At 53.8% G+C, this 137,334-nt stretch overlaps 8 protein-coding genes, 1 long non-coding RNA gene and 1 other non-coding gene across 14 annotated transcripts; 5 read left to right on the forward strand and 5 right to left on the reverse strand.

Moving 5' to 3' along the window:
* Positions 1-640: 640 nt before the first annotated feature.
* DNAJC30 (DnaJ heat shock protein family (Hsp40) member C30) lies at positions 641-3,100 on the reverse strand. Its single transcript, XM_045543149.1, has one exon. It carries the CDS (start codon positions 3,058-3,060, stop codon positions 2,380-2,382), a length of 681 nt encoding a protein of 226 aa, XP_045399105.1. The 5' UTR covers positions 3,061-3,100; the 3' UTR covers positions 641-2,379.
* A 109-nt stretch (positions 3,101-3,209) lies between these two features.
* BUD23 (BUD23 rRNA methyltransferase and ribosome maturation factor) lies at positions 3,210-15,159 on the forward strand. The gene is made up of 12 exons (XM_045543133.1): positions 3,210-3,315; positions 3,415-3,452; positions 5,242-5,337; positions 5,426-5,508; positions 5,608-5,704; positions 7,998-8,094; positions 9,221-9,271; positions 9,994-10,079; positions 10,258-10,303; positions 10,610-10,668; positions 14,618-14,707; positions 14,852-15,159. The coding sequence occupies exons 1-12, from the start codon at positions 3,268-3,270 to the stop codon at positions 14,904-14,906; spliced, it is 846 nt and encodes a 281-aa protein (XP_045399089.1). The 5' UTR covers positions 3,210-3,267; the 3' UTR covers positions 14,907-15,159.
* On the forward strand, positions 14,006-14,138 carry LOC123633783. The gene has a single exon (XR_006733787.1). It is a non-coding gene; the product is annotated as a small Cajal body-specific RNA 20 (non-coding RNA).
* Positions 15,160-16,255: 1,096 nt separating the features above from the next.
* STX1A (syntaxin 1A) lies at positions 16,256-33,808 on the reverse strand. Of its 4 annotated transcripts, XM_045543130.1 has the most exons (10): positions 33,710-33,808; positions 25,297-25,374; positions 24,826-24,925; positions 22,241-22,315; positions 21,455-21,528; positions 21,257-21,365; positions 20,354-20,427; positions 19,455-19,592; positions 17,743-17,853; positions 16,256-17,575 (listed from the first exon to the last, which is right to left on the reverse strand). In XM_045543130.1, exons 1-10 carry the CDS (start codon positions 33,737-33,739, stop codon positions 17,498-17,500), a joined length of 867 nt encoding a protein of 288 aa, XP_045399086.1. In that variant the 5' UTR covers positions 33,740-33,808; the 3' UTR covers positions 16,256-17,497. The 4 variants fall into 4 exon arrangements, with proteins under 4 accessions (XP_045399086.1, XP_045399084.1, XP_045399085.1 ...); XM_045543128.1 differs by lacking the exon at positions 16,256-17,575 and having other exon boundaries at positions 17,743-17,944; XM_045543129.1 differs by lacking the exons at positions 16,256-17,575; positions 33,710-33,808 and having other exon boundaries at positions 17,743-17,944; positions 25,297-25,376.
* A 6,359-nt stretch (positions 33,809-40,167) lies between these two features.
* LOC123632630 lies at positions 40,168-41,614 on the forward strand. Of its 2 annotated transcripts, XR_006733410.1 has the most exons (4): positions 40,168-40,563; positions 40,714-40,995; positions 41,201-41,321; positions 41,405-41,614. It is a non-coding gene; the product is annotated as an uncharacterized LOC123632630 (long non-coding RNA). The 2 variants fall into 2 exon arrangements; XR_006733409.1 differs by having other exon boundaries at positions 40,168-40,995.
* Positions 41,565-44,092, reverse strand: ABHD11 (abhydrolase domain containing 11). The gene is made up of 6 exons (XM_045543126.1): positions 43,887-44,092; positions 43,581-43,716; positions 42,708-42,881; positions 42,365-42,535; positions 42,075-42,256; positions 41,565-41,852 (listed from the first exon to the last, which is right to left on the reverse strand). The coding sequence occupies exons 1-6, from the start codon at positions 44,006-44,008 to the stop codon at positions 41,720-41,722; spliced, it is 918 nt and encodes a 305-aa protein (XP_045399082.1). The 5' UTR covers positions 44,009-44,092; the 3' UTR covers positions 41,565-41,719.
* A 23,374-nt stretch (positions 44,093-67,466) lies between these two features.
* Positions 67,467-68,803, reverse strand: CLDN3 (claudin 3). Its single transcript, XM_045543150.1, has one exon. It carries the CDS (start codon positions 68,498-68,500, stop codon positions 67,844-67,846), a length of 657 nt encoding a protein of 218 aa, XP_045399106.1. The 5' UTR covers positions 68,501-68,803; the 3' UTR covers positions 67,467-67,843.
* Positions 68,804-106,294: 37,491 nt separating this feature from the next.
* CLDN4 (claudin 4) lies at positions 106,295-108,054 on the forward strand. The gene has a single exon (XM_045543151.1). The coding sequence runs from the start codon at positions 106,549-106,551 to the stop codon at positions 107,176-107,178; it is 630 nt and encodes a 209-aa protein (XP_045399107.1). The 5' UTR covers positions 106,295-106,548; the 3' UTR covers positions 107,179-108,054.
* Positions 108,055-109,042: 988 nt separating this feature from the next.
* METTL27 (methyltransferase like 27) lies at positions 109,043-112,915 on the reverse strand. The gene is given in 6 exon segments (XM_045543134.1): positions 109,043-109,328; positions 109,330-109,450; positions 111,259-111,351; positions 111,606-111,741; positions 111,946-112,074; positions 112,559-112,915. Coding segments are annotated over 6 exon segments (759 nt in total). The 5' UTR covers positions 112,682-112,915; the 3' UTR covers positions 109,043-109,171.
* Positions 112,916-124,133: 11,218 nt separating this feature from the next.
* On the forward strand, positions 124,134-126,769 carry TMEM270 (transmembrane protein 270). The gene is made up of 3 exons (XM_045543142.1): positions 124,134-124,205; positions 125,953-126,381; positions 126,478-126,769. Exons 1-3 carry the CDS (start codon positions 124,134-124,136, stop codon positions 126,748-126,750), a joined length of 774 nt encoding a protein of 257 aa, XP_045399098.1. The 3' UTR covers positions 126,751-126,769.
* Positions 126,770-137,334: the final 10,565 nt, after the last annotated feature.

Here is a 137,334-nt window from a genome sequence, read left to right on the forward strand (position 1 = left end):
GACTACCCTGCTTAGAGTTGCATGGAATGTTCCAGAAGTTTTACCTTGTCTGGACCCATCCTTAGTCTGAAACTTTTTTTTTTTTTTTTTGAGACAGAGTCTCGCTCTGTTGCCCAGGCTAGAGTGCCGTGGCGTCAGCCCAGCTCACAGCAACCTCGAACTCCTGGTCTCAAGCGATCCTACTACCTCAGGCTCCCGAGTAGCTTGGATTACAGGCATGTGCCACCATGCCTGGCTAATTTTATATATATATATATATATATATATATATATATATATATATATATATATTTTTTTTTTTTTTTTAGTTGTCCATATAATTTCTTTCTATTTTTAGTAGAGACAGGGTCTTGCTCTTGCTCAGGCTGGTCTCGTGAACTCCAAACGATCCACCTGCCTCGGCCTCCCAGAGTGCTAGGATTACAGGTGTGAGCCACCGCGCCCGGCCCTTAGTCTGAAACTTTCTATCTACTCCAGATTCTGGGGCCACAGGAAACCTTCTTAGCTATGATCTTCACTGAGGGAAAACTAACTAGAGCTCCATGCAAAGGGGCCCATGTTTTTGCAGACTTTTAATGCTTTTACAAACCAAAAGAACCAAACTCCTTCTGACAGAAACAAAAAGCCCTTGCCCCAAGGACTCTGTTATGCCTCACTTTATTTGTTTAGAATCACTAGCTTCTGTACATGTCACTATGCTCCACTTCCTGTTGTTTGTATTTCAAAAATAACAGACTTTCCAGCTTGTTTCCCAAATGTGAAACATAATACCATTAAATGTTCTTTTTCAAAAGTACATACCCTCCTTCTACCAATCAAGGCTCACTGAGCCAAGCAAATCTGAACCAGGTGGGCTCACATCTTTACTGTTGAATCATATGGACACTGCAAAGTGGTGACTGGGAGCTTAACCCCAGCCTCCAGATGACAACTGAATGGTTTTCAAGAGGCCAAGCTGACCTAGGTGAGGGTTTATCCCAATTTACACAAGGAGTTTTACACAAAACATTTGAGAGCAAGAATTGCACTCAACTGCACTCAGTAACATAGCAAACCAGCTCTGGCTTTGCTTAGAGCCTAGACTTGGGGCCTCATCCTTGCCGTAGACCTTCTCCAAGAGTTTTCGTCTCCCACAGCTTTCCACTCAGTCCCAGTGCACAAAAGCTATAGCAGCTACAGTCTCACAGACAACCCACTCCCCACGTCCAGTGACTTGGGTAACACAGCCTTACTCCTACAGCTCTGACCAAGTGATGACCCACTGTTTTGCATGAATTGGAAATTAAAAAACAAACAAACAAACAAACACCTTCCGCCAGCTATGCATAAGGAACCGAGTCTCCACCTTGAACAGCAAGCCTCCTGTCCTTCAGTAGTCCTGTCTACTCCAAACCCCCAAGGATTCCCCCAGCCTCAAGCAGCCTTCTTTCAAGGACTTGTAGGGCCTGTGGTGAGCACTGCAAGTTAAAGAGGAGCATTGGCTACACTCATGGGACTCTAGCTTTGCATCTGTCACTCTATTTCTGAGAGGGGAAGGGCTGTACAGTTAGCAATAGGGCTGGCAGGTAAAGGGATGACCAGGTGACAGGCACACTGCCCCAAGGATAAACCTGGCCCTACTAGCACTAAGTTGTAATCACTATGGATTAGAACTATGGGTAATAAAGCATGACAGACTTATTCCTCTGCTGTCATGTCCACAGAGTAACCTCTCCAAGGTCATACATTAGATAAATATGGGCACAGGAACTCATTCCTAATGCTTGATGACCTTGTTTTCCCACCCCCGAATGCCACCAACAAAAGGGGGAGTGCGGTGTGGGGCTGACCATAGAGGGAGGAATGGCAGACTTTCCACAGATCCCATTTTTACTCTGGATCAGGTCTCACCTGTGGCCTGGGGAACTCATAGAAAGACAAGTTTCGTACAACCCCAGACTTTTTCTTTTGGCAGCCAACAATTGGTCACATTGCACGTTTCAAGGTTACAGAGGAGCCCCAAAGTACAAATGTGGGACAGGAGCAGATAAATCTTGCTCAGGGCTTTACAATAAAGCCAGAGCAAGTGTTCCAGAAGTCGACAACATCAGGAAGGCGACCTCTGGAAGCAGGCACCCAAGGGATTCCAGAAAACCCTTCACTCCTGGGCTTTCGGGACTCTTCATCTTGGGGCCTCTTTCTTAGGCATCACAAAGCCGCCTTTTCTGGAGCGCAGGGGAGGGACGTGCAGGTCACCGGCTAAGCGGGGCAGGTCGGGAGGGCAGGGAGTTCCTTCAGACCCCAGCAGAGGTAGACAGAGGCAGGCCCAGGGTTCAGAAGACAGGAAAGGCCGTTTACTCGGGGCTGGCTGGGGCAGCTCCCCTTCCCTCCTCTCTCCGATTAAATACGGAAGCCGACGACAGCGAAGATGGTGAGGAGAACGACAATGAAAGCAGTGTCTCGGACCTCGTCCCACCGGAAGCCTTTCTTGGCCCGGTCCTCCTGCTGCTTGCGAAGGGCCTCCCGCCGGGCCCGCAGGCGCCGCTCGCGCTCCAGCTGTTCCCCGTAGTGCGCCTGGTAGAAGGCGTCGAAGTTGAACATGGTGCGGTTGGCGCCCGGCGCGCCCCGACCGCCGTCTTGGGCCCGAGAGGCGGCCGGCGGGGGGCGGGGAGGGCCGGCGTCCGCGGTGGGCGGCCTGGAGGGCCGGACGCCGGGCCCGCGCAGGTCCTCGTCGCTGAGCAGACCGCGGTCATACTTGCGACGGAGGGTGGCACTGCCCAGCACCACGTAGGCCTGGGAGATGCGCGTGAAGCGCTCGGCGGCCTGGGCGCTCCCCGCGTTGCGGTCCGGGTGGTAGACGAAGCTCTGCCGGTAGTAGGCGGCCTTGATCTGCGCCTGCGTGGCCGTGGTGGGGACGTCCAGCAGGTCGTAGAGCGCCGTGCGCGAGTACTGGCCGTCGCCCCGGGAGTAAGTCCTCGCGCCCAGGCCCGGGCCCGACGCCGAATGTCGTGTAAAGCTCCAGGCCGGCCACAACATCCACAGTAACAACCGCGGCCGCCTCAAACCGCGCGTAGCTGCCATGTTGAATGCATCAGGCGGACGGTGCAAGATGAACTGGCCAATGGGAAGCGCGGGTTGGTCCCGGCGCTTCGGCCCTTGTAGCCAATCAAGGAAAAAGGAAGCCGGGAGAGGCGTGGAGCATGCGTATTACCAGGCGGTCGCGGGGCTGATGACATAAAAGCCGGGCTCCGGAGACGCCAGTACCAAGCGTGCGGGTGAGGTGAGGTGATGGCGTTTCGCGGCCGGAGACCGGAGCACGGCGGACCGCCGGAGCTGGTGAGGCCTGTGGCCCGCGGGCACCCCTCTTTCCTTTCCTAGGGCCACCGCATCTGGATTCCTCCCTCTGTCTGCCATTTCTCTTTCTTTTTCTCGCAGTTTTACGACGAGAATGAAGCCCGGAAATACGTTCGCAAGTGAGCTGACCCTGGATTTTATTCGGCGCTGGGGGTCGGGAACCCGCAAGTTGCCCTGATTGCGGGCATGGCTTGGAACGCACGTAGGCTTTGGGGGTGGGAAAGAGAGAGATCTGGGTTGATGCTGTTTGTGCCGCTGGTAAAGTCAATTTTAAGTGAACCACCGAACCCTCTGCGCCATGGTAACCTCAGCATTGAAAGTGGGCGTGATTATGCCTACTTTTCGTAGGTAGTTTTCAAAGTTTAGTACGACAGCTTCTTTAAAGCATGTGGTAAAATAGGCAGTATGCAGTGGGTATGGGTAAGGGGTCAGTACTATTGGGGGAAAGGAGATAATGTTCATACGATGCTTATCTTGTCTATTTACATCACTAAATCTGCACAACCACTGGTGTAGGTATTGTCTGAATTTCATAAGTTATTTCATAAGTTATTTGTATTACTACAAAATCATTTGACAGGTGAAGGCTAGAGCAAGGACTTCCAATCCTGCCAGTTCTTATACGCTGCTCTGTAGGAAATTCTGTAAATACGTATTCTCTCATTTCTGTTCAAACTGTAGTAAAACTATTATTTGTGATTCTCTCCTTTGATTTTGGGAAGGCTAGACAAACCATTCTTTTTTAATCTACTCTGTTCATTATGATAGCCCACGGCCATTCTAGTTTGAATGAGTATGAAGAGCTGCAAACTATTTCTTTGAGACAGGGTCTTGCTCTGTTACCTAGGCTGGAGTGCAGTGGCTATTCACAGGCATGATCATAGCTCATCGCAGCCTGAAACTCCTGGCCTCAAGTAATCCTCCTGCCTCAGCCTCCTGAGTAGCCAGCACTATAGGTGCACATTATAGTACCATCTAAAATGTCTTATTGGCCAGGCTGGGTGGCGCACACCTGTAATTTCCAGCACTTTGGGAGGCTGAGGCAAGAGGATTGCTTGAGGCCAGGAGTCTGAGATCACCCTGGGCAACATAATGAGAACCTAACTGTGCAAAAAAAAAAAAAAAAAAAAATAGCCAGGTATGGTGGCATGAGCCTGTAGTCCCAGCTACTTGTGATGCTGAGGCAGGAGGGTTTGAGCCCAGGAGTTGGAGACTGTAGTGAGCTATGATCACACCACTGCACTCTAGCCTGGGCAGCAGAACAAGACCCTGTCTCTTAAAAAAATATTTATCTTGCTGATAATTTATGTTGATTATATGTTTAAGTAATACTTTGGGCATATTGGTTTAAAGACAATGCATTGTTAAATTTGTAGGGTTAAACAATTACTACAGTTTATTTTACCTTTTTCTTGAGTTTCTTTTTAACATGGCTACTGAAAAGGCGTGTGGCTTGCATTATATTTGTCAGGGGCAGCACTGCCACTTGGTTTTTTGTTTTGTACTGTTGATCTTTATGTATAAAGATGAGTAACTGTGGTGGATAATTCTCCAAGAAAATATATTCTTAACGAGTAATTCGGGGCATCAAAGCTTATTAGAGTTGCAGATACTCAATGGTTGTTCATTAGCTAAGTGATTTGCTTCCTTCAGGTTAGCTTTGTTTTAATAGCTGGTACACTTGGAATTTGTGTCACAACAAAATAGAATGTTGCTGTATTACATGGACTTTTGGGATCAGTTTTAAATAGTTGAGTTTGTTGATTCCAAGTTAGAATTACCAGGTGAAGGGGTCAGGAAAGAGTACCCTAGGAAGATCCTTTATTTTGGTCCCTGGGCTTGTTTTGGTCAAGGGGAGGTATTATCCCAGAACTCCTTTATCACTCACTTGTGTGTCTGCCTTCCCAGCTCACGGATGATTGATGTGCAGACCAGGATGGCTGGGCGAGCACTGGAGCTCCTTTGCCTGCCTGAGGGTCAGCCCTGTTACCTGTTGGATATTGGGTGAGATCCTGGGGCCTGGTTCAGATTGTCTCGGTGGTGGGGTGTTTTTACTGCTCTCATTGGTTCTCTGTGTGACTGTTTCTTCCAGCTGTGGTTCTGGGCTGAGTGGAAATTATCTCTCTGATGAGGGGCACTATTGGGTGGGCATCGACATCAGCCCTGCCATGCTGGGTAAGTATGTCCCGTTTGGCACCAGCATGGACTACTCTCTTGAGTGTGGAGCAGCTGGATATATTATCTCTTTCTCCGACTTCCTATTCTTCAATGTAGATGCGGCCTTGGACCGAGACACAGAGGGAGACCTGCTTCTAGGGGACATGGGCCAGGGCATCCCCTTCAGACCGGGCACCTTTGATGGTTGTATCAGGTGAGGGTTTTCACTTCTTGCTTTTAGTCCTGCAGGCCAGTGCTTCCTAAACCTGGCTGGGTGGCAGAGTCACACAGGATGCTTAAAAATACACATTTCTTGGAATTTTCAGATTTATAAGGTCAGAGCAAGGCCCAAGAATATGGTGTATTTTTATTTTGTTTTGTTTTGTTTTTTTCCGCATTTCAAAATTGCTGCTGTGAGCATCTTGCATTGCCAGGTTCAGGCACCACTGGTATGGATTCTGTGTCTGCTTTGTGTGCCTGGTGGGGGACCGGAGTGGTCTTTTAGCCTCTAGGAGCCATCTTGTTTTCTTTTTGAAGCACACTGGTGGAGAGCGGCTTGGGCTGCCCTAATCTCTTCAGTGGCTTTGGAGTCCTTTCTCGGTTATCAGGGTTAGGTTTGAGTTTGTGTATAGTACTTTGATAACACATCTTAGAACAGTAAAATTACTATTAGAAACATCTTTTTCTTTGCCTTTTGTGGTAAGTTCTGTTTAGCATTCAGTGTAGTGCTTTTTTGGTGGGAAGTTAAAATCATTACCTTGGAGGGAGACCACCTTCAGTGATGCTAGGTTGAGTGGTAGGAAGACAGGGCAGGGATCCGAGTGAGGAGTGAAAATTTGGATTTGAAGGCTTTCTTATATCTGGGAACAGGCTGGAGGGGGGGATCGTTTCAAAGGTAGCAATTGCTTTTTACTAATGATCAGATGAGATGTTTGAAACTGTAAAACAAACAAACAAAAATCAAAGGCCAGCAGTATGGTCTGTTTGATTAGAAGTAAATAGTCATTTTTGTTGGTGGTGTTTTTTTTAAAACGGAGATGGTATGACAAGCTGTTTTTTTAAATATTTGCTATACATAAGACATTGTATAAGGTGCCATGGAGTATGGAAACCCTACTTTTAAGAATATCTGTGGTTTATTAGGCACTGTAACACAGGACCACGTGTGGTGTGCTCTGGGGAGTTGTGGGACCTGCCAGAGCTGTGGGGAGGAGCAAGAGAGCACGAGAAAGCCTTGAGCCACAGAGGGGCTGGGCCTTGAAGTCCGGGAGGAATTTGGATAGTCAAGGAGAGGGTTTCTGAGTGAAGGAACAGCGAGCAAAGGCACAGAAGCCAGTGAGAAAGGAGTCTTGAGATCAGAGGGATGAGTGAGAGATTTCATGGAAGGATGAGATTGTGTGTTCCTAGGAGGCTTTTAACTGCTTCCCAAGAAATATGGGCTTTATTCAGTAGATAATGGGGAGCTGGGAAGTGATGGGATCAGGTGTATGTTTAAGGCTGGTTGTGGTGGCTCATGCCTGTAGTCCTAGCACTCTGAGAGGCTGAAGCGGGAAGATTGCTTGAGGTCAGGAGTTTGATGAGAACAGCCTGAGCAAGAGCGAGACCCCATCTCTACTAAAAATAGAAAAATTAGCCAGGTGTGTTCGTGCGTGCCTGTAGTCCCAGCTACTTACTTGGAAGGCTGAGGCAGGAGGATCCCTTGAGCCCAGGAGTTTGAGGTTGCTGTGAGCTAGGCTGATGCCACGGTACTCTAGCCCATAGCCCAGGCAACAGAGTGAGACTCTGTCTTAAAAAAAAAAAAACCAACAACTGTACTTCAGGAAGGTAATTTGCAGGTGGAAGAGAGAGGTTAGGTTGTTGGAGCATTCGAGACAGTACTGAGTTGTGAGTGGTGGTGGAGGGACGTGAACGCTGGGAGAAGCTGTGGGACTGGCCAGTGGGGTATGGGGCCCCATGGATGGGTGTGCACAGCAGTGAGGAGGGGAAAGCCAGCAAGGGGAGGACACAGCACCTGCTTGAGGTTTGGTTTTGTTTTTAAACAAGCTTCCTCTGGAATGCTTGAGGTTTTAAATCTGGGGATTGTGAAGACACTTAACAGGTTTGGTAGAAGGCAATGATTTAGGAGGAGAGTGAATAAATGGCTGTGTGTCGGTGAGTACTATACTGTGTATTTCCTTTGAATGGAGGATGAAATGAAGGGTAGGTGGGCAGAGACAGCCTTGACACACAGAGTGATTTTGTTGAACTAGGGATGCATGTAGAAACAAGGCTGAGAAAGTGTTTCCTGGGACCGGCTGGGGGATGTGAATGTGCTGCCCTTCCATGTACCTGTCTGTCCGCTCTCATAGAGTCCTGGCCTGGAGGGGACCAGTGCTTTCCGAGAAGGGGAGCTGTGAGTGGAAGGTTTCACCTGGAGGTCCAGGATGGGTGGTGTTGGAGTCCTGAAGAGGCAGGGGATGGGGACACGTGGATTGGTCCCTTCCCTGACTGAGTCCTTTCCTTTTCAGCATTTCTGCTGTGCAGTGGCTCTGTAATGCTAACAAGAAATCTGACATTCCTGCCAAGCGCCTGTACTGCTTTTTTTCTTCTCTTTATTCTGTTCTCGTGAGTATAAGATCTCCCCATTTGAGCTGGCTTCCTGTCCTTTGCCCTGCCTTGCAGGTAGAGTGAGGAAGTTGAGGTGTCCTGTGGAGGGAAGGCCACTCAGATGGGACCGCATGGGTTGGCAGGACCTTACTGTGGTTACCTCTCTCCAGCTCCTCAGCCTAAACAGAAGTTCAGGCTCAGTGGCTGACACTCTCCAGTCAGACCCAGAAGACACTGGTGTCAAAGTCTGAGACCAGTTTACTACGGAGTCGGGCCTATTTCTGTTGATCACAATTCTAGTGTCTACTATGCTGAGTGTTAATCAGACATTGGTTTGGGGGCATGGAATAAGCAGAATGAGGACAGAGACACCGTGTGCAGGCCATGCAGGGGACACCGTCCAGCGTGCCCACATCCTCTTGGTCTTGCCTCTCCATCCCTTCCTCGCCCCTGCTGATGTGTTTGCTCAGATGGGGAGCAGGATGGTCATGGACCACCAAGGGCCTTCATTCGCTTTATCTTGTCCTTATAACTGATAGTGTTGATTTCAGTTGTTTACCAGGATTAGATGGTAGTTTGAGATTCAAAGTCCTGAAAATGAGTTCTTTTACTTTTTTGAAGGATCTGGGTATTTTTTGCCTCCTTCATCTTCCCCACCCAACTCCGACTTCCCTGTAGTCTCTGCAGACGGCTGACTGCTGGTCTTGTATGTCACATGGTTCTCCCACTCACAGTGGGGTTAATCCTGCAGGTCTAGGGCCTTTGTGTCTGCCCTTCTTGCTGCTGAAAGGTTCCTCCCTCAGACATCTGAAAGCCAGCTGCCTGCTGCATTCAGGTCTCTGTTTAAGTTCCCTCACAGAGAGGCCTTCCTTGAACCAAAAAGTAAACTCTGTCACTCTCTGTCCCTTTGTCCCAGTTTTCCTTTTTGGCATTTATCGTTACTATATGTCAGTTGCCTCCCCCACTAAAATGTGAGCTCCAAGGTCCAGCTGTCTAGTCCGTGACCGTCTCCCCAGCCCTGAGAACAGCGCCTTGCACGGAATGCGCACTCAGTGAATATTCAGTGAATGGAGGAGGGGGGAGTGACCAGGTCCTGATCGCATGGGGGTCCTTTGTAAGGTAGTGACGTTTCTGTTGCTGGCAGGTCCGTGGAGCCCGAGCTGTCCTGCAGCTGTACCCCGAGAACTCGGAGCAGGTGAGCCCCTTGGGTACTGGAGGTGCGGATGAAATGGTATCACAGATAATGTGATATTGCTGATTTTTGTAACCAAATAAATGGTGGGAAGGGTGAGAGGGTATCAATAATTACCTGTTCTGTGAAGCGTGACGAGACCCTCTCTCTACAAAAAAATTTATTTTTAATGAGCTGGGTCAGCTTCTCCCACTCCCATGCTGGGGTTGGTCCTACAGTTCTGAGGAGGCTGAGGGGGGAGGATCGTTTGAGCTCAGGAGTTTGAGGCTGCAGTTAGCCGTAATCGCACCACTACATTCCAGCTTTGGTGACAGAACAAGACCTGTTTCTTCTAAATAAAAAAAGTATAGATTTTGAAAGATAAGTAAGGAGCTGTCTGTCCCTGACTAATAACATGGACAAGTCTGGCTTCAGATCGGTGGCCATTCATTTCCTGAGATTTGAGCAGGGAGATGGGTCGCTGGGCTAGAAAGTGAGAATGAGGAGAGTTGCTTTGTTCTGTAATTCCTCCAAAGGAGTCGTGTGCCGTGCTGGCTTCTAGCCTGCGATTTTCTCTACAGGGCTTTTTGGGACTCAGAATTGGAAGGGTCTGGTAAAGACCTTCAGTTCTCACAGGCAGGTCCGTCCTAGAGCAGACTGGCTTCTTGCCGGGAGTGGAGATGAAGCCGTCAGCTCCTGCAGCCTCCCCACTCGCTCGCTCTCTCACTCACTGCCTCTCTCCCCAGCTGGAGCTGATCACGACCCAGGCCACAAGGGCGGGCTTCACTGGTGGCGTCGTGGTGGACTACCCAAACAGTGCCAAAGCGAAGAAGTGAGCGCTGGGGCCAGTGTGCTGTCTGGCTGCAGGCAGGAGGGCCACTCAGTGGGCCACAGTAGTGCTGGGGGGCCACCAAGGTCCAGGCAGGCAGGAGGTGGGTGGGGGTGGCAAGGTCTGGTCTCCCTGCAAGGCTTTAGGAGCCCCGTCCTCACTTTGCACTTTCTTATTTCAGGTTCTACCTCTGCTTATTTTCGGGACCTTCGACCTTTCTGCCAAAGGTGAGGGACCCCGGGTGTGTGGGCCCCTGTCTTTTGGATTCCAGGCAGTGGGACTCAGCCTGAAGAGTGTGCCGGGAGGACCCTGGTGGTAAAGCAGGCCCAGGCCCAGAGCGCGGAGCCTGGTGTGTCCAAGTCCTCCGAGTCTGGAGGCAGAGACAGCTGTCCAGGTCACAGAAAGGAATTTCGGTTCTTTCTTATGGGACTGGGCCCCTTGAAGGGCGCAGGCCTGGGTACCCAGGCTTCTGGAGTGGGGCAGATGGGTAGCGAGATCTCCAGGGTGATCCAAGAGCACTTTGGTTTCTGCAGGGGCTGAATGAAAACCCGGATGGAGAGGAGGCCGTGGAGTCCACATTCACCAGTGAGAGGTAAAGCCATGCTTGAGCCCTGTCTCAGGGTAGGGGGTTGCTGCTGCCAGGTTTGTTAGACATGGCGTTTCTCTCTGCTTTTACCCAAGCCTCTGCCACCAAGGTGGTGGTAGAACTGGAGAGCCCTTTGGACTGTGCCTGCTCCTGCCTTAGGGCCTGGGGGGGTGGGGACCTTTCTGGATGTCTGGGCAGTCAGGCAGCCTTGCTGCGTTTGTGAGCCTGCATGTGCCCTTCCTCTTGCCTTGCTTGGCGGGCTGTCCCTTTCCTTCCCTGCGGCTGCCCTCCACCTGCGCCCACCCCGTCCCTTCTTGGCTCCTGTGGCACTCCCTTCTCTGTCCTGCATCCGCATTGTCACTCTCCTGGGGCATCCCCCTCGGCTCACACACAGGCTGCACGACTTACCCTGTTTCAGAAAAGATTCTCCCTTAATTAACCCCATGCCAAGTCCTAACTGCCTCCCCAGTTATCTGCTTTCCTTTATAACAAAACTACTCATTCTTGCCACTCACTCTCCTGTCACTCTCGGTCCACTTCTCAGGCTAACGCTTCTGTCTCATCACAAATTGTTTTCATCAAGGCCACCACCAATTTCTGTCTTGCCAAATCTGTGCTCCTCAGTCTTTTCTTCACGCCCTTATCTTTACTTTCAACTTGCCTGCTCGCTAGGATCTGAGAGAGCTGATCATTCTTCTTTTCCCTCCCTTTCTCTCTCCTCCCCTCCCCTTCTTTTATAAAAGAACATCTCCATCTGTCCCCCAGGCTGGAGTGCAGTGATGTGATCATAGCTCACTGCAGCCTTGAACTCCTGGGCTCAAGCGATCCTTCTGCCTCAGCCTCCCGAGTAGCTGGGACTACAGGTGTGCGCCATTGCACCTGGCTCATTTTTTAAAAATTTTTTGTAGAGATGGAGTCTTGCTATGTTGCCCAGACTGGTCCTGAACTGGGCACAAGTGATCCTCCCGCTTTGGCCTCCCAAGTAGCTGGGGTTACAGGCATGAGCCATGGTGTGCAGCCCCCTCATCTTTCGCCTCAGCCACGTCGTTTTCCAACTGTCTACTCAGTGCTGTACCCAGACTTTTCCACAGGTGCCTCAAACAAAGCTCTCGGTTTTCACCCCCACACTTCCTCCCCCATTCTTCACCATGTCAGTCGCTCCTGTCTTTCCCTGGTCTTACATCCACTCAGCTGTCAGCAAGCCCTGCTGGCCCTCCCCTCAATGTGATCCCAGCGCCCACCCTTCTCCCCACTTGGAGCTCGTGCAGTCGCCACCGCCCTTGCCTGGCTCACTCGTAGCTGCCTGCCTTGTCTCCCTGCTTCAGTCTTCGCCTCTTTCAGTTGGTTTTCTTCAGAGCAACCAGACTTTTCCTTTGCTTTCCCTTTCTTTCTTTCCTGCTTTTTAGGGAAATCAGGACATGGGATTTTTTTTTCTTTTTTTTCTAAAATATAAATTACACCATTGTTTCTCTGTTCAGTATCTTCAGTCAAGTTCTCCACAGTTTTATTTTCCTTAACATCTTTCACTGTCCCCGATTATATATATCAGTTTACTTGGTCATTCCTGTCCCCAACTAGAATGCAACTTGGCAGGAACTTGTAGTATGTCGAAATAGTATTTTGTTAGTTAAAAAGTGTTCAGTATTTGTTGAATAAATAACTGATTATAAAGTAATGAACAGGGAGGTTATTTCTTAGTTCTGGTTGATGTGAAAGGTTTTAAGGCCTATAAGACATTTAAGAGGAAAAACGGACAGAGAGGAAATGAGTTTGGAAGGCCCACCGGTGGCGACAATCATGCTTATTCCTCGTGTCCACCACAGGTTTGTGCTGGGTGACTTCTTGGCCCTTTGAGGTCATTTCTCTCTTAGTTTCCCCAGTCATTTCCCACGGGGACATGGGGGCCCTTCTAGAAGACTTATGCTCTGGAGGTGCCCATCACTTGCTCCCAGGGATGGTCCCATCTCCTACCTGACAGAGGAAGTGCCAGGTAACTCCCTGCATGCATCTTAGGATCCTCTTGTCCTCATACCAGTGTCTGCAGACGACATGTCCTAACCGTAGACTCGGGTAAGTTGAACAACCTGAGCATCGTTCATCACCTCCGTAGAAGGGGGAGGGTAACGCCACCCGCCCCAGCAGCGTGTCGAGCGGCAGGGAGCCCAACGTGTCCCTTTTCCATCCCTGTTCTGCAGGCTCTTGCTCTCCAGTTCCTCAGATCAGGTGGAGGGAAGGGGGGGCTTCTCCCGTTACTCTCACTTCTGTCTAGTCACAATCAGGACACGTACCATAAATAGGTGTACTAAGAAAAAGTTTCTAAGTGCTTACCTAATTTGTCTTCAGTCTCCGTTTTTTTTTTGGCATAACTTTGTCTCACCTGTGCCTTCCCTGATCCTTGCTGCCGGGCTCCACCCCGCCGTGCCTCTCCTATGCCCCTGCAGGGCTGGGCCCCCACTTCTCTCTCAGACCTGTGCTTTGGGGTACCCCCATCTTCACCTGCTCCCTTCATCTCCCCGGATGACTTCCCTTGTTCTTTCTGTGGTTCATTCACCTCTTGCCCCGTTTGCCACTCTGCCCCTACAGTTTATGTTTCCTTCTAGAATCTTTGAGATGAATCCTGCATCTCCAGCCAGTGTGCAGCTGCCTCCCACCTTGCCCTGGCTCACCGGGCAGCTGTCTGAGTGGCGGCTCCTTGGCTCACCCCACACTGGTTTCTTGGGACGGTCGCCAGGGTCTGCTGGGTTATTCCAGGCCTCTTTCCTCCTTCCCACACCCTCAGTCCTTCTCAGTCCCTCCTGTCCATCCCTGTCTTCCTGCCCCCTAGTTGTGGGTCCCCTAAGTTCCTCTCATGAACCATTGTCTCTCTACACCCCGAAGTCTAGAGGATGGTGTGTCATTGTGGTGATACAAAGCATCTTGGTTCCCGCCGCTTCCTGAAGGGGGAGCAGACTCCTCGATGGTGTGCACACCTCCATGGCCCAGCCTGTGACTGGGTGGCCTTCGCCGTCAGTCCTGCCACAGCGCGCCTTAGCATGCGCTGCCTGGGTGTGCCCCAGCCCCGCCTCTAGAAACACCAGCTCATCTCTGTGCTTGTCCTTCCTGGCATGCCCTGGGCGGCTCGTGGGCCTCTCTGCACTTGGCTTGGCCTGGTGGGGTGGTCCCTTGAAGAGCAGGGCTGGTTCATGCCACTGTTGAACAGACGTGGGCTGTGCCTGCAGGTGCTTGGCAAGTGGTTGGTAGCATGGGGCAGGCAGCCCTCTTGCAGGTTATGCTGGACGCAGTTTGATCCCCACTGCCAGGTGGGGGTGTGCTTGTGTGGGGGGCAGGTTCCCATTGTTCTCAGGGCCTCTCTCCCCTTGGAGCTGTGGGGGGTCCAGTTTCTCCTCAGCCAGGGATGGAGGCCGAGATGAGCCCCCGAGGATCACTGTCAGGACTGCCGCGAGCCGGGCAGCCTTGTTTTCCTGCCTCACACATTCCCAGTTGCTGGGAGCCCCACTGGGTTGACACCAGGCATGCTGACCCCAAACCACACTGGAGCTTTCAGTGGCTGCACTGGGCACAGGGCCTGTGGCTTTCCTTGGGCACTGCCAGGCTCTCATCAGCTGATCTTGGCCTGGGTTGCCCCCAGTGTAGCGTGGCCACCTGTCTGCCCCACAGACAGGATGTCTGCACGCCCAGCAAGCAAGTGGTCTTCTGCCACAGAGATGCCTGTGAGGGAGTGGCCCCTCACCTCTAGCCCTCATGCTGCCCTGCTTTGGCCCCAGCGTTTGTTACCAGGAAGGCGGGTGTGCAGGGTGGGTCCTGTCGTTTTGGAATGGAAAGTGAAGCCTTTGAAGGGCGGGGCATCCGAGGCCATCTAACTCAGAGGGAAGCTCGCCGTCTTCCCCTACCCGGGTTAGCATATGTGCCAGTCACGCGGCCCAGCATCAGCTCACAGCTGCGTCTCTGGCCCCAGGGTCCGGCTCAGGATGCCGAGGCGGGCGGTGGTGAGGAAGAGCCGAGGGTGGGTGCTGGAGAAGAAGGAGCGGCGCCGGCGGCAGGGCAAGTGAGTACCCGGTTCAGCTGGGAACCTGGCGGCGGGTGTGGGAGGGTGGAGGGGATACTTCGATGCCACTAAGGGCTTATTTGCATTTGAAGGGGTCCCAGGGCTGCTTTATTTCTTCTGAGACTGTCCTGTTTCTTTGCACAGGGCAGTCAGACCTGACACCCAGTACACCGGCCGCAAGCGCAAGCCACGCTTCTAAGCAGTGGCCGCGTCCCAGTGGGACGGCTGTGGGGCCACACGGTGACATCCTGTGTGGTCCAGCCTGGCACTTGCCTCGGGAAAGTTTTGAATATTGGAACGTTTCCTTCATCAGCTGACAAAGTATTTTAGAAAAGTTTCAAAGTTCTGAAAGTATTTCTTTCACTAAAAACAGTTCTCTGGGCCAGGCGCAGTGGCTCATGCCTGTAATCCTAGCCCTCTGGGAGGCCGAGGTGGGTGGATCGCTCGAGGTCAGGAGTTTGAGACCAGCCTGAGCAAGAGTGAGACCCTGTCTCTACTAAAAATAGAAAGAAATTATATGGACAGCTAAAAATATATATAGAGAGAAAAATTAGCCGGGCATAGTGGCGCATGCCTGTAGTCCCAGCTACTCGGGAGGCTGAGGCAGGAGGATTGCTTGAGCCCAGGAGTTTGAGGTTGCTGTGAGCTAGGCTGGCGCCACAGCACTCTAGCCTGGGCAACAAAGTGAGACTCTGTCTTAAAAAAAAAAAAAAAAGTTCTCCAAGAGCATCTTATTTTGTTTTAAAAGCAATAAATCATTTTTTGTGCAACTGTGGCTCTGGCATCTCCCAGCTCTGTGATCCTCACCAGATGTGGGTGGATGCTACTACTTGAGTCCCCAGGCAGGAGTTAGGTTTAATGAACTTAAAGGCATGAAAGGATTCTTTCAGTCTACAAGGAACACAGAACCCTTTGGTTCAGGGCACATCACATATAACCATGTTATGACACTAGGCAGAGTTGGGCCGGGCAAGATTAAGTGTATTCGTGGTCCCACTGGCCTGTGGCCTCTGCCCTGGTTTCCCACGGTCAGCTGCTGAGAAGCACAGCGTCTAGATGCCTCAGGCCAGTCTCTGGCCCAATCGCTAATGGCTTAGAGCCGGTCCTGCTGTGGGGTATATGGGGTGCTGTCTAGCAGGCTGATACGAGGCGATCTAGTGGTCACTGGAGACTTGGGGGCCAAGTGGGAAGAGGGACAAGATGTAGGCATGGCAGTACAGAACAGCACCAGGTGTTAAACAGGAGCTAAGACATCCAGGGATGGGGCGGTTGTCTGGGAGGAGGTCTAACCCCCACGAGAGCGTCTCCTCCAGATACCAGATTCCAGGCCTCTGCGGTGAGGGGATGCTGGGCCTATCTTCATAGAAGAGCCTGGATGTTACCCACTGAATGGCCAGAGATGGGCCTGAGGAAGTTGAAGGCCTTTGGGGGCATGGACAGTGGGATCCTTTGCCTGTGAGGCTCTTTCTTTTAGCAGCACATACATTCATCACTGAGTCCTAAGGCTGTGACACTGCAGAGGGACAGAAATCTAGAGCAGAGGCCTGGTACAGATACAAATGTTTATTCTACATAAAAATTTCACAAAATGGGCAGCTGGTTGTACCAAGACCTTTGGTGAAGGGGTGGGAGGGAGTCGCTTTGAAGAAGGCAACACGGACAGTGGTCACAGTCACTGGGCAGGAGCAAAGCTGAGGGCAGATGGGGCACCCAGACACGGCCCCACCCCCTACTGCATGCACTCGCATGCACACTCCTTGCCTGTCGACGAGGGAGAGTGGTCTTGGGGCAGGGGCACGTTTCTGACAAGAAGCCCCAAGATAGTGGGGAGGGGGAGGCGGCCCTCCCTGGCTGGCTGCTGAATACTGCATCCGAGACACTGACACCCATGTGGCACATCAATGGGGGACGGCAAGGGCAGGATGAGATTGCAGGCCTGAAGTGATAGCTGACTTCCTGGGGCACAAGAGAGCAGGGACTGCTGTCCCAAACATGCAACACTGGCTTGAGGACTGGACTGAGGCCTGCTCTGCCTCGAGCTGCAGGGGTGGCTGGGACTGGACACCAGCCAGCCTCTTCCAGAGGGTCTCCTGGGGTTGGGCTTAGCCCAGAGGGGTTGCTCCTGGGGCTGCAGGAATGTGGGAAGGGAAGTTGAGGCTGAAGGCCTGTTGGACTTTGCCCCTGTGCAGGGGAGGAAGCCTGGTCTTGATATGGTCCAAAGCCACAGCACCCTTAGCCTCCCTGGCAGTGATCAGCTATTAGAGGCTTGGAGCTGGGCTGTCACTCAAGGCCACCCCTCCCCTAACCTGAAAAGCAGCACCATGTGGCCAGCTGGTCCCCACCCCTTGGGGCTCGGCTTGTGGGGACAGCTGGAGAGGCCAGAGGACAGGGCAGGTGGGCAGGTCAGCTAGATGCAAGGTTGGGGTCCAGAAAGACCCTTGATCCCAGGAAAGGGCAGCCCCCAGGCCTGAGTGGTATTACTGGAGGCAAGGAAGAGTAGTGTGGGCCGCCCTGGGCAGCCCTGCCTGGTAAAGGGAGGTGGCCAGGGCCCACTGGCTATTTCCCTCTGTCTCTTCTGTACAGACGACACTGTCACAAAGATCATGCACACGACACAGCTCAGGGCAGGGTGGGACTGGAGGGCCCATGGCAGAGAATGGCGCAGTATGGGGCGGGAAGGAGAGTGCTCTGAGCCAGAGGTGGGGGTGGGGAGGGCAACCCAGCCAGGCAGCAGCAGCCAGAGGCCTCCTTGGGGTGGCTGTCTGAAGTGGAGTGGCAGGTTGGGGGCTTCTATCCGAAGATGCCGCCAAAGGTGGAGGCGATGATGATGCCCAGGACCACACAGCAGATGATGATCATGATTTTCTTCTGCAGGGGAGCAGGCAGGAGGGCCTCAGACAGCTCAGGGGTAGGGAGGGATGAACCGAGTCTGGGGATCTAAGTGGGGAAGGTGACAGCCTGGGGCAGGGGACTGAGGGATGGCCAGCCCTAACGGGTGCTGGGATGTGGGCTCGGGCACAGCTGGGGCTACTGACCCGGCGCGCCTTGCTCTGGTACTTGACGGCCTTCTTGGTGTCAGACACGGCCCTCTCCACATAGTCCACCGCGTGCTCCACATTGTACTCGATCCTGTCAATCATCTCCCCCTGCAGGGCCGGGGGCACCCGAGTTCCAGAGGGTCCCCTCCTCAGGGTCGTGAGGGGTCTCAGGGCAGGACTTCAGGAAAGCACCCTGAGGCTAGAGAGGGAGAAAAAGGGGGTGTGAGAAGGGCGGGTAGAGCCAGGTACCTGGGACAGGGCGGCGTGGGCACAGCAGGCTCCCCAGGGCAGACCCCACCTCTCCCCGCAGAGCAGCCATCCTGGGGGTGGAAGTGGCCATGCAGTCTCAGCCAAGGCTTGGGGACCATGCAGAGAACGCTCAGCTGGGGCCCTGACCCCTGTGCTGATGCCAGAGAGGACGGTGCCAGGCAGAGGAAGGCAGGGACAGGAGTGGGTGGGCTGGCCTCTGGGCCTGCCCTGGCCATAGCTCCTAGGGTGACCCCAGGGGAGTCCCCGCTCCATCCTCCTCAGGCATGATGGCTCCTTCCAGCTCTGACTGACCCCTTGCTCAGCCTCACAGCCTTCTTGGACCCTGTAATCTGGTCCCATGCTGCCCTCGGAGGCCAATGTGACTGTGAATGTCCCACAAGACTCCCAGGGCATGTCTCCCTCTCCAAGCCCATCGCCTTCACTGGTGTCCACGTCGCCATGGTCTGTCTCTCGCCAGGATGGCAGGAGCAGCTTCCTCGTGGCCTCCCTACTTCCTAAGGACATGTCACTCCTACACTTAACCCCCCAGTCTAGAAGAGACTCCACGTGTCTCAGCACTGCCTGCCAAGGCCGCGTCCATCGCAGCCTTCATCTCAGCTCTGACCGCTGCCTGCGCCCCGGCCCCGTGGGCCTCCTTTCCGCTCCTCAAGTAAGTCCAGCTCTTGCCAGGCTCGGGCCTTGGCCTCGCTGTCCTCCTGCCTGGGGGCAGCTCTTCAGTCTTCCCTGGGAAGCCTTCACGGCTGGCTCCTGTTCACCTTTTCTGGTATCAGCTCAAATGCTCCCTTCTTGGAAAGGGCTTCCTTGAGCACTCCCCTCCAAAGTGGCCGTCCCCGTCATTCTATCAGTGTGACTGCAAGTGGCCTCAGACCAGCAGCGTCGGCATCACCCTTGAGCTTGTCCAATGCACATTCACGGGCCCCACCTCAACCTATCAGTCTCTGGGAATGGGGACGCAGAAACTTACAACAAGTCCTCCACGTGATTCCCAGGCAGTTTCAATATTGAGCACCACTGTCCTATCACACTGCCTCCTCCTAACACCTGAGCACCTGGTACCACTGGAGAACATTCCATTTGTTCTTACACAGACTTCACCTAACATCCATTCGCTCCAGGAAGCAGGCCCCTCAGCTGTCCTGGTCACTGCTACACCTCCAGCTCCTAGGAAAGCGCCGGGTCCACCTGGCCCCATGCTAGACGGTCGGTCGGTGAATGAGCCAGGGCAGGGCTGGGTGGAGGTGGGTGGGGCCATGCAGGGCCATGCAGAGAATAGAGTCCTTCAGGAGGGCAGGGCCCTGGCGGCAATTTCAACAGTGGGTAGTTGGTTACCTGAGGACTTGGTCCCTCCCGGACAGGGCAGCATGTCAGGCAGAAAGGGGAGGGGTTAGTGCAGCCCTGCGTGCTGCTGTGGGCTGAGCTGTGGGGACCCGGGCGCTCACCTGACTCTCAACGAGCATGGCCATGTCCATGAACATGTCATGCAGCTCCCGGATGCTGTTCTCCAGCTTGATGATCTCACTGTGCCGCGTCTCAATCTCGCTCAGAGCCTGCTTCGAGATGCTGGAGTCCATGATGATCTAGGGGGTGGCAGCGGACGCAGAGCTGGGTGGGCGGGCGGAGCAGGAGGGCCACTGGGACAGGCAGAGTTGCTCTGGAAGGGGCCTGCGGCTTCCTCCCTAGCCACAGCCCTGCCCACCTCGCTGCTTGGCTTTACCACCTGCTAGCTGTTACCTAATTTCTCTGTGACCCAATTTCCTATCTATCATGGGCTAATAACACTCCTCACCTGTGCTCACCACATAGTAAGTGCTCAGTAAGTAAGAGCTCTTTCAACAGCATTTTGCAGAGCCCAAGCTGACTGCCCCATAGATCCAGGCCTGGAACTGCCTTTCTCCCCACCCCTCCCCTCTCTCCTCCTGGAACCCACACCCCCAGCCGCCTCCCACACCTGTGTGCCACCTCCCCGGAAGCACCTGCTTCACGGCATAGCACAGAGCTTCACTTGAACGTAAAGATAGCCAAATGTCCTCCGGGAGGACAAAAAGGTCCCAAGGATGATGGGAGGGGCCCCTGGCCGTTGGCAAGTAGTCAAGGGCAGCAAGGAAGTGGATCCACATGGGAGGCACCAGGAGACGGGGTCCTGATTCCACTTTTGCCACTAACGTTTACGATATCTCAGCCTGGTCCCTTCCCCTCTCTGGGACTTGGCCTTCCCTCCTCTAAAACCTACCTTACAAGGTGGCTATGTCCAAATGCTGTCCAAACCCAGCACTTTGCACACATACTAGGGGTCATGGTAGGGGGACATGGTAGGTGGGTCATGGAAGGTCACACTCACCCCAGAGGCAAAGATGGCGGGGTTCCCACTCTCCAGCATGTCCTCCAGCTCCTCACTTGTTGTGGTCCGGCCAGCTGCCAGTGGGGTCACACTGAGCCTGGCTCTCTCCCTGGAGCTCAGCATGAGCCCCAGGCCCCGCCCCTCCAGCTCCCACCCCTCCAGCCCCCACCCCCTACCCATCTAACCCCCTAGGACCCGCCCCTCCAGCCCCCACCCCGCCCCTCTAGCCCTGGGCCCCGCCTCTCCAGCCCCCACCCCCTACCCATCTAACCCCTAGGACCTGCCCCTCCAGCCCCCACCCCGCCCCTCTAGCCCTGGGCCCCGCCTCTCCAGCCCCCACCCCCTACCCATCTAACCCCTAGGACCCGCCCCTCCAGCCCCCACCCCGCCCGGCCCCGCCTCTCCAGCCCCCACCCCCTACCCAGCTAACCCCTGGGCCCCGCCCCTCCAGCCCCCACCCCTACCCATCTAACCCCTTGGCCCCGCCCCTCCAGCCCCCACCCCCGCCCCTCTAGCCCTGGGCCCCCGCCTCTCCAGCCCCCACCCCCTACCCATCTAACCCCTAGGACCCGCCCCTCCAGCCCCCACCCCGCCCCTCTAGCCCTGGGCCCCGCCTCTCCAGCCCCCACCCCCTACCCATCTAACCCCTAGGACCCGCCCCTCCAGCCTCCACCCCGCCCCTCTAGCCCTGGGCCCCGCCTCTCCAGCCCCAACCCCCTACCCGTCTAACCCCTAGGCCCCGCCCCTCCAGACCCTGGGCCCCGCCCCTCCAGCCCCGACCCCCTACCCATCTAACCCTGGGCCCCGCCCCTCCAGCCCCCACCGCGCCCCTCCAGGTCATGGGCCACGCCCCTCCAGCCCACACCCCCTACCCATCTAACCCAGGCCCCCCCCCCCGCTTACTGATCTCCAGCTGCCTCTGGATGCGGCCCTTGCAGCGTTCGCGGTAGTCAGACTGCGTTGCGTTGTACTCTGACATGACCTCCACAAATTTTCGCGACAGCGTGGAGTGCTGGGGGTCCAAGATGGGGGTGCAGGTGTCAGGCCCCAGAGAGACCCAGAGGCTCAAGTGCCCGCCCACCCAAGAGTCCCAGCCTGCACCTGTGTCTTCCGGATCCTCAAGTCAGCTGAGGAGCGGTTCAGGCCTTCCTCCTGCTCAATGCTCTGCTCGATGCCTGGGGGGAACAGATGGCTGCTGGCCACAGGCTGCCCACCTTCGCCACCGCCCCCCAACCCACACACCCAGATCTGGCTCCCCAGCTGCCCTGGGGGCGCCATGTGTGGCCCGTGAGTGGTGGGGTCAGGGAAGCACCAGGCACTGATGGGAGGAGGAGCGAAGCGTGTGCACCTGTGTGAGCGCACACCCACCCACCCACCTGTGAGGCCTCAGGCACACCCGAGCTGTGTGTGAGCACCTACTGTGTGCAAGGGCTGGTGGCTCAGGCCACCCTGTGCCTCTGCACTCAGAGAGGCTGTGCACAAGAGGCCGTGTCCAGAGCTGGGACGGCCAGGTGGCCACAACCTGCAGGGCGTGTGCCCGAGGCCTCGGCATTCATGGGTGTGCACGTCTGTGTTCACGTGAGCGTACAGGGGCTTTTGCTCGAGACCAGGAGGTGCTGGCCACTTCTTAGACCCTCTTAAACAGAAGTAAGGGGCAGTGCCCAGAGCAGAGCACTCCCTGGATAAAGCCCCAGCATCTGTGTCCCTAGGCCCAGCTAGGGCCTGGCCAAGTAGCTGCTGAGTGAACGGGCACACGCTGCTGCCCTCATAAAGGAAAGTGAGATCCAGTGTAGCCCTCAGAGTTAGTGAGACCCCATTGGCTACACGGAGCAAGCAGGCCTAGAGGCCCCCCAACCACCCCCAGACACATCTGGGAGCCTGACTCACTCTTTAACTTGGAACGAACTTTGTTCGCTGTCTTCTTTATGTCGGACATGAGTTCTTCCAGCTCCTCCTTCGTCTCTGGGGAGGCAGAAGGGGCGGGGGTAGAGCCCCTGGGCTCCTTCCCTGCCTGCCATTCAGGCTCAGCCTCCTGCATGGGGGGCTCAATGGGGGGGCTCTGGGCAGACCCCAAGTCTCCTCTCTTCCCCTGGCTCAGGCTCTGCCAGGGCCACACCAGCTGCAGCCTCACCCCCTCTTGTGCTGCCTTTCAAGGAGCCTCCCCTCCTCCGTCGCTGGCGCCCCCACCCCCTGTAGATAACAGATGGGTCTAAATTTAAGGCAGAAATAATTGTGGAGCAGCTGGCGATGCTGGAGTTGGCTCGAGGAACACTGACTTGATACTTGCCTGAGTCGAAGGTGGGGGGCGCAGGCTCACCTGGCATTACCTGGCCCAGGAGGGTAAGCAGCAGCCATCCAGTGGGCTGACAGGGGGTCAAGGAGGGAGAAGCCCCCCAACCCCACATTGCCCAAAGTCACAGCCTCAAACACCCTGGGTGGGGCCTTTCCCCAGGTGCTGAGCTCAGTGGAGTGCCCCATGGGGGGGTGGATGGCCTGGGTGGCAGCTGATGGAGAAGAGGTTCGAAGAGGTGGGCCCTGGGGCACAGTTGCTCCTGGCGGTGGCAGGTAGCTGGGGCCTAGGAGAGGTGAAGCTGGGGGAGGCGGTGGCATAGTGTTTCTGGCCCTTCTTCCCTGAAGTTGGCCGAGTCCATGGGGGTGCCTAGTTCACCTTCCCTGAGAGGGGCTGGCTGGCAACACCCAAGCCTAAGGGCATCCCCAGGACTCCCCCCTGGAGATGCCGGACCGAGTTCCAACCTAAGTTCCAACCGCCCTCTGCTGCCTCTGGGGGGTTTCTCCCAGAGTGCACTGCGGAGGGGAGTTGACAGAGCTCTATCAGGAAGGCCCTACATGGGATCCTCCCAAGTGGAGTGCGAGTGGGGTGGGGTGCGGAAGAGGGGTTCGGAGGAGCGGAGGAGGGCGCCTCATTCGTAAGAACAAAGGAAAACTCGGTTACCAGCTGCTCTGATGTCTCAGCCTCTTTTGCTCAGACCCAAAATAGCCCAGCCCGGATGGCGGCCCCCAGAGCAGGCAGAGCGAGCCTTAGCCCAGGAAAGCCCCCCACTCTCTGCCGTCTCTTCTCGTGACTCCTCAGTAACTCTGCTCCCTCCGCCTCTGCCCTGGACCCCCCACCTGGGAGCCCCCTCCCTTGCTGAGAGCCTGGTACTCAGCCAGGTCATGGGTGGTGATTCTGAACTGGTCCCTTCTGACTGTGTTTGACATGGGGAAGAAGTACAGACAGCATGAGGGACCCCCGAGAGAGGAAGCCCCCGATGCCCTCCCACCTGCTAGCAATTGGGAGGCTCCTCCCCTGACCTGTATAGAACTCTGTCCCTACCCCACAGTCAGTCACCTTCTGACCCTTAGCAGGAGCAACCCACACAGGGACACACAGCGACCCAGATATATCTGGGCACAGACATGTGTCACGTGCTGCCATCCAGACAGATCTCCGGGGAGAGGGGCAAAGCACGATGGCTGCCCCGAGTGTCCCCTTCCCTAGGAGGTCCCTCTCCTTCCTTAGCTCCCACCTCACCCGTTCTGCCTTCCGAGGGCCTGGCCCTGGGCTTGGTGGGTGTGGCCCTGGCCTGGGTTCAAGCACACTGGGGGCTGCGGAAGGATTTATTCTGGGTTCTTGAAGATGCCAGTGGGTTTGAGGGTGAGGGGCCGTGGACAGGGAGGCAGTGCTGGAGGTGAGAAGATGATCCAACCATGGGCACCTGGGTGGCCAGGCCTCTCCTGGAACACCTGGGGAGGGCACGAGGGGGCCTGCGTGCTCGTGCTCAGCCTGGCGTCTTAGTGTAGCAACCACCATCTCAACAGGAATGTGGGGGCCGGGTCGGTCACAGGGCCTGTCTAGGGAGTGGAATCTTGTGTGGCGGGAGAAGGGTGACTTCCTGGAGCCCCGAGAATGCCCGCTCCGGGGTACCACGTGGCCAGGCGCCAGGGCTGCCAGCTCTTTCCGGAAGCTCTGCCTGCTTGGCCGGCCTGCCCTCCCACAGCGCTGCGGAGCTGCCATCTGCTCCCCGGGAGGCAAGGGGTGGGGTGGGGCGGGGCAAGGCAGGGCCTCCTATTGATCAGAGACAGCTCCCTCTCTGCTTCCCGCCCCCCAGAAGCCCAGGGCAGCAGCCAGCCCTGTCACCTTCGAAAAAGCCAGCTTACACAGGGAGGGCGGGGCTGGCCACCTGACCCACCCAGGCCCGGCCCGAGGAGGGTCACCCCTGCCACCACCCAAGTCTTTGCATGAGACCCGGTCCCATGGCCAGCGATACTGGGCACTGACCCCTCAACGCCAGGCTGGGGACAGCTGTGTTTCCTGAGGCTTCCCATGGGACCCTTCCCAGCCTGGCCAGCCCAGGCCCCCCTCTGCCCAACAGCAATGAGGGGCACTGGGGTTCCATGAGCGCCCCCTGGCAGGAGCCCCTTCGTGGAGGCCTGTGGGGCCTGAAACCTGTGCCCGCAACCCACACACTCACTCTCGTCGGGGTTGGGGGAGGCCAGGATGGCGCTGTGCTTCCGCTTCACCTCCTCCACGTTCTCGGCGATCTTGTCAATGAAGCCCCGGATCTCCTCCACCTGCGGGCCAAGGCCAGGGTCAGGAGGAGAAAATCTGGGGAGGGGCTTCTCAGGCCTGGGGCTTGGCCCAAGTAGGGCCGAGGTCAGGGCTCAGGGAGAGCCGGGGCCAGGCTTCGGGAGGTGGGGCGTGGGGAGTGGCCGCTCCCAGGTGTACTTCCGAGGTGGGGAAGAGGGGACCCCAAACTTTGCTCCATGCTGAGCTTCCATCTATTTGCCCTCAAAGTGCCTTCATGAGCTCACTAGTTGCTGTCGCTGGGCTGTGGAGTCAGGCACAGGGGGTGTGTAAGTGCCCAGGGCCTGGCGCCGAAGCGAGAGGTGGCCACCCAAGGTCGGGTAGTACATGGGGAGAGGTGGGGTGTGCTGGCTCCCACCTGCTCAAAGAACTCATCCATGAAGCGGTCTCGGTCCACGGTGACGGTGACATCATCATCATCATCGCTGTCCTTGGCCTGCACAGGGTGGTGCACATGTGAATGGATCTGTCATGGCACATGCAGGCGCACAGCGTGCAGCTCCATGGCCCGGCCCGGCCCCCTCCCTTCTGGGGGCCTCTGGGCAGGACAAGAACAGGCCTGGCTGTGCCCTCAGCTGCCGGCCCCAGTGAGAACTGGAGGGTTGCTGGGGACCCAGCAGGAGGAGAGAGGCCTTGCCTGTCAAGTGGGTGCCAGGGCCAGGTCTCGGCCTCGAGGCCAAAGACTCTGTCTCCTGCCTAGCTGCCTGCCCCTCCCTGCAGCTGGGATGGCCTCTGTCTGGCCCCCCGGGGTCCCCAGGCCTTGCCTGGGACAGATTCCTGGGAGCCGCACTCCCTACTCTCCTGGCCAGTGGTTTCCATCCAGGTGGAGCCCAGAGGTCCCAAGCTCCCTTCCCAGGGCGGGCCCTGCAGGGTGAGGCCTGCCCACTCCGTCCCGGCCCTGGGCACCACCAAACCCTGCCCCAGGGGAGGGACGGCTCAGACATGGGGCCATCTCCATAGTGCCCCCGACAGGCCTGGGAGACACTGCCTGTGAGGGGCGCTGCTGGGTGCAGCTTTGCCCACGCGGCGTCTTAGGAATCTTCTTTCTCCCTGTCCATCGGGACGTTGGACATTGGTCCTCCTTCCTCCCAGCCCCAGAGCTGGGCCTGGCAGGCGCAAGGGGCCGGTCACATTGCCACTTGGCTCGGGGCCTGCCACAGGCATAGGCCCCACCCTGCTGCCCCAGGAGCAGCTGTACAAAAGCCACCCCCATCATGGGGCAGAGGTAATTACACCTCTGGCTGCCCAGGATGCTGGCCACGGTCATTACTGTCTACCCCTGACACCTCGAGTCGGCCAGGGTCAGCCCAATCTGCTGGCCAAGGCCAAGGTCCCGCTGCACAGCCAAGGCAAGGATACCCAGGTGGCCACCCTAGGGCAGGGACCGACACTGCTCAGCCTGGGGTTTAGGGCTCAGCCCCACCTCATTCTCAGCACCCTGTGGGAACAGGTACGGCCCAGCTCAGCACGGGGCCCGCCTTGGTGCCCTCTTGCCAGGACCGAGGCAGACGGAGGTGGAGGGGCTGGGAAAGCTGAGGGGACCCACCGGGCTGGGCCCCAGCCCCAGCAGACACCAAGCAGCTGAGGGGCTTCCCATCTGAGTCTGTCTGCTCTGCTGTGACATGGGGACAGTGAGGCCTGGCCGCAGGGAGGGAGGTGCAGAAAGGGCGGGAAAGCCGAGCATGTTCTCTAAGGCGCAGTGTTTGGGGTCCACAGGCCCCCTAACCCCACCAAATGGGGACCAGCCAGGAGAGGGGTGACTGGGAGTATTTCTGGAGGCGGCTCAGAGGGGCCTCACATCAAGAGATCCCACCTCCTCCCCCAGCAGCTAAAATAAATCCTTGTTCCCACTCCCTACAATTGCCTGTGGTGGCACCAGGTGGCCGCCCCTTCCCTATCAAGCCCCCTCCCCTAATCACAGAGAATCTAGGAGCCATAGTCACACTTTCAGACCAAGCCAGGCCTAGGAGTTGAGTCAGAGGAGCACTCCCTAGGGAAACTGAGGCAGAGCATAGCTTGCAGGAGCCCAGCTCCCCACCCTGGGCAGCCTGCTGGGTTGGGAAGTGGCCCCAGGAGTTCCTGCCATGCAGCACCCAGCCCTCTCTGTCCTGGTGCCCGGAGGAGAGGGGGGATGAGAAAGGGCGGAAGGAGAATTTTCCAGCTCTGCTCTGGGGAAAGAGGTGGAAAATTCTCCTTGCAGCCTGCTGAGCGAGCCCCTGCCCTGCCCTCAGTGACTGCTGGCATCCTGGCTGGTGCCTCTCCTGGCCTCAGCTTGCCCATCTGGAAAACGAAGACATATCTTCTCCAGGCGTGCAGCCAGCCCGCCCTGCTAGCCCGGTGGCCTCCCCAGCGAGCTGAAGGCTGGGTCGGGAAGTTTCTCCAACAGAGGTGGGCGGGAGAGCGGCCCACACCCTCCTCCAGATGTTCCACCTATGAGGGCAGAGCTGGGGCAGGGGAGGCCAGGCCAGGGTCTGCCTGGGGCACCCAGGTTGGTGTACACTCTGGAGGTGGCATTCAGTCTGGCCCCAAAGCCAGTCAGAGGGTTGAGGGCCTGACCTCCCAGCCTGGGCCACATCAGCTGTGGCTCCAAGCAAAACCCAGAGGGGATGCTCCCAGGGAACCCCTGCTCACCAAGTCCTCCCAACCTCTTCCTCCTCAGGGCTTTGCACCCCACCCCTCCTTTCACCCCACTGCCCTACCACACCGCACCCCTAACTGTCTCCTGCCCTACAATCCACCCACTGTGATTCCAGGAAGCTGACATTCCCCTCAGCCTTGGATGCCACCTCCTTTCAGAAGCCTCCGCCCCACCATCAGTGTCTCATGCCCACACACTATTTACATCCCTGTTGGAGCCACAGCTGCAGACTCTCAGGCCCTGCAAAGTCCTCCTGGCCTCAGTTTCCAGCCTCAGCTTGCATGCCTCCTGTGACGGAGCACTCACTAGATTTCCCAGGCAGCTCTGCCCATCCTGGGCAACCCAATTGTTAAAGTCCTTCCCTGTCCTGTGGTTTGGCCCCAGGCCATAAAGAACCTATCGGGAAATGTGAAGGTAGCATCCATATCTCTGGGTTCCTCAGATTAAGCATTCCTTCACCTTCAGATCTTTCCCAGGGGCCCCAAATTGCAGCCCCTGCCCCAGACTTGTTCCGCTCTGCCTCTGTGTTCTGCAGTATAGCACACAAACCCAATCTGCTGCTGACTGTGGTCTGAGCAGGGCCAAAGATCTGACCCATCCCCTCCCTCTTTCTGTATGGTCTACCTCTATTAATGCAGCCAGAGATCACCTAAGTGATCATTTAGCACTTCCTACCAAGGAAAACCCCACACCCTTCCCCACCATTGTCTATGCAACTGAATTTTGGGCTCAAGTGAGGGACTTTTTTCCTGTTTTCATGTCTTTTCTTTTCTTTCTCTCTCTTTTTTTTTAAAGACAGGGTCTCACTTTGTCACCCAGACTGAAGAGTACAGTGGCACAATCATAGCTCACCGCAGCCCTGAACTCCTGGGCTCAAGCGATCCTTTCACTTTGGCCTCCCAAGTAGCTGGGATGCCAGGCATATGCCACGCCCTGCTACTGTCGCATTTCTTCATTTATTCTGATCCTTGTTTCAGTTTGTGGGATCCTGATGACTGTTTTTTGTTTTTTTTAAGACAGAGTCTCGCTCTATTGCCCGGGCTAGAGTGAGTGCTGTGGCATCAGCCTAGCTCACAACAACCTCAAACTCCTGGGTTTAAGCGATCCTACTGCCTCAGCCTCCCGAGTAGCTGGGATTACAGGCATGTGCCACCATGCCCGGCTAATTTTTTCTATATATATTTTTAGTTGTCCAGATAATTTCTTTCTATTTTTAGTATCGACGGGGTCTCGCTCTTGCTCAGGCTGGTCTCGAACTCCTGACCTCGAGTGATCCTCCCACCTCGGCCTCCCAGAGTGCTAGGGTTACAGGCGTGAGCCACCACGCCCGGCCTCCTGAGACTCTTGACTCTGTTGCCCCCTGCAACCGCATCCACATCCAAGCCAGAGCCCTGCGGCACCCTTCTAGAGACATCCTCTAGATCAACTCAGACCTCAATCAGTTCCCATTGGACACTGAATAAATTGACAAGGACGTAGGATGTCAGAGCCCCACCCCCACCGCCTCTGTCTCCCAACCCAGACACTCCTGACGAAAACGGAACTAAATAATGAGGTTAGCCTGGCATGCTGTCTTCCTGGTGTCTTGGGCTGGCCAGGGTGGACACTGTACACATGCAAAAAGTGGGCACCCAGACATGTGTTGAGTGATTAGGGCCCCAGCTCCCTTGGGAATCTAACAACCCTCTCCAGGCAACAGCAATGGCTCCGGGGTGGAGGCTGCAATGGAGTTACAGTGTTGGGAGGCTTTGGTGTGCAGGTGGCAGCCGGAGCCATGGGGCAGTTACAAGCTCAAAGGCCCAAATATCTTATGGCCGATACACCCACATATCATATGGGCACTTCGCGTGCCACCTGGCTTAAGCCAGGACCCACCTCTTGAACTCCCAGGTTCAAAACCCTCTGTGTCCCAGGGCCCTGCAAATCAGAAACCTGGGGGCACCCACCCTCTTCCTCCTCCACTTCCATCCACCCGACATTCAGTGTGTCCTTAATCTGTGGTTTTCAAAGTGGCGTGGCACCAGAATCCCTTGGGGGGACTTAAAAAACATAGCTTCCAGGGTTCCACCCTAGCGAGACTGAATCAGACTGAATAGTGAGGTTAAGTTTTTTCAAAGCACTCTCACCCCCAGGCGTTGAGAACCACTAGTCTGGTCACCTCGAGGCTCTGACCTGCTGTCCCAGCTCTGGCCTCACCACCTCCAATCAGGAATGGAAGTTGGGAGAGCTGTCTGGAGCCGGCAGGAAGAGGAGACCCCGCAGAACCACTGTGCATGCGGAGGCGGGGCAGCCCTGGTGGTCTCCCCTGGCACAGGCTCCAGGATTCCAGGGCACCTTCCTGGAAGCAGGAGTCCGATTCCTCCAAGAGGCACGGAGGCCAGGCAGCCTCCAGGTCTGTCCCAGGGGAGGGCTCAGGCCAGCCAGCAGAGTTGATTCATTGCTGCTGAGCAGAGTTGCTGTTGTCTGCCTCGAGGGCTATTTTTTTCCCTTCCTCTCTTAAATGACTAATCAAAGTCAATATCACTAGTGCAGAGAGGCCGGGAGCTGAGTCAGGGGTGTGTAAGAGGCCAGGCTGGGTCTCCAGGAAAGAGGGCTCTCCAGTCCGATCCCCTCCCCCATCCCCACCCTCCGGGTCTGTGTATTCCCTGTGCCTCCGACACCAGGTCCCTGCTCAGCAGAGCCTGCCCCTTAGCAGGGCCCCAGAGCAGCTCAGGGAGGCAGCTCCAGGTCCCTTTCTGGACCTCAGTTTTCTGATCTGTAAGATAGAAGGTTGGACTAGATGGTCCAGGAGGGCCATTCCACCTGCACCCTGAAGGAAAATCTGCCCAGATCCACCGTTTATTCTGGGAGACCCCAGGGAGGTAACAGGAGGGAAGGAGGGAGACCCTGCCCTATGCCCATTCATCTAGGGCAGAAATGCTGCCCTGCGAGGCAGTGAACATCATTTTCCAGATGAGAAAATGAGCAGAGAGAGACCAACCACCAGTCTCTTCCCAGCAACAGGAGAGAGAGAAGGGAACCGGTGGGCCAAGGGGACACTGGGCTTCCCCATCCAGGCCTGCCTGGCTGCCTGGGTGAGCTGGTCCCGGTCTAGACCTGAGGGGGCCTGAGAGGCCAGGGGCCGGGACTGCCAGCTGTTCTCTCCCAGTTGGGCATTCCCACCTCTCTGCCCTTCTTCAAGCTCACCCCTCTCTCCTTCTATTCCAATCCTGCTCTTCCTTCGGGGTCTTCCCAAGTTCTCTTCTTCCAGGTTCCGGCTGCCCCAACATCCCCTACTGCCTCTGTCCTCTGCCTCCTGCAGCGGGTCCCATGTGTCTGTCCCACATGGCTCAGCCCGTATGGAAACAGCATTCTGGGCTCAGGGAGGGGTAGGTCAGCTTTGGGAGGCCCCAGGGAAGAAAATCAGGGAGGTCTCTGAGTTGAGGGGTGGAGGCCACTACATGCCAGGCTGGGGCTGTCTGGGGATGCCCTGTCCCAAAGCCCCTCCCTGGCTGTGTGACCCTGGCCCAGTCTTTGCCCACTTAGGTCTCTCTGTCCCCCCTGCACCCTGGGGTGGCCCTGCTGATCTCTGAGGGCCTGCTACAGTGGTGTGGCCCCCCACGGGCCTCCAATGGCCCCCTTCTCTCTCCCTCTGCAGAACGGGAAGCAGCAGCCCCGCGAGAGGTGGGGGCTGGAGAGGGCTGGAGGGCTGGGCCTGGCCTGCAGAGCGCCGAGGAAACACGCCAGCTCCTTCCCCAAGTGTGACTTTTATAAATAAGCTCCCTTCGCCTCCCTTCCAAATGTGGTGGCGTTGGATGGGGGGAGAAGGAGAAAGGAGAAGGAGGAGGAGGAGGAGGGAGGGAGGGAGGGAGGGAGGGTTGGGGGTGGTGCGCACAGCCGCTGTCCCCAGCACCATCTCTGTCCATCCCAGCCAGCACTGGCCTCTTCATTCCTGGGGATTCTGGGCTGAAAATTCTGACTCCTGGGGTTCAAGGTCTCCCCCAAATGTGGAGCTGGAGTCAGGAGACCTGTGACCATGCCTCTCACCCTGAGAAACTGGCTTCTAGGTTTTCCCATCTCCACTTTACAGACAAGAACCCCAGGCCCAGAGGGAAAGGGACTTGTAGGAACGGCACCCCCTCAAGACTGACTATTCCACTCCACCTGGGGTGGGCTCCTGCCAGCCACCCCTCGAGGCTGCTTGAAACCCTTCATGGGCAGGGCCACCAGCAGTGCGTACAGCCTCCGTGGGCTCTGAATGCCCAGCTGGGGTGGGCAGGGTGGGGGATGCCTGGAGTGGAAGCCTCAGACAGTTCAAAGCAAAGCCAGGCCTCACCATCTAAGGGACCACCCAGGCTAGCATGTGTGTGTGTGTGTGTGTGTGTGTGTGTCAAAGACACAACCCAAGCTCGCCTTGGGGACCGCAGTCCCAGCCAGGCCCAAGTCTGACCATCTCCAAGGACTAGGCAAAGCCCCTTTCTACCACCTCCCGATCTACCAGGCAAGCCGCTGCTCCTTTGTGCCTCAGTTTCCCTTTCAGCAGAGGGGACGAAGGCTGACAAGCCAGATGATGTCATCACATGTAAGGAGCTGTTCCCCCTGTCACTTGGTCCCCACACATACCCTCCTCCGACCTACCAGGCACCCAAACATCAGCCAACACACTACAGAGCCATTTATCACCAAGATAACAGTCTTTCCCACTCAGCAGAGCACAGGAAACTTGAGGGCAACCACAAGGGCGGGTGGGGGGAGCGTTTGGAGACCATATACCACATAGGGGACTATCTTCTTCCTTTGAAACCCTGTGGGCTTTACCCCAGGGGCTGGGCACTCAGCCAGGAACAACACAGGTCTGACGGCAGGGTGGGGGCTGTCATGCCGGGGCCAGAGCGCGGGGGAGGTGGAGGCAGGCGGGCACAGGCTGCCTGCAGACAAGGCTGGAGTGCTGAGGGGAGACTCGGGCATCAATTCAGGAAACCTCTGGGCACCGAAGACAAGCCATGCGGTCAAAAGCCCAAAGGACACTTGAAACTTTCCATATGAGGGGGGACCGAGGGCTCTAGCTCTAAGCCCTGTGGCAGGGAGAGGCATCTGGGAGCCACCGGGCTGGGGGGCTCCGGTGCTCAGTGGGTGGGGCCAGCCAGCAGGGCGCACAGCCAGGGGATCAGATGAGGCTCACCGGCTCTTGAGCCCTGTCCCCTGCCCTCACAGGGAGGCTTCATTTCCTTCACTGCCCCCACCGGCCCTCAGGCTTGCTGTCCTTAAGGGCAGAGGCCAGGGGAAGGGAACCCTGTTGATGAGGAGCCGGCAGCAGGGGTCTCTGTCTGGGCTGGGAGGGTGGGCTGACTTGGAACCTTTGTGCATCCTCCTACTCCCCCTAAACCCCGCCCCAGGAGCCACACCCCAGGTGCTTCCCAGGCATAGGTGGAAAAATGTATTGATCCAGGTCACAGTCAGACCACGGAACCCCGGAAGGGTCTGGAAAAGCTAACCCGGGCTGCCCAGAAGCCCTAAGGTGGACCGGGGGTGGGTGTGACCCCTCCCAGAGCCCGGGCGGACAGAGGATCCCGACCGCGAGCCACAGGTGACGGGAGCCACAGGTGACGGGGGCGGCGCGGCGCCCCGCGAGACGGCTCCCGCCGAGGGGGCCGCCCCCACCGACGGCCGGGTTTCCGCAGCGCGCCCCGCAGCGGGTCTGGGCAGGGGCCGCCCCGGCCGTTCCCACCGCGGTCCCGCCGTCTGTCTACACCGAGCGGGGACGGGAAGTCAGCGATGAGGGACAGTGGGTGGGCAGAGACAGGACCCGCTCCACGGGCGGGGGAGAGGTCAGGCTCTCCGTCCCGTCACCGAAACCGCATAGTAACCCTCCGACCCCCCAAAACCAGGCATTGCCGAAAAGTTTATTCAGGACCCCGGGCTCCAGCCACCAGTCCACGGGTCAACGAGGCCAAGCTCACGCGGGCCCGTGACCCCGAGTGGGTTCGAGGGGCGGGACCCGGACGGGGGTCGGGGTCCCCGGCGCGCACCGCTCCCTCCCGCCCAGCGGCGCCGCAGGAGCCGCCACCGCGCTCGCCGGCCGCGGGGGCCGGGCGGGCAGTGTCCGGCGCGCTGGTGCGGGCGGCGGGCGGCCGCGCGCCGGGGCCGGACTCACCGTGCGGAGCTCCTGGGTTCGGTCCTTCATGCTCCCGGGAGTGGCAGCGGCGCCGGCTGCAGCCGAGTGAGCCCCGCATGCGCGGCGGCCGCCCCGCGGCTGCGCAGCGCCCGCCCGGCCCCGCCCCGGCCCCCGGGACCCCGGCCCGGCCCCGCCCAGCCCGGCCCCGCCCAGCGTCCGCCCGGCCCCCGCCCCGGCCCCGCCCCACTCGGAGCCCTGGGGCCTCGTTCCCCGGCGTCCTCAACTCGTGACCCCTGCCCGGGATGCAGCCCCAGGCCCCTCTCCACTCTGCAGCTCCGCATCCCTGTTCTGGACCCTGGGTCCTCATCCCCGGAGCCCTTCACGTCCCGGGGGATTTGCTGGAGGTTGCAACTCCCTCGCAGATTTCATTGCCACAGGGCCTCCAGCGTCCCCCTGCAGTCCCCACCCGCCGCCCCCCATCCCCCAGCCAGAAACCTGCTCCAGAGAGTTCCAGCCTCGGGGCCCCCACCCGTCCCACCTTCTCCCATCATCCGACCCGAACTCGGGCTCGGCCCCCCTCTCCCCTGGGAGTTCTCAGTTCACAGGGCTGGATGCTGGGTGACCCCGCTTTTCCTTTAGTTTCCACTCCCGGTGGGGACGCAGGAACCCCTCTATCTTTGGGAAAGGGAGATTTAAGTTACACTGCCCTCTCCTTCCCTTTTCCCTGCGTCCCCAGCCCTGAGCTCCAGCCCCAGGCCTCAGGTCCTGCTTCCTATCTAGAAGCTGGGGGCAGGGAGCCTGGGCCCAGCTTCCTCTGGGACTAATGGGAAGACCTTAGCAGTACCCATGGGGGGGTGAGAGTGGAGGGGCGATGTTCCCCTGTAGGTCCCTGCCAGCATCCTGTTGCAACAGCAGTCACACACGCCTACCTTCCCACCACCCCCACTGTCCCCAGCTGTCCCTTCTGTGCAGTAGCCCAGACCCTCTTGACCTCAAGCCAGGCACTCCCCCTGCTCCCTATCCCAGGCTGCCAAGGCATTGCTCTGGAGCCGGTCCAGCCCCCTGCTGCCCAGTGTGTCTGAGCCTGGCACATCTCCCAGACGATGGGCACAGGTTAGCTAGCTGGCAGTCAGGCTGGGGACACTGTTCCAGACTTCCCTTCTTCCCTGGAAAATCTAGCCCAAGACACTGGAATGTGTCCTGGCGTGGAAGACAGCCACACCCTTTCCAGTTGTCCAGTTTCAACCTTGAGTGATCGTAGAGCAGGCATTGGTGGCATCTTATTTGACAGATGAGAAACAAACACCCATCTGCTAGAGGGACTTGCCCAGGATTATGGGAACCTTTGGCAGGGGAGGCTGCCTGACCCTTGGCCTAGCGTTCTTTCCTGCGTGCAGGGTGAGTCAGCAGAGTGGGTCATGGCAGTGCCCCCAGAGCCCGGTGTCTGGCCCTGCGGGGAGAGGGCAGGAAGGGGAGGCACAGCTCCTGCCCTCAGAGGGCCCTGTGTAATGCCAAGCATCGTTCATTGAGATGTATATTAAATGATAGCCTGAAAAATGAATAAAGGAATTAACATGTGCCCTTTACGTTAAACTCTGTTTTTCTAAGTCTTACCCTCATTTAATCATCATTCATCCATCAAACGTTAAATGGGAAACCGTGCACTGGGGCCACTGTTCTTCACTCAAGGTGTTTCCAGCGCAGTGGGGAAGACAGACATGGTTTTAACACGTAATGGTACCAGGGTGGCTTCCCAGGGGTGGTGACATTTGAGCAGGGAGTTGGAGGAGTGGGGTCACAGCAGGAAGGATGCTGGGGCAGGGCTGAGGGCGGGGAACAGTCAACAGTGGGGTGCTCTGTCAGGAGAACTTCAGGGGCCTGTGTGACAGTCAGGTGAGCACGAGTGGGCACGGGCAGGAGATGAGGCCAGAGAGCAAGGCCTGGAATGCTAAATGTCATTGTGCAGAGCCCATAAAGGAGGCGCCAGTTGAGGGTCAGATTTTCACTCATTTAGTCAAAAGGTATCTAATTGAGCATCTACTATGTGCTGACTCTTCTAGATGCTGGGAATAGGGCAGAAAACAAGACAGGTGAGTCCTTGCACTTGTGGAGTCCATGGTCTAGTAGAGGAAGGATGATAAATAAACAAATAACGTACATAATGGTGATATATGCACTGAGCGGGTAAAGTAGGAGAGGATGTAGGGACAACTGGGTTTGAGAGGGGAATTCCAATTTCAGGGAGGGCCTTGCAGAGAGGGCAACATTTGAGTGACTCTCTGCAGGAGGTGAGGGATGAGCCATGCAGTAGGTGGGGAACAGCAGTCTGGGCAGAGGGAACAGCAGGTGCAACCACCATGGGGAGGGAGCGAGCCCAGCATGTTGGAAACAGCAGAGAAGGCAAGGGAGGGGCAGGTCGTGGGAGGCCTTGTAAGTGTCCTGTGTCCTTTAGTTTTCACACTGAGTGGGATGGAGCTCCAGGTGGGGTTTGAGCCGAGGAGGGACGGGATCCATCTTTGGCTAGAACAGGCTTGCTGTGGTTGCTGGGTAGATTAACGGGGATGCGGGTGGAAGCTGGAGCATTATCTAGGAGGTTACAGCAATAACGCAGGTGGGAGACAGTGGTGGGTAGGGCAAAGGTGACAGCTGTGGTGGTGGTGAGGAATGGCCATATAGTGGATATATTTTAAAGGTAGACCAACAGGGTTTACCAATGGAATGGAAGAGTTGGGTGGGGGCAGGGGGACTGAGAAAGAGAGGAATTCAGGATGACTAGAGTCAAGATTTTTCACTTGAGCAACGGGAAAGATGGTGCTGCCATTTGCGAAGAGGAGGGAGGCTGGACAGGGAGCGGGGGTGGGGTGGGGGTGAACCATGAATTGGGGTTTGAGCCGAATTGGCCACTAGACAGCTCGATGGGTAGAGCAAGTAGACACTTCCCTGGGTAAGTCTGGAATTCACAGGGAGGCCCAGGCTAGAAGGAAAGATGGTTTTCACAGCAAGGGAAGAGGTCCCTCTGTAGCAGTGTAGAGGACAGCTGGACGCTGCTGTGGTGACCAGGACAGAGACTGTGACCATCCAAACCAAAGCAGGACCAGCCAGGCTAGAGGGAAGGGTCAAAGGCATTCAAGACATTTTACTTACTATACCTTAACTGCAATGATGAAAAAAACACATATTTGTTGTAAAACACTGAAACAACAGACAGGTATTATGAAGTAGAAGCAGCAGGCCATGGTGACGGGCCAGCCCCTCAGCTTCTGGCTTGGCATCTGGAGGACAAGCCTGTCTGGGGGACGGGTGGGGAGTTCAGCCTGGGACGCGGAGCATTTCAGGTGCCTGCCCTGACATCCGGAGTGAGTGTGGAGCACCGGCTGGAGGCTGGGGCGTCGGGAGTAGTCTGGCTTGGAGTAGAGATGGAGCTGTGGCCACAGTCTAGGGAGCGTGTGTGTGCATGTGTATGTGTGTGTGTGTGTGTGTGTATGTATGTGTATCTGTGTCTGGGAGAAGAAACAAGGCCTGCAATGCTCCCAGACAGGCGAGGGATGGATGGAGACGGCTGGAAACATGGCAGGGGCTGAAATAGAAACTGTTGCACAAGAGGCTGTGGGTCCCCAGAGCCCCCACCTCCCTGGAATCTGGGACCACTTCAGGGCTTGGAGGTGTGGGTGTTTCAACTGGGGCTTAAAGGGTGAGTAGGAGTGGCCAGTGGAGAAGGGAAAGGTATTCTGGGCCGAGGTACGCATGGAGATGGGGACTTGTGAGAGAGCAGGCTTATTCCCCGTGGGCACCAGCAGTCCCCACAACGTCCCCGGTCCCCGCCCCACTCTTGGATGTAGAAAGCTGGTGAATCCTCAGTCAGGAGAAATGCTCTAGAAAGTCCTGACCCTGCTCCAGTCAAAGGGGCATCTTGAAGCCCCGGTTGGCATTCTGCCCCTGCACTCCCACCTGTTCAGGGCAGTGAGGTTTCCTTATCATTCCTTACTGATCCTGGTGCCTCTATGTGGCTTGTCACGTCCTTCGTGATCTGGCCCTGCCCCACCTCTCAGAGGCTGCCTTCCCAGCTACCCTGTGAACCAAAATGCACACCCGCTGCTGTTCCTTCAGCCCACACGCACAGCGTGAGTTCTCCCGGCCTGGAGCATCCCCCCGCCCCCCGCCGCTTTCTTGCCTCCCTCCCCATGTATCTGACCATGACTGCTGTTTCTTCCCTCCCAGCCGTCACCTCCTCCAAGAATTTGTCCCTGAACACCCAATAATGAGTTTTGGGTTCCTTCTGTATGATCGCACAAAGACCCTGATTTATCCTGACTTATCCTGACAATGGTACTATTTTGTCCTGGTGGGTATGGTCTGTGTTAGGTGTCTGTCCCCTCATTAGACTGGGAACATCTGAAGGGCGGGAACCAGGTCATGTCTGGTTGATTCCCCAAGGCTGGCGTGGAAAGTGCATCTGCAGAGTGATAAACACTTGCAAGCTTGAACGAGCAGTGTTCCTATAAGGGAGTACGGGGCAAAAGGCTGGCCATTGGGAGCTCCCAAAGCCCCTGGACAGAGTTTGGGGTTTCCACCCCATAGGCTGGGAGGGAGGAGGTGAGCCCCTGGCCCGTTGGATCCTGATGTTGGGAGCTGCTGCCACCTGCCGGGCATGGCCAGTGTTGCCTTGCACCTGTGTGTGGCGGTTGGCATGAAGGCAGTCACCATCTGTCCTCCAGAAGCAAGACAATGATGGGGCAGTACAGGGGTTGTAGCAGTCTGGAAGAGGAAGAGGAGGGAGCTTTTCTGGGATTCAGGAACAGAATTGTTCCTGGGGCACAGTTGTGGGGGTGGGGCAGCCGACCCAGGCTCCATGGCTAGAGCGTGTGTGTGTGTGTGTGTGTGTGTGTGTGTGTGTGTTGTCATTGAGGTTCTCCTGCTGTTGCTTTCTCCTCTTCTGGGAAGTCTGGCCCTGGACTTTTTCTTTTCAATTTTTTTTCAGAGACAAGGTCTTACTCTCTCATTCAGGCTGGAGTGCCATGACGTGATCATAGCTCACTGCAGCCTCCAACTCCTGAGCTCAAGTGATCCTCCTGCCTCAGTCCCCCGAGTAGTTGGGACTACAGGTGTCCACCACCACACCTGGCTTTTTTTTTTGTAGATATGGGGGTCTCGCTATGTTGCTCAGGCTAGTCTTGAACTCTTGGCCTCAAGCAATCCTCCTGCCTTGGCCTCCCAAATTGCTGGGATTACAGGTGTGCGCCACTGCACCCAGCCTGGCCTGTTTATTGATTGTACAAAGCGCTGGCCATTGTGTGAGGTGCCTCATTTAACCCTTACTGTGCCTCTGCTAGGAAGGCCTGCGATGACTCCACTTTACAGGTGAGGACAATGCAGCTGAGGGAGGTGCACACAGACAAGGTCGTAAGGGTTGGGTGACCCGCCATGGAAGCTGCCCAGCCCTGCCAATCCCTGCTGTGTTGACCACAAAGCCCAGCCCCCTACCCAAGTGGCAGGTGTCTCCACCTTATCCTTTCCCAGGCCTGGGCTCAGCCATCCTAGCAGAGCAGGAGAGGAGGGAGGTGCGGGCAGTCGGGGAATGAGTCCTACTACTGAGCGTGTGATATCCGAGATAGCGATTTGGAATGAAATTCACTACATGCCTGAATGTAAGTTTCTTTCCTCCTTTTCCCAGTGAGAAGATTAAAAGAAAAGAAATATGGCCCTATACTCTAATTTAAGCTTTCAGAGATGTAGATGAGTAATCGACTCCCTACTTATAATATTTAGTTAAAATATTTAACACTTAAATATTTAAAATCCCATATTTTAAAGAATAATTTTATTGGGAAACAATGCTTCTCCACTCTCAGGGTTTGTTAAAGTTCATCCAAACCCTTCACTTGCATTTCTGCCTCCCATTGTCATTGTCATCGTCATGTGTCACCCTTAGCGCCTCCTTCGAGTTCCCTAACAGTTTTCTCCAACATGTTGTCTTCACCCTCGCTTGGAAATACAGCACTTTTTGAAGCCATGAATGATGCTGTCACTGAAAATATCATTCCAAGTCATGAGGGTGATTAGGATGGTTGTTTTTCATCCAAATAGTAGGTGAGTATTTGTGATCTTCTTAGGGTAACCACAGAACTATGTAAAATGGCGATCACCCGCTATTCCTTCCTCATTCCCTTTTCCTGCTTCATTCTTCTCCACAGCACTTCTTACCATGTGATATACTTGTTAAATCTGTTTATTGTCTCTCCCGGCTTACTAGAATGTGAGCTCCATGAGGTCAGAGAATTTCATGTCTTGTTTTAGGTCCATCACCTGGAAACATGCCTACAACATAGTAGGTGCTTGACAAATATTTGTGGAATGAATGAGTGACGTAAAGCTCCTAGAAACGTTTGCTAGCTCAGTGGCAGCCAGGTCATGCATGAGGAGTGGCATTGGAGTCGGGCAGCGTGGCAGCCCTGCAGAAGCCAAGTCCATACGAGGAGGGCATCTAAATCAAGTTATAGTTGTAAGTGTGGATGATACCATTCAAGGTACCAAGATGCCAACCCTTCAGGATGGGAGGCTGGGTCACCTTGTATCTCTCAGCATGGTAACAGTCTGGGGCCAAGTCCTGGGACTCTGTCCCTCCTTTCACATCACAAGCTGTGGGCAGAGCACCCCTTGGGGTGGGGGCAGGAAGAGGCTGAGTTTGCTGTTGGCCTGGCCGGAGGCTTCCCACAGAGGCTTCCAGGATGCCGGACGGCCTCCTCCTTGCCCTGGGCTGGCCTGCTGCAGGCGGGGCCTGCCAGGGAGTGCCTTGCCTGGAAGGGAGGGCAAAGGGCCATGTCGTTCACTTGCCCCACCCTGCTGACAACAGTCTCAGTCATCAGGCCACCCTCTGTGTCCGGCGCCCTCGAGGGGTAAGTGTCCTTCTGAATCCACCCACCTTGTCCTTTCCTGAAGATCTGGTGAGAAATCCTTTCCTCCTTGGGGGTCCAAACACCCTGCCCACTCTGCTTGCCCTGCGGCCAAGCAGGGGCCACACCTGCCACCTCCTCTGCCTGGCCCAGGTCCTCCTGCTCTACTTCGCAGAGGAGTCTGAGACTGGGGCACTAGGGGGCAGGTTCAGAACACCTCGGCCCCCTCCCCTCCTGACATCACCATCAAGGCCAAGGCCAGGGCGGAAGGGCCCAGAGTGGGACACCTCATCCAATCAAACCTGAGATCATTGCCCTCTCCTCTGCCACGATACAACGAAGCCCAGAATCCCAAGTGGCTGGAGCACTGGGGGACAGCCAGACAGAGCTCTCCCTGGACCAAGTTCTCCAGGAGCGGGATGAAGCCATTGCCAAGTGAGAGGAAGCTGCTTGCTGGGGTTGGGAGGGTGGCGGATGGCTCCTTCCCAGGGGCCTGCCCTGCTAGAGGAAGGGAGGGGAAGTTGGGCATTCCGGAAGGAAAGCCACACAAACACCTGGCCTGTCACTAAGGCAGGGGTTGTGGCCACACCCACCCACCCTGAAGGCCCAAGCCTCAGGCTGCTCTCCCTGCCACCTGCAGGAAGCGGGCAGTGGAGGCCGAGCTGGACACATGCAAAGCCAGGCTGCGCGCTGTGGAGGCCCAGCTGCTGGAGGTCCTGGCGGAGAAACTGAGACTGAGGCAGGAGGTGGAGGCCTGGGAGGTAGGGTGGGAATGCGGGCAGGGCCTGGGAGGAGTGGGGAGGAGGCCACAGGATCGGCCTTGAACCTGCTCTCCCGCCCGCAGGAGGACATGCAGCAGCTGGTGCGGCAGCGGGTGCAGAGTCAGCTGCAGAGAGAGTCCAGGGGTGCTCTGGGAGCCCACGCAGACCCTGGAGCTGCCAGGACCCCCTGGGCCAGGTTCCCCCGGGGTCAGCGACGCTGGTGGTGAGAGCTCAGCCTGGAACTCTGGGAGCAGTGTCTTTATTCATTAAAGTCTGAGGTCTGACCAGCCCCACACCCCCGTGCCCTCAGTGCCCGCCTGAGTCCTTCCGTGTCCAAATGTGGAACAGGGTGCAGGGACTTGAAGCCTGGGATTTTGTGCCTCTCTTGCCAGCAAGTCTTAGACCAGGAAGCCTCGGATGGCAGCCATGAAGTCCTGCGGGCGGTCAGCATGGACCCAGTGGCCAGCGTTAGGCACGGTCTGCATCTGGGCCCGAGGGAAGAGCCGCATGATCTCAGGGTGATGGCTGGGACTGTGCACCGCAGGGAAGGCCGTCCAGAAGGAGTGCAAGTGGGACGAGGCGGAGAGAGAGAAGGGCAGAGGCAGGGTGGGGAGAGATGGAGAGCCACGTGAGCCCTCATGCCCAGTGACATTTCTGGGCTCTCAGGTACCCCCTGCCTATGCCCAAGCCACCTCAGGTAGGCTGCCCAGGCTGGGGGTGGGTATGCCCCTCCCACTGCCCAGGCTGGCTTACTGCACAAATTTGGAGTTTCCACCAAGGAGGAAGAGGGTTGGCCCAGGGTAGGATTCCTGTTGCAGTGGGAAAGCCATGATCTTGTCCAGGTGCTGGGTCAAGGCATCCAAGTTCACCCTCCAAGTGAATCGCCCACCTACCTCCACCAGGTTGGTGAGTAGGAATTGCCGCACGGCCATGTCCTGTGGGGGCCTGGCAGTTAGCGGGGGATCCTTGCAAGGCCTGGGTCCACCACTCTTCCCTCAACAGGTCCCAGTCTACAGCACTATCTGGGGGCTTGGGTGCATCACCTGGACAACAGAGCTGAGCTGCCCATCGGCCAGTTTTCGGGCACGGGAGCGGGGCACTTCATCTGGGATGTCTATGGCCCTCATGGCTGCCATATAGGCTTCGAAGCTTGAGCTGGATGTGGTCTCCACCGGGCTGATGTCTACGGCAACCAGACGTTCCACCAGCTCTGGCTGTGGAAAAGAACTGGACTGGGGACCAGTCTCAGGGCAGACACAGTGGGTCTCAGGCACAGTTTCCAGAGCTGGAACTTGGGCATCCAAGGCTTGTTTGAGTCCTAGGTGTCCTGCTGAGCACTCAGGGTGTATACTGGATGGGAGGAGGCACCAGACAGGGGCGGCTCACCCTCTGTAGTGCCAGCAGCATGGCCGTCTTTCCTCCCATGCTGTGGCCAATGAGGACGCAGGGCACCAGGCCCAGCTGGGGCAGGAGGCCCTGCAGGTCCTGGCTCATGGCTTCGTAGCTCATGTCCGGGCTGTGGGGGCTGTCACCATGGTTCCGAGCATCCACTGTCAGCACCTGGGGAATGGGGTGAGACAGGGCAGTGCTGGCATCTGCTACTGGGTGTGGATGGCTGAAGGCCTGGTACGAACTGCGGTCGGGGGTGTTCCTGAGCCTGGGGACAGTTCCTGAGGAGAGGGAGGGCCCAGATGGTGGGAAGACCCAGTTCCCAGGCCTAGGAAGCCCAGATGAAGAATCTGGAGCCACTCTGCCAGAAATGAGGAAGGCCCAAGGGGTGTGACTGTGTCTCTGAAGGTTAGTCCTGACTGGAAGGCAATCCCAGGGAAAGCCAGAAAGGAGATTCCAAGAATTCCCAATAGTTGTAGCACAAAGGAATGGGGCTGCCATAGAGGTGGTGAGCTCGTTGTAATCCCTGGTGAAATGGGCACCTTCATGGGCAGGGTGTTGGCGCCTAGGCACTGGCCAGCCAAACCTAGCTCAGTGTGGAGCAGGCAAATGGGGATCTATACCATGAATGAAGACGGCAACATGAGGGAATGAATGGGGGTCCAGCTAGGGCCTGGGTCTGTCTGTGAGACCTCCATCCTTGGAAGAACTGTTTTCATTTCTAATGCGGGGTTACCTTGGCTGTAACCTGCCACCCCTCCTCCGGGGGTGGGGGAGGGATCAGAAACGAGTGCCCCGCCCTGGTCTCCTCCTAGGCCCCGCCCACTCAGGTCCCACCCCCACTGGTGCCCGCCACACTCGGAAGCTCACCCTTCGGCCTGTCTGCTGGGCCAAGGTCTTGGCGATGGAGTTGAAGTTAGTTTTGCTGCCTAAGAGACCGTGCAGAAAGACGACGGCCGGGAGGGCCGCCTCCCCGTCCAGAAGGTTGTAGGAAAGCGGCAGCGGCCTGGCGGGAGGGGGCAAGGACGGGGGCAGGGCCTGAGCGGGGGAAAGGGGAAGGGACGTGGGGGCAGAGTCCTGGGAGGGACGGGCCCGAGGTGGGGAGGTGGGGCTGTAGGGGCCGGGCGGGAGGGCCAGGAGCGGAGGACAGCCTCCCGCCCGGCGCCCTTGACTGACCTCGGCTCGGCGCCCTCTCGGCTGCCGCTGCTGTTGGGTGCGACATGCACCTTCGAGAAGCTGGAACCGGGGACACCGAGCGCCCCATGGGGGAGCCGCCAGGCTCGGGTCCAGCGGAGCATGCCCGCAGCCGATACCCGGCGTGCGCCTCGCGGGGGAAGTCCTGCCCACACCCCGCCTCCCGCTTCTGCTCGGAGGCCCGCCCACTTCCGGCCGGAGCTCCACCCTCTCCCCGCCCCCGGTTACGTTTCCTTACGTAATCCCAGAGACCTGTGCGACCCCACCTCCAGCCCCGTCCCTTACGCCACGAGTATTCCCCGCGGGCCCTCCGCCTGCCGCCCGTCGCGGCGCACCTGGCCCCGCCCCTTGCGGAGCACCTCTCGGCCCCTCCCGGCTCAGAATCCTCGCGGGAAGTGTGGGCTGCGCCGCTGTGGTCGCCCTCGGTTCCGGGCTCTAGCGCTGGGCGGCCGCCGGGCAGGTCCTTGGCAAGCCGAGGAGGCCCTGCGTTGGCCCGCGCCCGGCTGGCTGTACACCTGGCTTGCTCCCCTGCCCTCAGTCACCGCCCTGGGCGGGTGCCGGACTTTCTGTGCCGCCGGCGCGGGCGAGAGGCGCCAGGAGTGGTTCTTGTCGTCCGAGAGCCGGCTAGGTGGCTCGGTGCTCCACAGCGGGGCGCCCCAAGCTGCCCGGACGGAGCGCGAGACCTGGACCCCTCCTGTAGTCGTGGACTCTAGAAAGAGCTAGGAGAGACTGTAAAGGCCCTCCTCCAAACCCCTCCGTCCCCTTTACAGGCGGGGAAACTGAGGTGCAGAGAGGGTAGAGGAGGCAGAACCAAGGTCTCTGTCTGGTGGTCTATTGGTATTGAGAGTCAAGGTGGGAAACGAGCAGTTTGTGCTGTTGCAGACATTTGCTGGGCTGAGCTGAAATGGCTCAGGTCAGCTCTCCACCATTTCTCTTCTCCAGCAGAGAAATAAACAATCCTCCCACCCCCGGAACTCAGCACGTCTTTCGCGCAATCGCCTCCCTTGGGAACCCTGCCCCGCTGCCGTCTCCTCTCCACAGTGTAGGGTAGCGGTGGCGGCTTCGTTTCAGGTCCTAGTTCCACTGCATTCCATCCTTCGGCAGTTGCAAGAGTAGCTGCTCTTACTACAGCCGATTTAATCTTGGTGAGAAAAGAAAAGAACTTTTATCTGACGAATGTGAGTCTTTTTAAATTATCAAGCCCAGAGAGACAGACATTCCAATGAGACAACAATCACGTCCTACACCCCTTTTGAGCTATTATTCATCTCTTGAAATGCTTGCTGTTGCCACACACAGGTAGCTATAAATTAACGTAACCATGCCGCACCACACTATAACCCACACCCTATAGCTTAACAATATATATAGCCAGTCACTAATCAATGTGATTTCTGCTAACCAATGATAATTCCTGACAAACAACTTCGTATCAGCCCACTGCCTGTCCACCTTTATTGCCTTTCAAAACCTGCTCGTAACCAAGGCCAAACAGAGCTCATATCCAAGGTTACTTGCGTCTGAGTCTTCTAGGCAGCTGTTCTCACTTTGGCTCAAGTAAACTCTTCAAATTATATTTTGTGCCTCAGCCTCTTCCTTTTAAATCAATAATGGCATTCTTCTACTCCAAAGCCCTCAGGATTCCAAATGGTTAATTAAAAAAAAAAGCCTTCAGGGACTCTCCATTCTTGGAGAGTTCCACTCTTGGAACTTCATCAGAGCATTCCAAGCCTCCCCTGTCTGGTCTGCTCCTACCTCTTCCCACCCATACACTCCATTCTCATGCTCCTCCACCAGGCACCCTGCCTGTAGGTCTTCCCCCACCACCATCCCCTGCTGGGTAGTGTTCTGATACCCAGTTGCCTGAGTCTTAGACATCTTTTTAAGGCCCAGTGTAACTGCCACCTCCTCCTCCTCAAGCCTTCCCAGATTTCTTGAGTTGAAGCTACTCTCATCTTCCCCACGTTCTCCAAGCATTTGTCAGTGTCTTCTGTGTAGTATTGTAGGATTGGCCTTCCCTGTGTCCACCGTAGGCTGGTTGAGAACAGGAGCTACATTTTGTTCATCTGGTGCAAAGTAATTTTACTGAATAATCATAGAGAGGTTCAGGGCACTAGCGAATGCTTAGGTGAGGGTTCAGCTGGTGGCTGGGTTAGTGCCCCCTCCAGGAGGTGACACCTGGGCCAGCCAGCGTGACATGGCCCCTCCCCTTAGAGCCAGCCCTGATGCAGTCAAGGGGCCAGTTGGGTGTGTCCTAACTCCAGAGCTCATCTCCTTGCCTAATGGGACTGGGCAGGTGTTGTGCTCTAATTCGAGGAGGGCCCTGGGATCACAGGGGACTCTAAACACACCAGGGGGTGTGATCCTTTGTTTCCAGCATAGTCGTTAGGGAGTATGAGGACACCTGAGCCCTGGATGGGGGCTGGTTCGAGGCCTGGGAGGGGTCCTGGGAGGGCATTGTTCTAGAGTTGGAGGGTGAAAGGAAGGGGGTTATTGGTTCAGAAGGACAGTATTTCAAAGGTGGTTTCAAACAGCTCCCCGCCACCCCCACCCCCAGCCTACTTGTCTAGCCAGGTCACCGGAGCCTGGCCCACCACCCTAGACCATCTAGAAGCCAAAGAGCCTCATGTCTGGGGACAGAAGCAGCCTTAAGAAATCTACTCAGAGTCCTGGGCTACAACCCTGTCACATGGCTGGTTAGGGCCAGGCATGGTAAGCAGAAAAACCAGTCGGCTTGAGTTTTCCACTTGAACATTCCAGAGAAAGTTGTGGGGGCAGGGGACAGGTGGTTGCTATCTGGGAAGGACTCTGATGTTGGTGTCTCAGGGAGGGGTCATCCTGGAGGCTGCCCACCCTCCCCAGCTTGTCTGGGACAGACCAGGGCTGTTGGTTGGGGAGGGTCCCCTGGGAGAGTGTCAAGCCACCTTCTGGAGCCCTTGCCATGCTGAAGTGCAGGTGGGAGGAGAACTGGCGGCCCCCTCTGTGAGGGGGTGGAGTCTGCACTTCCACATCCGTGTTCCTGGGAAGTGGGAGGGCATCATCCTTATTTTGCTGATGAGGAAGGTGAAGTAACCCAGCTCCAAGTCACTCAGCCAGTGCGTGCCCCAGCCCAGATTCCTGCCTGGATTTTTTCTTTCGCTGACTCCTGGTGCAGTGCTCTGGGTATTTTGTCTGTCAGCACCCTTCAGGCTAGGGACCTAGGGCTAAAAGGGTGTGGCCTGTGGCAGCAGGGACACTGCACCCTGGTGGCAGTGGCATAGAATGGGTTAAGGTGGGGAGGTGGCAGGTGTCCCACAGCTGCACCTGGCCCAGTATCGGTCACGTGGCCAGGGTTTCACCTGCCCCGCTGAGCAGGGACAATCAGGCTGCTTGTTTTGTGGCTGGTCGCCATGGTGACAGGAGTGTGCCCGGGGAGGTCACCAGAGCAAATTCCTGCCAGTCCGCGGGGTGGAGCTGGGGTGTCAGCCGTGCTGGAGCCTGTCGGGGGTTCCTGGAAGACCACTGAAGGTTTCCCGTGGGGCTGTCCCCAGGGACTCCCCAGCCAACCTCCTCCCATCCAGACCCCCCTCACCCGGCTTCTCTCTTCCCAGATTTTGCATCTAAGTTTGTTAAGCCACCAGGTCTTTCATGTACATGATCCTGCTTAATCGGCACAGCAGCCTTTCTCACGTGGGAAGGGTAATCCTCGGGCGTGGGTACCTGGTGAGCCTCCCCCGCGACTCACCGAGCACTTGGAGAACATTTGCTCCTTCCTGCCTTGCTTCAACCGCCTGCCAGGCACCTTCCTAGACACAGCCGTGAACAAAACAAATGAATAAACCATACAACAGTGGATTGTGTGGAGTATTTACTTTCTTCAGAGCAGGTTAGGGAGGCCTCTGGGGACCATCCCTAGAAGGCAGGGAGAGCATGTCATCATCATGTAGCTCTGGTGTCAAGAACACGTCCAGGGGCTCTGTCTGCCACCTCCTTGCCCCACCCGCACCTCCTCCCTACCAAGCCTTCCCACCAGGTCCGTAGATTCTTCTGCTTTCATCCACCCTCTGCTCCCACAGGCCCTGTGACAGCGATGCTTGGCACCTTTTTTTCTGCCTCCAGACTCATGTGTCCCTCAGGATTGGTCTCATCACACACATAGATTCTTAAAGTGGGCAGGGGGCCGGGTGCAGTGGCTCACATTTGTAATCCCAGCACTTTGGGAAGCTCAGGTGGGAGGGTTCCTCGAGACCAGGAGCTTGAGACCAGCCTAGACAACATAGTGAGACCCCTGTCTCTACAAAAAAATTAAAAAATTAGCTGGGTGTGGTGGTGCCCACCTGTAGCCCCAACTACTTGGGAGACTGGGCAGGAGGATAGTTTGTGCCCAAGAGTTAGAAGTTATAGTGAGCTATGATCGCACCACTGCACTCTAGCTGGGACAACAGAGTGAGACCCTGTCACTAAAATAAATAAATAAATTTTAAAAAGTGGGCAGGGTGAGGACACTCCCTTTTGGAGTGGATGGTGAAGGAAGTCTATGTGTTTTGAAATCCAGAAACCTCTACTTCATTTGAGAAACACTAACTTTGCAGGATGCAGTCCAGTCTCTTCGGTCTGCATGTCGGAGGCTTTATTTATTGAGCACTTTCTATGGCATGCCAGAGAGAGTCCAGATCAATTCACAGACCTGACAGATACCAATGGATGCATAATCACACACTGAGGAAATATGCAAAAGAAAATGAGAGCATAAAGCCAAAGAATCGTTCCCCTTCAAATCCTTTTTGTTTTAAATTAAAAAAAAAATTTTTTTAGAGACAAGGTTTCGCTCTTTTGCTGAGGCTGGGGTGCAGTGGGATAACCTTGAACTCCTGGGCTCAAGCGATCCTCTAGCCTCAGCCTCCTGAGTAGCTGGGACTACAGGTGCCATGCCCTGATAATTTAAAAAAAAATTTTTAGAGACAAGAGTCTTGCTGTGTTGCCCAGGCTGGTCTAGAACTCCTGGCCTCAAATGATCCTCCAGCTTTGGCCTCCCAAAGTGCTGGGATTATAGGCGTGAGCCACTTCACCCGGCCTCAAGTCCTTTATCTTAAAAAAAAGAAAAAAACACCCCAAGGAATGTGATCTGGCCTTGGGGTCAGGTCAAGCAGCTCTGCAGAAGTGACTTGGCTGGAGGTCCAAGGATGAGTAGGAGTCAGAGTGTTCCGTGTGCAATGGCGAAGCCATCGCATCTCCCGAGGCAGAATCTTAGGCATCATTCTTGATGCTTTCTCCCTCCTTCCCTCTCCTCTCTCCCCTGTCCAGTCCCTCACCTGGTTCTGTTGCGTTTTATCTCGTAAGTAGCTGTGATTTCCACCTGCTACTCTCCATCCACCCGCCCGTCTCTCCCCTGTGTTGCTCTCTCCTCCTGGTCTTGTCCATTTTGGTTCCTCCAGACATTTTCCTGAGTGATAATGAGCACGATCTTTTCAAAACAATACGTATTTCTGTGTTATTCTATTTTGTTCTTTGCTACATGTTCCTTTTTTTTTTTTTCCTTTTGTGCTCCAAGTTCTGTGCTCATAGCCCCAGGAGATGCGTGTGGCAGACCTAAGAGTAGAAAAGCCGGTTTATGTGTTTGAAAAGCTGAAGCCCTTAGGCTTCAGGAACTAGCAAATGCCTCAGCAGAGACAGTGTCTTGGCCAAGAACGGGAGGGCAGGGCGATCTGCTACCTGCTTCTTGGCAGGGTCTCCAGAGAAAAATGGCTCATGGGCCTACTAGGAAGCTAGGACCATAGGCAGCTTGCAACATATCCCCCTGTCCCAAGTCCAGAGCAGACACAGTGCAAGCTGTAGGACCGAAGGGGCTACTGATACAGGACCATTGTTACTCAAGGGCTGGATGCTGTCCAACTCTCCCTTTTCCAGTCTCCCCGCCCCGCAGGAAATCTGGCCCTACTGAAGGTCCTGGAATTGTGGCCCATTCAAGAGGACTGAAGTTAAACTTCCTTACAGCTCCATTCTTTTGGAAGGACACTAAGATGAATTACAGAAAATAATGTTATTGCACATCTAGGTTTGTGCACTGACATATGTAATTGCCAGAATGCCATACATACTGAGCCACAACTAACTTTCTTTTTAAATCAACAATTCAATCATTCATTCATTCGACAAATATTGACTGAGCACGTGCTAATGCCAAGTATGAATTTAGAGGTACAGATACGGCAATGACATGGCCCTGTTCCCCAAGGAACACAGAAAACCAAAACCAAAAAAAAACCAAAACCAAAACCAAAACCAAAACCCTGGCTTTTCTACTTTCCAGTGGGGCAGGCAAGCCATAAACAAACGAACAAATAAATATGTAAGTACAAAGTGTGATAAGTTCAGTGAGCAGGGTGCAGTGTTTGAAAATAATGGGGGTGAGAGATATCAAGTAGGGTGGCAAGGAAAGGCTTTAGCTTAGGTGAAACATGAAGCATAAGAAGGAGGTAGACATATGAACACCAGGAGGGAAAATGTTCTAGGCAGCAGGGATAGCATGTGCAAATGCCCTGGGGTAGGAAAGACCTTGCCTTGTTAGAGCAACATAGAGGAAGCCACAGAACTCTGGAGCAGAGAAAGCAAGAGGGGGAAGGCACATAAAAGTGACATGGTCTAAGCGGGGGCCTGGTAAAGGATTTGGTTTCTCCTAAGAGAAATGAGAGCCCGTGAAGGGTTTAAGTAGGGAGGGACATGATTTACATTTTGGTTTATTTGTTTTATTTATTTATTTTTCTCTTTAGAGATAGAGTCTTCTCTGTTGCTTAGGCTGGCCTTGAACTCCTGGGTTCAAGGAATCCTCCTGCCTCAGTATCCTGAGTAGCTGGAACTACAAGTGCAGGCCACCATGATTTACATATATATGTGTATATATATACATGTATATAGATATACACACACACACACATACATACATATATTATCTTATTTATTTCTTTTTTTTTTTTGAGACAGAGTCTCACTCTGTTACCTGGGCTAGAGTGCCATGGTGTCAGCCTAGTTCACAGCAACCTCAGACTCCTGGGCTCAAGTGATCCTCCTGCCTCAGCCTCCCGAGTAGCTGGGACTATAGGTGCAAGCCACCATGCCTGTGAGAATCAGGTGAGAATGTGAAACAGGCTAATTTTTTTTTCTATTTTTAGTCGCCTGGCTAATGTTTTCTATTTTTAGTGGAGATGGGGGTCTCGTTCTTGCTCAGGCTGGTCTCGAACTCCTGACCTGAAGTTATCCTCCCACCTCAGCCTCCCAGAGTGCTAGGATTACAGGCATGAGCCACTGCCCCCAACCATGATTTATATTTTTAAAGGACTATTTGCACACAAGAAGGTGGGACAGATTAGAGAAGTGGAGTGGAGGAGGAAACATCAGTTAGGAGGCTGTTGCAGGTGTTCAGCTCTGACATGATGGTAACTTTTGACTGGGAGGTGGCCGTGGCAGTAGAGGGAGGTTGATAGGTTTGGAATATATTTTGGAGTTAGAATCAACAGGAGCTGATGGAGAATTGGAGGGTAGGGAGAAAGATGGTGGTGAGGGAGAGAAAGGAACCAGGGACTCCCAGGTTTCTGCACTGAACACGTGGGTGCGTAGCTATGCCATTTGCCGAGATGGGGAGGGTTTTCTTTTCCTCTATAGGGTACTAGTGGTAGGAAGAATGGAGAGTTCCACTTGGGGAATGTTAAGTTTGAGATGCCCCTGAGATATCACAAAGGTTACCATTTATTACTAAGTGCTTAACAAGTGCCAAGCGCTGTTCTTGGTGTTTTATATCCATTAACTCATTTAATCCTCATGATGACTGATAGAGGGGACATTATGATTAATGACCCTCCCTTTATGGAGGAGAGAATTGAGCCACAGAGAGGTTAATGAATTGCCCATGATCACACAGCTGAGAGGCGGCAGGGCCAGGATTGGATCCCCAGTGGTTGGGCTCCAGGGGCCACGCCATGAACCTCTCCGCCCACTGCCACCTCTGTGGTGTCCCAGGAGGCAGCTGGTCATGCGAGTAGGGAGCTCAGAGTATAGGGCCCGGAGCTAGGGGGTGTTGAAGCCATGGGACTGGGCGAGGTGATCAAAGGGGACAGTGCATGGGAGGAATAGAAGAGGGCCCGAGACCGAGGACCCTTGGAATCAAGTGGAAGAGGACCGGAAAGAGAGATGGCAGTGGCGTAGGCAGAGAGGGAGGAGGAAGGCCAGGTGAGGGTGGCTCCCAGAGGGCTGCAGAGGAGATGGTGGGGAGGGGGAGGGGGCAGTCCATCATGTCAAGGCTGCCGAGACAGTGAGTAAGCTCCCAAGATCAAAGTGACCATTGGCCATGGCAATGTGGAGGCCACTGGTGAGCTCGCCGGGACCCCAAGGGAGGTGGTGCGTAGGGGTGGGAGCAGACAGGAGGGGCTGGTTGTATGTGGGTGGGGAGAATGTGAAATTGAGTGAGATAGCTCAGAGAAATGGGTGCCGTCTATGCAGGGATGTGACATCAAGGAAACATCTCTTTGAGAGATGCGTGCTCCCCAAACATGTTCATGTGTTGATGGGAAGGATCCAGTGGAGAGGGTGTAGCCAGCTCTGGGAACAAATTTCAGTGACCCCATATGGATTTTTTATAATCTTCTCCCTTCACTAACTACTGGACGTTTTTGAGTTATTTCCCAGAAATGGCGGAATTTCTGCAAGACAAAGGTGTGAGGTTCTGAAGACCCTGGGGCAGACTTCCTCATGCCCCCCACCTGCCCCAACGCACCCAGCCCCTTGTGAAAAAGCCCCCACTCTCCCAGTTAGCTGGGGAGATTTGCCACTGATTTCCTGTTCCCCTTTCATGTGAAAAAATTCCTTTCTTCCTTGGCCATCTCTTTGTCTCAGTAAGTGGCTCTTTGTGTGGTGAGCAACTAGACCTAGCCCAAAACCCCCTTGTGGTTTCAATAACAACGGGCTGGGAGAAAAAGGGGATTTTTATATCAATACAGACCTACCTTTTTTAAAAAAACTTTTTATTATGAAAAAATTTCAACATGTAGGAGGAGAAATAGAATGATATAATGAACCCCCATATCATCATCATTTTAAATATTTTTTATTTAAAAAATTATTTATTTATCCATTTATTTTGAGACAGGCTCTTGCTCTGTTGCCCAAGCTGGAGTGCAGTGGCATCGTCATAGCTCACAGCAACCTCACACTCCTGGGCTCAAGGGATCCTCCTGCCTCAGCCTCCCGAGTTGCTGGGACTGCAGGCACGTGTCACCAGACCTACCTTTGTTCTTGTTTAGTCTGCACCCCTACGCATCTCCTCTCTCACCTGTGCACTGTTTTGAACTAAATCTCAGATACTATACCATTTCATCTATAAATATTTCAGTATGTTTCGCTAAACGGTAAGTTAAAAAAACTCATAAATTACCATATCATTTACATACCCTACAAAGTAACACTTTCCCCAAATTATCAATTATCCACTCAGTACTCAAATTTCTAATGGTTTCACAAATGCCATAAATGTTCTTTTAACAATTTGAATCAGGAATACAATTAAGGTCCGCAACTGTGATTGCTTGATATATCTTTTCAGTTTCTTATGATCTACAAGCTCTGCCTACATCTCATTGTTTTCCTTGAAAAAGATATTTTGTTGTTGAGGAGCCCAAGTGTTTGTCCCAGAGTTCTCCATATTTTAGATTTTGCTTGATCATATTCTGTGTTTAATGTGTTCCCCTCTCCTTTGCACGTTTTATAAATTGATATTGGATCTAGAAAATTGATCAGATTCAGGTTTGATTTTTTTTTTTTTTTTGACAAGACTACTTCACAGGATTTGTTGTATTTGATTCTTTTTCATGGCAGCCAGGTTTTCCTGGTTAGAACACCTTTGGCTGGAAACTCCAAGTCAAAACAGCTTAACCAATAATAAAAGCTAAATCTCCCATAACTAAAGTTCTAGAGGAAGGGGAAGTCCCCAGAGAGGACACAGTTACTAGGTTGAAAATGTTTCCGGGGCTCTTCAAACTGACGTCCTTGGCTGTATCCTTGGGCTCATTCCTTTTGGGGTTCCAGTTGATGATAGAATTCCAGGTGTCACCCCCTGACAGGATAGCATCCAGGGAAGACAAGGGTGGTCTGTTTCTTAGGAATGTGGACGCCTGGTTCCCCAGCAGACCTTCCCTCCTTAGTGGCTGGAACTGTCACAGGCCCAATCTAAACCAGTCACTATCTAGGGAAAGAGACCACCATGACTGGCTTCCAGGAATTACCCCCTGGAGCTTGGGAGAAGCTCTGTTCTGGTTACCTATTGCTACAGAAAATGAATACCCAATATCCTCACACACTGTGTGAATATTTCTAAACAATGTTACCTAGAAGTGGAATTGCTGGGTCTCAGTATTTTTATATTTATAAGGGACTTTATTTTTTATAGAAGTGGCCAAATTGCTTTTCAAAACTGTTGTATCACAGCCTGAGCAAGAGTGAGACCCTGTTCCTACAAAAAACAAAAAACTCAGCCTGGCATGGTGGTGCACACCTGTAGTTCCAGCTACTTGGGAGGCTGAAGCAGGAGGATCATTTGAGCCCAGAAGTTTGAGGTTGCAGCGAGCTATGATCACGTCACGGCACTGTATCCCAGGGGACAGAGAGAGACCTTGTCTCAAAAAAACACAAAAAAACCAACCCACCACCCACCACCCCCCGTATCAATATATGCTTCCCCAACAAGGGAAGAGGAAAACAAAAGAGGTAGGGAAGTGCAGTGATTAGCAAATTTGGGCTCTAGCAGGCCAGACCGCCTGGGTTCAAAGCCCAGCCGCTCTGTTTAATATCTGTGTGAACTTTGGACAAATAGTTTAACATTTCCATGCCTCAGTCTTCCTATGTATAAAGTGGGGATGGTGACGATGCCATTAATCACTCAATACTTGCACTAACAAATTGTTAGCTATTATTATTTGCTTTTATGTTGGATATCATCAAAATGCTAGTTATTGTCCCCAAATCTGTTCTCTGCCCTTCTAGCAGAGGTTGTGTCTTCTAGAGCTGTGACTGCTGCTGGGTCATCCTTTTTCCATCTCTCAACCCAGCCCTGCAATTTGGTTTCCTCCCCTTGCTGCTTTCCGCTTGGTAGTGCCAAAGCCTCCCCACTATGGTTAGTTTCTCGATGCCTCAACATCCCCTAGTGAGTCCCCTAACTCCACTCCTTCCTCCCTGTGCACGGTCCCTTCATGAAGTCTCTTGGAAATCCAGCTGTGACCTCCGGCCAGGCCCTAAGTGACACTATTGGTCTTTAAATTCACCAGTCTAAAACGTGACCCAAAAATCTTATTTGATTTAGAGGAGTTAGAGAAATATCATTTAATAGGGAAGTTAAGCATCTTTTCATATGTTTTTAGCAGAAATAGTTCTTTTACAATTGCTTCTGCTCTTTTGCCCATTTTGTTCTTAAATTGTTATACTTTCTCTTATTGATTTGCAGGAACTGTTTTTATATAAGGTATAGTAACCATTCTTCTGTTACACATGATGCAAATATATATCTCCCTGTTTCTTGTGAATCTTCGAACTTTGTTTGTTTTTTTTTTTGCCGATATAGGCATACCTTGTTTTATTGTGTTTCTCAGATATCGTGTTTTTTATGAACTGAAGATTTCTGGCAACCCTGCATCAAGCAAGTCTATCGGCACCATTTTCCCAACAGGGTGTGCTCACTTCGTGTCTGTGTGCCACAGTTTGGTAATCCTTGTAATATTTCAACTTTTTTCATTATTGTTTTATCTATTATGATGATCTGTGATTTTTTTTGTTTGTTTATTTCCTGAGACAGAGTCTCGCTCTGTCGTCTGGGCTAGAGTGCATCATCATAGCTCACTGCAACCTCAAGCTCCTGGGCTCAAGTGAGTCTCTCGTCTCAGCCTTCCAAGTAGCTGGGACTACAGCCTCGTGCCAACATGCCTGGCTAATTTTTCTACTTTTTGTAGAGATGGGGTCTCATTCTCACTCGGGCTGGTCTTGAACTCGTGGCCTTAAGCGATCCTCCCACCTGGGCTTCCCAGAGTACTAGGATTACAGGTGTGAGTCACCTCACCTGGCCATGTAATCAGTGATCTTTGATGTTACTACTGTAATTGTTCTGGGGTGCTGTGAACTGCACCCTAGAAGACAGCAAACTTAATCAATAAATGTCTTGTGTGCTCTGACCACTCCACCGACCAGCCATTCCCCTGTCTCTCTCCCTCTCCTCTGGCCTCCCTACTCCCTGAGACATGACAATATTGAAATTAGGCCAATTAATAACACTACAATGGCCTTTAAGTGTTCAAGTGAAAGAAAGAGTCACATGTCTCTCACTTTAAATCAAAAGCTAGAAATGATTAAGGTTAGTGAGGAAGGCATATTAAAAGCAGAGATAGGCTGGAAGCTCGGCCTCTTGTGCCAAAGAGTTATCAAGTCATGAATGCAAAGGACAAGTTCTTAAAGGAAATAAAAAGTGCCACGCCGGTGAACACAGAAACGATAAGAAAGTGAAACACCGTTATTGCTGATACGGAGAAAGTTTTAGTGGTTTAGATACAAGATAAACCAGCCGCAACATTCCCTTATGCCAAAGCCTAACCCAGAGCAAGAGCCCGACTCTCTTCAGTTCTATGAAGGCTAAGAGAGGCGAGAAAGCTGCAGAAGAAAAGTTTGAAGCTAGCAGAGGTTGGTTCATGAAGTTTAAGAAGCCGTCTCCATAACAGAAAAGTGTAAGGTGAAGTTGCAAGTGCTGATGTAGAAGCTGCAGCAAGTTATCCAGAAGATAATTAATGAATGTGGCTACTCTCAACAACAGATTTTCAATGTAGACAAAACAGCCTTATAAGGGAAGAAGGAGCCATCTAGGACTTTCATAGCTAGAGAGGAGAAGTCCATGCCTGGCTTCAAAGCTTCAAAGGACAGACTGACTTTCTTGTAAGGGGCTAATGCTGAATTTAAATTGAAGCTAATTCTTATTTGCCATTCTGAAAATCTTAGGGCCTTTAAGAATTATGCTAGATCTAATCTGTTTGTGCTCTATAAATGGAACAACAAAACCTGGATGATAGCATATCTGTTTACTGCATGGTTTACTGAATATTTTAAATCTGCTGTTGACACCTACTGCTCAGAAAAAAGATTCCTTTCAAAATATTACTGCTCATTAACAATGCACCTGGTCACCCAAGAGCTTTGATGGAGATGTACAAGGAGGTGAATGTTGTTTTCATGCCTGCTAACACAATACTCATTCGGTAGCCCATGGATCAAGGAATAATTTAGATTTTTAAGTCTTATTATTTAAGAAATATATTTTGTAAGGCTATAGCTACCATAGATAGTGATTCCTTTAATGGATCTGGGGAAATGTAAATTGAAAACCTTCTGGAGGGCCGGGCGAGGTGGCTCACGCCTGTAATCCTAGCTCTGGGAGGCCGAGGCGGGTGGATCGCTCGAGGTCAGGAGTTCGAGACCAGCCTGAGCAAGAGTGAGACCCTGTCTCTACTAAAAATAGAAAGAAATTATCTGGCCAACTAAAAAATATATATACAAAAAAATTAGCCGGGCATGGTGGCTCATGCCTGTAGTCCCAGCTACTAGGGAGGCTGAGGCAGTAGGATCGCTTAAGCCCAGGAGTTTGAGGTTGCTGTGAGCTAGGCTGATGCCACGGCACTCACTCTAGCCCGGGCAACAAAGTGACACTCTGTCTCAAAAAAAAAAAAAAAAAAAGAAAACCTTCTGGAAAGGTTCACCATCCTAGATGCCAGTAAGAACTTCCAAGATTCATGGGAAGTGGTCAAAATATTCACATTAGCCAGAGTTTGGAAGAAGTTGATTCCAGCCCTCATGGATGACTTTGAGGGGTTCAAGACTTCCGTGGAGGCAGAAACTGCAGATGTGGTGGAAATAGCGAGAGAACTAGGGTCAGAAGCGCAACCTGAAGATGTGACTGATCGGCTGCAATCTTAGGATAAAATTGAAAGGACGAAGAGCTGCTTCTTATGAATGAGCAAATAAAGTGGTCTTGTAAGCTGGAATCTACTCCTGGTGAAGATGCTGAGAACATTGTTAAAATGACAACAAAGGAAGTAGAATACTCCATAAACTTAGTTGATAAAATAGTGGCAGGGTTTGAGAGGATGGACTCCAATTTTGAAAGAGGTTCTACTGTGGGTAAAATGCTATCAAACAGCACTGCAGCGCTGCGTGCTACAGAGAAATCTTTTGTGAAAGGAAGAGTCAACTGATGTGGCACACTTCACTGCTGTCCTATTTTGAGAAACTGCCACAGCCACTCCCAACCTTCAGCAGCCACCACCCTGATCAGTCAGCAGCCAGCAACCTCGAGGCAAGACCCAGCAAAGATTATGACTTGCTGAAGCTCAGATGATCATTACCATTTTTAACAATAAATTATTTGTAAATTAAGATATGTGTATTTATTAAACATAATGCTATTGCATACTTTTTTTTTTTTTTTTTTTTGAGGCAGAGTCTTGTTCTGTCGCCCTGGGTAGAGTGCAGTCATGTCATCATAGCTCACAGCAACCTTAAACTCCTGGGCTCAAGCGATCCTTCTGCCTCAGCCTCCTGAGGAGCTGGTAGTGCACGTGAGTGCCACCATGCCCAGCTAATTTTTTTTCTATCTTTTTAGTAGAGACGGAGGCAGGGGGTGGGAAGGTGAGGGGGTTCTTGTTTTTGCTCTGGCGAGTCTCAAACTCCTGACCTCAAGCGATCCTCCCACTTTGGCCTCCCAGAGTGCTAGGATTACAGGCGTGACTCACCATGCCAGGCCACTATTGCATACTTAATAGACTACAGTATAGTGTAAACATAATATTTGTATGCACTATGAAAGCAAAAAATTCATATGACTTATTTTATTCCGATATTTGCTTTTGTGTGGTTGTCTAGAGCTGAACCATTGACTATCTTTGAGGTATGCCTGTTTTTTATTTGGTAGAAAACACATAAAATTTACTATCTTTCTTTCTTTCTTTTTTTTTTGTGAGGCAGAGTCTTGCTTTGTTGCCCTACGTAGAGTGCAGTGGCATCATTGTAGCTCACTGCAGCCTCAAACTCCTGGGCTTAAGTGATCCTCTTGCCTCAGCTTTCCAAGTAATTGGGACTACAGGTACATGCCACCATGCCTGGCTAATTTTTTTTACTTTTCATAGAGACAGTGTCTCACTGTTGCCCAGGCTGGTCTGCAATGCCTGGCCTCAAGCTACCCTCCCCGCTTGGCCTCCCAAAGTGCTAGGATTACAAGCTTGAGCCACCGCACCTGTCCCTTAACTATTTTTAAGTGTACAGTTCAGTAGTGTTAATTATATTCACATTATTGTGAAGCAGATCTCCAGAACGTCTTCATTTTGCAAATTTGAAAAGTCCTCGATGTTCACCCATGTTGTAGCAGGTGACAGATATTATTCAGCCTTCCATTTCAAGGCTGAATAATATTCTATTGTATGTGTAGACCACACTTTGTTTGTCCAGTCATCCATTGATTAACATTTTGTTGCCTTTACCCTTTGGCTATTGTGAATACTACTGCTAAGAACATGGGTGTGTAAATATGTTTTCCAGACCTTGCTTTTGATTCTTTAGGTGTATACCTAAAAGTGGAATTGAATCGCCATACTATTTTCCATAATAATTGCACCATTTTACAATCCCACAAACGTGTACCAGGGATCCAATTTTTCCAAATCCTTGACAACACTTGTTATTTCTATGTGTGTGTTTTAAATGGTAGCCATCCCAATGGGTGTGAGGTGATGGCTCATTGTAGTTTGGATTTGCATTTCTTTGATGACTAGTGATATTGAGCATCTTTTCATGTGTTTATTGTTCATTTGTGTATCTTCTTGGAGAAATATCTATTCATATTACTTGCCCATATTTGAATTGTTGTTTTTTTGTTTTTGTTTTTGTTTTGGGTTTTCTTTGCTGTTGAATTTTAGAAAATTTCTGCACATTCTGGATAGTAATCCCTTATCAGATATATAATTTGCAAGTATTTTCTCCCACTCCATGGGTTGTCTTTTTACTCTATTGATAGTATCCTTTGGTGCACAAAGTTTTTAATTTTCACCACGTCCAGTTTGTCCATTTTTTCTTTTTTTGTCTGTGCCTTTGGTGTCATATCCACGCAATCATTGCCAAAGCCAATGTTGTGAAACTTTTGCCTGAAGTTTTCTTCTGAGAGTTTTATATTTTTAGATCTTATATTTAAGTCTTTGATACATTTTGAGTTAATTTTTGTGTGTGGTGGTAGGTAAAGGTCCAACTTCCTTTCTTTGCATGTGGCTATCCAGTTCCCAGCACTAACTGTGAAGAGATTGCCCTTTCCTTGTTGAATGATTTTGGTTACTGTGTTGAAAATCATTTGACCACATATGTGAGTGTTTATTTCTCAGCTCTCTATTCTGTTCCATTGGTTGTATGTCTGTCTTTATGCCAGTACCACACTGTTTTGATTATTGTAGCTTTGTAGTAAGTTGTGAAATCAGGAAGTGTGAGTCCTCAAAATTTGTTCTTCTTTTCTAAGAAGAGCTATTTGGCTATTTGGGCTCCCTTGAGAATCTGGATGACTTTGAGAGTGAGATTTTCTATTTCTGGAAAAAAATGCCCTTGGGACTTTGATAGGGATTGCGTTAAATCTGTAGATCGCTTTCGGTAAGATGGAAATCTTAACACTCACATGATTCTGGCAGATCTGGGAGGTAAAAACCAACCAACCAACTGAACAAACAAAACAACCACATGAGATGAGCATGGGATGTTCATGGACATGTGATGTCTTTCCACTTATTTGTGCCTTCTTTCAGCAGTGGTTTTCAGTACAAGTCTTTCACCTCCTTGGTTAGTTTATTCCTAAGTATTTTATTCTGTTTTTGTTTTGTTTTGTTTTTGCTTTTGAAGCAGGTTCTTGCTGTGTCCCCCAGGCTGGGGTGCAGTGGCGTGATCACTGTTCACTGCAACCTTTGAACTCCCTGGCTCAGGTGATCCTCCTGCCTTATCCTTCTGAGTAGCTGAGGCTACGGGCACACGCCACCACGCCTGACTAATTTTTAAATTTTTTGTAGAGACTGTGTCTGGCTGTGTTGCCCCGGCTGGTCTCAAACTCCTGGCCTCAAGCCAACCTCCCCCCTCATCCTCCCAAAGTGCTCGGATTATAGGTATGAGCCACCACACTCAGGCTATTTTATTCTTTTTGATACCATTGTAATTGAAATTGTTTTCTTAATTTCCTTTTTGGATTATTCATTTATTTTATATTTTTTGATGCCATAAAATCAGATCATCTTTTCTTTTATTTCTGGGGTTTGTGTCTTGTTTACGAAGACCTTCTTATCTTATAAGATAATAATATCTTCCTGCGTTGTCTTCTAGTTCTTTCACAGTTCTGTTTTTTATGTGAGACCTTTGATCCACCTGGATTCTCAATGAACTGCCAATTCCCCATTGATGGGTTGGGCAGAGGGAAAGCAGAAGAAGGAGGGACAGTATTGAGATTTTCGGGTGGAAGGAACAGAATGGGATAAGGCGTGGAGGCAGGGACAGCAGGATCTGTTCAGGGGAACCACTCCAGATAACTCCAGTGTCAGTCTGGGGACGCCCTGGACACCAAGGCAGAGACCTTTGGATTGACTTGCAATGCCACATCCTTACTCACTTTTTTCAACTTTTTCATTTGCCATTTTTGTATAAGAATTTTCTGCTTCAACCAGGTAGGCCTCTGGTCACACCCAGGTGTATCATTTTCGTGCCTACCTCTCTTCTCTTGCCCATTCAGTGACGCCTGCCTGGAAAGCCATCCCTTCTTAGCTCCATCCACCTGAAACCTATTTATTCAAGACTCAGTCTGTGAAGTTTTTGTGGACTATTACACCCCTTTGTGACCTTTGACCTCTTCTGGAAGCAATCTACTGTTCCTTGATCCCACATAAGACACAATTAGTTTCCTCTTCAAACTGCACTGTGGGCACAAACCTTGTCTTTTTTTTTTTTTTTTTTTTGAGACAGAGTCTCGCTCTGTTGCCCGGGCTAGAGTGAGTGCCGTGGCGTCAGCCTAGCTCACAGCAACCTCAAACTCCTGGGCTTAAGCGATCCTACTGCCTCAGCCTCCTGGGTAGCTGGGACTACAGGCATGCGCCACCATGCCTGGCTAATTTTTTCTGTATATATTTTTAGTTGTCCCTATAATTTCTTTCTATTTTTTAGTAGAGATGGGGTCTCGCTCTTGCTCAGGCTGGTCTCGAACTCCTGACCTCGAGCAATCCTCCCTCCTTGGCCTCCCAGAGTGCTAGGATTAAGGCGTGAACCACTGCACCCGGCCACAAACATTGTCTTTACTGAGCATCAGCTCAATGCGGGAGGTTCCGCTGGGCTCAGGGTGTACCAAGGTCTACAGGATGCTTAGGGGCTCCTCCTCGACAGAGTCGATGGTCTAGAGGTAGCAGAAAGACAAACTAAGAGGTGATTCTGGACTAGTGTGACAAATGCCATGGTATGGTCCTGGCTACACAGGTGTTGGGGCACATTCCCTCAGCTCAGACATGAAGTGACTTCTAAGCTTGCCAAGTGGGTGAGGTGAGCTTGGGGAAGCTATGCCAAGAAGAGGGAACTTGTGTTGAGGCCTAGGGTCCAAAGAGCGCAGGAATTTTCTTTTTTTTGTGAGACAGAGTCTTGCTTTGCTGCTTAGGCTGGAGTGCAGTGGCATGATCACAACTAACTGTTACCTTGAACTCCTGGGCTCAACTGATCCTCCTGCCTCAGCCTCCCAGGTAACCAGGACTACAGGCACGCACCGCCAAACCTGGCTGCTTTTTCTTGTTCTTTGTAGAAATGGAGTCTCACTATGCTGCCCAGGCTGGTCTCAAACTCCTGGGCTCAAGGGATCCTCCCGCCTCGGCCTCCTAAAGTGCTGGGGTTACAGATGTGTGCCAACAGGCCCGGCTAATTTTTAAAATTTTCTTGTAAAGCTGGGTCTCACTATGTCTCTAGGCTGGTCTCAAGCTCAAGTGATCCTCCTGCCTCAGCCTCCCAGAGTGCTAGGATTACAGGTGTGAGCCACTGTGCCCAGCCAGGATTTTTGATGAAAGAAAGGATGTCTAGTGGGCTTGGACTTGGTGCTGGGGTGGGGAGGAGGTGGGGCAATTTGGAGAGCACTATAGAAACTGAGAGACAAGCGTGGCCTGCCTTTGCAGGGCTCTGGAGGCCTGCCTTGGAGTCTCGGTGGGATGCTAAGGGCCACCTAGGGGCAGGGGGCCTGGAGGATTTTAGACAGGGGAGTGGCATGATCAGATTTGAGGTTGTTCTGAGGCTAATGGCTTGGGAAGGGCATAGCTGGGTTATGGGGTGTGGAAAGGGAGCCTGGGGACCAGAGACCCTCTCGAGGCTGTACAGAAGGATGGTGGTGGCCTGGCTGGAGTCTTGGCAGTACCAGTGGAGAGGAAGAGAGGTGGATGCATCTGGACATACCAAGAAGGGGACAGGTTAGGGGCTGGTCATTGACAGGAGGGGGCAGTGTCTGGAGCCCAGTCTTATCACATTGTGAGCCTTGGTGACCTCACTGTATAATGCCTACCTTGCAGAGTTCTCATGGGATCAAATACAGCGGGGACAATGTCACCTCTTTTGCAGATGCAAGCCAGAGGCAGCAAGTGACTTGGTCAAGGTCCCTCAGTGATCACCAGGCGCCAATGCTTTTGCTCCCTGCTGGCTCCGCAGGGCGTACCTGTCTTGGCAAGAGTGACCTTTCACAGAACCCTGGCACGGGAGGGAGAAGGAAGGTACTGTCTGTTCTTTCCAGTCCTGCTGCAGACCTTGAGGGAGCCACAATAAATGCTGTGTTTATTAGATAAAGCACTTGGCTTTTGGTCTGGCAGGAGGAAGAGCTGGAACAGGTGTGGCAAGAGCCAGTGACTGTGGCACCACAGTGGGAAGTGGGTGAGACAGCCCCAGGGCCTGGCAGGGGGTCCAGGGCTGCGAGGTTTGAAGAAACCCGGGGACTTTCTCACGACCCAGGCATTTCCCTTATGTTCCCAGGCCCCTGTCTGGCTGAATATATCAAAATAGGAATGATATGAGTTCATGGTAAGTGAGCTGCTATCGTGTGCCTAGCACAGTGCCAGGTGCTTTCCATGCAAGCAGGCACGCCTTTGTTCCCCAGATGTTTCTGACCAGCCTGCCGTGCCAGCCTGCGCTGGATGCTGTAGACAGAGGGAAGCTCAGAACACTGTCCCTGACCTCGGGAGCTGACCTTCTGGTAGGGAAGTCTGACAAGAAACAAAACCACACTATGCAGTAGTGCAGTGGGTGCCATGATGGGGAGACAGTGGGCTGCATGGCAAGCTGGAGGTGGCGCAGCTAATCCTCAGCACAGCCCACAAACCCATTTTGTTTGTTTGTTTTGAGACAACGTCTCACTCTGTCCCCCAGGCTAGAGAGCAGTGGCGTCATCATAGCTCACTGCAACCTCAAACCCCTGGGCTGAAGTGATCCTCCTCCCTCAGCCTCCTGAGAAGCTGGGACTATAGGCATTAGCCACCACGCCCGGTTAGTTTTTCTATTTTTTGTAGAGACGGGGTATTGCTATGTTGCACAGGCTGGTCTGGAACTCCTGGGCTCAAGTAATCCTCCTGCCTTGGCCTCTCAAAGTGCTAGGATTACAGGCGTGAGCCTGGCCTTCATATCCATTTTGTAGATGAGGAAACGGAGTCCCAGAGGAGTGACTTGCACTGTTTACCTGGTCACTTTAGTTCTGGCTAATTTTCCTCTGCAGGGGGTGATAAGACAGGGATGGAAAAGACAAGTTGGAGGGGCCCTCAAGGGTCATCCAGTCCAGCCCCCTTGTTGAAATGATGGGGACACTGAGAACTGGAAGGGGAAGGGATGTGCTCAGAGCCACACAGGAAAGCAGTGGCCAAGCCGGATCTAGAGCTCAGGTTTCCTGACTCCCAGCTCGGGTGTGCTCCTTGACATCAAACGCCTCTCCGGCTGTCCAGAGGTTTCCTGGGACCACCCCCTCACCTGGGACCCTCCTCAGCTTATGGTTTGCAAGCTCCACTATCTCTGCTTAGGCCCTAGACCCCAGAAAGGATAAGAAAGAAGACCTTGAGGGATATGTGTGCATGCAGGGGACGGGCACAGGATGGAGTAGGATACCTCCCTCCGACTCTTGCCTCCAGGAGGCCCTGGGGGCGCCCAGGCTTGGGGAGAGACCAGGGCACAGGGGAGAGTCTGAAACCCCAAGGATCCCTGCTGGGGATTGGGTTTGTCTCCCTTCCCTCTTCTTGAGGGTGTGGGGGTGGGCTACGGGGGAGGGGGGGCAGGCTGGCTCAGATGTGGCTGGAAGGGACTGTGTCCAGGCTTCCCTCTTGGAGTCGATGGTAAATGAATGACCCTGCTCCTGTCTCTAGGGCTCCCTGGCTCCCCTGGCTGGGGACTGCTGGGGGTGGAGACAGGTGCCACCCCTTGGTCCTTAGCCCACTTCCCCCAAATCCCATCCCAGACAGGCCCACAGAAATCTTTTCCTCCCAGTTCCCTCCCCCTCACCTCCTCTCCCTGAGCCCTCTCATTACCTGGGTCCCCCCTCCCTGTCAGAGCCCTCCCCCTCACTGAGACTGGCCCCCTTCCCCAGGATCCATCTCCATCAGTCACCTGCCACCTGCACAATCAGTTTCGCTCTCCTTGGCTCCTCCCCTGCAGGCTAAGGACAGTGGCTCCCAAAGGGGAGCCTGCGGGGCAGAGACTAATCCAACTGCCAGTTCTTTCCTGGAATCCTAGAGAGTGACCTAAGCTAGGGCACACTTACTATTAACCCACTTCCTCTTCCTTGGGTCATCGAGGTGACAACGTGTTGGTGTTCCTTTACCAGAGAATTTTTCTGGAGCTAAGCGGAGGGTTCTACTAAGAAATCTAGCTGCCACAATTTTGCTTTAGCTTTGCTGCAGCCAAAAATGTTTGAGATACAATAATTTAGACATAACTAAGTCTTCCTAGACCCCAAATACCTGTGTGATCCTCGCTCCGCCCCCCCCCCCAAGTTGCTGGCTCAGCCTCTGAGTCCCTTTCTAAGCAAACCTCTTGGACACATAGTCTACAACGTCTGCTTTCACCTCTCACCTACTACCCTCTTTCCGGTCCACTGCTTTGGCTCCCACGCCTCTTGCGAAGGCCGACGGTGACCACCTTGCTGCTCTTAACCCCGTGACTACTCCTTGGACCTCATCTTGCGTGGCCACTCCTGTAGCCTGTGACCCTGTTGCCAACACCTGCCTCCTTGAAACTCTTTTTTTTTTTTTTCTTTTGGTTTCTGGACTGACCTCATCCACGCCCCTGGTTTCGGTTGCCATCTGTGTGCTAACAGCTCCCGGGTTTACCAGACCTCTCTGTATGTCCTACTTCCTGGGCGCCTCTACCTGATGTCCCACAGGCTTTATGCTCCCCCAGAAACCTGGTCTCCCACTGTGGTGAATGACACCACTGTCCAATCGGGGAGCTACAGTGGAAAATCCTAGATTCCAGCATCCTTCCCTCTCCCTCACTCTGCACGTCCCAGTGGCTTTCAAGTGCTGCCCACCCCGCGTCCTTAACAGCCCCCAGCAGGTTCTGCCTGCACTCCCTGGCGCAGCCTTGTTTCTGGCCACTGTCATGTCAGGCCGCGGCAATGGCCTTATTTCCCCTTACATGGTCTCCCTGCCTTTATCTCTCTCCTAGAATCCCAGTTCCATGGGGGCTGCTGTCAAGCAGAAACCTGGCCAAGTACTCCCCTTCCACGACTCCCTAACGCCCAGAGTAAGGAAGGTCCAAAGTCCGGGCACCTGGCGCCCATCACCACTTCCTGGCTGGCTCCACAAGCCACCTGGCCATTCTGAATCTCTCACCCATTCTTTCCCGCCTGGGCCTGGGCTCCAGCTCCTTTTCCCATCTAATCTGCATTTTCTCCAAGACTCCAGGCTTTTCCACATTGTTTACCTCAAGCCCCTTTGAGATGAACGTAAGAGTGTTCCATGCCCCTTCTGAGCCCTTCCCCTTTCCCTCCCTTGAGGGGCCCAGGAAGAAGACAGGGTCCCTCTCTCATCCCTTCTCCAGGTGAGAAGACTTTGCCCAACTTCACTTTTGGTGGCTGCCTTTTATCAAAACAATAGGTCTTTTTGTTTTCCTTTTCCAAATCATAGTATGGAATGTGCTCTTTCACGGGCACCCAGAGATTGGGAACGCACAGCGCACTGTGGAGGGTGCAGGCTCCAAGCACAAACCAAATGGCACATCCTTGAGAAGAGGGTCCCTGCTACCTTCCCCTCCCCTCCCCGGCCACGGAATGCTGGCAGTGCTCCTGCCGGCTCTCTAGATTGGGTCTTGGCCACACAGGCTCTGTTTTGGTCATCACTTGATGCCCAGTGAGTAGGCAAGCGACCACCCAGTGAGCACCGAGCTCAGCTAACAACCCCACTTTTCCTCTAAACTCCAACTGGGCAGGGCGGCGGGACAGCGGGATCCAGCCAAGGCCGGCCCCCGAGGGGGCGCTCAGGACAAGGAGGCTCCAGCAACTGCAAAACGAAATGCTTTTATTGAAAAATATCAAGTGCTCCATTTGGTGGCTGCCGGTTCCTGCCCCTGGTGGGCTTTGGGGCAGCGGCCCGACGGGGCTCCACGGAGCAGGCAAGTAGCGGCGGGCTCCCCAGCCCTGCGCTCCGGAGGGGTGAGGCTTCACAGTCCATGCGGGGTGGTTCTCGGGTCCCGCAGGCGGCTCCCCAGCCCGCAGAGGGGTGGCAGCTGGGGAGGCGGCGGCGAGCTGGCCCCTTCCAGTCCAGCGAGGGGGCTGCCTGGCATCCGGGGCCGGACAGGTCTCCGATGCGAGGCTGCAGGCTGGACTGGTGGGCGCTCCAGCTCGTGGCGGTGCGGCGGGGTCTCCTGCGTCTGCCTGCTCAGACGTAGTCCTTGCGGTCGTAGGCGGTGCTGGCGGTCGGGCCGGCGGAGCGCGGCGCCGAGTAGACGATCTTGCCGGCCTGGTACTTCTTCTCGCGCGGCGGGCACGAGCAGCAGAGCAGCGCGCCCCCCAGCAGCTGCAGCGCCGAGGCCGCCCAGCCCACGTACAGGGCGGCGCCCATCTCGCGCTTCTGCGCCTCGGGCACCAGGGAGTTGTAGAAGTCCCGGATGATGGTATTGGCGGACCAGGACACCGGCACGAGGGTGAGCAGGCCGCCCAGCAGGAAGAGCACGCCCGCCACGATGGTGATCTTGGCCTTGGCCGTGTCGTCCTGCACGCAGTTGGTGCACTGGGCGCCCACGAGCGCCACGAGCAGCCCGAAGGCGGCCACCAGGATGGCCACGACGGTGAGGGCGCGGGCCGCCTGCAGGTCCTGCGGCAGCGCCAGCAGCGAGTCGTACATCTTGCACTGCATCTGGCCGGTGCTCTGCACCACGCAGTTCATCCACAGGCCCTCCCAGGTGGTCTGCGCTGTGATGATGCTGCTGCCGATGAAGGCCGTCACGCGCCACATGGGCAGCGCGCAGCACAGGATGGTGCCCAGCCAGCCCAGCACGCCCAGCGAGGTGCCGGTGATCTCCAGGCCCATGGACATGGCTGCCGCGGCAAGGCCGGCTCCGCCGGGCGGCTCCGGGTGCGAGGAGACGAGGGGCCGGGGCCGCTGGGCCTGGGCGGGAGCTGCGGCGCTGACGGATCGACGGACGCCCGACGGACGGACACACGGACGGCGCGCTGACGGCTCGGCTCCGCGCCTGCACCTGCCTGTGGCTCTGTGGGCGCGCGGCGGCGACTGGGCTGGCGGCTGGGCTGGGGCCCGGTAGTCTTAGCCAAATGCCCAGCGCGCCGGCGGGGGCGGGAGGGGCGGAGCTGCGCTCTCCGAGGCCTGGGGACAGTGACGTGGCCCCCCCCACCTTTACGGAGTGTCCTGGGAGGAAGGACTTGGCCGGGAGCGGCGCGGCGCGGGGGTGAGGGTGCCAAGGCAGGGCGGGGCCTGAGCCCTCCGGCCCCTCGATCCTTGTCCGCCACTGCGCAGAAACGAATTCTCCAGGGCAGACGGGGGGAGGGGATGCTTCAGGGGTTTGGGGTGCAAATCACAAACTGTTTGATCCCCCCCCGCCATTTTTGGCGCGGGCGGCGTGGGGATGGGGGCGCTGCAACTGCCCGGGCGCGGCGGGACGCGCAGGGCGCCGTGTGGGCGTGGCCGCGGCTGTTTGCAGAGCGGGCGGCCGCCCGGGAGCTGCACCTGCTCCGCGGCCCCTCCAGCCGCCCAGGCAGCACACACGTTGCACGGGCCCGGCCTGATTCTGGCCGGTGGGGTTGTCCGGCCTGGGAGGTGCGGGGCCCAGAAGCCAGGGACCGCCTGCGGGGGCGCCCCCAGAAGATGCCCTTGAGCCCAGCTGAACTCAGATTCCTCTCCAGCCCCCTTCAGTTCCCATCGCTGGCGGAGCGCCTGGATGCCTGTAGCTGAGAGGTGCTCCCCTCGCAGAGCCCCTGTCCTCCCTCCCTTTGAGCCTGAGTCAGAGCTGGGGTCCACCTTAATAAAGTGGTGGAGCGGTTTGATCCAGGCAAAGGGGGGAAGTCGAAAACGCTGCCTGCGAAGCCCTTGCTCCCACACCTGGGCAATCCTCCCCTCCCGGCTCTGAGACCTTCAGCGCTGGCCTTGAGGGTCTGCCTGGGCTGCCCCCACCCCCTGCTCCTCTCTTCCCCTCACTGCAGCGCTTGGGTCTCCTCGCTGCTCCTCCCGTATGCCCCCGTGCTGGCTGTCCCCTCTGCACGGGACATTCCTGCAATATACACATGGCTTTCTTTAACCTTTCAGGTTTTTGCTCCCAGTGCGTCCTTCCCTGACCACCCTATTTAAAATCGCAGCTTCTTACCCCACAATGGCCTATCCCCTTTTCATACTTTATACTTCCCTTGGTGTTTGTTGTTGTTGTTGTTGTTGTGTTTTTGTTTGTTTTGTTTTAGAGACAGGGTCTTGCTCTGTCACCCAGGCTGGAGTGCAGTGGCACGATCATAGCTCACCACAGCCTCCAACTACTGGGCTCAAGCCATCCTCCTGCCTCAGCCTCCCAAAGTGCTAGGATGACAGGCATGAGCCACCCTGCCTGGCCTCACTTGGCATTTAACACCATGTGACATACTCTATACTTTTATATTTTTCTTATTTATTTACTAATTTATTTTTTCATTGTACTTAAAATTTGACAAGATAATAATCGTATGTGTCCATGGGGCACATAGTGATGTTTCAATACACGTAATGTATAGTGATCAGGTCGGGGTAATTAGCATAGCCATCATCTCAAACATTTATCATTTCTTTGTGTCAGGAATGTTCAAGAACTTATTGATTTTATTTTATTTTATTTTATTTTTTATTTATTTATTTTTTGAGACAGAGTCTCACTCTGTTGCCTGGGCTAGAGTGCCATGGCGTCAGCCTAGCTCACAGCAACCTCAAACTCCTGGGCTTAAGCAATCCTTCTGCCTCAGCCTCCGGAGTAGCTGGGACTACAGGCATGGGCCACCATGCCCGGATAATTTTTTCTATATATTTTTAGTTGTCCAGTTAATTTCTTTCTATTTTTAGTGGAGATGGGGTCTTGCTCTTGCTCAGGATGGTCTCGAACTCCTGAGCTGAAACAATCTGCCGGCCTCGGCCTCCCAGAGTGCTAGGATTATAGGCGTGAGCCACCGCGCCCTGCCAAGTATTTATTTTAAATTGTTTTTCTCTGCTCCGGTCTGTCAGCTCCACTGGGACATCCAGAATGTCACAAAATGGGGAAAAATTGTACTGCTTTTGTTCACTGCTGCATCCCCAGTGCCTAGAGCAGAAGGGAGTACTCAAGAGGTAGCTGATTTAGTGGCTTGAACAAGGGAAGACATCACTTTCTAGTGTTCCTAACAACCTTGCCTGCTGGGCCCCCCTGCTGGTGTCAATGGCTGATAACAAGATGTTGTGTTATCCGAATCAGTGGTCTTTGCCAACTACTGATGGCAGGAACCGAGGGCTCTTCCAGTGAAATGAGAGACCCCATTGAGCTGGGCCTGGGGATTTTTCTGGGTGGCCCACATCCCTCAAATCACAGGCATGCAGCTTTCATCCTCCTCCATATGTGCCCAAGCCCTGGGGTGACAGAATTCTGGGTAAGGTAAACAGAGCCTGAGGCCCATGGAAACCAGGGTCCTCCTTTTTTCAGGGGCAAAGGTCTTGGGCTGGGCCTGGGCAGAGCTGGGAGTGCCCGGCCAGAGGGCCCAGCTGGTGCTGGGTAGAGGCTGCCCTAGGGGAAGTTCGTATAGCCCAGGGCCTCTTCAGTGGACTACGGGCTGCTGCAGTTTCCTGGTGAGTGGTGGTGGCTTTGGGCCAGGAGAAAGGTGAAACCTGCAGGCAGTGTGGGGAGCTGAGGTCAGACGCTTTTGGCCAGAGAGTGGGCCCCCACTGGACTGCTGGTTGTGCCTGGGTTGGGTGCCACGATCCCTGACTCTTGCTGGTTTCGAGGTTGGTGAAAGTCACGTCACCTCTCTTAGCCTCAGTTTCCTCCCCTGTAAAATGAGAGAAATGATGTCTGTATGACTCACCTCGAAGGGCTGTGGCGAGAGTGGAGGTGACATTCCGTGTGTTGTAAAGCAGAAAACAGCCAGGCAGGGCATGAAAACGTGCAGAGAAATTGCTGGGACAGAGGGTGGGGTTAGTGGGACAGATCTGAATTTGAGCCTGGCTCCCCTCTCAAGGCTCATGAGGCCTTGAATGACTCCTTTTCCCACCTTGAGCCTCAGTTTCCTCATCTGTGAGAAGGGGCTTGGTCTGAGTTGCTGGGGTCAGGGGGCTTGTCCCTGAGCTGAGCGGGCTGCTGGGCAGCGCTGCACAGAGATGGGGCAAGTGGGACCCAGCTTCATGCCCGGGGGCCAAACTTCAGAGATTCTGCAAATAAGACTTTGGCTCTGGGCAAACAGAGCTCCAATCAGCTTTTTGCTCAGTATCTGCCAAGGTTCTTCCAACTCAATAATAAAAAGGCAAAAAAAAACAATTAAAAAGGGGCAAAGGATCTAAACATTTAGAAAGGACAAAGAAGACATGAAATGGCCAGTAAGTACATGAAAAGACACTCAACATCATTAGGGAAATGCAAATAAAACCACAAAGAGATACTACTTCACACCCACAGGGATGGCAGTAATCATAGGACACGTGTTGGGGAGGATGTGGGGAAATTGGAACATTCATACATTGCTGGTGGGAAGGTAAAATGGTGCCCCGCCTTTGAAAACAGTCTGGCAGTTCCTCAAAAGGTTAAATGTAGCGTTATCCTATGATCCAGCAATTCCACTCTCGGTATTTACCCAAGAGAAATGAAAACATACATTCACACAAAAAACTTGTACACGAATGTTCATAGCAATATTATGCATAATAGCCCCAAAGTGGAAACATCCTAAATGTCCGTCAACTGATGAATGGATAAACAAAATGTGGTATATCCGTACAATGGAACATTATTCAGCCGTAAAATGGAACATAGTTCCGGAACATGCTATGCCATGGATGAACCTGGAAAACATGGTAAGTGAAAGAGGCCAGTCACAAAGGACCACCTGTTGTATAATACCATTTATAAAAATTATCTAGAAATGGAAATCTATAGGGACAAAAAGTAGATCAGCAATTGTTGGGGGCTGGGGTGAGGGTGTTGGGAGGAATGTAGAGTGACTGCTAATGGGTATAGGGTTGACTTTTTGGGGTGATGAAAATGTTCTACAATCGATTGGGTGCTGATGGTTACATAACTCTGTGAATGTGCTAAAAACCATTGGATTGTACAATTTGAGTTGGTGAGTTGTATGGTATGGAAATTATATCTCAATAAAGCTGTTAAAATAAAAATCGCTGTGGTGCCTGGTGCCTGCAGTGTGTGTCTGTGAGTGTGTCACCTGAATGTGTGTGTGCCCCACAGGGTGGCATGCAGGTGGCTTTGAATGGGAAGGGCTGTGAGTTGGTGAAGGAGGGGGAGGCATATTGGACCCCCCACCCCCACTCCTGAACCTCTCGTCCAAAAGCAGCAGCATGGCCCACGGTGGGACAGCTGCCCTGGAAATGGGCCCTGCAGTGCGTGCTGAGTAAGGACAGGGAAGGGAGTTCTGCGCAGGGCGGGAGCTGGTGGAGATGACTAGGTGTGTCTGGGTAGAAGGGCACGTGTGTGTGAGAGAGAGTCCAAGGAGCAAAGGGCTAGAAAAAGAGGAACTGAGAGAAGAGCACCCACAGCTAGGAGATTAGCTTGTTCCCTATCTCCCACCTGCTGTCCAGCCCCCAAGAAGTAGCCCCCAGGGCCCCATGTCCTGCTTCTACCCTACTGTGGCCGCAGTAGCGTCCTTTTTCTTCTGTTCCCAGTAGGCAATGTCTACAAGGGTTGGAGTCCTGCGGTCTCTAGCGTTGGAAGAGGTGCAAATTGTGTGCAGCACTGAGGAGGGGAGGAGCCCAAGGTCTGTGGGGTTTGGGGTCCCCCATTGCCCTGGCCGGGGGACAGACCATGTGGAGCCCAGGGGTGAGGGTGCACAGGGAGCCCTTCCATGCACACCATGGTCACTGAGTCCCTGGGGAAGCATCATCCTTTATCTGGCTGCAGTGTCTGGCGTCAGTGTGCTTGTACTGTGTGTGCATGTGAGTGTGCACGACTGTAGATGTGTGTGCAGCACATGACCGATGTGGGTAACTGAGTGTGGCGTTTGTGGCAGGCCGTGTGTGAGCCTGCGTATCTGTGGGTGTACGGTATTTGTGTGTGGTGTGTCTGTGTGGGAGAGGATGAAAATGAACAGTAATGACCGTGCAGATTGCTAAATGTGTGTTTTCAACTTTGTTTTCAATTTCATTTGGTCACCGAGCTGAACTATGTTCCCAGTGCTTGGCCAGGGGTTACAAACTGCAGCCCAAGGGCAGAATTTAGTCTGCAAAGAATTTTGTTTGATCAGCACGAAGTTTTTCTAAAAACCAAAATAGAATGCTTCTAGGTGGGTTATGCATACTCCAGCCCAGGATATTGACATTGATAAGGTATAGAACTTTTCCATCTCCACAAGAATCCTTCATATCCCTGTTTTATAGCCGCATCCAACTTCCCTCCTAACCTCAACCTCTCCTTGCCCTTGGCAGCCACTAATCTGGTCTCCATTTCTTTTTTCTTTCTTTCTTTCTTTCTTTTTTTTTTTAGAGAATGAGTCTTGCTCTGTCACCCAGGCTACAGTGCAGCGGTGTCAACATAGCTTACTGTAACCTTGAAATCTTGGGCTCAAGTGATTCTCCTACCTCAGCCTTCTGAATAGCTGGGACTGCAGGCACGCACCACCATGCTGGCTATTTAAAAAAATTTTTTTTTAGATATGGGGTCTTACTATGCTGCGCAGACTGATCTGGCACTCCTGGCCTCAAGCGATCCTCCTGCCTTGGCCTCCCAAAGTACTGGGATTACAGGCGGGAGCCACTGAACCCAGCCTCTGTTCTCTGTTTCTATACTTTTGCCATTTCAAGAATGTTATATAAACAGAACCATACAGTATGGTATGGGGTTGGCTTTGTTCACTCAGCATAATTCTCTGAGTGAACAAAGCTTGTGTGTATCAATAGTTCATTCTTTTTGTGGCCAAGTAGTATTTCATGGTATGGATGTACACATTTTGGTCAAAGGATATCTGGTTGTCTCCAGTTTGGGGCTGTTACAAATAAGGTTGCTATAAGCGTTCATTTACAGGTTTTTGTGTGAACATAAGTCTTTGTTTTTACATGGTAAATGCTCAGGAGTGCAATTTCTGGGTTATGTGGTAGTTGTATGTTAATCTCTTTAAGACACTGCCAAACTATTTTCCAGAGCATCTGAACCATTTTACATTCCCACCTGCCATGTATGAAGGATCCAGTTTCTTTGTATCCTCACCAGCATTTTGGTATTATCACTATTTTTCACTTGATTTTGATGGGTGAGGAGTGGTATCTTATTGTGGTTTTAATTTGCATTTCCTTGATGGGTAATGATGTTAAACATTTTTGCATGTGCTTATTTGACTTCTATATACCTTCATTGAAATGTCTTTTGCCAATGTTCTAATTGGGTTACTTGCTTTTTTTAAAAAAAAACTATTGATTTTGGGGAATTGTCTATATAGTCTAGACACTAATCTTTTGTTTCATATGTGGTTTGCAAATATTTCTCCTACCCTACAGCTTATCTTTTTGTCCTCTTAACAGGGCTTTTCACAGAGCAAAAGCTTTAAATGTTGATGAAATCTAACTTATTAATTTTTTTGATGGATTGTGAATTTAGTGTTAAGTCTAAGAACTCTTTGCCTAGCCCTAGATCCCAAACATTTTCTCCTAGAAATTTTATGTTTTATATATCCATGATTCATTTTGAGTTAATTTTTGTATAAGGTCAAGGTTCTTTTTCCTTTTTTGCCTATTGATATCTAATTGCTCCAGCACCATTTGTAGAAAAGGTTATCTATCGTATCTCCATTTTTTTTTTTTTTTTTGAGACAGTCTCGCTCTGTTGCCCGGGCTAGAGTGAGTGGCATGGCGTCAGCTTAGCTCACAGCAACCTCAAACTCCTGGGCTCAAGCAATCCTCCTGCCTCAGCCTCCCGAGTACCTGGGACTACAGGCATGCGCCACCATGCCTGGCTAATTTTTTCTATATATATTTTTAGTTGTCCAGATAATTTCTTTCTATTTTTAGTAGAGACAGGGTCTCACTCTTGCTGAGGCTGCTCTCGAACTCCTGACCTTGAGCAATCCTCCCGCCTCGGCCTCCCAGAGTGCTAGGATTACGGGCGTGAGCCACCGCGCCCGGCCTTATCTATCTCCATTGAATTGCTTTTGCATCTGTGCCAAAACCCAGTTGGGTATATTTGTGTAGGTCTCCATTGATCCATGTGTTTATTCCGTCATCAATATCACACAATCTTGATTATTGTAGTTATACAGTAAGTCTTGAAGTCAGGTAGATTGCTTTTACTTTTTCTTATGTTTCAAAACTGTTTTAGCTGTTCTAGTTCCTTTCCCTTTCTATATAATTTTACCATAATCTTATCTATATCTATAAAAAGTCTTGCAGGGATTTTGATAGGAATTTGCATTAAATCTGAAGATCCATTTGAGGAGAATTGACATCTCTACTATGTTGAGTCTTCCAATACATGAACACGATATGGTTCTGCATTTATTTAGATCTTTGAGTTCTTTCATTAGCATTGTATAGTTTTCAGCACACAAGCCCTATACGCTTCTTGTTAGATTTACAAAAAGTATTTCCAGGCCAGGCGTGGTGGCTCACGCCTGTAATCCTAGCACTCTGGGAGGCCGAGGCGGGCAGATTGTTTGAGCTCAGGAGTTTGAGACCAGCCTGAGCCAGAGAAAGACCCTGTCTCTACTAAAAAAAATAGAAAGAAATTATATGGACAATTAAAACTATATATAGAAAAAAAATTAGCCAGGCATGGTGGCATGTGCCTGTAGTCCCAGCTACTCGGGAGGCCGAGGCAGGAGGATTGCTTGAGCCCAGGAGTTTGAGGTTGCTGTGAGCTAGGCTGACGTCATGGCACTCTAGCCTGGGCAATAGAGTGAGACTCTGTCTCAAAAGATAAATTAATTAATTAAAAAAAAAGAAAAGAAAAAGAAAGAATGATGCTAGCTGTAGGGTTTTCTGAAGACGGCCTTTTTAAAATGAGGAAGTTTCCCTCTATTATAATTTGTCTGAGAGTTTTTTAAAAAATAACGAATGGGGTTGAAATTTGTCAAATGCTTTTCTACATCGGTTGAAATGATTTTCTGGAATAGAGTGTGTAGAAATGCTATTAATTTCTCTTTAAACATTTGGTAAAGTTCTCCAGAGAAAATTGGGTCTGGATATTCTTTTCTGGGAGTTTTTTTTTTTTCTTTTTTTTGAGACAGAGTCTCACTCTGTTGCCCGTGGTGTCAGCCTAGCTCACAGCAACCTCAAACTCCTGGGCTCAAGTGGTCCTTCTGCCTCAACCTCCTCAGTAGCTGGGACTACAGTCATGCGCCACCATGCCCAGCTAATTTTTTCTACATATATTTTTAGTTGTCCAGCTAATTTCTTTCTATTTTTAGTAGAGACGGGGTCTTGCTCTTGCTCAGGCTGGTCTCGAACTCCTGGGCTCAAGTTATCCTCCCGCCTTGGCCTCCCAGAGTGCTAGGATTACAGGTGTGAGCCACTGTGCCTGGCCCTTTTTGGGGGGAGTTTTTAAATTACAAAGTTAATTTTCTGAATAGACATAGGACCACTCTAGTGGCTGGGTTGTAGTAGTTTGTGTTTTTTGAGGAATTGGCCTATTTTGTCTAAGTTGTTGAATTTATGTGTGTAGAGTTGTTCATAATGTTCCCTTATTAGCCTTTTGATGTCTATAGGGTTTGTAGTGATAGTCCCTGTTTCCTTCTCACTGGGATAATTGTGTCTTCTTCTTCTTTTTTTTTTTTTTTTGTTAGTCTTGCTAGAGGTTTGTCAATTTTACTGATTTTTTTTTTAATTCTTTTTTTTGAGACAGAGTCTCGCTCTGTTGCTCAGGCTAGAGTGCCGTGGCGTCTAGCATGTATGATGAGTGATTGTCAATTGAATCCTGGGCATTTTCATTTTACATTTTGAGACTCTGGATCTTACTTCGACCTCTGTTTTATTCTGACATCATCCTGGCAGGAGAAGGGCGAGGAGTTTCCTCATTACTGCCGGGTGGAAGTAGAAGTCCAGGCTCCCCATTTGGCCTGGATGGATACCTGGGGCAGGGGAAGAAGGTGGATCCCCATTAGTGCGGGCAGGGTTGGGAGTCCTGGCTTGCCCAGTGGCTCCATACACAGCGTGGGTAGAGGTGGCCTCCTCTGACACCAGCCCAGTGGGGAGTGGGGGTGGTGGCGCCGGATTACTATTGCTGGGGGCAGAAGGCCAGGCTTCCCACCTGGTCTCCATGGAAACCGGAGGAGGGGCAGGGGTTGTAACACCATCTCGTAGTCCGAGGTGTTGGGGCACTTTATCACAGCCTCTTGGGAGTGGAAGTCTGGGCTCCCTGCCTGGTCTCTGGTGGTGTGAGTGTGGTGGTGCCAGTTTTTTCGGTGTTGTTTGGCTGGAGTAGAGCGGTTGTTGTCTAAAAGTTTAACGTCTTGCTAGGCTGCCCCTTTCCTTGTCCTTTGACTAAAGACATTAGGCTTTTCTTGGGGCTTTGTTTCTCGTCTTTACCCATTGGTGTTTCCCAGTTGCCTGATTCTTTGGTTCTAGGTTTGGGAAAAGAAAACCCAGGGAACTCACCGTGCCCCACCAGCACCCAAAGGTGGCCAGCAGGGCAGCCATGATGACAAGGACACGGGCCACCTGTGGGTCCTGCAGTGGTGCCAGCAGCCAGTCGTACACCTCACGCTGCGCCTGGCCGCTGCCCTGCACCACGCGGTTCATCCACAGGCCCTCCCAGGTGACCTGCGCCGTGCTGCCAAGGAAGGCTGTCACATGTCCTTGGGGCCAGAGGTCCCTAGTTGTCCTGCCTTTTTCTCTCCACCTTCCAGTCTTCTCATGTTTGTCTTACATATGAAGTCCAGGGTTTTTAGATGTATTCAGCAGAAGGCATAGGGAAGTGTCGTCCACCCATCTTCTCATAAGTGGAAGTGCCCGCTGTTTGAGACAGGACAGACCAAACTGTTTACTCTTACAGTCAACACTCAACACAGACGCTTTACCTGTGGACGCCACGATGTGTGGGGATTTCTTCCCACCAACAACCAACTCTCCTGTGGACACCAACTGCGTGTCCTATAATTCAATTCAATAACGACACTATCTCCCTGGAGATAGCATCGGATCCCGCAGGTTGAGGGCTCAGTCCAACAAGACTGCCCCCGCTTTGGATGTCACCTGTAAGCCCACAGGTTGTGACCTGTACTTCTGACCACCAACTATAACTCAGTGTTCCCATTCCCCCCTCCCTGGGTTGGATTAATTTGCTGGAGTGGCTCACAGAACTCAGGAAAACACTTTACTTACATTTACCCATTTATTATGAAGGACGTTACAGAGGATTCAGATGAACAGCCCGACAGAAGAGCTGCATAGGGCAAGGTGTGTGGGAGGGTGAAGGGCTGCCCTGCCCTCCCCGGGCATACAGCCCTCCGGGCTCCGTGTGTTTTGCAGTCCGGAAACTCCCCAAACCCTGCCTTTTGGGTTTTTATGGAGGCTGCACTACATAGGCGTGACTGATTATGTCACTGGCCAATGGTGATCAAGTCAACCTTCAGTCTCTCTCTTCTCCCCAGAGGTTGAAGGGGTGGGCCTGAAAGTTCCAGCCCTCTAATCACAAGGTTGGTTCCCTTGGCAACCAGCCTCCATCCTGAGGCTACCAGGAGCCCGCCAAGAGTCGCCTTGTTAGAATGAAAGATGCTCCTAGCACCCCTCTCCACCAGGGTGTTAGGAGCTCTGTCTCGGGAACCAGGGGCAGGGCCCAAATCCATATTTCTTATTGTATCACAATGTCATGCCCACCTGTTGCCTTTCGCCTGGCTCATTGTACACATTTAAGTCGGCTGTTCGGCTCCTGTAACCATTTGAGTTTGAGACCACTGGCTTAGCCTTTGTAGTTCAATGCTTTGGTTCTGGGCCCCTTACTGGCAATGAAAATGAGAAAAAGGAAAAGGAAGAAACCCAAGGGAACCTTAGTTTGGATCCAGGCTCGGCCTGGAGGGGGCGCTGTAGGAGGGGGGCATAAGAGACCCCCGTTTCCAGCCTTTGCGGGGCCGCGTGTCCTCATCTCGCTGAGCTTCTTTTCCAGGGTAATAGACTGTGGACTTCTGAGTTTATGTAAACCTTGGGGACCTTATCATATCTTCATCCAAACAACACAAAGTTAAACAAAGCAGCTTTCGAGGAGAGAGAGAAGTTGATTTAAGATAGGGCTCTATCAGCGGTTACTCAACCATCTGTGGCTCCTGCCTTATCGCTGACAAAGGCCACGCTCCCCTGGCAGGGCAGCCCCGGGGCACCACTGCGGGCCCCGAGCTCCAGCCTGGAGGAGCGTCTGGCTGCCGAAGGGGCTCAGATGACTTTGTGGGCTAGTGAGCAGCCCTGCGGGTGTCAGGCAGCCACCTTCTTCCCCAGCGAGCCCAGTGCCTGCTCTATGGGCTGTGGCCACAGAGGCCATGGTGGCAGGGAGGGAGGCCACGTGGGGCTTTTCTCACCGCAGCTGACACCAGAGTGCACTCACAGCAGAACAGTTACAATTCTGAATCCAATATGACACCCTCCTTGCTAGGGACCAGCCAGCCTCCTGTGACCCCACTCCTTCTGCTGTGAGCAGGTCCCCAGTTTCTCCACACACAGATAGTTGCTTACTGGAGGTGGGGATTTTCTTTTACTTTCCTCTCACGCGTCTGCCAGTACCACCATTGGCGAACCCACCGATACCCCACAGGCTGCTCTGCAAGCTGCCCTCCAGCAACAGAAGTGTGTGGCATTGTCTTTCGAGTCCCTACTGTTACCGTGAACCCCACTCTCTGGAAGCACCTGGCCTTCCAAGATGATGAAATGTCCTTTTGAAGACACCAGTGGCTCCACCTGGGAGATGCTGGCGTGGGAGGTTGGCCTTGCAGATGGGTTTATAGGTAGTGCTGTTTCCCCGAGAGCCGAACGCAGGTGCATTCAAAAGACTTCCTCCTCCCCTGCTCTGCGACACGGGCTCCTCTAATTGCACCGGATTTCCTCTCTCCTGGCCGCTCACTAGGATCTGAGCAGCGTTGCTATGGGGCTGGGGACATAGGAGAGAAGGAACAGAACTCTTTAGACAGGGCGTGGGAGAGAGGTTTTGGAGGCAGCTTCTAGAACACTGGCTTAGAACCAGTTGTGGGGCGTGAGGTGAGAAGAGAGGCGAGGAGAGGAGGTTGTCATTTGTGTTGTCGTGCATCACATGTTCGGATTTCCTTGACAGCTTTCAAAAGGCGTAGGGGTGGCAGGGAGTCCCTTTTCCTTGCACGTTCACCACTGGATCATGCTTTGTGAATGTGACCCCGAGCCTGAATTAGGGGTCCGGGATCAGAAAGGTTACTTGTGGATCCAGGAACTAACGGGCAAAAATGGGGTGGAATACTCGGTGAGCCACTCCTGAGGGCTTTGTTTCCTGTTTCTGTGAGCTCTGCCGAAGAACACATGCTCCCTTGGGGGACTGCATGACAACAGGGACAGAACCCTGGGAGGGAGGGAGCCTCCCGCAGCGTGGGCTCCTTGAACAGAGAAGTACAAAGAATAATATAAGGAACACCCGAGGGACCCACCACTCAGATTTAACAAGTTTTTTCTTTTTTTGGTCCATAAATCTTTTTATTTTTAAAAAATTTTTAAATTTCAGCATATTATGGGAGTACAAATGTTTAGGTTATATATATTGCCTCTGTCCTACCCGAATCAGAGCTTCAAGCGTGTCCATCCCCCAGACAGTAAGCACTGCACCCATTAGGTGTGTGTATACCCATCCCCTGCTACCGGCTCCCATCTGCCCGACACCCAATGAATGTTATTACTATATGTGCACTTAAGTGTTAATCAGTTAATACCAATTTGATGGTGGGTATATGTGGTGCTTGTTTTTCCACTCTTGTGATACTTAGCAGAATGGGCTCCAGCTGTATCCAGGATAATACAAGAGGTGCTATATCACCATTGTTTTTTGTGGCTGAGTAGAACTCCATGGTATCCATATACCACATTTTATTCATCCACTCGTGTATTGATGGGCACTTGGGTTTTTCCCACATCTTTGCAACTGTGAATTGTGCTGCTATAAACATTCTAGTGCAGATGTCTTTTTTATAGAATGTCTTTTGTTCGTTGAGTAGATGCCCAGTAATGGGATTGCTGGATCAAATGGTAGTTCTACTTGTAGCTCTTTGAGGTATCTCCATATTACTTTCCACAGAGGTTGTACTAATTTGCAGTCCCACCAGCAGTGTATGAGTGTTCTTAACTCTCCGTATCCACACCAACATTGATTGTTTTGGGACTTTTTGATAAAGGCCATTCTCACTGGACATAAGTGATATCTCATTGTGGTTTTGATTTGCATTTCCCTGATGATTAGCGATGTTGAGCATTTTTTCATATGTTTTTTGGCCATTAGTCTATCTTCTTTTGAAAAATTCTGTTCATGTCTTTTGCCCGCTTTTTGATAAGGTTGTTTGATTTTTTTTGTTGCTGATTTTCCTGAGTTCTATATAGATTCTAGCTATCAACCCTTTATTGGATGTGTAACATGAGAATATTTTCTCCCATTCTGTAGGTTGTCTGTTTGCTCTCATGATAGTTTCCTTGGCTGTGCAGAAGCTTTATAATTTGATCTGCTCCCATTTATTTATAACTAAGGAGGTATAAGACCTCTACAGGGAGAAGTATGAAACACTGAGGAAGGAAATAGCAGAGGATGTAAACAGGTGGAAAACCATACCATGCTCATGGGTCAGCAGAATCAACATTGTTAAAATGTCTATACTACCCAAAATAATCTACAGATTCAATGCAATCCCTGCCAAAATACCAACATCATTTTTCAAAGATCTAGAAAAAATAATTCTACGTTTTGTATGGAACCGAAGAAGACCCTGTATAGCAAAAGCAATCTTAAGCAAAAAGAACAAATTGGGAGCCATCAATTTACCAGACTTCAAGCTATACTACAAGGCTATGGTAACTAAAACAGCATGGTACTGGTACCAGAATAGAGACATAGACTAATGGAACAGAACTCAGAATCCGGCTATAAAACCATCCTCATATAGCCATGTCATCTTTGACAAAGCAGACAAGAACGTACACTGGGGAAAAGAATCCCTATTCAATAAATGGTGCTGGGAAAATTGGATAGCCACATGTAGAAGACTGAAAGGATGTGCACTTTCATCTCTCACAAAAATCAACTCACGGTGTGACAGACTTAAACCTAAGGCATGAAACTATAAGAATTCTAGAAGAAAATGTTGGCAAAACTCTAATAGACATTGGCCTAGGGAAAGAATTATGAAGAAGACCCCAAAGGCAATCACAGCAACAACAAAAGATTTGACAAGTCTTTACCTTCTGCCGAAGCCCCTTTTTTTGTGGCTTTTCCACATCCCGATCGCTTCCCTTCCTCCAAGAGGTCACGTTGTCCTGAAGCCAGTGTGTCATCTTCCTGTTCATGTTTTTAACTTTTTGCTATGTGGGGTGAGTGGGGTACATGCATCCACAATGCATAGAACTATCTTGTGCATTTCAACATTTTGCATTAAGTGGTCTTATGTTGTACATGTCATCCTGCAACTTGCTTTTTATCATTGACCTATGTTTTCAAAATTGATCCATGTTTATATGGGAAGCTCTTGTTAATTCATTTTAACTGCTTGATGGGTTTCCACCATGTGAGATACAGTTTATATCTGTTCTCTTGATGAGCATCCGGATGGTCTCAGTTGTTTTGCTATCGTGAATAAGATGTGGTGCGTGTCCCTGCAAATGCCTCCAGGTGCAAATGGTGAGAGTTTCTCTAGCAGTGAGATATCCTTACCTGATATTGCCAAATGAGTCTCTAAAATTATCCTACCCATCAATACTCCCTTCAGCACATCGGAGAGATTTTTGTCATTCTGTGGGGGTCAAGTAGCATCTCATTTTGATTTGCATTTGTCCAATTACTAGTGACACTGAACATCTTTTCTATGTTTATTGTTCATTTCAATGTTCTTTCTATGGGCTGCTTATTGATAGAGTTTGACTAGTTTTCTGTGGGGTCATTTGTCTTTTTCTCATTGATTTATAGAATTTCTTTATCTATTCTGACTGCTAATCATTTATTGGTTATAAAGGTTGCAAATAATGTTTTCTCCCAGACTATAGCTTGTCTTTGACCGTTTTTATGGTGACTTTTGCTATGCAGTTTCATTTTTGGAGGCATAAAATACATACAGTAAGTTCCTTAAAATGCACAAATCCTTTTTTTTTTTTTTTTTTGAGACAAAGTCTTACTCTGTCACCCAAGCTAGAGTGCCATGGTGTCAGCCTAACTCACAGAAACCTCAAACTCCTGGGGTTAAGTGATCCTCCTGCCTCAGCCTCCCGAGTAGCTGGGACTACAGGCATGTGCCACCACGCCTGGCTAATTTTTTCTATTTTTAATAGAGACAGGGTCTCACTCTTGCACAGGTTGGTCTCAAAATCCTAAGCTCAAGCAATTCTCCCGCCTTGGCCTCCCAGAGCGCTAAGATTTTAGGCATGAGCCACCACACCTGGCCTTTTAAACTTTTTTTATTGTGTCTTTTGTCATGCCAGTTTTTTAAAACGTACCCAATTTTATCAATTTTTTTCTCTTTTTCGTATATCTTTTGTGTCTTATTTAAGAAATACTTTCCTAGACCCAAGGAATAGAGATACTCTCCTATATTTTCTTCTAAATGTTTTACAGTTCTTTTCTTCTCATTTAGATGTTTAGTGACAAAGATTCTTTGTTTGGTCAAACTTTAGTCAGACTCCTGAACCTTCTCCTAGGCCTGTCTGTTCACTTCTTTGTAAAATCTAGGGGTTTTTTTGTTTGTTTGTTTGTTTGAGACAGAGTCTCACTCTGTTGCCTGGGCTAGAGTGAGTTCCGTGGCGTCAGCCTAGCTCACAGCAACCTCAAACTTCTGGGCTCAAGCAATCTTCTGCTTCATCCTCCCAAGTAGCTGGGACTACAGGCATGCACCACCATGCCCGGCTAATTTTTTTTCTATATAGATTTTTAGCTGTCCAAATCATTTCTTTCTATTTTTAGTAGAGATGGGGGTCTCGCTGTTGCTCAGGCTGGTCTTGAACTCCTGACCTCGAGCAATCCACCGGCCTGGGCCTCCCAGAGTGCTAGGATTACAGACATGAGCCACTGCGCCCGGCCTAAAACCTAGTTTTGGCACGAACCCCACTAAGGCAGTTTGGCAAGTCCGCCCTATCCTATATATCTGATCGTCCTCAAGATCCGACCAGGTTCTTCACCTGCCAGGATCCTCCAGGCGGTGTCTGGTCACCCTGGCCTGCCTTCAGCAAGAGTCCTCTTATGTCGGGTTAGCCAGACTCCCCCTTACCCCGATTTAAGTAATTTCTCATCCACTGACCCCCACCCTACTCCTTGGCTATAAATTCCCACTTCCTATGCTGTATTTGGAGTTGAGCCCAATCTCTCTTCCCTGCTGTGAGACCCTGGCTGCAGTGGTCCCCCTACCTGTCACAATGGTCCTGAATGGTCCTCCTCACCGTGCTTAGCAAGTGTAATTGAACAACTTTTTTCTTTAACAGTTACGCTGCCTTGACTCGTACAGGATGAGATTCATCACTGGACCCCTGGCCTCTCACCTGGGACCTAAGTGCACACCGTTGTCTTCACTCCTGACTGATTGATCAGGGAGTTGGACTCCTGAGCCATTGCTCCAAACATCCAGGGAAGCTGGTAAGGACAGATTTAAGGACAGATTTTGATTCTTACGAGTACATTCTCTGAAGCTGGGTTACAGTCCGAGGCTTCTTCGGAAAGGGGCCTCCTGGGCTGGAAGCCCCTCTTCCTGGCTATCTGTGGGCCTCTCTCTTCTCTCTATTGGGTCCTCCTTCTTCCATGACAACTTCTCTGTCACCTGAAACCCCCCCCTTCTCCAACCCCTGCTGACTCTATGCTCTGCCAACTTTGCCCCCGCCAGACCCCTTCCCTCCCCACTCCAGCCCCTCAGTCACTTGAGCTTTAGGACCCCTCCCCTTTACTGGGGGCTCTCAAGGGACTCAGCCATCCCCACTCAAGCAGCAAGCAGCTAAGGCTGGAGAGAGGGACAGAGGGACAGAAGGAAAGAGGGAGAGAAGGAACTATTTGTAAACTGGGCAGACAAAAAATCTTAAAAGTCTTCTTCACAAATATTGGTAAAAACCTTTAGCCCTTGCTGGGTAGGTAATCTTGGCTTGTTCTATTTTCATCAGAAACATAATTTGGATAAATACATAAAGTGGAGATAAACCAATGAGTTTGTATCCTCCTGTTTTACTGTCTCATGACTAAAAGTTTTAAGAGGATAAGCCATAAGATCTGGTTACATCTGTCTGTATGTTCATGTATGTGTACATGTATGTATGTATGTTTGTATGTTATGTATACACGATGTTTTTCAACCTCCAATGGTATTACCGAACTAAAATGCCCAAGTTGTCTTAGAGATTAATGAGTGCTCAAAGAAATGAAGTATTCCTAAAATTCTCAGAAAAATGAAAACTGATCCAAATGTCTTTTTTTAATTCACATGATCTAGGATAATCTGTGGTAGACAAAACTAGTTTTAAAATTGTTGGTAAAATAAGACCGGGTGTGGTGGCTCTGGGAAGCCAAGGTGGGAAGATTGCTTGAGATCAGGAGTTCAAGACCAGCCTGAGCAAGAGCGAGACCCCATCTCTACTAAAAATAGGAAAACTAGCCGGGCATGGTGGTGCATGCTTGTAGTCCCAGCTACTCGGGAGGCTGAGGCAAGAGGATTGCTTGAGCCCAGGAGTTTGAGGTTGCTGTGAGCTAGGCTGAGGCCATAGCACTTTAGCCCAGGCAACAGAGTGAGACTCTGTCTCAAAAAAAAAAGAAAAAAGAAATGTTAGTAAAATTAAAATAGGAATGTCTCCAGAATTGTCAGCATTAAATGCAGACATAAATTTTTGCCTGGATTTGCTGGTCAAACAGATTTGTATTGTCTCTGCTAGATGTTTAAGGACATAAAACTATAAATTCAACCCAACAGCAGAAGGCACAGTAAAAATGAATTGCTTAATTGTTTGATGCACGTCAGTCGTGGAAGTAAAAAAAAAAAAAAAAAAAAAAAGAAAGAGAGAGGAAAAACCCTTGTTTAACTTTTTAGCTTTTGTGTTTTTGTGATATTTTTGATATTTGCCTGACTTGTCAATAGGAAAAATACTTTAAGATAATGGCTAGATTAGCTTAATGTTCATGAAATTTTTCACCAGCAATTCAAACATAATTCTTGAGAATAAATAAATTAGATGAATGTAAGTAGAATAAAAGTTTGTGAGTGAAGTTTTAAAAAATAATTATGCTTTAAATTATGTCTACTTAAAAATAGTTCCAAAAATGTTTTTTTTTGGCCAGGTGCAGTGGCTCACGCCTGTAATCCTAGCACTCTGGGAGGCCGAGGCGGGTGGATCGCTTGAGGTCAGGAGTTCGAGACCAGCCTGAACAAGAGCGGCCCCCCCCCCCCCCCCCCCCGTCTCTACTAAAAATAGAAAGAAATTATCTGGCCAACTAAAAATCTATATAGAAAAAAAATTAGCCGGGCATGGTGGCACATGCCTGTAGTCCCAGCTACTTGGGAGGCTGAGGCAGTAGGATCGCTTAAGCCCAGGAGTTTGAGGTTGCTGTGAGCTAGGCTGACGCCACGGCACTCACTCTAGCCCGGGCAACAGAGCGAGACTCTGTCTCAAAAAAAAAAAAAATGTTTTTTTTATAACTTCCAACCTTAAAGTTGTCCTGAGTTAAATTGAATAATATATATTTATTAAAAAGCTAGGCCCAACCATGGAAAAGAAATCTTGTGTAGTCAAAGCTGGCTAAGATTGAATATATTTATTTATAAGGTTTTATTAAAAATTAGTTCTAGTAGCACATTGATGCAAAAGTAGAATTTGGGCTTCTCTGTTACCATGACAAAGTTTTCTTGGACTATTGGTCTGAGAATGTGAAGGGTTGTTTTAAGTAATTGGCCTAGGAAATAAAGCTTTTGTATTTTATCAAAATAATTTCTTGTGCTTGATGTTGTCTTTTATTAGTCTTTGGTGACCAAAGAAGATTAAGTCTTCTCAATATTAAAAGATACAGCATAATGTTTAGAGGCGATAAAAAAAACAAGAGAAAAAATATTAAAAGAGCTATGTTTTTGTTCACAACTGTGTAACTTTTTGTAATTGCCTTTAAAACCTTTTATGGTCACTTTGATTAAATAGATAACCAAGATTATATTTAATTAAGTGCTCTAAATCTTTTTACAATTCTAACAAACTTCTCAAAATCAAATTCTAAATTAAATCTTTTCCACCTCAAATTAACATTGGGATTTTCTAGTTGGGCCGCTGGAAAGCTCAAAGGATGTGTTTCTCACCTTGTAAAAGAAAGATAATAAACTAATTAGGCTTATTTAATATGTTCAATTATGTGGGAAGCATTGCCAAAGAAGCAATGGTGTGTAACTTTCCTGGAGTTACATTTGTGTGGATATGTTATTAACATGTATTCCAGAAATTATATGAAATTTCTAGAAATCTGATATGTTATCAGTCACAATTTTGATGATTATGTTAAAAGGTTGTACGCCACAGAAATAACCAAATTTGCATGCCAGTTGTGTCATTATTGTAATGAATTCTCATCAGATCTTTAACCATGCCCATTTTAAGTCTTTGTCATCTATAGATAGTTATTATTTTACCTTAACTCTTCTCTAAAAGCATTTGCAATCAGTTACAGTCCAAAATTGCTTCTTCATCAAGGAGACTCAGAAAAAAGACTCTGACAAATACCCCAGAATACAGGTTTCTGATAACTTTAAAATCATACCATTGGACTGGGTGAGAATTTCTAGAACTCTAATAAAACCGATGGATTCGTGAAACTGTTATCCCAAGATCAAGCAGAACAAGAATTAATTACATGGGACTGAATGAACTGATAAGGATAATTTTTTAATGCCTTTTTGTCCAAAACATTGCTGGTGCTTTGAATGTTTTTTTTTTCTAGATTTAAAAAAGCTTTTTTCCCCCTTTTAAGCTACAACTTACAGCAACTTGGTAAAGTTTACCATAGTGAACAAAAATGGAAATACTTTTTCTCCCTACCCAATCCCTTCAGAATTCAGAAACTATTCATGAGTATTCTTATTTTTATGGAAATATAGTGATTTGCAGAAGTGTAATAAGAATTCGTTCTCCTTGGAACAGGACACAATTGGAAACACTGGTTATAGTACCAAGACTTGGACTGGAATGTCGTATTTTCAGTTATGACCGGATGGCTTTAAGTTAACTTTATGGAGCCAATAAATTCCACCTTGGAAAAACTGGCCTGGTGCCTTGAATGCAGGGGGGGTCACATGGTTGCCTTAAAGGTGGGTAAAGAGTGTCACTTCCTGACAGGTCCAGGAACTTCAGGATATTTTGAGATCTTAAGACAAAAGAATTCAATCAAATCTATCAGTACTGCAGGTTAAGTTTTGTAGTGAGTTCTTGGCTTGGCTTCCTAGCCTCAAGAGATTTAAAAAAATCTAATCTGAGATTCCTTATCAAAAGTTCCAGCAAAGCAAACTTTAAAAAGTCTTACATGGTCAAACACTATTCTTGCTGCACTTAGGTAAATAATCAAGCCAAATTTAATGACACTCAACTGCTTTTGCAAACAAACCAGTCTTACTTGGATTATCTTTGTTAGAAATGGGGGTGACTGGAGAGAGAAACATTATCTTTCAGAAGGAAACTATAGTGCACCTAATATTAGATTCTAGCTCTGGTCATTTTCTTTGAGGTTTTACTATCTACCTGCAATCTGGACTGGATCCTGAATTCTAGTTTCTTCCATTATCTGGTTATAACTCTCCAAATTAATATTTCCAATTTCTTCCTGCCCTTCTGGTATGGAATCACTAAAACGAAAACTGCTCCTGGCTGGGCATGGTGGCTCACACCTGCAATACTAGCACCCTGGGAGGCTAAAACGGGAGGATCGCTTGAGGTCAGGAGTTCAAGACCAGTAAGAGCGAGACCCTGGCTTTACTAAAAATAGAAAAAATTAACCAGGCCAACTAAAAATACATACAGAAAATCAGCTGGGTGTGGTGGCAAGTGCCTGTAGTCCCAGCTACTAGGGAGGTTGAGGCAGGAGGATCGCTTGAGCCCAGGAGTTTGAGGTTGCTGTGAGCTAGGCTGACGCCATGACACTCTAGCCCAGGCAACAGAGCGAGACTCTGTCTCAAAAAAAAAAAAAAAAAAGAAAAGAAAAGAAAACTGCTCTTTTCCTGAAGCCTTGCAAACTGGAGCTGGACAACGTGATACAAACTTCAGAGAAACTCCCGCAGCAGCTTATGTATAGAAACCTTCACGACACCCAAACTGCAAAGCAGGGAAATCTGTCAGATGCCACTGCCTGTCCTCACTGTGGCCAACGTGCTTCAGGCCCAGCACCTGGAATCTTGACCGGCTGCCCTCTGGACCCAGAAACCGAGTTTATAGTGTAGTCCCACCATTAACCTTTGTTTTTCTTTTATTTTCACAGAAACTAAACTTCCTCATTAAAGGCCTGACAACTCACACTTTCGAGGAGATGTCCTCTACTCCCAAGTCCCAGAGGATGATTCAGCTGGTCTGAACAAAAGGAAACGGAACAAAAAAAAAAGAAAGAAAGAAAAAGGACTTACATTGTTCAAAGGAAAGAAGACTGTCTCTTATTTCCTTGAACAAGAAGGGAGACTGACAAAGATTCTTTGCTTGGCCAAACTTCAGTCAGGCTTCTGAATCTTCCGCTAGACCCCTCTGCACACTTCCTTGTAAAATCCTGTTTAAACAAAGAATCCTGCAAAGTCAGTTTAGCAAGAACCACTGTGCCCCAGCTTCAGCGTGTGATCACCTTCCACATCTGATCAAGTTCTTCATCTCATCCTCTTCCGTCCCCCGGGTGATGTCTGATCACCCTGGCCTGTCTTCAGCAAGAATCCTGGTAGGTCGGTTTAGCCAGAATCCCTCTCGCCCCTGCTGTGTTTCTTCTTAGTAATTTTCTGCCTACTGACCTCCCCCATGGCTCCTTCGTTGTCAATTCCCACCTGCCCACTGTGTATTCAGAGTTGAGCCCAATCTCTTCCCCACTGCAAGACTCTGATGCAGTGGTCTCTATACCCATTGTGATGGTCCTGAATGAAGTCTTCCTTACTTTCCTTTAACAAGTATCCATTAGACAGTGGAGACTTGGAAGGAGAGTATGTGTGTGTGGGTGGATGATGAGAAATTATGGGTACAATGTACATTATTTGAGTGTGGATACCCTAGAAGCCCTGACTTCACCACTATGCAATCTAGGCATGTAATAAAACTGTACTTCTGCCAGTCGGGGTGGCTCATGCCTGGAATCCCAGCACCAGGCCAGGAATTGGAGACCAGCCTGGGCAACATAGTGAAACCCCATCTCTACAAAAATTTAAAAAATGAGCCAGGCGTGGTGGTGTAATCCTTGCTACCCAGGAGGCTGAAGTAAGAGGATCACCTGAGTCTGGGAATTTGAGGTTGCAGTGAGCTATGATTGCACCACTGCATGCCAGCCTGGGCAACAGAGCAAGACCCTGTCTCTACACATGCATATGAAATCCATCCTATTTCTTTCAACTCCCACACTGTTTTTGGCTTAAGTTAGACATTGTCAGGTTTTGTTCCTTTCAGTCAAAATAAGTATATGTAGCACCCCTGCTGTCTTGCAGACCAAGGCCATGGTCCAGTTGGAGCAGCAAGGCCATGCTGTTGCGAGATTCTTCGGGAGAGAGAGAGGTCCTGCCCTGGGAAGCCTCAGCTGAAAGGGGAAAATAAGAAGTGTCACATATACAGGAAGCTACCGAGCAAATCAGCATGCCCATCTTGGGAGCTCCAGCTGTCTACACAGGTGCCGCCGCTGCTCTGACAGCAATGGCCACTGTGGGCAGGTGCTGTGGATTCCAGGCACATCCCGGAGAGGTGATTTTCCAGCCAGCTTTTGTTACACAGACATCTGGGCTGGGACACCAAGATTTATATGTGTTCTTGGAACAGGAGCCTAAGGTGGGGAAACAGCGCCGGGGGCAGCAGTCGGCAGAGGCAGGGCAGGGGCAGCTGGGTGCTCCCGGGCAGAAAATGTCCTCTTAGAGCTTCCGGAGAATGGGAATCATCATCCCTATCTCAGATCCTTGTGACCATAAAGTGCCTGGCCCTGGGTCAATTAAAATTGAATTTGTGGCAGGGCGGGGTGGCTCCCAGCTACTTGGGAGGCTGAGGCAGGAGGATTGCTTGAGGCCAGGAGTTTGAGACCAGCCTGGGCAGCTTTTCTGTTTTTTGTAGAGATTCCGTCTCTACCAAACCCAGAAAAGTTAGCAGAGCGTGGTGGTGTGCACCTGTAGTCTCAGCTACTCAGGAGAGTGAGGCGGGAGGATCACTTGAGCCCAGGAGTTTGAAGTTGTAGTGAGCTATGATGACGTCACAGCACTCTAGCCTGGGCGACAGAGTGAGACCCTGTCTCAAAACAAACAAACAAACAACTCAGTTTGTGCTCTCCTTCCCCCTGCAGTGGGGCTGCTGGTGTGCGTCCCCTCCCCGGCCTCCATCTCTTTCCAGCCCTCTGGAACCCCCAAGGAGCCCCTTAAACTGGCCCCGGAGAAGCAGAACTGGTTTGGGGTTCAGCGTGTGCGCCTCAGTCTGCGGACGGAGTGGCATGTTTGGCTTAAGAGGTGGGTTTGTGCCTGTGTGAGAGGGTGTATGTTTCTCATGCTGCCTGTCCCCAGTTCCGGGTGTGGCCTGTCCCTCCGTGTGGGTGACGTGGGAAGGTGAGATGAGAGTGGCCAGGGCAGGAGGTACAGTTTTCTCTCGGCCTGGCCTGGTTGGCTGCTTTTGGGTAATTCCCGAGCTCTTAGGTGTCACAGAGCCAGGAAGTGAGGAGTGAGTCACCCCTTCCTCCCCATGCTGCCTCGGAGAAACTTCTTCCCTGTCTCCAGGGCCAGGTTTCACCTGCAGCCATAAAGTGGCCCTGCCCAAGCTCAGTTTCTTCCGTTTTCAGCCAGATCTGCTGAAACCGAGCCCGGGGGCTGCCTGGAGGCTGTGCCAAGGGCGCTGCCAGGATGGGGCCCAGCCCAGAGGGGACCCAGCCCCTACTGGGGCCAGGAGCCGAGCCCACACCTCAGGCTGTCCCTGGTTTCCTCTCGTCTATGTCCTGAGCCCCTCCCTCAAGAGCCCCCTACCCCCTCTTACAGGCCCCCTCTCCCAACCTTCCCTCACTGAGCCTCCCTGAGTCCCCTCCCACTCTCTGTCACTCTTCACTGAGCTTTCTCTCCCTGGGGGGCCGTGGGAGGACGTGGGCGGGGATGGAGAAGCAGGGGGTTGGTGGGGGACTGAGAGAGGGGAGGGGGTTCACCCAGGACAGGGCTGGGGCGTGTCTGGGACCGGCCAGCTTGGCCCGGCCTGGCTGAGCCCTCCATTCCGTCGGGAACAGGGGCGGGGTTCCTGCCATCCCCCCAGGCCCAGGAGGGGGAAGAGGAGGGGGCTGCCGCCCCTCCTCCCCGCTCCCAGCCCTCCAGGGCCGCGTGGCCGGGCGCTGCAGTGACGCCCGCCTCCACTCGGGGGCGCCCCATACTCCCGGGCCACGGCTGCCGCCCCCAAATCCAACCTTCCCCGGGACCGGGCAGTCCCGCCCCGAGTGGCCGCCTCCCAGGCCTCTCCGTGGGGCTCCGGCCCACTCGCTGTGCCCTCCGCAGACACCCAAGGGGACGCCACGCGCGGCCCAGAGACCCGGCCCGTGCAGACCGCCCAGCCAGACCCCGGGAGGACGGACCCCAGCCTCGGCCGCGCACATGGCACTGGGGGCAGCTTTTACTTGTCATCATGGTGAACAATTTGTAAATCCCACCCATGGCTCTCCACTTAAGCAGCCAACGCGCGGTCGCCTCTGGCAGCCGGTCACACCGCTCCGTCCCCACCGCTCCGTCCCCGCCCTCCGCCTGCCGTCGGCGCCCGCGCGATTTTCAAAATTTCTGTCGGCTGGCGTGGGACACCCCCGCGGCCGCAGTTCCCGCAGGCAAACAGGCGGGGGCGACCCCGAGGACAGCCACCGCGGCCGGGCCGGCCCAGCGCTTCCAGCACCGCTGCGGGGGCGCCTCCTGCCCGGGTCGCACCCCTGCTCTGCAGGGGTTGTGGTTGGGCGGAGGCCACCGAGCTTTTGTTGTTTTGGTTTTGGTCACACTGGACACAGCAGCCTGAGTTTCCGCTCCCCTGCTGTGTACCCACACCCTTCCCCCGCAGCCCTGCACCGCCTCCCGCAGCTGTGCCCGGCCCTGCGCGGCCACCCGAGCCCCTGAGGACCCGGCCTGTGGGCTTCTGAGCTTCTCCCCAGAGCCAGCGAGCTTGGGGCTCCGTAATGTCTTGGAAACCAACCCGAGTAGACCCCATGCTTGGCATGGTCACCCCAGGCTCTGGTCACCAACAGTTCTGGGCTCAATCCTGGCTCCAGCAGCCCTGCGACCCTGGGTGTGTCGCTTCAGGGCACCAAGCTTTGGTGTCCCGAGGGTTCACAGAGGCTGTCTGTGGGGCCTCCCTGGCAGGCAGGCGGGCATTCGGGAAATGCTAATTATTATTTTTGAAGCAGCTTTATTGAAGTAGAATGCATATATAATACAATCCCCCCTTTAAAGTGCACACTTTGCCACGTGCGGTGGCGCGCATCTGTAGTCCCAGCCACTTGGGAGGCTGAGGTGGGAGGATGGCTTGAGCCCAGGAGTTCTGGGCTGCAGCGCTTTCTGACAATAGGCAAGGCGTTAGGCATCAATATGGTGACCTCGTGGGAGCAGAGGAGCACCAGGTTACCTAAGGAGGGGCAAACCCACCAGGCTGGAAATGAAGGAGGTCAAAACTCCCCTGCTGATCAGTAGTGGATCATGCCCGTGAAGAGCTACTGCACTCCAGCCTGGACAACCTAGCAAGACCCCATCTCTTGAAAAAATTCGGTTAAAAATTTAAAAAATGAAGTGCACAATTCAATGGCTTTTAGTATATTCAGAGTTTGGGAACCATCACCACTGTCAGTTTTAGAACATTTTCCTCACTACAAAGAGGAATTCTGAACCCATGTCCCTAAGCCACGAGTCCACTTTCTGTGTCTGTGGGTTTGCCTGTTCTGGACACTTCATAGAAATGGAATCATGTGATATGTGACGTTTGTGTCTGGCTTCTTTCACGGAGCACAACGTTTCGAGGTTCATCCCTGTGGTGGCATGTGTCAGCTTTTATTCTTGGGGCTGAATGACTGTCCGTTGTGTGGATGTAGCACATTCTGTTTATCTGGCGATGGACATTTGCATTTGCGTTGTTGTCCCTTTGGCTGTCATGAACGGTGCTGCTATGAACACTCGGGTAGTTACCATTATTAATGTCACTGACCTTCACCTCCAGGGTAAGGACATCTGAGCTCCCCAGTCCATCCAGAGCATAGAGGAGGGACAGGGAGCTGGGAGGCTCATTTTGTGTCAGACCCATCCAAAGTGATGTTAGATGGGACAGGGGAAGCCACTTCCCCACAAGCAGGGAAGCCCAGGGTACAAGGCAAGGTGCAAGGGTCAGGTGCTGGAGAGAGAGCAGGGAATCGAAGTTGCAGTGGATCTGGGGCTGGGGACACGGGGCCAGGAGAGCCTTGTGGGTGTGCCTGTGGGGAGGGGTGGGCAGCTGTGGGACCCAGCCCTTGGCTGTCTCTGGGGCCTGGGCAAGGATGGGCTGGCTTGTAGGGTGGTGGGATGGGCTGGATGAGGAAGCCAGGCTCAAGGGGCTTCCATCCTGTCTTGCTGGTTGTCCCTGTGCCGCTGTCCTCCCACTGTCCTCCCACTGTCCCCAGGCCAGCTCAGCTACACTCAGCTCTTCTCAGCATCTCACTCCGAGGATTCCGGCCCCTCTGTCTCACCTTGCCCAGCTTCTTGGCCCCACCCCCCAGGCCTCCGGACCTACACCAGCTCTCCCAGGCCTCAGGGCCTTTGCACAGACAGTTTCTCCGCCTTCTAGGTGGGTTTCTCCTACCCACTCACCTGACTGGTCTCTTCTTAATTTTTCTCTCCATTTTTTATTTTGAAAAATCCAAAACCTACAGGAAAGTTGCAAGACCAGTCCAATGAACTTTCACATACCCTTCACTCTGGCTCGCCAATTGTTAACATTTTGTTACCTTTGTGCTCTCTCTCCACTCCTCACGCACGCACTTTGCTTTTTCCGGAACCATTTGAGAGTTAGATAAATACACCATGACATTTGGCAGCTTAATACTTCGGCATGCATCTCCTGTGAATGAGACACTGTCTCTCAGAGGCTCTTGAACTTGGGCAGGGCTGAGTACTGAGTCCCGCCTGCTGGCACCTCAGAGCTGCTTCCCTGCCCAGCCAGGAACCAGGAAGACTCCCTGGAGGAGGTGGGCTTGGCTCAGCTTTCCCTCCCTCCCCTCCTCCTCCCTTCTTTATGTGTAAGAACAGTTTTAGATTTACAGAAAAATTGACAAGGTAGTGCAGAGCATTCCCATATATCCCCACACCCTTTCTTCCCACTATTAACATTTTCTATTAATATTGCATATTTGTTTCAGTTAATGAACCAACGTTGATATCAACATTGATAACGACGTTATTTACTGAAGTCTATATATTAATCTCCACCGTTTTTATCTAATGGCCTTTTCTGTTCCCATCCAGGGCACCACATCACATGTATTTACATATTTATTTACATGTATTTGCATATATCAATTTCCAGAACTTTTTCCTAATGGCCTTTTTCTGTTCCGGGACCCCACCCAGGACACCACATGACATACAGTCATCACGTAATGATGGCACTCGGCTGCGACAGTTTCTCAGACCTCCCTGGTTTTGCTGTCTTCGCAGGTTTGAGCAGTGCTGGGCAGGATGCTGTAGGATGCCCCTGCATGGGGACTGTCGGATGGTTTTCTCATGGTTAAACTGAGATTATGGTTTTTAGGACAAACATCACAGGTCAAGTGCCATTTTCTTCACATCCTATCAAGAGCACAGATTATCGACATGACTTTCAGCCTGATGCTGACTTTGATCACCTGGCTGGGGGAGTGGCTGTCAGGTGTCTCCACTGTTAAGTTACTCTTTGTCCCCCTTCCCGTACTGTGCCCCGGGGAAGGGAGCCACCGTGCACAGCCCACACTTAAGGCCCGGGAAGTTCTTCTCCCCTCCAGGAGGGCCGACGATCTACACACGTTGTTTGGGATTTTTCTGCATGGGAGATTTTTTTCTCCTCCATTTATTTATTTTTATGCAATCAGTCATTTATTTACATCAATAACTGTTTTCTTTTTTATTCTTGTTCAGTCATTATAATAGTAATAATTCAGAAGACGAAATTCAATAGCTGGTCACTGATGCCTATTCTGTGATCCATGCAGGGTATTCACGGGGGCTTCAGAGAAAAATAAATTGCTGTCCCTGCCCTTGAGGAACTCACAGCTTAGCTGTGTTGGGGGACATACCTATACACAGTGTGACAGGTGCTCTGATAGGGTGATCGAGAGCACTTGGGACAGCCCAGATGCTGTCCTGGAATGATCTCAGAGCTGGGGTTTGGAGAATGGGGAGGGGTTTTCCATGTGGCAAAATAATGAATGGGCATGTTTGGCAGGGGCCTTGGCGTGTGCGAAGGCCTGGGGGCTTGAGAGAGAGCATGGGGTGCTGAGAGCTTGGTGATAAGGGACAAGTGACTCAGGATGTGGTGTCCAGGCAGAACGTTAGGATATACAGCAGGAGAGGAAGGCAGGCCAGGCAGGGTGGCTCACGCCTGTAATCCTAGCACTGTTGGAGGCCGAGGTGGGAGGATCGCTTGAGGTTAGGAGTTTGAGACCAGCCAGAGCAAAAACCAGATCCCGTCTCTACTAAAAATAGAAAAAATTAGCCAGGTATGGTGGTGCATGCCTATAGTCCCAGCTACTCAGGAGGCTGAGGCAGGAAGATCACTTGAGCCCAGAAGTTGGGGGTGATGCCACTGTACTCCATCCAGCCTGGGCAACAGAGTGAGACTCTGTCTCAAAAAAAAAAAAAAAAGGAAGAGGAAGTCAGAGTCTGACCAGGGAGGGCTTCAGGGTCCGTGTCTGGGAGTCAGAGTCAGGCTTCACCCGGCTCACTCAGCGGGGTCCTTGAGAGGCCTGTGTAGGGGAGCAGAGAGGGTGAGTTGAGTGCTGCAGGGTCACGTGACCCTGGTGTGTAGGTGACAGCCAGGGTTAGGCTGGCGGGAGGCCAGCCTGGAGGCTGAGCAAGCAATGGCTGGCGTGTGTGTCCAGGGAGGTCCTGCTTGGCCAATTGGTGTTTGTTCTCTCCCCTTGCCCGGTGTCCAGCAGGGATAGGCCAGGCTTTGAGAGCATGCAGTATCAGAGAAAGCTCCTGCTATGTGTTCCTCCTGTGCACCAGGCACTAGTCACATGAACAAAACAAAGATGCCCGCCTTCCTGGAACTGACATCTGACCGTGGGAGACAGACAATAGGCAGGTAACTAATAAATGAATAAACTGGGGGTGCTTGGGAAGTGACACCTTAGTGGGTGGTTATGTGGCTCCGGCCAGGGCTTGGCCCACCAATGATTTCTGATTCTTGGTGTGGCTGCCAGGCCACCAAGCCCCAGGCCCTGAAGGGGCCACATGGAACCTAGAGGTTTCCATGGCAGCCAGAGCTTGATGATGGCTGATGGGACAAGGGGGGTCCTTCCTGATGTCCTGGGACCGTGTGTCTCCCTGGTCAAAGAGAGAACTTCAGGAAGGACTGATGCTGAGCTCCCCGACAGCCTGCTGAGATGGCAGAGAACTGGAATGAAGGTGACTGAAAGAAAAGAAAGAAACATGTATGCTTGTCACACACTAAGGGTGTGGTGGGAGCTGCATGTAGCCCGGCCTGCGTCAGGCTGTGGGGATGGAGAGGTTTGCTGAGGGTAGTGACACGAGCTGGGTGGCAGCTGGCAAGCCCCTGGGTATCCAGGCTCCCCTAGCCCAGCTGGGGAGAAGCAGGAGGGAGGGAGGGGAGGAACGCTGTAGGTGGGCTCTCAGGCACACTTCAAAACTTCAAGCCAAGTGGGTTAAGCCTTGATATAAAAAGAAAAATTTCAAAGCTCAAGCCTAACCACCAGCGTGGCTGTTCCTGCCCCGCCCCGCCTCCTGCTCCCAGGGGATGGGGCAGTCAGGAGCGGGTGTGTCCTTCCTTGGAGGATGCAAGAGCCCAGAGCCATCAGGGAATGACAGCTGCTGGCTGGGTCAGCAGGTGCACCTGGCAGTAGCGCAAAGATCTGGCAGCTGGACTTCCTGGGCCCCTAGAAATCAAGCGATTCGTATCTGTGTGTGGCAGGAAAAGGCCTGGGTGGTGTCCACTCATCCATGCTGGGAGACGTGGGAGAGACAGGGTGGTGGGGGGGATCATGGGGCCTCCGCACCCAGAGGGAGGGGTAATAGGATCTCTGAGTCACCTGGGGCTGGGGCGAGGTGGTGCTTGCGATCCCCGGACTCCTGGGTCTTATCCCTGGCCCTGTCACTGCTGACTCACTCTGGCTGCCTACCTGGAAGTCCTCTCTGGTCTGCCTGCTGGTTTCTCTCAGCCTCTTGATGTGTCACAGAAGCAGACAGCTTCTCTGTAAACTGTTGTCGTCAGGTGTGTGCCCTGCCCAGGGTGCTGGGTTCCAGCCTCCTCCGATCTTCCAAGAGGAAGCAGGAGGGGATGGTCCCAGCCCCTCGCTCTGTGCACTTCAGACAAGGCCTGTCCTGGCCTGGGGCCGGGGGGCTTCTCTGGGGGTCTGGGCTGGTCCTGGACTAGGGACACCCCCCCAGTGCGGCCCTGCCTCCCCTGTCCTGAGATTCTATCACCCATCCCAGAGCAGGGCAGCCCTCCTGGCTCTCCCCCTCCAATTAACCCACCACACTGGCCTGGTGTCCTCCCTGCCCGCCCCAAGTCCCCAAGCTCCTGGGTTGGGCTCTTGAGGCCCTTACGATGAGCCCACCTTGTTTTCAGGCCCAGCTCCATCCCTCCCCCCAGCTCCAGACCCTTCAGCCCACTTTCCCCAGAGGCTCCGCCTTTGGCCCTGTCACTCACCTTTTTGGAGAGCTCTGTCCTCTTCAGTCTCCTCTCTACCTGCCTCCTCCTCCAGGAAGCCTGCCCTGTGTCCCTCCCCAGAGTTCACACAGGGCTGCTTTCTCATGGTGGGGGCTGGGGGAGCTGTCCCCTTAGATTCGAGATTCCCTGGCCTGCCCAGTGCTGTGCTCGGGATGTCCTTCCTGAAAGAATAACACAATGAGAGTAACAAGTGAGAGAATAGGGCAGAGGATAAGCCCCACAATCAGGCATTGGGCTGGGTGTGACTCCTGGTCTTGCCATTATGCTGGTGACCCTGAAATGTCACATCAGCTCCCAGAGCCTTAGTTCTCTCTTCTCTACAATGGGATGATAAGGAAGCCCCGCATTGTTCTGTAGTAAGGTCACATGATTTCCTGTTGTTGGAAGGCACTGGCCTAATGCCTGGCCCATGGCAGGTGCTCAGACAGCACTGGGAGGCCAGGAGGAGGCGGCCCTGGTGGGGGGGCAGGGCTGGGGCTGGGTGGGGTTGACTCCTCCATCAGATTGGATTCAGGGATTCCATGACCCTTAGATCCTCTCCCTCCACTGCAGCTGAAGCAAAAACATGACAGCAGAGACAGGGCTGCCCTGAAGTGAGAGGTGGAGGGTGGCTGGCGGGGGGAGCCAGAGGGAGGGAGGGAGGGACAGCGGAGGGTGGCAGGGAGGGCTCGCATCTGGGGCCTGGATGGATCTTTTTCCGAAGGGGAGCAGTGGCCTGTGAAGGGCTGGACAGCTGGGTGGGACGGTGGCAATGGCAAGGTCATGCACACATACGGGGCATTTTGAAACCGACAGAAGCTGAAGTTGGGGGCACTGACTTGGGGGAGAGTAATTCCACAGCTGTCCTCTCTGGAAGCCTCCTCTCCTTCACGCAGCCTTCTCCGGGAGCCCTGTCCAGCTAAGCCCGCTCCTCGCGCCCCCTGCCCTCGCTCAGCCCCCCACCCCAGTGCCCTGCCTGCCGGGCCCTGGGAAACCAGCCAGGAGGCAGAGTGTGGGCTTTCTTCCCTTCCTTGGAGGCACCCCCAGACGTGGCTGCTGGCCCCCTCAGCTCACGTGGGGCCCAGCCCAGGGGCAGCACCTGCTCAGCCGGTCTGGCCAGGCTGGGCAGCCAGGCCTGTCCTTCCCCACCCCCTGGCAGAGGGGGGTGGGTGGCCCGCTGGTGGGGGTTGCCAGGCTGAGGACCAGGCCCCGGGCCAGGCCTCCACTTCCGAGCTCAGGGACTTCAAAAAGAAACAGGATCTTGTCGACCAAAGGAAAAAAAAAAAAAATCAAGCCTTTAAAGAATTACAGTTAGTTTTATTTAGAAGTCTTACTGAGGACTAAGGACTGCTCCGGCCCAGTACTTCAGGCCACTGCTTATATACAGTGTTGGGGGTTTAGTATGTGCAGAATCGCATCAGACTTGCTCTGAAGTGACACTTTAGCAGAATCACACCAAAGTCTGGGTGTGAGAACACATCTGGTTATAGATCACAGAGGCATAATCACTAACCCATTGGCCTTTATCCTATGTGCAAGAAAAGTCAAGGACTGGGGTCATTTATCTCTAAGGAACATAATGACTGGGGCAGGAGGCGTGGGGGGCTTTGTTTGCCTTCAAAGCCTCTCTCCAGAGGGCTGCACGTCGCCACAGTCGGTGGCTTTGTGAGATTATGCAGCAAGCAGAAATGAGCAAACATGGCTTCTTTTTTAAAAAAGTGTCTTTTTTAAATTTTATTTTAAAGTATTAAGGAAGTACAAATGTTTTCGTTACATGGATGGCTTTTGGAATGCTCGAGTCCGGATTCTAAGTGTGCCCATCACCCAGATAGTGCTCATTGTACCTGCTAGGTAGGTTTTTGCCCCTCCCCTCCTCCCCCTACCCCCTTAGTTGATTTCCACTGAAGTTTACTTCATTCTGTGCACGTGTGCTCGTGGGTTAGTTCCAAGGTAACAGTGAGTCCGTGTGCTGTTTGTTTTCCCATTCTTGAGATGCTTCATGTAGGATAATGGTCTCCAGTTCCATCCAAATTGCTGCAAAAGGCATTAATTCATCCTTTTTTAGGGCTGAGTAGTGCTCCATGGTATACATATACCGTATTTTGTTAATCCACTCATGGATTGATGGGCACTTGGGTTGAGTCCATGTCTTTGCAATTGTGAATTGTGCTGCAGTAAACATTCGAGTACAGGTGTCTTTTGGATAAAATGACTTCTTTTCCTTTGGGAAGATGTCCAGCAATGGGACATGGCTTCTTATGTTTACTACTATGTCTCGCAATCTTAACTTCTCCCTGTGGGCTGGAGGTCTGCCAGCTGAGCACTTAGTGAGTTCCTGCAAAAATAAACAGTTTTGAACCACCTTCCATGCTAGATGACTTTCTTGGGCTCAGAATGAGGCCGTTTCTTTTTTTTCTTCAAAAAAGCTGCTTGAGGCCGGGCGCGGTGCTCACGCCTGTAATCCTAGCACTCTGTGAGGCCAAGGCAAGTGGGTCGCTCAAGGTCAGGAGTTCGAGACCAGCCTGAGCAAGAGCGAGACCCCCCCTCACCCCCGTCTCTACTGAAAATAGAAAGAAATTATCTGGCCAACTAAAAATATATATAGAAAAAAAATTAGCCGGGCATGGTGGCGCATGCCTGTAGTCCCAGCTACTCGGGAGGCTGAGGCAGACGGATCACTTAAGCCCAGGAGTTTGAGGTTGCTGTGAGCTAGGCTGGCGCCACAGCATTCACTCTAGCCCGGGCAACAAAGTGAGACTATGTCAAAAAAAAAAAAAAAAAGCTGCTTGATTTGCTAAGGATCAACACCTAACGTTTGCCGAGGAGAAAGGATTTTAAGTTTTTTAAGTTGACACTGGTTTACCTGGCTTTAGTCTTTCTGTTTCCAGAAGACCTGGCCTGAAGTTGGACCTGCTTGGCCCACTGAAATCCTTTGGGCCGCCAAAGAAGAGCTTGGGGGGCTGGCACAGGCGCTAGGAAGGCACCGGGCTTGGGCCCAGAAGGCAGCAGGAGCCCAGGGTCAGCGGGGAGACTTTGTCTTTGCCCCTTTGCTAGGGACTCCGGGGGAGCCGGGCTCAGGGCAAGGCGCATGTGTGTGTTGTGACGGAGGACTTGGCTGAGCCCTGGGAACTGTGGAGACAGGGGCCTGAGAGCCCAGCTGCTGCCCGGCATGAGCAGGACCAGGGCCAAGCAGCAGCCCACCCGTGTCAGGATCTCTGCTCCCTCCTCTTGGTACTAAACGTTTCCATGGGCTCATCCTATTTCGCATCTGTCTTGGATTGGGGAGTTGGTGCTAATGTTCCCATTTTACAAAGGAGGAAGTCGGGGCTCAGAGGTGGAATTGGCTTCCCCAGGGTCGTGACTGGTAAGATGTTTACGGACACTAAACTTCCCAGCTTTGGTCCTAAACTTTTCGGCTCACGAAGTGTTTGCATATCCTCACTTCCTTTGGTGTCTGTTTTTGATAGGGGAAGGGGTGCAGATGTCCTCACTTTACAAAGGAGCAAGCTGTGGCTCAGATGAGGTCACAGGTTGTTGGGAGATGGTTGGTTGATGGGCTGAGCAGGGATGCGGGGGGCTGACCTGGTGGGGGAGGGGCCATGCATGATACAAACCAGCACGCGTGACCTGATTCTATGGGAATGGAATTACACAGTGTGCTGTGGAGAAGGGAGAGAAAATAAGGGCCAGCACTGCATTCCCTGACCCCAAATCAAAGGTGATAGATGGCAGACACGTTATAAGGTATCCTACTAAAAGGTTGTTTTAGCCTTTGGGAGAGGACCAGGCACAGGCCTGGAGGTGAATTTCCTTGTCTTCCTCCGCTTTAGGGCTCAGGGGAGCGGAGGGGAGAAAAGCGCTGGCTATGCTGGTGTTTTTCCTGCAGCAGGTGGGTGGGACAAGCCAGCCGTCTCTTGGCATAAACCAAGCATCAGCAAATACCCCTCCAGCTCCACTCATGTGCTGAGCTGCTCGCTGCTCCCCAGGGACACCCCTCCCGCCCCTCCCTGGCACCTGGGTCCCCCAGCCCCTCCTGAGCTCCCTGCGGACCTCCCTGCCTGTGCCCAGGGCCCCTCCTCTGCCCTCCCCCTCTCCCCAGGCCCTCCCCTCTCTGTTCCTGATGTGCTTGGCTGGGCCCGGCAGGGAAGGACAGCTTCTTAGTCACTTCTGTTGGGCCACATGTGGAACATTCTAGGGCTTGTGTGTTTCCCCTCCCCCACTTCTGCTTCCCCAAGTCCCTGTTGGCTGCGTCCCAGGAAAGCAAGGGCAGGAAGTGTTGGGGGAGAGGTCCGGCCATCTGGCCAACTGACTTCTCTACTCAGCTTGCTAAGGTGCTGCCTGGCTGGGGTGACAGGTAAAGGGCACCTGGGAGAGGAGGCTCTCATATTGGCGTGCTCACCCATCCCGGGCAAGTTCCTGGCCCTCTTGGGGCCTCAGTTTACTCATCTGAGCCCAGGCACTAAGAGTCCCTGCCCTGATACTGGCGGGAGGCTGAGATGAGGTCACTGGCGGGAAAGCACTTATTGTCAGTCACCAAGGGTGATTCTCTCTGTTGTCGCTCAGCCCACGGGCCTTTCCTCGGAGCCTTGTAAGGAAAGTCCCGGGAGGCGTGGCCCAGGCCGAAACCGCCCCTGTTGGTGTCGTGATGCCTGCCTATAGCGGGGTGAAAGTGTGGGAGAGTGGCTGGAAACCAGACAATGCCTCCTCCTTTCCGTCATCAAATATTTCTTGAGCACCTGTGACGTGTGGAGCCCTGTGCTGGGCACTGAGGTTGAATGAGGCTTTATTTCTGTCCCCCAGGAACCCCCATCCCGGCAGGGAGTCAGATGTGTGTAGAGTCAACCACAATGCCAGGCCTCCACTTTCCCGTCTGTAACGTGGGTGGGTCATGCTAGATTGTCCCAGCCAGCCCCGTGGTGCATCAGGTGGCCAACAGACCCATGTCCAATGGCCCCACGTGCCCAGCGCTCCCAGATAGCTCCAGCCTGAATCCTCTCCTGCTTTACCACTGCTCTCGGGAGCTCAAGGACGACAAATGTCTGGGCCCAAACTGGAGACACAGCCACCTTGGGTGCTGGACAACGGTGGGGACTCAGGAGTGCACTGGAGCCCCGGCCCCCGAGGAGCTCCTCAGCGTGGTGAGGAGAGAGACACAACATGGCCAGGTGGAGGGCGAGGGGCTCCCTGACCCAGCTGTGATGTGCCCTCACCCACCCTGGCTCACGATGACCCCTTCCTCTATGTCCCCTCAGCCCCTGCCCAGAACCTTCCTAATCCTGGACCCCCTGCCCTGTGTCCCCCCTCCAGGGCCCAAATTTCTGCTCTGGCCCCTCCCCCACCGGCTCTGTCTCTGGTTGGACGGGATTCCTTTGGGTTCCCCACCTGCCACTGGCACCTGCTGCTCCCTCCACACCAGTGTCCTCCTTCACCCAGTCCCTTGTCTTGCTCAACTCCCCGGGGGACTGTTCCCAGAACTAGCTGCATTTCCCCATCCTACCCCAGTGTCCTCCTCCAGCGAGTCCCTTGGCCTTGCACAACCCCCCGGGGTCCCACTCGGGTGACTTTAGTGCTATTTGCTGCCTTCTGCGGCACAATCCGAGCATGCGGTGCCCCCTTACTGTCCGGCTCCCCACTCCCACCCTGGCTGGAGTTTTTGCCTTTGAAGCCTCCTGGGACTTTGCACCCAGGCCCGGCTTTATCGGCTTCATCGGAGGGCTCTGTGTGTGTCTTCCCAGAGTAAACACCCATTTCCTGGCCTGTTGATGTCTGTGGCGAGCTCCTGGTGAGCTCCCCCACCCAGTTCTGGCCAAGCAGGCTCAGCCTGGGTGGGGACAGAGCCCATCAGCCCAAACACCTGCGGAGAGGGGACAGGCTCCTGTCTCTCTCTGCCTTGGAGGTGAGAGTGTATCATCTCCAAGGGCCCCTCTTCTGGCCGGGCAGGGAAGCTGGGTGAGAGAGATGGGGGAGGCAGGTGGTGGACCCAGGAGTCCCAGCCCCCAGCCCCTCGACTGCTGGTGAGGCCCTGCTCGTGATGACAGCGACAGCAGCAGCCATACCGCCGGGCCAGCGATGGAAGTGATAAAGGGATAAGGCCGAGGACAACAACAATCAAGGCAGGGTTTCTCCTGGGCCTTCCCAGGACTTCTTCCTCAGACGTTGTCCCCGAGGGTCCCCACCCTGGCCTCCCGCCCGAGCCTGGGATGAGGGAGCCCTGGGAGTGGGGTCCTCAACCTGGCTGGGCCTGGCTGCTCTCCCGGCCCCCGGCCCTGTGAAGATCCAGGTGTCCCCGGGCCATGACTCAGTGTCTGTCTCCAGGCTGACCTCAGCGGGGCCCCCAGGGGGCCGGGGGAGAGAGGGCAGTTTCTTCTGAGACTTGATAGTGACTCAGGGGCCCAGGGCTGGGCCTTAAAGTGCCTTTGTTGGCCAGAGCTCAGGAATCCAGAGAAACTGGTCACGGGGAGGCCCCACGACTGAAACCCCTCCCTCTGCCCCCGCCCCTCCTCCACAGCCACATATAACTGCTCCAGCTGTACCCGCGAGCACCTTGCGTGCAGTCGTCGGCAGGAACAAACTGGTCTGGTCACACTTGTCAGGCTTGTGCATCTGACTCCAGGACGGGCTTTGGCTTCGTCTCCTGACTCACAGGGAAAGGCTTCCGCAAACCGGTCCGTCCTCAGCGCTTGGAATCCTACAGCCAGAGCCAGCTCCCCTCAGCCTTCCAGGTCCTCGACCCCAGCCGACGCTGAGCGATGGCCTCCATGGGGCTGCAGGTGACCGGCATCGCGCTGGCCGTGCTGGGCTGGCTGGGCGCCATGCTGAGCTGCGCGCTGCCCATGTGGCGCGTGACGGCCTTCATCGGCAGCAACATCGTCACGTCGCAGACCATCTGGGAGGGCCTGTGGATGAACTGCGTGGTGCAGAGCACCGGCCAGATGCAGTGCAAGGTGTACGACTCGCTGCTGGCGCTGCCGCAGGACCTGCAGGCGGCCCGCGCCCTCATCGTCATCTGCATCGTGGTGGCTGCGCTGGGCGTGCTGCTGTCCGTGGTGGGCGGCAAGTGCACCAACTGCGTGGAGGACGAGAGCGCCAAGGCCAAGACCATGATTGTGGCGGGCGTGGTGTTCCTGCTGGCCGGCCTGCTGGTGATGGTGCCAGTGTCCTGGACGGCCCACAACATCATCCGCGACTTCTACAACCCACTGGTGGCCTCCGGGCAGAAGCGGGAGATGGGTGCCTCGCTCTACATCGGCTGGGCCGCCTCGGGCCTGCTGCTGCTCGGGGGGGCCCTGCTCTGCTGCAACTGCCCGCCCCGCACTGACAAGCCCTACTCGGCCAAGTACTCCGCTGCCCGCTCCGGCCCGGCCAGCAACTACGTGTAAGGTGCCGCCACTCCACTCTGCTCCTCTGGCTTTGTTTTCGCCTGGACTGAGCTCAGCGTGGCCTGTGACCCGGGACAGCCTGGCTGCTGGGGGCTGGGCAAGCAGGGACTGAGCCAGGCCATTGGCCGGCAGCCCTCAGCCCCTGTGAGCAAGGATGGATGCCACCCTCCTCTGACTGGCCCGTGGGTACAGGAGAGGAGGCGGTGGAGTGGGGAGCTGGCTCCTGCTGGCCAGGACAGCTTGACTCTGACCTTGGGCTCTGCCTCTGAGTGGGTGCCCTACCCACACCGGTCTTGGCTACTGTCCCCTGTTTTGATCTTCCCCACCCCCTCTGCACACATCTTCTGTTACTCTGGCTCTTCTGCTGCCCCATTCCCGGGCACTCCTGTGACTCTGCTCAGGCCTTGGTGTGACTGGGTGGGACAGTGAGTGCCGCTTGGGCTGTGCATTGCCCATGGAAATCTGTGGCTGTGAGTACCTGGGGCCTCACCCACCCACCTGCAGTGCAGTGCCGAGTGGACGGACAGGTTTGGGGGGAGGGGCGAAGGTGGTCCAAACTGGTTTGGGTGGTGGTGGAGGAGGGGGCCAGAGAGCCAGCCTGGCATGGGCACCCCCACCCCTTCCCGCCCCTGCTCTGGGGCCTCACCCACTTCAGCAGGAGGACCCTGGGCCCTTGACATTGTCCCCCTTCTGAATCCTCTGCCCTGCCAAGGACACTGGCCAGCTTGGGGAGGGTGGGAGGGAAGGGGGAATGGCCTCACCCTGGAGAGTCCCGGGGTTTTCCCTGCCTTCTATGTGGTTTCTGTTTTATAATTTAAGAAGATCTGTTCATCACTGTAATTATTATTTTCTACAATAAATAGGACCTGTGCACAGGAAAACTCGTATTGTCTCTGGTTTCAGGTGGAGGTGGGTGGGGCAGGGATGGAGGCCTGGGCAGGGGTCGGTGAGGGCCGAGACCACGGCGCTGTGGCCAGGACATGAGCACCGGAAGAACTGGTTTCACGGAACTGTGAGAAATTGGAACTGGCTCCAACCTTTGCAATCACTTTGTCCAAGCCCTTCATTTGTTGGAAGATAAACCCAATATACAGGAAACAGCCTATGCCCAGGACCCTGGTGAAGGGTTGGGGACCCCAGGAGGGAGGACGGCTGGGAGCATCCAGCCCTGGGGGACGGGCCACCTGCCCTCTCCTCCCCCACCTCTGTATGGGCGGCAGGGCTGGTCTGCGGGTCTCATCTTGGCTGGGTCAGCCCACAGGTCCCACTTCTTGGCCCTGGCTCAGGCTGTCCCTGCCCTCAGCCTGGAATGTCCTTTTCCCTTTCCCCACCCCTCTGGATCCTGCCTGTCCTGAAGGGCCAGCTCTGAGCCTCCTTCCCACACAGCCTTCCCACACTCCCGTTCATGTCCCCAAGGTGCTGACGGTCACCAAAGCCCTTTCACCTTCCTCAGCTGACAGCAGCCTCACACCCTGCCCACCCGGAGCTCTGCTGCTCCCCCCACCCCCCAGCTCTGCATTCTGATCCCTTTCTAGATAAAAAAAACTGAGTTCTGGATGCGTGAAAGTGTGTGACCCAGGCCCAGGCCTACAGCTTGGGGCCTCTGGCTTCAAATCTGGGGCTGTCCAGGACGGAGCGTGGACCCTGCTCTGCCACCGTTGTGCAGCATGAGCACGTTGTGGGTTGCCCAGCCTCGGTTTCCTTGTCAACGAGTTGGAGGTGAGAGGGCCCAGCACCCTGGGAGGAGTGACCTATCAGGCCTGGCTCAGGGACGGCACAGCCGGGGGACCTCTCTGTCACATCTCTTGTTGAACCCACAGGACAGATGTCACTCCTTCCTGGAGTGAGAACTGCAGAGCCAAGAGAACTTCTGTCCCTTCTGGGAGCTCATTTAATAGGCAGAGTGCTCCCAAGGGGCAGGGTTGGCACGGTGGCCCCATTTTGCAGCCAGAGCCGGCCCAGCAGATAGGCCTGGCTAAGGTCACACGGAGGGTTAGAGCCAGCGGGGGGCTGCTGACTGGGCCTCATCCCTCAGCTTGGGTCGCCTGCTGCTTTCGGTACAGGTAGACAATGCCGGAGATGAAGCCGTCCTTGGCAGAGGTGCCGGGCACCACCTCGAGCTCAGAGGTGGCCAGCTCCCAGCGGTCCACGGGCCAGGCCACCAGGCGTTCCCACGCCCCGGCCTGCTCCAGCCTGTCCAGGGCGGCCTCCAGTGCCTCCTTGTATGGAAGGTTGGACGGGTTGGTCCTGGTGGTCAGACACACCAGCCCACCTGCGGAGGGGAAGGGGTGGGGGAGGGGCAGCAGCGCAGTCCCAGGCCTGTTCCTGCGGGGGAGGGTTGTCCCTTCCTGTTTATGTCTTCAAGGGCAAAAATTTCTTCGAGCTTTCTCCCCAGGCCAGCGTTTTCCCACCTCCACGGCTTTGGTGCCCACTGTCCCCTCCCCCAGGAAGCCCCCTCTCTTCCTCAGCTTGTGGCCTCCTACACATCCTTCAAGACCCCAGTGCACTTTATGCTGGGAATTCTTGACTTAATCTCCTGGACCCAGAGGGCTTCCTCCTCACCGCTCGCCCAGGCCTCTGCTGGAGGGTGTGGCACGGGAGGGAAGCACATGGGCTTTGGACCTTGGGCAAGTCCCTCCGCCTCTCTGAGCCTCAGTTTCCCAGCGGGGAGGACGGGGTGGTTATCCTGTCTCACAGGAAGGCAGCGTGTGTAAGATGCCCAGCACAGTCCCGAGTGCTGGCTGAATGGAGGACTCGCCTTGGCCCTCAGGTCCAGGCAACTGCAGTGAGCCTGGTGTGGCCTCAGATGCACTTGGAAGGAGAGAAGGAAGACCCAGCGACTGGCCTGGGAAGGCTTCCTGGAGGAAGCGGCAAGGAGAAGCAGGGTGCTGCTGGCGGAAAAGGTGTGGTGAAAGGGAAGGCTCTGGAGCAGGGGAGCAGGGGAGCCTGTCACCTGTGGGCAGGGAGACAGGGCTGTGCCCGCTGAGGGGCCCTGGCAAGCGCAGGTGGGGCTGGGAAGTCCGGTCCTTGCTGGTTTGTGCAGTAGGAATTTCTGGGCTTCCTGGGCCCAACTTCTACCTCTCTGGCTGACCCCACCGACAGCCCCGCATTTGTCAGCCTCCAGGGCTCCCTGAGGCCAGAGCCTGCCCAGACCTGTCCAGGCTCAGCGCAGCCCCTGCTGGGCCTGGGGAGGGTTGTGGCTGGGGTGGGGTGTGAGGATGGGGGAGGGAGAGGAAGCATTTTCCCCTCTCACTTGCTGGTCCTGCTCTGCGGCCAGCCAGCGCCCCCTGGTCCTCACGCTCAGCCGTTCTCTCTGCCCTGCGACTTCACTTAGGCCATGTTGCATGGACGTCTCATCCCAGCCTCCATGATGCCTCTCTTCACTGAGTTCTAGGAGCATCGAGCATTCACAGCCCTGGTGGGGCCACCTCTGGCCTGGGCCTGTGCTCTCTGGCCCCTTCCTGGAGCCCCAGAGGACAGGGTCTGTGCCTTCAACCCAGAGCAGAAGCAAGTCCAGGGCAGGCACATGGCACGGGCACAGGAAACACAAATGCATGCACACCAGCTCAAGGTGCAGCGTTTACAGAAAGTGCGTACAACTCTCATCTCACCTGAGTGGCCCCATTTCCCTGATGAGGAAACTGAGGCCAGAAAACAGAAAGAGACTCACCTGAGCCGGCCCATGACTTAGTGAGGAAGCTGGCAGATGAGGGGACTGAGCTGCACCTTTACTATAATGCCCTAGAGATACTGTTTCACCCAATTCTGGCTGTTATGGTGATGGGATTACAGGGATTACGCCATCCCGTTCCCAGGCTGCAAAGGAGAGTGCAGTGGCTCCCAGACGCCCACAGGTAAGAGGCGAGCTGGCCACCTGTCTGCCCTGCTTGTTTGCCTGGGTCTGTGGATACTGGCAGCTGAGGCCAGGCCCTGGGCTGGCAGATGGTGGCTGGGATGCTAGGCTAGGCCGTGTGTGACCCTGGGCAGGACCCTGCCCCGCGCCTGGCCTGAGGGGTTCTGAGGCCTGTGTCTGTGGTGTGGAGGGGAAGGAGAGGTGTGGTTGGCTGGGCTGCTCCTCACCTGGCTTGGTGACTCGCAGGAGCTCAGGGATCGCGCTGCAGGGCACCTGGCCATCACTGAGGGCACCTACCACCAGCACTGCGTCGAAGGTCCCTGGGGGGCAGTATGGGAATGTGGTGTGGTGCTTTGTCTACGGTGTGGCCTTGGACCACCCTAGAGGACAGTGTCCCACGGTGGAGCTTGGGGAGGGCCAAGGTCTGCCACCTGTGTCTGCAGGACCCAGATCTCACGGAGGACGTGGCAGGCATGCCCAGTCCTGGGCTGTAGCTGGATCAGGGGGTAGAGGGCTTAGCAAGAGAAGGGGCTCCATGCAGGTGGGCCTCGGGGTGATGGCTGGGGGGAGGTACCTTCGGGGCTGGGCAGAGGCTCCTGGCCCAGGGTGCAGAGGCTGAGGTGCTGGTAGAGGCCACGGGACCGGGCCTGTCCCAGCATCGCTGGGCTCCCATCCACCCCATGCAGCTGCAAGAAGCCCCGAGCCTGCAGCTGGGGAAGGGGGGACTCAGTCATGGTTCACACCCTGCCACTTTCTGGCTGGGTCCCTGCATCTTGGGAGGGCAATGGGCCCTGCAGTGGACGTGGCCCATGTGTTTGGGATGGTGAGCCTGGGGGTGTGGCAGAGTTCTGGGTGGTGGGAGATTCGAACAAGTGAGGGGCTGAGGGGAGGGCAGGGGACCGGGGGCACCTTACCTCGGCAGCCACCAGGCCAGTGCCACAGGCTACGTCCAGGATCAGGGCAGTGTGGGGTAGGCCTGGAAGGGCTTGGGTCAGACAGTCCACTGCCAGGCGAGGGGCCTGGTACTGTAAGGTGGCCACATCCTAGGGACAGAGTGCTGAGCCAAACACCACCTGGTGCCCTAGCGTTTTGGGGACCTCCCATGTGGGGTGGTCTAGGAGCCCGCCAGGCTAAGCGAGTGTGTGTTGGGGGCTTGGACTGTGGCTGCGCTGAGAGGAGACCCAGGCAGGAGATGCTTCCCACGGCCAAGGGCCAGCACTGCAGAGCCAGCCCCCATGCGGCATAGACTCAGCCACCCAGGGACATTTTCCACTGGAAGTTCTCTCTGCTTAGTCCACAGTGACTCCTCAGTGGCACCTGCTCCAGGCAGCCCCTTGGGGAGGTCTTGGCCCCTGACGGGGGCTGTCAATCCAGAGTGTGGGGCTGGTAGGGAAGGGCCAGGGGTGTAGGGGTCGCACCTGGTCTCACTTCATTCTCACAGCCTGGGAGGCAAAGCGAACTATTCCCACTTTACAGGTAGGAAAATCGAGGCTGGGCGAGCGGAGGTGAGGACCCCGACAGGTTTACCTGGTCGTAGTCCGGGGCCCAGCGGTCATAGAAGTGGAGCTTGCGGGCCAGGTCTGTGATGCCGTGCGAGGCCGCGACCCGCGCCTGCACCTTGGCCAGTCTGCCACCCTCCTCCTCAGCCATCCTCCTGTGGGGACAGGCCGCCCGGTCCGGGGCCCACCTCAATCTTCCGTCCGCCTTCGCCCTGCAAAGGAGGCTGTCAGGCTACCAGCGCCGTCCCATTTCACAGGCGGGGACACTGAGCGCAGAGACGACGGGGCTGCAGGGCTGGGGGAGGGGCAGGGCTGGGGGAGGGGTGCGCCCCTCGGCGGGAGGGAGGATCTACCCCTTCCCCCTCCACCCGGCCCCTGGCCCCGACCCGACCCGGGGAGAATCCGAGGGGGGAGGACATCCAGACCGGAAGGGTCTGGAAGGAGGTGGGGAGGCCAGAACTCACGGCCAACCTGACCCGCTGGGGCCCCCCCGACACCGGAATTCGGGGCGGGGCCTGTACGGCGGCGTGGCCGCGCCCCACCGCCCTCGATGATTGGCTTTCCGCTAAGATAAAATAACCAATCAAAGGAAAGTGCTGGCAGCCGCCCCCCAAAACCAGCCAATGAGCTCAAGGCCCTTGGCCCTCCCCCAGCCTGGGGACAGCCGTGGGGTCCGGGCGCGGGACGTCTGGCCCTGGCCTCCCCGTCCACCGTCAGGTTCCAGCACCCCCACGGTCCTCTCCCACCGCCCTCTAGGCTCCCCACGTCCTTTATGCTTCTAAAATCACGTGCTGTAGGCTGGGGGGCCTCTGAATTCTCAGGGGCGACAGAGGGACCCAGCAGCAGCCGTCAAATTTAGACGTCTCTGGAAGGTCTAGGCGACGCTGCCCAGCAGAACTTTCTGCGATGATGGAAATGTGTCACCCGCGCTGTTCCATAGGGTAGCCACCAGCTACACGTGGCCGTTGAGCACTTGAAATGTGGCTTGTGCGACTGAGGGACTGAATTTCAAAATTTTTTTTGTTTTAATACTTTAAATAGCGATAGGTTGCTAGTCACTACCATATGGGACAGCGCAGGGAGTCTTGCCCCTCAAAGTATGATCGCAGACTTGCAGCCTCAGCCTCCGCAAAGCCTGGGTTCCTCCAGGCGATTTCCCCTAGGGGAGTTGTTAGGAATGCAAAAATTCTCAGCCTGCCCCAGACTTTCTGAATCAGAGTCAGATTGCTGGGGATGGGACCCAGAATTTCTGTGTTTGAACAAACTGTCCAAGTGTTTTTGTGCAGCTGAAGGTTCAAAAGCACTAGTCTAGAGGACTCAGGTAGGGCTCAAGGTTAGGGCAGGCAGAACTGGGGAGGCTGTTGCAGCTGTCCAGGTGGGCGGTGGTGGTAGCATGAACCTGGTTGGGTAGAGATCAGGGCTGGGGAGAGGAGTGGATGAATTTCGGAGTCATTAGAAGGTAGAAGCAGCAAAGCTTTGGTGATAGAGAGTGTATGGGATGGGGAAGCAAGATGTCAGGAATGGTGCCAACTTTCTGCTTGAGTCCTTGGGTTGATGGTGGTGCCACGCAAGGCAGGGGAAGCCGAGGAGGAGAGGTTTGGGGTGAACAGGATGCCACCAGTTTTTGGAGTCTGGGGTGTATGACGTATCAAGGTGAAGATGCCCAGGAGGCTGTTTGATGCCAGAATCTTGAGCTCAAGGACAGGTCAGGTTGGAGAGAGATTGAGGGTCATGAGGGTAATGGTGGTGGCTGAGGCAGCTGGTAGAGGTGAGATTATGCAGGGTGGGAAGAGACGGGGATGAGGAGAGGACTCAGGATCCAGCTCGAGGATCCCCCACACCTCAGGGCAGGTAGAAGAAGAGGAGTAGCTAGGAGTGTTGGAGAAAACCCGAGAAAGTTAGGGAGGATGCCAACAACGGTGTGTCAGAAAGATGGGGGACGGCCAACATTGTCCAGTGCTGCTGAGAGGTGGCGTGAGATGAGGATTAGGAAGTGAGTGCTGAGGCCGGGCGTGGTGACACATGCCTGTAGTCCCAGCTACTCGGGAGGCTGAGGCAGGAGGATCACTTGAGCCCAGGAGTTTGGAGTTGCAGTGAGCTATAATGATGCCACTGCCAGGTGACAGAGCGAGACACTATCTCAAAAAAAAAAAAAAAGAAAAAGAAAAGAAAAGAAAAGAAAAGAAAAAAAGAAAAAGAAAAAAAGAGGAAGAGGAAAGGCAAAGGGCAAGGCCAGCGGGGTCTATTCATTTAAAAAAGCTTTGTTAGGCATGACTCAGCCATTAAAAAAGATGAAATAATAACTTTTGCAACAATCTGAATGGAACTGGAGACCATTCTCCTTAGTGAAGTATTGCAAGAATGACAAAACAAACACTGCATATACTCACTATTAGATTGGAACTAACTGATGAGCACACATGTGCACAGAGGGAAGTAAAACTCAGTGGAAAGCAAGGGGGGGTGGACAAACAAACCTAATGGGTACTATGATCATTATTTGGGTGACGGGCACACCTATAGCCAGGACTCAAGCATTACAAAAATGACCCATGTAACTTAAGACATTTGTACCCCCTTAATATTTTGGAAAAAAAAAAAGGTTGGTATAAGAAGTTTTGAAAAATAAATCGCCCTAGGATTGGAGTGGCTAAATGTAAAAAGCCACTTATGAGATTAAAATATAAAGCAAAAAACATTTTAAGAGAAAAAAAAGAATTTAATTAAAAAAATAAGGAATTTTCACTAAGGAAAAAAAAAAAACAACTTTGTTGGAAGCCTCAGTGCAGCCTGTGACTTCTGCTTCATCCTATTGGCCAGCCTGGGGCACGGGGCGGGGGGAGGGGGCACCCTGGCTAGTAACAGTCACGGGGAGGGGGCGGCTGGGGATGGGGGTCCGTGCACCCCAACTCTGCTGCCTTGTACCCCATTTAGGCCAATCAACACTTACTGCACACCTACTGCTGGCCAGCCCTGTCAGGGCACTGGAGTCACACAGATGAGCCAGAAACAGCCTTACTCCATTCTAGTGGGGGCCACTAGTCCCCAGTATGGATGTTCGGGCTTCTCCCCCTAGGTCACTTCCCTCCCAGAGTGCCAGGACCACTCCTTTGTCTGGGGGTGGCTGGGAGAGTACCTGTGATGCTGACTGATGTCCTGGGGAGAGACCCTTCAAGTGAGGTGGGTGGCCCCAAGTAAAGGCGTCCTGCTAGACCTTGGGGGACGGCTTGGGGTACCCCAGGACAGGCCCTTGGGGGGCCCAAATTGCTGTCCACGTGGCCCCTCAATGCCCAGGGGGTGCCGCCCACTGACCGGAGGCTGTGCAATTTGGGTGCCCACATGGCTCCTGCAGGGATGGCTCTTGGGCCCTGGTGGAGGACATGGGCCATGCTGGGTGCACTGGGGGAGCCTGGTGGTCTTGGGACACTGCTCTGCTCCTGGGGGCACGGGCCCCAGGCCCCACCAATTTCTCTCCCACAGCTACCCCATCCCTTCTCCCTGGGCCAGGAACCTGTTCTGGCCTCAGGGCCGGAAGGCCTTTCTCTGACTCATCAAGGTTTGTTTTGTTCCCTTTCATCCTTTCAGTCCCCTCAAGTCTTAAGTTTTTGGAGCCCAAAAGCCTTTTTTGTCTTTTGCTGAGAATACCCCTCCCCCAGGGCAGTGGACACCCCCGTGCAGCTGCCAAGGTGTGGCTGGGGAAGGGCTGGGTAACAGAAAATAGGAGGTGGGAACGGGTGTTAAAAGCATCTGTTCATGTTTCAAAACTGTTACCTGACCTCACCCACGTACAAGCTAATGGCCAATGGCTGCGGGTGGCCGTGACGGTGAGGTGGCGCCGTCCTATGGCCAGCATGCGCGGACAAGGGTGAAGCATGTCAGGCCCCGACGGCAGCTTGGGCAAGACAGGGAGATGCCAAAGGTGCTTCCTTGGAGTTTTTGGGGGAAGACCAGACTTTCAGGGCCAAGAATGTGAGGACGTGGGGAGCAGTTGGGATGCATCTGAATGCAGGTGTCAGAAAAGCCACCCCAGGTGTTTGCAATAGTAGGGGCTTGCTCACCCCTCACAGCAGGAAGGTGGGTGGGCAGCAGCACGGAGGCCCAGCGGCCCACTGAGCTCAGGAGGCCCCAGGTGCTGTCCTCCCGTTGCCATGCTGTGCCTTTGCATGGGGTTGGCTCCTCTGGTCACAGATGGTGGCAGCAGCTCAGGCCTTCCTTGCACCCTCACATACAAAGCCCAGGGCGGGCTAGGAAGGGGGGCACTTTTCCTTGCTCCCCCCTTTCTCTGGGGGAAGGAGATTTTCCAGAAGCTCTGGGGGCTGGGAAAGCGCTGTCTGGCACTTGTGGGCTCAGGTGTGGGGTGCAAGCGCTATCTCTGGGAAGGACGGAGAGGGGAATGGCCTTTGGTGCAGGCTACCATGCCAGCTCCTTGGGTGTGCAGGCGTGTGTGCAGACATGTGTACTTCCATGTGCATCCATGTCTGATGCATGGGGAGCACTGCAGGTGTCGCTGCTGACCTGCGCAGGCCCCAGGCGTCAAGGAGTGTGGTCCCCAGGCTGTGGACTCGCTTTCTAACCCTGCACGAGCTATGGGGAGTTGTGGCATCAGATTTGCATTTTGCAAAGATGGCTCCAGAAGGCAGGTGGAGAGTGCACCTGGTGAACTGCAAGTTCAGAGGCTGCTGCAATTATTCATACAAGAGCCGCCATCCTGAGCAGAGTTGGGGCTGCTGAGGAGGGGCAGCCATGGTGCTGGAGGGCTGTGGGGTCATTGGGGATGAGACAGCAGCTCCCTTCCTCCTGTTCTGCCTCCTTGGCTGTCCCCTCGTCCCTTCTTCCCACCTCCACCCTTAGGAGAGCCCCAGGGCTCAGTCCAGGGACACCTTCCTTCTCTCTCTACACCCACTTCCTGGGTGATCTCATCTAGTCCCATGATTTTAAATACTGTCACTATCTGGTGACTCCCAAATTGGCGACTCCTAATCTGAGTCTCCCCTGAACTCTGAACTTGTCTACCCACCTGTGCACCTGACATCTTCTCCCTGGAGGCCACAGGGCTCTTGCTGACAATGAGCCCAACCCCAGCTGGTTGTTTTCCCTACTCCCAAATCCCCCGTCTCAGCAAACACCCCTGAACCACCTTGCAGCCTGGGCTCAGCCCAAGCCATTTTTGTCCGGTCCCATTCTGTCCATCAGCGAATCCTGTGGACTCAAACGACACCTTCTCACCCCTCCGCCTCTGCCCCTCTGTTCCCCTCCCGCCTCCCCCCAGTAGCCAGAGGTAGCATGGATTCTTATTCTTAAGTGTTTTATGAAAAATTTTAAACATACACAAAAGAAAGCGCTAGCATAATCCCCTGCATATATGTGTTCATGGCTCAGTTTCAATGATTAGCCAAACATGCCCAACCAGAGTGGTGTCTTCACAGTGTGCATCTGGTGTCCTGGTATCCACTACCCAGAATGAATGAATGTTAGCACGTTGTCACTATGGCTTCGGCTTCCGAATGTTGAAGGTGGAAAAAGAGGAAGACAGCTTCTTTTAACTTCTCTCCTCCGTCTGCTGCCTCAGGGAATTTGCTACCACTGTGAATGGATAGCAGACCTTCTAGGTCTTGTTGTTATATTTTTACTACATACAGTAGGTGTTCAGAATAACACATAGTATTCCTTAATGGGTTTGAAAAAAGGTTTTATAAAAATGCTGTCATGCTATAGCTATCAGTCTGTAACTTTCCTTTTTCCCTAACACTATGTTTTTGAGATCTTTCATGTTGATTCATAGAGATCTTGTACATTTTAACCACCGCTTAGTCATCCCTCAAAATGGATCCACCCAGTTTGTTTATCCGTTTTCCTGCTGATAGGAAAGAATGCGCCTCGGGCTAGCACATATCTTTTTGTTTACAGGTGGCTGTTTCTGAAGGAGTGCTTTTCAAACCTGGGTTTGCAACCCACTGGAAGGTAACGAAAACAATTCAGCCGGTTGTGCGTTGTGAAATAGAACGAGTAGAAAATAGAAGGGCGCATTGCACGTAGTAAGGGTAATTATTGTTTTATTAACTTCTTGTTTCAGTTTCACATGTGCAGTTAATGGGCAGCTTTGTTAATGCATTTCTTACCCTGGGTGGCACCCAGACACTGGACGCCAACCTGGGACTGTGGGGCAGGATATGCCCAGTGTCTGAGGCTCTGGTTACCCACAGACAGCCACTCAGCCAGTGGACTGTGGACTTTTTTTGTTTTTGCAAATGAGTGTGAGATAGTATGTCATTGTGGTTTCAATTTGCATTCCTCCTCGATTACTAATGAGGTTGAACATCTTTTTCCTAAGTTTATTTGTTCTTTTGGTTTCCTTTCTGTGAATTGCTTTGGCCCCTGTGTTCCATTGGGTCATTTCAATTTTTTTCCTTTCTTTATTTTTAATTGAAAAACAAAAACTGTATATCGGCTGGACGTGGTGGCTCACACCTGTAATCCTAACAGTCTGGGAGGCTGAGGAGGGAGGATCGCTTGAGCTCAGGAGTTGGAGACCAGCCTGAGCAAGAATGAGACCCCATCTCTACTAAAAATAGAAAAATTAGCTGGCCATGGTGGCGCGCTCCTGTAGGCCCAGCTACTTAGGAGGCTGAGGCAGGAGGATCGCTTGAGCCCAAGAGTTTGAGGTTGCTGTGAGCTAGACTGACACCACAGCATTCTAGCATGGGAAACAAAGAGAGACTTGTCTCAAAAAACAAAACAAACAAACAAACAAACAAAAAACCCCTGTATATATTTATGGTGTATGATATAATGTTTTGAGATACACACACACACACACACACACATTGTGGAATGGCTAAACAAGCTATTTAATATATGCCTTGTCTCACATCTTTATTTTTTTGTGGTGAGAACACTTAAAATCTACTCTTTCAGCATACAACATATCGTGCACCATATATTATTATCAACTGTACTTACGAGGATGTACAATAGATCTCTTGAACTTATTCCTCCTAACGGAAATGTTGTGAAGGTCTTTTAATTTTCTCTTAGTGATATTTTGTATATTCTAGATTATGATCCTTGAACTGTTTTGTGGGTTGCAAACATTTCTCCCAGGTTGTCACTGCTTTTTGGCTTTGCTTGTGGTTCAGATTCACCAACAAGGAGTTTATCAGTAACTTGGGCCAAGACAATGGTAGTGGCTGGTGGGGGCTATAGGTGGCTATAGGACTTCTGTCAACAATAGGAGTTTAAATGGGGAGGCGGAGGGACACAGACAAACATTTTCTTTAGCACAGAGGGGCCTCGTAGAGAAGAGAGCACATAGAGAGAGGAGTAGGGTGAGCTGGTAGGGCTAGAGAATGTCCCAGAGAAAGGTCTAGGGGAGCTGGCAGAAAACGGGTGTGCTAAAAACTTTGGTACTGAACAAATTGATCCATAAACCAATTGGGGAAAATTATGAATATTTCTCATTGCTGGTTTTTCATACATTGATGATTTTTGTACCTCTCAGGTGTGACTTTGCAATCTGTTGCTTGCATTTACGCATTTTTGTCCATTTGTCAGAACTTTTATTTGGAGATGAATACTATTTTTGAATAATGGGATGGTTTGACAACTTATCTCTTTAAAAACATTTTTAAAGAATTTTCATGTTAAAAAATTTTTAAATTAAAAAAAATTAATTTTAAGGTAGCAGTATTCCTTCTTTATATTTGGAAGTGGTTTTTTTTTTTTTTCCTTTTTCTGTAATTTCAAAATTGTGTTGGGCTCCAAGTGAACTGCTGAAAGCAGTTTGGTTAAAATGATTATTTTCACACATTGGTTTGGGAATTAATAAAGTTCATGCATTCCGGGTGATATCTTTTTACAAATTTGCACATATTTTAAAGCAATTTGTAGCTTTTGTTTTAAAAAATATTTGAATTCGTTTTCAGGCACAGATGCTGACGGCATTACTCACCAGCCCCAGCCATTGCCCCAAAGCTGCCACAGGCTGGATTCACTCACTTCTCCCCGAGACCTCCCTGGCGATTCTACTAAGTCTGTCCCAGGCTTACAGGCAAGGAAACTTGGGGTGGGAGCTTGTCCAGGATTATAGACTCCTAAGAAGTTCGTTCAAACCCCAGCCTTCAGTCTCTCCAAATCCTTTTCCCTTAACCGGGATACAATCCCTCACACTTTCACCAGTTTTTATTTATTTATTTATTTATTTATTTATTTATTTATTTATTTATTTTGAGACAAGAGTCTTGCTCTGTTAACCAGGCTAGAGTGCCGTGGCATCAGCCTAGCTCACAGCAACCTCAAACTCCTGGGCTTAAGCGATCCTCCTGCCTCAGCCTCCCGAGTAGCTGGGACACAGAGAGGCATGTGCCACCATGCCCGGCTAATTTTTTTTTTTCTATATGTATTTTTAGTTGGCCAGATAATTTGTTTCTATTTTTTTTTGGTAGAGACGGGGGTCTCGCTCTTGCTCAGGCTGGTCTGGGACTCCTGACCTCGAGGGATCCTCCCGCCTTGGCCTCCCAGAGAGCTGGGATTACAGGCGTGAGCCACCGCGCCCGGCCTCCTCATCAGTTTTTAATTATTTTTGCATGTCAGTGGCTTGGATAAAGACATCTTTAGAAATAAAAGTTTCAATATGTATAAAGGCATATTTATCCTTCTTCTGTACTTCTGAAAAAAGAGTGAAAAGTCGAAATAAAATGAAGTTTTAACATTGGAACACGAAGTAAACAGGGGAGAATATGGTTGATTATTTCTCGCTGGTTTCGCCTCCAGCAACCCGGGCGTGACGGGACCTGCGCGGGGCGTTGTTGTCACGGGGAAACCGGCCGAGGGTGCAAAACCAGCCGCTGGAAACTTGCCACCAAGTCGCGCTGGCGCCCGTGCCCCGGGTGTCTGCTGCCCCCGCGCGGCTGCGCCGTGGTCCTGCACCCGCAGGGGAGCGCTCTGGACGGCCGGGCGCCGGGGCTGGCGGGGGTCGGGGGCCGGCATCCTGCCTGTGCCCTCGCCCACGGTCCCGGGACAGAGCCGGCAGGGACGCGGGAATGGTGTTGTGCAAGGCAGCGGGCACTGAAAACGAGGTCACCCCACCGGCTCCTCCCTGTTACTCTGCAAAGTGAAGCTTCAAGGGCACGTAGCTCAGCGGACCACAGGTGGCCTTGACCCTGGTGCTGAGTAGGGAAGAGGAGGGGGCTGGAGGGAGCCCTTGACTGAAGGTGGAGGGTCCATCTAAACTGGGGGCTCCTCTTGCAGCAAGTCCTGCTGCCCTTAGGTGTGACCTGCCAGGTAGGGCCATTATTCATTCATTTCTTAATTCAAATAATTACAGAGCTGCTGTGCACATGACACTATTCCAGGCATGGGACACAGTGGTGAATGGGATTTGTGGCCCTTGCCTTCAGAGGTGGCTTGGCAGGACTGCAAGGAGGGAAGGTTGAAGGGTGACGCCAGGATTTCTGGCTCGTGGTCCTGCTCTTCCTGAGATAGGTTAGGAGAGACCCCCAAGTTGGCTTCACACTCCAGGGGAGTCCCCTGTCCTCTGTCATTAGATGCCCAGGCTTTGTGGGGCCCTCTGTGTCCTTCCTTTTGTATGGTCTGGGCAGCCACGGAGCGACAGAGAAGCTTTGCTGGAATCCGGCTTGGGGACCAAGATCAGGACTCCGATGGTGGCAGTGGGGAGGGAAAGGCCGGTGAGTGGAGCTGGGACAGGGACCTGAGCCTGGCATCCCAAAGGGCCACTCCTAGGGGATGTGGGGCCAAGTGAGGGCCCTTCAGCCCCAGCTCCCTCCCTGGCCACATGGAGTGTGGAGCATGAAGCTGAGGACCATCAGTGCAGCCTCAGTGACAGTGGAATTCAGGGGGCAGTGATGCCAGGCGATGGCACGGAGCAAATCAAAGAGAGGAGGGAATCCTAGCTCCAGCCACCACTTTCTGACTCCCTGCAGTCTCTTTGCCTCTCTCCCCAAACCTCCTCCTCCTCTTCCGGCCCCCACTAGGTGGGCAGCACGACAATCTGCCCTTCACCCCAACCTTCTGAGGGGGGCCCCTGACCCCTGCCTCACTTTACCTCTTCTCCTGTTCATCCCCCTGTTGGGACACACCTCTCTACATGCTTTTTGTGTTTCTGCCTGTCTTGTGAGGCACTCATTGGTTGTCCATTGTCCTGGACTTTGTTTATAAGGATGTCTGTACATCAAACAACCTTGGAAGACGGAGCGTCTTCCTTGGGTAAAAGCCAGACCTGCCTACTGCCTGTTATAAAATATTTCCGTTCCCTAAGCTCAGGATTCGTGTCCTGCAACACACCCACTGCAGGTACTGCCTGGCATCATCTGGCCCTTATCATGTCACCCTGTGGGATTTGGGACTCAAGGAATGACTACAGAATGCTTATACTCTAGTTCACTGCTACTGCTGTGAGTAATGAATTTTCCTTCATCTCTGACCCAGAAGTCTTGTGCCTTCTCCTGGCAGCCATGGGGCCCTGGCTGGCGAATTTGTTAGGGGGCAAGCAGAGTGACAGCTTGGACTATCATGGATCTTGACTTCCTCTATTTCTGTCTGTCCTACCTGCTACAGATTCCTGGTGTCTGTTGTCTTGTCCCCATTCCTAGAGTCACATCCGTGGTCTGGCTCCCACTATCTCATGCCTGGGGGCTTATGGTTCTAGATTCCTTTCTGGCCTCCCTCCCCCAGACCCCTCCTCCTCAGTTTCTTGAGGGCTCTCTCCAGTGCTCATGCTGGGCAGGCTGGAGCTTCGGGTGCCAGGGGTGGGTGGGGGCAGTTAATGTCCAACAGAAAGTAGACAGAACATGGAAGACATCCTAGTTCTCTTTTTCTGTCTTTTCTTTCTTTCTTTTTTTTTTTTTTGAGACAGGGTCTCACTCTGTTGCCCAGGCTACAGTGTGGGGGCATCATCATAGCTCACAGCAACCTCAAATTCCTGGGCTTAAGTGATCCTCTTGCCTCGGCCTCCTGAGTAGCTGGGGCTACAGGCATGCGCCACCACACCTGGCTAATTTTTCTATTTTTTTTGTAGAGATGGGGTCTCGCTCTTGCTCAGGCTGGTCTTGAACTCCTGGCCTCAAGCGATCCTTCTGCCTCGGACTCCCAGAGTGCTGGGATTATAGGCTTGAGCCACCGCACCCAGCCTACATCCTATATCCTAATTTTCATGATCCTTAAGTGGGCTGACTCTGAGGTGGGTTCTGCACCCCTTTCCAGGGGTCTGCAGCCAGACTGAGCTCCCAGTTGCCCAAGGTCAAAGCCTTACTTACTCTCTTACTTACTTACTTACCCTTTCTTACTCTCCTACGGATGCTTGCAGGGACCACCCCCCAAGTAAACTGCTTGCACTCGATTTCTTGTTCCAGGATGTCCCGGGGACACTAACCTCAAGGAAACTTTGCTCTAAGAGGCCAGAAAAGCCCACTGACTGTGATGTGGCCAGACTGGGCCTGAGGTCTCAGAGGGAGCTGTGGAGGGCCAGGAGCCAGGTAAAGGGGGGGTCTCTTGTGACAACTGGGTCCCCACGGTAACTTGGCCCCCACCCTGTGGCATCTGTGAGGTCACCCAGCTTCTCCGGGCTGGAGGAGGGGAGGGACACCAGGATGGAGGTTGTCCCTCCCGTCAGGTCCAGCCTCTGGGGGATTCTGCTGCAGGTGGCGAGGCTGTCAGTGCTGGTGAGTGGGGCTGGGGGCGGGGGCCGGGGGCCACACACCTGGCCCTTCACGGCTACCTCAGCGCTGCTGGACCCAAGCCCTACCTGTCCCGCCCCGTGGAACTAGGTGACTGCCTGCCTTTGGGAATAACCTGACAGCTCCCAGAAGCCCCACCCCCAAGCTGCAGTGCTGAAATGTTCCCTGCTGAGGGTCACTCCTGTGTGTTAAGCTTCGTCCTTCCCATCCATCTTTTTCAAACATGCACATGCTTGCAGCTGGGGCCACGCCTCCACATCACAGCCCCTCAGTGGGCAGAGCTGTCGAGAGAGGGTCCCCTGGGTCTACCTGCTGTGGCTTAGAAAGGGCAGAGAACACCATGCAGTAGAGAGAGACACATAGCAACACACCATTACATTTCAATCTCAGCCATTCCACTCTCTAGCTGTGTGACTTTGGGAAAATTACTTCACCTCTCTGAGCTTCTGTTTCCTCTCCTATAAAACCGATCTTGTGGGATCATGTAGGACATAATAGGTTTCCCTCCTCCCTGGTCTCAGCATCACAGTCTGGGAGGTCCTGTTTCCTTCCTGCACTCTGATTCTTCTCCTCGCTGGACCCCTTGGCTGTCTTCCTTTCCCGGCATAGCTGCACCCCCTTGGCTCTGCTAATCCTGCCCCTGGGTGGGCACCCAGCCAACCGCAGAGGGCTGCCCCCCACCCCGGTTCCTAAGAGGCTCCAGGACCCAAGCTCTCCTGGTCCTGCGGACACAGGCATGGGGGTCCAGACTGGCAGACTGGTGTCACTCGAGGGCTGAGGGCTTCAGGGCTCAGTGAAGGGTCTTTGGGCTGCAGGACTCCAACACAGCCTCTCTCCCTGCCCAGACCCCACCCCTGCGTGCCCCATCTCAGCACGGGAGATACCCCTGTTCATCCTGTCACCACCTCAGAAATTGGAAACCCCCTCTCTTTCACCTCTCTCAGCAGGACAGTTCTGTCACCCCTCCCCGCATCTCTCATATCTCTACCTCCGATGGCATTGCTCTTAGTCCCCAGCTGGCTTCTTTTTTGTTTTTTTTGAGACAGAGTCTCACTCTGTCACCTGGGCTAGAGTGCTGTGGTGTCAGCTTAGCTCACAGCAACCTCAAACTCCTGGGCTCAAGTGATCCTCCTGCCTCAGCCTCCCGAATAGCTAGGACTACAGGCATGCGCCACCATGCCCCGCTAATTTTTCTATTTTTAGTAGAGACGGGGTCTCACTCTTGCTCAGGCTGGTCTCGAACTCCTGACCTCGAGCGATCCTCCCACCTCAGCCTCCCAGAGTGCTGGGATTACAGGTGTGAGCCACTGTGCCCAGTGCCCAGCTGGCCTCTTGATGCCAGGAGGCAACTGGTGCAGAGGCCAGCCCAACTGGCCCGGGTTCAAGTCCTGCAGGGTCGAGAGGAAAGGTCACTCCTTATATAATAATAGTAATAATGATAATAATAATGAGGATAATACTAATGTGACCTTCTTCAGTCTGGAGTATTATAAACAATCATTTAAATCCAGTGGAAAGGAACCCGTATATAATAGGAAACACCTGCTAAGACACCCTCCTCAGGTTGAGAGTAGACAAAGGTCATCCTTGTGTGTGGGGGGACTGAGGCCTCGAGAGGGGAGGACCTATGGTGGTCCATGGTGGCCCAGAGGCTCCACTTCCATAGCAAAATTGGGATTCCTGTCCCAGGCGGGTGACCATGGGTGATGATCGTCTTTCCCTCCTCCTGTAGTTGGTCCAGAACCGGGTTCACCTCTACAATTTCCTGCTCCTCAAGATCATCCTCTTCAACCACTGGGTGCTGGGGCTGGCGCAGGAGGCCCGGAGGTCCCGCGGCGGGCAGGCCCACCCAGCGCCGGGAGTCGCAGCCTGCCCCCCGCGCCAGGCTGTCTGGGCTGGGCTGGCCCTGATACAGGACCCTGTGCGGCTGGCGCTGCAGGGACCCAGGCTGGTGTGGGCGGGTGTGCTGGGCTGTGCCCGGGCCTCGGGCCTGGCCCTGCTGGGCGCCTGGGAGTGGCTGGGCCTGTCTGTGACCATCTGGACGGACCTGCTTCTGTCGTGCCTGCACGGCCTGATGCTGCTGGCCTTGCTGGTGCTGCTGCTGACCTGGAGGCTGTGCCAGAAGGCCCAGCGCTTCAGCCTGGGCTGGCTGCCCAGCAAGGTGGGTGGGCTGGGGTTTGCCGGGGTGCTGGGCACAGCCAGGGCTGTGCTGGGGCGGCTCCTAGGAGCCACCTGCCCGTCCACGTCTCTGCTCCAGGCCCTGCAGGAGAACCGTGCGGTGCTGGTGCGTCTGTACCGGTGGGTGGAGAGCACGACAGCACTCGCCTCCTGGCACCTAGCCTATCTCGTCACCTGGCCCACCTGCCTGGCCTCCCACCTGCTGCAGGCTGCCTTCGAGCACACCGCCCAGCTGGCCCAGGAGGCTGAACCCCAGGAGCCCCCAGGGCTCTCGTCGGAGCCCCAACTCCCTGAGTCCTCGGCCCCTGCAGCTGGGCCAGTCCTGCCGGAGCAAGGAACCGCTGGAGAATAAATGTGTCCCCATCTGCCTCTCCTGGTCTGGCCTGGCCTAGGGTCTCACTGTCCCTCTTCCCTGCTGGGCTGGAGGGATGTTCAGTGTGTGCACATGCATGCATGTGCATGCATGTATGCGTGTTCATGTGTGTGCATGTGTGTGTGTTGTGTGCATGTGTGCCCACGGCTGCCTCTGGGAAGGAAATCACATTCAGCAAGCGCCTTGCATGTGCCAGATATCAACCATCTCAGACGCTTTACACGTAATTTGGTTTAAATCTCTTAACAATGTGGACATCAGGTCTGATTAGCACCATTTCCAGGTGAGAAAATTGAGCCTCAGAAGGTTGAACTTTCCCAAGGTCACAGAGTCCGTCAAGGGCAGAGCACTGGTCTCTAGATGTTTTGTTTCCCAGAACCTTTAACTTTCTCTAGGTCCCTACCTGGGTTCTCAGGACTGTTGGTGCCCAGAGTAGGGGAGACGGGCAGTTAGAGTCTCTGGCCTCCGGGGGGCGCCAGGGCCCCACATTTCAGAGATTTAGAGGATCCCTTTGAGAAGTGGCTACTCCTGAGCCAGGCTGCAACTAGACCACCCATTCATTCACACACTCGGACACTCATCCATCCATCCCCCCACCCACCCATCCACGAATCCACCCATAGAACCATCTATCAGTCCACCCATCCACAAATCCATCCACAGAACTGTCTATCAAACCACCCATCCACAGAACCATCCATCCATCCATCCACCCACACACCCACAGAACCATCCTGGTCAAAGGGTCACCTCGACTAGGATTCTAGAACATTCACACAACCTGCAGGGAAACCTGAGTGCAGGAGTGTGTAAGTGGAAGAACGGGCAGGCGGCCCCAGGGCAGGCGTGGGGCTAGACGGGACGGCTGAGCGGTCTGGGGCCCAGGTGAGGCTGGACAGGAGAGGGGCTGGGGTGGTAGGAGGGGGAGAGGGACGGGACAGGTGGAGAGAGGGGTCAAAAGCCAAGAGGGGGAGGGGAAGGGAGGTCGGGAGCCCCAGTGGAGCTGGGTGATGGGCCGGACATGAGCTTGAGTCTGTGATACTGGTATTTTTTTTCCATCTATCAACTTTTTTTTTTTTTTCTTTTGAGATAGAGTCTCGCTCTGTTGCCCGGGCTAGAGTGCCGTGGCGTCAAGCTCACAGCAACCTCAAACTCCTGGGCTTAAGCGATCCTCCTGCCTCAGCCTCCAGAGTAGCTGGGACTACAGGCATGTGCCACCATGCCCGGATAATTTTTTTCTATATATATAATTTTAGCTGTCCAGATCATTTCTTTCTATTTTTAGTAGAGACGGGGGTCTCGCTCTTGCTCAGGCTGGTCTCGAACTCCTGACCTCGAGCGATCCTCCCGCCTTGGCCTCCCAGAGTGCTAGGATTACAGGCGTGAGCCACTGCACCTGGCTCATCTATCAGCTTTTTAAAAAATGCCCCCAAATACAGAGGTGTTACCTTAATGTCTCCCCCTTCTCTGGTTCTAAACTCTGAAGCAGTGTCAGGCATGTGCCATGGATCTTTCCAGCGTGATTCTGGGCACGTGTGCGAACGTGTACAGGTGCCCACGTGACACCTGCAGATCGTGCCGGTGAAACTCTGATGGGATTCTCAGGCCAACTGCCTTTTTGCATTTGACAATATGCCACCCACCCGTGGTCAGGCCAATCCAGGCGGATTGTCCTGTCCCTCCTAATAGCTGCATGGGGGCCATCAGGTCAGCTCCTGGCTCCTGCCACATGTGTCCCACGTGGAGCTCTGATGCACGGGAGGGATGGGGAGCTGCCACGGGAGGGGATTTAGGGGCACATGCTGGGAGGTGGTCTCTGCCCTGGGGAGCTCTTCTCTGACCCTCCATGTGCTGTGTTCCCACAGCTCCTGCCACATCGCTGGGGTCTGGGCTGAGACCTTATATGGATGGAATGAGCTGGGACCAGGGTGGGGAGGGGCTCCAGGCTGGGGCAGGGGCTGGGGGACACAGCGGTCACCGGCCCTACCTGCCAGAGGGAGAGGGCCTAGCCTGGGCCCTAGACCTGGGGCAGGGTAGAGCTAGCAGACCAGCTGGGGCTTGGAGCCTGCTGCCCTGAGAGTGCCCACCTGCCTGCCTGACCCCCCAACCAGCTGGCTCCCAAACCACTGGCAGCTGGCGGTGCTGGGAATGCAGCTCTGTGAATGCCTAGTCCCTATTTTCCACACTGGGGCTCTGCAGGGGGAGTGGCTGGTGTGGCTGTGCTTTGGGCTTCGTGTCCCCTTACAAGAGGCATTGGTGAGAGAGGACGTCAGTGGCTTGAAGATGGAGTACAGCCCTGCTTCCATAGTTGTACATGGGCTAGGAGCAGACTGGGAGTCCTTCTGTGGGGCTAGGAGGGGTTCCTGGAGGAGGGGGCGTTTGAACTGGGCCCGGAAGACAGGAATGTTCTGACCCTCGCTGTAGGAGGGTCAGGTTCCCAGCAGCCTCTCTGGACGCGGGGTTCCTAGCCATTGCTGGCCTATGCCCTGGGCATGTGCCCCGGCTCGTTCTCTTCCTGCACCTGGAGTCCATCTCTGGAAACCCCAGGCTGGGCAGCCTAGCGGGAGAAGATGGCCCTCCTCAACCTGAGCCCAAGCCTGAGGACAAGGCCTGGGCCAGGGGACAGATGCTTGGACTCCACGGCTTTGCCCCTGCACAGAGCCAGGGTGTGACTTCGGATGAGGCTCTGCTTCTCTGGGCCTCAGTTTCCTTGTCTGTGCAGTTTGGGGTGGGCAGGGTGACCCCGGTGAGAGAGTCAGCATTTGGGGGACCTTAGGCCGGGCTTGTTGGGGGACCCCCAGGTGGGAGGTGGTGGGGGCTGGAGGGGCTGTGCAGCCCTGTGGACGGGGCCCTGCACTAGCTTAGCTCGGGCTCCCTGGACCCTCTGTCCCTGGGGCGATTCTGCATAGAAGTCCCTCAGGCCTTCCAAGGACCCTGACAACCTGGGGCCAGGGCTTGGGAGGAAGGGAGAAGGGCCAGAACCTGCCCTTGACCGTCCCTCACGACGCCAGGCAGAGCAGACGCCTGGGGTTTGGATCCTGGATCCATAACCTCTTGGCTGTGTGACCTTGGGCAAGTTACTTAATCCTGTGAGCCTCAGTTTCCTCTCCCGGGAACAGGGCATAATCCCAGCATCCCAGCCCTTGCAGGGCTGTGGCCTGCTGTGTGCAGGTGCGGCAGCTGCTCAGGGCCGGCCCTGGGGGCTCGGGGACCCCGGCTCCTGAGCTCCCTCACCCAGACCCGCTGCTTTCCCAGGACCTGGGAAAAGGGGCTGCAGGACCCGGTGCTGAGGCCTGGGGTGAGGGCGCCTGGTCCCTCTCCCTCAGGCCCGGGAGTGCGGAGGGGAGTGCGGGCAGAAGACAAGTGGGGCTGGTGGGGGCGCCCGGGGCAGGGTGGGGGGAGCGGCTGCAGGGCCGGCCAGCGGCTCCACGCAATCTGTCTGCTATGCAGCCCCGGGCCTGGCCTGTATTTATTTATGCTGAGCGTGTATTTATATCAAACCCTTTCTCATTAATAGGGCAGGAAATGGCTGGAATTGTTACATACCTGGCGGCCCAGGGGTCCCGCTTCGCCAAGACACACAGGGCCCTGGCTGCCCCACCACGATCTCGAGGGCCCCCTCCTCAGTCTGCCCACGGGCCCAGGCCCGAGTCCCTGGCCCTTCACTGACCCCCCCCCTGCTCCGTGTCCCCCGCTCAGGCCCTGAGCCCTCTGCCCTGGGAGAGGGGATCGTTTTCAGGCCTCTCCCTGCCCCCCAGCTCCAGACCCCATCCTGACCCCAGAAAGGTGGTGGGGCGGCGTTGGGGACTGTCAAGGTGCAGACTGGGGGATGGGAGAGGGCCTGGGAGCCTGGTAGAGCGGGAAGGGATCGGGTCTCTGATCTGGAGGTGGGATTCTGGTGTCTCGGTGGGGGTCTGGGCAGAGGAGGAAGTGAGGGGTGGGAGAGGGTCCTTCTGAGGGTGGAGTGTCCTGGGGGCTGTGCTCCCCAGCAAGCCCGGCCACCTGTGAGCGGGGGCAACCTTTCCTACAGAGCGCTGTCCCCCCAGCCCACAAGAGGGGTCTCTGTGTTTACCACCTTCCCCCCACACTGCCCCGGGCCCGCCAGGGAGTCGGGGGCTCATCCCTGTCCTGCCTCCGGGCTCCCGGCCCTCGTGCTGTGCTCAGACCCAAGCCAGCGGCTGCGTCCAGGCCCCAGCTCTTGGGCTGGGCTGCAGGTGGGGCTGCCAGGGCTGAGGCGCGGCCCCCTCCCCAGGGCACTGGCCTGACATAACCTATTAGTGATTCTCGCCTCAGCGCGGCTCCCCCAGCCAGGCGGCCCGCCCGGGCCAGACCGTGTGTCCTGCTGTCCTCTCCAGGCGGCTGCTCTGCGGACAGGGCCAGAAGGAGCTTCGGGCGCCCAGTGGCCTCAGGGTGGCTGTACCTGCCCACCCTCCCCTCAGTGGGGTCTCGGGGCTGCAGTCCACCAAGAGGCCTCTGCTCGGCCGGGACCCTGGCAGCTGCCCTGTGGTCTGGTGGGGTTGACCTCTGACTCCTGCCCACCGCGGCCACCATGCCCTCCTGTCTCAGAATCCAGAGCTGGGGCCACTGTGCGGCTGTGGGGACTGAAGCTTAGAGCACAGGGGCCTCCCTGCAGTCCTGTGCTTTGTCCTTGTCCCCCCTCCCGCCTTCTGGCTGCACCTCTAGGGGCTGGTGGAGGGGGTTGGGGGGCAGCTGACCCCGGGCGGCTCCAGGCTGGAGGCCCTCAGGGTGGTGGGAGGGGCTGCTGCAGGGTCTCAGGACTCTGCCAGGGGCCACTGCAGGGGTCTCCGGATTCCCCCTGCAGCCCCCACATCTGGGGCACGTGTGCCACGTGGGGCGAGGGAGACCAGGCCCCAGGGAAGCCACCGCCCCGGCCCCCTCGGGAGGCTCTGCCCAGCCCCTCGTGGCGCCCAGTCAGTGGGTGGCAGTGCCTTTCCTTCTTCTGTCCCTTGTTGTCCTCTTTGAGCCCCTCAGCTTGGCCACTGAGCACCTGGGGTTGGGGGTCAGGGTCAGCCCTGAAGCCTCCACAGGGAGTGGGGCTCCTGCCCCTGCACTTGCTGGGTGGAGCAGGAGGGGGCTGAGGGGGGCCCCAGGACAAGGCTGGGACAAGGCTGAGATCCCCCTGGAGCAGGACTGTGTCCCCGGTGACCCCCCGCCAAGGTCAGGGCAGTGTCTCCTCAGCCGCGTGGCCAGGGCTGTCCAGATGGCCCGGCAGGGTGTGCCTGAGAGAGTCCGTGTGGGGTGGGGGGAGGAAGGCATCTGGCCCCAAAGCCCCCACCCTGGAGCCACCTGTGGTCTGAGGGGCCCTGACCGTCTGCTCCTATTTGGGGTCCTGCCTGTCCCTGGCTTGCGTGACCCCGGGCAGGCAATTGGGTTCTGTCCCTGCTGCCACGATGACAGTACCTCTGGGTTCTGCCAGTTTCGGAGTCTGTGTTTTCATGAACCTTGAACCCCTCTAGGCTCAGAGGCCAGCGGCCCGCGGTTGGGGTGCCGGACGGGACGCGAGCGGGAGCCCCCGGGCCTGAGCGCTGCAGCCGGGCCCCCAGCCACGCCTGCACTCAGCGTGCACATCTGGAGCTGGATCCCACCCCCACTCCAGGCCCACATCTGGAGACCAAAACCAGCTAGCCGACGAGACACAGAGCATCTGGGCCCCGAAGAGCCTGTTCCCAGGTTAACGCGGCCCATCTGGGCCCCTTGCTGCAGCTCCACCCATCTCCACAGCAGAATTCGTACCGCGGCTGGTTGTGGAGCCGGCGTTGCCAGGGGTCCCTGCTCTGAGGCAGGGGTCCTGTGTGCAGAGGGCTCACAGGGCTTCTCGTGAGGGCTGCCTTGGGCATAGCTTAGTTTTGACATAATCTGGACACATGTCCCCTGCCAGGAGTGGTGACAGCTGCCACTCTGCACCAACTCACCCGGCAGCTCCTTGGCAGTACTTGAAAGAGCCTCTGGCGGCCCGGGGATCGCCTGCTTGCTCTCGCCTTCCTGGGATGCCTCAGGCGCTGCAGGGGGTGCCACCAACTGCGGGGGGCTGGGGGGACAGCACCGGGTCCCTGTCACGGAGCCCACCTCACACAACCAGCCCTGCTGCTGCTTCCCAGGCATCCTCCCTTCTCCTACCCCCTTCCCTGTCAACAGCTGTGCTTGGCAGGATGGGTGGGGGCTGGATGTGTCCCCAGAGGCCCCAAACTCTCAGAAGAGAGCCTGGGAAAGCAGGTCACCCGAGGGAACCGGTGCTGGCATCTGGAAAAATGACCATCTCAGGGGCCAGGGGCTGCCTTGGCAGAGACACATCATGGGAACTGCCTGGTGGTGGCCTCAACTGGTTCCTCTTTTATGGGGCTGTAGACCTCACCTCACTAGGGACATGTGACCCTAACCAGCTAAGGCACGTGGGAGTCTTAAGTCACTGCCATTGTGGTAGTGAGCTCCCCGTCACAGAGGTATCCAAGCTGGTGGGGCTGCTCTCTGTCAGGAACATGAGGGTATTCTCGTAAGGAGCCCAGGGCTGTGTTAGACAATCTCCTAGCACTATACTAGAGCCCTGTGATTCCATGATTCTAGGATTCTGTGATGCCCCTTTCTCAGACACTGAGCCTTCCATGATAGGAGGTGAGAGCAGCCACGGGGTGGAGGCCAGAGATTTGGGGGGAAGGAGGGAAACAGGGGAGAATGGCACTGAGCCCTCGAAGACATGCCACAGCTCTGGGGCCCGGGGCTGGAGGCCTTGCCGCCTGCTGGCTCAGAACGTTGTCGGCTCTGGTGCTGGCCTGGCCCCCGAGGCCTGGGCTGTGTTTGTAGAGCCTGGCGATTCCGCGTCCTGCGGTCAAGCTTTATCGGAGCATCACTGGCCCCAAATGAAAGGAATCCTTTATTGCTGTAGCCTCCAGCCCGCGGCCCCGGAGCAACAAGCGACTCAAACCGCAGAGCTTCATGCCTTCTTCCGTACCTCCTTACCCACGGAAAATTTGAGTCAGTAAACATGCACGACGGAGACACAAATAAAAAATAATGAGGGCTAGCATTTACTAAATATTCAGTATGGGCCAGATACCGTTCTGAGGGCTTTACTTGTGTTACCTCGTTTCAGTCTCCCCGGGAGGGAGGCATCGTGGTCATCATTAACCCATTTTACAGATGGGGAACCTGAGGCTTAAGGTTTCCCTCAGCTCTTGGCTGGCAGAGCTGAGATTCAAACCAGGTTGGCTCCAAAGCCCGTGTCCTTGACCGCTGCTGCTCCCTGCCTCTCTGCAAGCTGAGGTGGGGAGGGGGAGACAGAGAGGGCAGAGAGAGAGGTGGACATGGCCAGACGGGGGAGGCATGGCTCTGAAGCCATGAGAGGTGGTGCCACTGGACCCAGCCCCGAAGGGACAGGGGCCATGCTGTCCTATCTCACCTTCAGTTGAGGTGTCCAGGCATGGAAGGGCGGCCTGTCTCTGCGTCAATCCTTCCCAAGTCAGACAGAGACGGGCTTTGTGTTATCTGAGCCCTGCTGGCCAGGGATGGAGCTGGGCTCCCCTGGCCTTTCTGGAGGGTGGGAGTCTGGGGCTGCTGGGGGCCGGGAGGTCGGCCTTGGATCCGGCCCCTGTGGCCTAGTCTCCTGGGGAACACCTGACCCTGAGCGGGGGGTGCTGCCTGGCTGGTCACCAGGGCTCCCAGGGCTGGGGCTGAGGGTCTCCCTGGCTGTGTGTGTCAGGGGGTCCCTCTGCTTCTGCGGCCGTTTGCCCTGCCAGAGGACCCAGGCAGACAGGAGGAGGAGAGAACCCTCAGGGCCACTGGCATTGTCCTTGGACCACTCTGACCAACCTTCCTGTCCCACAGGTACCTTCTAGCAACTTCTCCTACCACCCAGAGCCCCCGCCCCTCTCTAGTGCAAAGGACTCCCTACGATGTAGGAGCCCACTTACTCCCCACAACACCCTTGGCCGAAAGGTCCCATGATCATCCCCATTTTACAAATGAGGAAACTGAGGCTCAGAGAGGGTAAATCATTGTCCACACAGCTGACAAGTGGCAGAGCCAGGATTCTAGTCCGGGCCGGTCTGAGCCCCTCGCCCAGCCCTTAATCCCCGCTCCTGCCTAGAGGGCTGGGAGGCGGCCTCCCCCCTCCCCAGCCTCCCAGCGTGGGGCCAGCCTTTGGGAGCCCAGCACGATGCCCCTGTGCCCCCACTGGGCTGGCCTTTAGGGGCTGGCCCAGGGCCGAGGACAGGGGAGGGAGTGGGCAGTGCCGGGAGAACAATGGAGGGGAAGGAGCGGAAACCTGCTCAGAAGCCGAGCGGGGAAGGAGGCCAGGCCAGCAGGGCTTTCCAGACAGGCTGGTCCTGGGTCCCTGGGGCAGGGGGCAGTGGCGGGGGCAAGGGGTGCCCAGGCCGGGCTTCCTGTGTGTGTTTGAGGTGTCCTGGCCTCCAGGCACTGCGTGGGGAGACCCACACGGGCCCTGTCCTGAGGTCCCAGGGTCCGGCTGTCCCTCTGAGCCCAGCCTGAGGAGAGCATGGAGGAGGCCCGGCAAGGCCGAGATGACTTGACTCTACGCTGCTCTGTTTGGCGAGGGAGGAAGCTGCTGCTTCAGCCCCTGGGCAGGCTTCGAGTGCCAAGAGATGGGCTGGTGGGCTCAGTGCCCCTGCCTGGGGCTGGACCGAGGCTCTGGCTTCCCCCCAGCCAGCCTGGCCAACCGCACCACGTCCCCCACCCCCACCCTGGGACACTGTCCTTGGACATGCCTGGGTCTCACAAATGCCCGAGCGCAGATGGGCCAGCATGCTGCCCTCGCCATGATCCCAAAGCGCATGTCCACCGGTATCTGTGGGCCACCTGCTCCGTGCTCAGCCCTGGTCCCCAGGATGCGCCGGTCAGTAAGCTGGAGCATGTGTCCTGCCTGGGTTCCCCAGGACAAGACTGGTTGTCAAAGCAGCCTTGAGCACCTGTGTCCCTGCCGCCCCACTCGCTCAGCGTCACTCACAGCCCCGCCCGACAGGAGGCCAGGGGCCAGCCTTGCTCTAGGCACCAGGCTGGGCTGCGGTTTCTGGATGTGACTCTCGACTGTGACGTTGGTGGCTCCTGTGTCAGGCTGAGGGCTCTGCCTTCGAGCCCATAGCCCCCGGCCTCACTGCCTGCACGTCTCTGTCCCTCTGGGAGCCACTGCCGGCCTGCATGGGCACCGTCAGCCCCTCCCTCCATCCGACCCTGGGGGGCGCCCCCAGGAGCAGCTTTCACCACTCACATCTGGGGGAAGACGGAGGGGACGGTTAGTGACAGGCCTCAGGGAGGTGGGGCCCCATCTGCCTTCGAGGTGTGCCGGTGTGGGGGGCGGCTCCCCCTCCGTTTCCTTCCTCCGAGCCGAGGAGGATTAGCGGCAGAGGGCCTCGGCCCTTTTCTCAACCCACAAGCACTTCTGCATGGGTTGAGTCCTGTGCTGGCAGCTCGAGTCCTGCCTCTGCCTCAGTTTCCCCCCAGGAGCGGAGTTGGATCGAGATGGTGCCCACTCCTGCCCCAGTGCCCGTGCGCCACCCACACCCCCACAGCCGCTGTCCCCCCCCTGGACTCGGCTGCACGTGTGACCGCGCCTGTCCCACCCCCCGCGAGTCCCAGGGGACTTGTTACAAACAGAGAGAGAGGGTCTCCCTGCCTCACCCCCTCCTCGAGGCCGGGCGGCGGGGCCGCGTGTCAGGGAGCGAGTTCCCCCCGACCAACCAGGCCAGTCAACAACACAGGCGACCAAAACAACAGGGAAAGATTACGCAACCCAGATCCAGGGAAAGAGGCTACTCGGAGCCTCTCTCCAGGACAGGGGGCCGCGAAACTGGGCCAGGCCTGTGGGTCAGAGCCTGCCTGGCCTGGACTATTTTTGTACTGTCTGGGGGGTGGGGGCTGATGAAATCCCAGCCTTGTTTCACCAAAACACTTTCCCCTCCAGCCCAGGCTCCATGTGGTTCAAATTCATTGTCACTTAACTCATCACTCAAGGCTCTGAGCCGCACCCCTCCCCCTCCGAGAAAAAGACAAAAACACACAGTCTCTGGCAAGGGGACGAGGTGGGCGTGAGGGGCTGTGACAAGCAGGCTGGCTGCGTTGACCTCAGCTGCCCCGGCAACCCGCTCTCCATCTTCCAGCTCCTTCTGCCTCAGCCCCGCTGTCCTCAAGGCTGAGAAGAGGTGGCAGCCGTCCAAGCCCCACTGGGGTCCACCGGGAGCCTGAGGGGTCACCGCTCTGTCCCCTCCACCCCCACTGCTGGAGCCAGGAAGCTGCTGTGCCCCAGGGGTCTGTGCACAGGAATGCCCAGAGGTCACCCACGGGAGTGTCCACGTGTTTGTGCCAACCAGCGAGACGAAGCCAATCTTCTTTTGCTTCTTGTCCCTTTTCACAACGTTGGTGGCTTCCACCTGATCTCCATCACCCCAGGGTTGTGTTGAGGTTGGCAGGGGCACGATCAGAGAGGACGGGCAGGGCTGCTGGGAGGAGGAGCCCCCAGAGGGTATCTGAGTCTCTGTCAGACATGGGGATGGACCTCGGTTTGACAAACTGCGCACTGACCCGTGGCTTCCGTGG

This window comes from Lemur catta, chromosome 2 (assembly GCF_020740605.2).
Source record: "Lemur catta isolate mLemCat1 chromosome 2, mLemCat1.pri, whole genome shotgun sequence".
Taxonomy (NCBI): Eukaryota; Metazoa; Chordata; class Mammalia; order Primates; family Lemuridae; genus Lemur; species Lemur catta.

Coding starts and splice junctions, on each gene's coding strand:
- STX1A (XM_045543127.1), bottom strand. CDS start 33,739: ATGAAGGACCGAACCCAGGAGCTCCGCACG. Junction 24,926..25,296: donor TGGATGAGTTCTTTGAGCAG/GTGGGAGCCAGC, acceptor CTTGGCCCGCAG/GTGGAGGAGATCCGGGGCTT. Junction 24,206..24,825: donor CTCCCCCAACCCCGACGAGA/GTGAGTGTGTGG, acceptor TCCACTCCCTAG/ACAGGCCCTGTGACCGACCC.
- ABHD11 (XM_045543126.1), bottom strand. CDS start 44,008: ATGCTCCGCTGGACCCGAGCCTGGCGGCTCCCCCATGGGGCGCTCGGT. Junction 42,536..42,707: donor TGCTGCTGGCACTACAGAGG/GTGAGCCGCCCC, acceptor TCTTTTCCACAG/CCAGAGCTGGTGGAACGTCT. Junction 42,257..42,364: donor AGCTCAGCTCTGTTGTCCAG/GTGATGCACCCA, acceptor AGGCCCCCACAG/GACATGGCCGTGCGGCAATT.
- BUD23 (XM_045543133.1), top strand. CDS start 3,268: ATGGCGTTTCGCGGCCGGAGACCGGAGCACGGCGGACCGCCGGAGCTG. Junction 3,316..3,414: donor ACGGCGGACCGCCGGAGCTG/GTGAGGCCTGTG, acceptor TTTTTCTCGCAG/TTTTACGACGAGAATGAAGC. Junction 5,509..5,607: donor CATCAGCCCTGCCATGCTGG/GTAAGTATGTCC, acceptor TCTTCAATGTAG/ATGCGGCCTTGGACCGAGAC.
- CLDN4 (XM_045543151.1), top strand. CDS start 106,549: ATGGCCTCCATGGGGCTGCAGGTGACCGGCATCGCGCTGGCCGTGCTG.
- DNAJC30 (XM_045543149.1), bottom strand. CDS start 3,060: ATGGCAGCTACGCGCGGTTTGAGGCGGCCGCGGTTGTTACTGTGGATG.
- TMEM270 (XM_045543142.1), top strand. CDS start 124,134: ATGGAGGTTGTCCCTCCCGTCAGGTCCAGCCTCTGGGGGATTCTGCTG. Junction 124,206..125,952: donor TGGCGAGGCTGTCAGTGCTG/GTGAGTGGGGCT, acceptor CTCCTCCTGTAG/TTGGTCCAGAACCGGGTTCA. Junction 126,382..126,477: donor TGGGCTGGCTGCCCAGCAAG/GTGGGTGGGCTG, acceptor TCTCTGCTCCAG/GCCCTGCAGGAGAACCGTGC.
- CLDN3 (XM_045543150.1), bottom strand. CDS start 68,500: ATGTCCATGGGCCTGGAGATCACCGGCACCTCGCTGGGCGTGCTGGGC.